The sequence below is a fragment of the Ischnura elegans genome, chromosome 12 (genome assembly GCF_921293095.1).
Source record: "Ischnura elegans chromosome 12, ioIscEleg1.1, whole genome shotgun sequence".
In the NCBI taxonomy this organism is placed as follows: Eukaryota; Metazoa; Arthropoda; class Insecta; order Odonata; family Coenagrionidae; genus Ischnura; species Ischnura elegans.
Window position 1 is genome coordinate 49,968,623 of NC_060257.1, and position 144,179 is coordinate 50,112,801.

Sequence of the window (144,179 nt, forward strand, 5' to 3'; positions counted from 1 at the left end):
AATGGAAAGAATTACTACAAATAGCTAAAATTTTCTGCTATTCATTCATTTTACTATGCATAATTTTATTAAAGTACTTAACGTGCGACGAAAACATCCTCAATTTGGGCTCTGAGGTCGATTCATGAATATTTCCAAGCTTGCGTTAACCAACTGACTCGCCAAATAAAATAATAGTTATAGCTTTCAACGAAAACGAATGATACCATATACTTTGATCAGCCGTTCACTTGCTAAATTGGACTCAAAAAGTACATACAAATACATGCTTCGAGTCGAAATTCTTTTCCCCACATTAATCGTCACCTTCTACAATTACAATTGGAATTTTAATAAATTTTAACACGGGCAACATAATAAATTATGTAATATTTATCATGTGGTCTTCAATACAAATTTTTGGCTCTGTAAGCAACATAGTTTTTCGCACAATTAAGATTGAGTTTAACGGCACAGTTGAGGGTCTAACAAAATTTTCAGAGAGCATATTAAAATCAGCTGATACGAAAACAATAATAAGAATTGACACAACAGCACTTTCCACACGATTCGCGTGTTCACAGCTGTTCCATCCATCGTTAAATTCACCATCACTTCCCTCTCCTTTTTCCACATCTGCAGCTGGAATATCGTGATCATATAGCCCGGTCAAATTAGCCCAAAAAATAGGGCTACCCTTGCATAAATTCCCAACAAGGTGAAAATTTGCATGAACCTTAAGGATACCACTCTGATGAGATACTGAAAAGTCTCCATCGATCCCGTGTGTGTTAAAGATTTTATTCAATGTCAAAGGTCACAAAAATGGGTTTTTTGCATTTTTTGGCCAAACGGTTAATTTTATGATAAAAATTACTTCGACCAAATTTGTAGGTGGTACAGCTGGAGCTGTATTCTCCGTTATATCATAGAGTAAGTATATACTTACTCTATGGTAATATGTATGACTATATTGTAGTAACGGAGGTACAGCTGGAGCTGTATTCTCCGTTATATCATAGAGTAAGTATATACTTACTCTATGGTAATATGTATGACTATATTGTTGCACTCTGCGAGCATTATTGGACGCGTAACACGCATATTGGTTACTAGCTCTCACCTATCCCTCCGCCAACAATCGGGACAAAGGGTTTAGTTTTTAATATGCCCTCTTAGTGAAAACATGTGGTCATTGCTAGAATTTTAACTTAAAATTTGTGCTACATTTAGTTCTTACATTAGCAAATTTCGGGCATGGCTTCATTTGTAAAATAACCTTTGCCTGCAAGTGAAATTGCTACTGCTGATCGTTGCTCAAAGACGTTGATTGATGCAAGTGCTGAAAGAGGTAATGAATTCATTAACTGCCAAAAAAGCCAAAAATCAGTGGAAAAACATGTACAATGTCGGAAAACCTACATTTGGAGTAGTACTATTGCTTCAGTGGAAAGACATCATGAAGATGATCAAGTCAGTACATCGGAAGTAAGTCCTCCTCGTACAAGAGCACTCGTAAATGACTCAGCTTATTGTTTTAAAAAGAATTCCTTCTTTGGCGGCGATGGACGCAGTGGCGTAGCCAGGGGGAGGTCCGGGGGGTCCGGACCCCCCCCCCTCCGAAATATAAAACGCAGTTACTTCGCAACATAAAAGAAAACAAAATATTGAAAATTCATGAATTTACAAAAGATTTTTGTGACCTTTGACCTTGAATAAAATTTTTAACACGCACGGGGTCGATGGGGACTTTTCAGTATTTCATCAGAGTGGTATCCTTAAGGTTCATGCAAATTTTCAGCTTGTTGGAAATTTATGCAGGGGTCAATGTCTATTTTGACCGAATTACATAATACATAAAAGTATAGCTGTGACGTCGCGTCGTAACCTAACTTCATTTCCTATACAGAGAATAAACAAAGGAATTTAGGGAATCATATGGTATAAAGCTATCATTAAAAAGGAAAGCTTCTTGTTCATCCAGTAAAGCTATATCGTCACGTGCGATACAGTAAAAGTTGATACATATTCATTTTGACACGAAAAAAATAAAGACTTCGAAGCCTATCACAATTGCGAAGAATTTCAAACATATTTAGCTTTCAATGATCACTTTGCATAGCATGCAACTTGCGTAAAACAAACGAACTAACATAGGTAACATTACCATTATGCATACCCAATAAATCACATTATTATTACAATGAAACAATGACCTAACCCACCTGTACGCAGACATGAAATCAAGCCAAACCAACAACAACAAACAGCTGATTTACTGAATGAGATATTCAAAGCGCACAATGTGTATCCAAGGTTTTAATAAAATTTTTAAATATAAATAAAGCCATTACTTATATTTGGAAGTCAATATTCCGTAGAACACAGGAAATTGTATAAAATCTCCTCTCCCTCATCGGTTGCAAAAACTGTTCAGAATGTTTTACATACGGGAGAAGGCTGAGCTTACAAAAAGCTCGACCCGCGGACGCCTCGAAGACAGCATAATTCATCCTGCTTGTGCTGCTAGGAGGGCGTTCATCTTTGATAATATACATCGGCAGATGTATATTATCAAAGGTTGTAGTTGGCAGAAAAGAATGCGTAGTGAGGAAACTTCGTCTCGTCGGCGTGCGAAGGAAATCGATGTTACCAACTTTGAGAGAAGTGATGAAATATTTTGGTATTGTTGTGCGATATTTTTATGTCCGAGAACACAGACAAAAAGTCTATGGATTGGCCACTCAATAGGCTAGAATGGTGTGGGAACTTTCGAGACGCGCTTCTCTTTCAGTAATGTCTGTCACTTAATGGATTTAAAAAAAATTATTCATCTCAATAGGGTAGTTTCCTTCATCAAAGAAAACGAAAGGTATTCATTGAGAATCGTTACCCACCATTAGTGTTATCATAATATACAAATTATTTGGCATTACAAATCCCAGTTTAGTCGAATGGCAATGGTCAATTTTAACCGCATGTGAAAAAGGCCAGATTGGCGCCCATGCGATGCCACTCCACGTGACGTCACAGGGACCCAGTTTATATACTAGTAGATAAGAGTTTTACATCGAATGAGAGTACCAATGCATGCATGAGGCACAGAGCTCAGGGAAACATCTCTTAATAATCACCTATTAAAACTGCCTATGGTAGGAAAGTTTCCTTCGTTTGCTAACGTATTAATAATCCTTATTAAAGCCATGCGCTACCTGCTAGCAAGGTACTAACTAACTGCAAGCAGCCTGCATCGCAGCGGCACACATTTCCTCGCCCCAAGGTCATCTCACAAGGCAGCGGTGGGAACCAGAAATACGTCGCACGGGCTTTTCTCAGCATTCTCACTTAGCCGTTGCGTTTTGGCGCGCTTTAAAATTTTCACTTTTCATTTAATCGCGAAAAATAAATATCGTAATTTAAAAATCTAAAAGCATGAAATGCGTACTCTAGGAGTAATAATCTTTCGATTTAGGCAATAAAAAAATAATAGGAAACCATCCTATTGTCCCCGAAAACGGCACGGCGATGCTTATACATTGGCAGTTACAACAATTAACAACAGGCGATCACATTCATCCATATTCTGTAAGGGGGCAACCTATCCAAGCGAGATTAGAACCCGTGATCTTCGGTATGGTTAGCGAGGACTTATCCTCGCCGCCACCGAGGCAGACACTGTGGATAGAGGCCGACCCGCGTCACCTCCCCGCTCGCCTCTCACCGCTTCCACGCCACATATTCACCAAAATTCACACCTAGGGCAGCCTTTGTCTTTAGTCTAATTAAAATTTGATGTTTGAGCATCGTGTGTGTAGGAACAATTACAAATAATTATTAATTTGTGATGAATTTTAAATACGGTACCTAATCAAAACCAATGTAAGGAGAAATACGCCCAGATTGAGCGGAAATAAGCCATTTATCACAATATCCTCTCTGATAAGCAAAATAATGCAAAGCTACATATCAGAGCTCACCGCGTGGTGCTACTTGCACTTGGAGCACCCCCACCCACACTCCCATTGGTGGCGAGGATAATGTCGCGGGTTCAAATCTTGCCTGGTTGAGTTGCCCATGTAAGGTTCAAATTCTTTACAGTAAAAAATCAATTGTTAATGTTTTAGTAGCAATTGGTTGAAAATAAAATAGGCTCATATTAACGAACGATTTCTATCGGCTTGTGAAAGTTTTCTACTCATGAAATGATAAAAAATCCTATTTATTTATTGTTTGAGCCAGGCACATTAATTTAAAAGTCCACCCTCCACCATTGGAGCATGCATCAATACTTGGTTTAGAAGATCGGCATTTTCGCTCTGCTTTCCAATATTTTCTGTATTTCTTATGTTGGTGTCGTTCCTCGTTTTGTGCTGCCGACAAATTTTAGGTGACCTCTTTCACGAATCTTTGGACCGCATGGGTATTGCAAGGAATACAAATGAAAAAACGACTTCGTTTTCTTCCATTAATTTATGTCGACGGTACGACATGTTTCGACCTTGAGCAGTCATTTACGAGTACGTAAATAGTACACGTACTCGTAAATGACCGCTCAAGGTCGAAACATGTCGTACCGTCAAAATAAATTGGTGGAAGAAAACGAAGTCGTTTTTTCATTTGTGAACTTCAACTTCCACAAAGATGAGCCTGACACCATTGAACGTATTGCAAGGAATATTTAACTCCAAATTTGGAGATTTCTCAAACGCTTTTCGAATTTCCACGGCGGTAAGGTCAGATATAACCGGCGGTACGGTGGTCTCTCCCCAATTTATCATCAGCGGGCATTCCTCTGCGTCGAAATTAAATTATGCAATTGGAAAAATTTTGGGTTTGTCGTTAAACGCGTGTTCTTGCGTGCCTCTTATATTTTTTCCGCCCATCCCGTCTCACTTCCCCGCGCTCATCAGCCATTATAGAAAACATTATATTTTCAAGGTGATCGAAAAATGCGTTCCTTTGAATAACCCGCTATGTGAGTGCTTTCAGCTCTTCCAGCAGAGTTCTCAACCAGTTGATGAGCCTCCACAAATTGACAACACCATTGTGCATGCAATTATCATGTTTTACTAATAGGCAGACGGATGTATAAACATTTTGAATTAAATTTATTACATTTATTAAATTGGCACTTGGATTTATGGTGAACACGTGGAGCCTCAGCAGCCTATTGGCAGCTGTAAGCGAACGGGAATAAGCCACTTTTCCTGGAGCTTTTTATGCCAACTTTTGGAGTAAATTCCAATAAACACAGCATTTAAATTTTAAAAAGATACTGCTCATCAGTGCTCAGCGTATTTAAGTCGATTTCGGGAGACAATGTTGATTATACAAGTTCAAACCCTACCGCAGCTTGAAGCAATCAGCAAATAGGTCCTGAAATTTGGACCACTAGTACGCCCTCCCAATTTTTTTGACGCAATGCTAATTCAACTTAGAGCAATTATCAAATATATCGCTGCATGTGACATTGGAATTATGCTTATTGTTTGGATTGTTGGGTTTTGCTCAAACTGCAAATAGAAAGCCAGTGGCCGTCATCGGCAGCTCCGCCACCGGCCGCTGGGACAGATATTCAGTGTGTCCCGAGGTGCTCTATAGAGACACGAGTATTTATAGTTTGACAAATAACCTTCGTTTTAAATTGAGAAATGGACAGCTTTACGGTCCACTTTGTCTTTATTGTGCACCGACACACTTGTAGCAAACGGATGGTACCTCCTTTCTGGGCAGCATTCACTTGGTACCAGGATATAGGTAAGTACAATTCCTTTTAAATTTGGTGAATCTACTTTTTCTTTCGCAAAAGGTTCTTCCCCCGGTTATTCAACTTACTATACATATTCCTCTCTAACCTTTGATTGATAATTCCTCTTGCCTGTTTTCATTGGTACATTGTCTATATAATATCTATCTCATAACAGGACCTCCGGCAATGGAATCTAATGCCTGGAATTAGTCTCCGTTTAGTTTTTTGCAAGGCCCGTGAAGGAGTCCTCCAAGGACCTTGGTCTTTTGTGATGCGATGGAGCAAGGTCTTGGCTTGCCCCGCCCTATCGATCCGGGTTATCGGCTGACGAGGAGAAGACGGAGTTCCGCGAAATTGATAGGCGGGAAAGATTCAAAAATATCTTCAATTTTTTTCTTTATCGGCCAAGCAATTACTGAGACAAACAGATTTAATGAAAGCGGCAGGAAGCCCATAGATGCCGTTAAGCAACTTCTTATTGCGCTATGATATTTAGAGACAACGGATAGCTACAATTAGCTAATGTTAACTTATCTACCGTTGCTAAAAGTTGAGGGTTAACTATTTCTGACAAATTTCCAAAATATTAACTTATGTGTGTATAATTATTTAAGATGCGTTTGTGAGAAATTTACTGTGGGCAAAGCCACAGCAATAAGAGCCGTTAAAAGAGTCACATACGCTCTCCATTGTGTGGAACCCAGAATGATAAAATGGCCAAAGCGGGAATTGCAATTGAGGTGTCAAGAGATTTTCAGCGAAAATATGGATTTCCAGGAGTCATAGGGGCTGTGGACGGAACGCGTATAAGAACTGACGCACCGAGAGCAGCTCCTCAGTCGTTTTTGAGCCGCAAAGATGTTCACGCAAATACATCTACAGGTTGATAGCTGTCTTAAGGCTCCGAAAATGCAGTAGTTCGTAGAACATTTTAAATGAGAAATATATTTTTTCATAAATGATTTCATGACTAATTTTCCGGTAAAAAACATTATTAATCCGTTTAAAATAATTCTCCTTACTAGATCATAGCTCTAAAATAAAACTATGATTCATATGGCGTTTTTAGGCTTTATGTGATTCCGGACCGTGCGTTTTAGCGCTCTCCCCCTCCTTATGAGGATGGCCACGAATGGGAAGAGATGGACGAAGGCTTAAGCAGAAGGGGTGGGAGGTAAGTTGAGCAGAAGGGGAGGATTGCTCTATATAAGAAAATCCGTGGCGTAACGCGCCGATAGAAGGCGATATCACTCTGAATAATATAGGCACTGTATTTTTTCCCTAAAGTAGCCGCAATCTGGAATCGGTTGCATGACGACGAGGAGTATTGCCCTGGAGGGACTCAAGGAGTAGCTACTTCAAGTCAGATTCAGGGAGCACGAGTCATTCTGATCGGATGGAAAGTCAGACTAATGGTAATTATTTCACAATTTTCCTAGTCGTTTAACAGTTCGTATATTTTTCGTATTTCCTTAAGGTAAGGTCATTATAGGGCACGGACCCTGGCTCTTCGGGTTCTTTCCCTTCCGATCTCGAAAGCCGGTGTCCCATGGTCAAATTTTTATCAAAATTATTATATTAAAATTTAATGCAGCGGACGCGCACCATCTTACACGGTTAAGAATGTAGCTTTGTTTGCATCTGGAAATCCAAGGGAAGTGGGTGTAGAGGCAAAAGAATGCAGTTTGGAGTGAGAAGTACTCCACTTTGTCCAATCATAACTCTCTCTCCCTCCAAGACCTCATCCTACCATGGCATTCCCCTCCTTGGTTTCCGATGGCTTGCCTGAACTAGCGATCACACCACAATGAATATATATATATTTTTTAATTCTTCAGGTAAATGGATGGCTGGCTGAATATTTGACCGAATTGAAGCTGAAAACCACACAGATTGAGTTTCTCGACAGCCTTACTCAAAAGATGCATCTCCTACAGTTTGTCAATTATTTTGCTTCCATAATTTATGCTGCATTTTTGAAAGGAATGGTTGTGGGATCTCCTGGAGGTTATGATCATCTTTTTGGATCCCGTCATGAAGAGGTTAGTCGTATAATATTTTTAAATTTTCAGATATTTTGTGAGTTATCGTTTTTAAATCATGGAAGTAAAATTATGTGTCGATGCTTTTTCTTAATTATCTTTAACACTTCCGAATCTACCTTTTATCGCTCTTTCTTCTCTCATAAGGGTAGATGCACTGAAGGTGCACGAACGTCAAGTGGCAAATTGAGCTAATATGTATTGAGCCCTAATTTTTGGTGATGCTAGTAAGTTTGTCCGAAGGGACGATGTGAGTGGTGGAGTTAATGTATTAGATTCCCTCTAGTATTTTATTAAGTCTCATTATGATTCTCTGACAACCTGTTCAATTCTGTGTTCTATCCTGCACCCACTCCCCTCTGGCAACATGCATGAGATTAGGATGGATAATCGTGTCTTAAACTGGTGCTTGGGGTGTTCTCTAATATCGTATGAACTGAGCTCAGTAACGACAAAGTTTTTATTTCATTCACAACACAGTGGCAATTACTATATTAAACTAAAACTTTCTACACACTGCAACATTTGGTTCACAAGTACCTATCTTAACACCTACTTTTTTCACCTCTCCACACCACTGTACTTTTCGTCATCACAGCCCACTTACTACTTTCTATTTCCTCGTTATCTTCACCACGTGCCTAGAATATTGCTTACGTGAAATTAGGTATTCAATAGCAATTTCATCAAAAACGTTATTAATAATGGCGTTTTTTGGCGTTTCCAAGTATATTATTATTGTTAAAACATTAATGTATATGCTTTCAAAGTATATTTCGCACATAAATGTTGAATTTTACGATATTTTTTTGGAATTTATTTTAAATACTTTCCTTCTTAAATATTTTCGGAACAGTAGTATTTTGCATCAATTTAAAAATAAAACATACCGGTCGATGTATTGTCTTACCGATCCCCGGGCAATGGCTTATGTCCATATTTTGTTCCGTATTTTATGACTTTTTTTCGCCAAAAATGAAATCCTCATTGGGTAATCTGTTTCAATGTCGCGGCATTGAGTCAAGTTAAGGTACCCGGAAAGGGTTTTCTTCGCATTTTGCATCGGATTTTCGGATATTTAACATGAGGGTTTTCAAGGAAAAATATCCAGAAACGAAGGCATTTTACTCAGGTATGGACACTGAATGATCCACGTCAACCACGAAAGGCCAGAGTTAAGCTCTCGATGTGGACCTTCTTGACCACCAAAGGTAATTACCCCCAGAGTGAAAATTGTTGGGCACATATTCTGTGCCAAGTCTGCCAAGCTAGAAGGACCTTCGTTTATGACTAATTTAGAAAATGCTGCGCGACCATTTATCGATAAGTGACTATACACTACTTCGAAATGAAGTTACTGCCGCACTTCAATTCATTATCTTCGCCTGGACAAGTTTTCTATGCAGATTACCATGAAAATCCATCTTGAACTGTTACAAATCAGTTTGTATGGTTTACATATGAGTTTCAAAATGAGTGACTGACTGGTATAAATGAGTTCCAAAACGGATGAACGAGTGGTACAAATCAGTTCCAATGCTAATTCCAAATGAGTTCCAAAGGTTGAAAATTTGTTCCATACAGTTTCCAATGGAAAACAAAATCAGTTCAAAATGTGTTACCAATTATTGAAACTAGGATATTAGGTTTGAGCACTTTAAGGTTAAGTGACGATTCGGCCATTCTTCTTCTAAAGTGGCGTTTATGAAATGGAAAAACGATTTTTGCGTTCTCCAAAAACGAAACCAGGGGCGCCGACTCATAAAAAATATTGGTGGGCCCGTATCGGGGGTCTTGCCCCGGGAAAATTTCTAAATTTCATATAAAAAATAGTGAGTTTTAAAGTTTTTTAATATCCTTTTATAGAAGTCATATGATCAACATTAGAAACCCAAAAACTCGACTCTCTATAACTCAACACTTCGGGAAACTACAAGCCTGACACATTTTTTGGCTTTGAAAATAGAAACAAAACAACAACAGCACGGTATTTTGGTAAAAAGCTTATTTCATTTATAGTTATAATTTCGCTCATACACTATTGCAGAGCCAAGGGCGTAATTAGGTCCATAACTAGGGGTGGGGGGGCAAGCCATGGTTTAGGAGGGGTAAGAAGCCATGGTCTATCGGGCGGCAAGCCAAATTGTGATATTAGTTTAAGAGATTATTTCCTTGAAAAAATAGTTTTGTTATAGCTACATATCTTATACTAAAACATATAATTTTTCGTGGGCTAAAAGAAAATTGGTTGAATACTTTCGTTTCATTTCAGTACTGACTTTTACAATTTTTGCTTCTGGGGGGGGGGGCAGCTGCCCCTCGCTGGGTACGCCCATGTACAGAGCAGTGATATAGCTCTTAACAAATAGAAATTATATTTAAATAAAACCTAAGCTATCATAAAAAGAATAAAACATAAAATATTGCCGTCGCTCAGCAATAGTACTTTGATTGTTAAGTGATACAGCATATTTGAGTTTACTTTGAATAAGACTCAGAGTTCTTTAAATTAAAACAATATCTCAACGTCAATCCTTTAATTCTGTAAGTAATGTTTATACAGCACGCCCAATACTTTCAGTCAACAAGTATGTAAATAGCGGGTTTTAATTGGGTCTTACACTCTAAAAATACTGAAGTACTTAGAAGTTATTGAATCAACAAGGTTAGCCAATTGGGCTGGACTCGGATGCGGAACTCAAAATTCGATGCGAATTCCGACTCACCGGAATGCGTCAGTGCCCGCAACTTAAAAAAAACATAATGAACAGGTGCACTAAGCGGGTAGTGGCTGCCCGTTACAGAATGTATTTATCTGTTTTATAAAGATTTTGAAATTGCTATAAATACCATTATTAGGGCAAGAGTGTCTTTAGAAAGGTGCAAATGTCGACCGTCTGACCGTATTACTGTATATGAAGTCGTTGATGACGGGTCGTATATGGGCAATTCCATTTGTGATGGAATTACCTTTAGAGAAAATTATGCCAAAGGATATTTCGATAAAATTGTAAAATAAAAAAAAAAACGTCAAACGTTTAACTGTGTATGATCAAACAAAATAATTATCGCAATATGTAACTTCTAAATGTGCCCAAAGTTTACATGTGACGGAATTACTGCCAGGTCAACCTTCCAAGTGTAATAATTTCAAATATCTTCAAAACTCTGTGAATCTAAGTATAATTTGAAAACTTTTAATAAGGCTCTGAATAATGTTTCAAATACCGATTCCATAAAATTCTATCATTTAGCTGTTGATTTATCAAAGTAAAATATTTCCAGCCTAAATTTTCATTTGAGAGAAAAAGTTGACATTTTCATGGAAATTCCCGTATCCAATTCATCAAAATAATCTCGGTGGGCGTGGAGAACAACCGAGTTGTTTAATCCCTTCTGTCCCATTGTTGATCGAAGATATGATTCCAGACGTCTGAGAGCGCTAAATGACCGATCTGCTGTCGCTGTCGTTATTTTAACTACTTGGAGAAACCAAATGCATTTCACTACTTCGATTAACATTTCTCCAACTGCAGGCTCTGATGTAATGTAATTTCTTATATCACGCATGTTATTTAAGACTAGCTGTTTTTTATTAGCGATATCGGATAGCATATGCAAGTGTAAGCGCAGTCTCTCAAAGTCTAGGTAATTTTTGAAAAACTCAGTTTATTTTACAAAATTTGTTTCCAATCTATTTACTAGAAGCAAACACTTGCTCAACTGCAATAACCTGCGTGAGTCCAGTGGATGAAAACCGCTCAGTAATGCAAGTTTGCACCGTTTCACAACCTTCAATTTAAATAGCATTGTAGTATTCCTTTGGGGTTTTGAAGTGCGGTGAGCTGGCTTCGTCGTTTTCATATTTCTTTGGCATGCGTCGATTCCGAGGAAGCGAAGGACCATCAACTTGTGAAGGTTCCTCTAACAAATCAAGCCCTCATATAATTTTCCCAGATCAACAGCACTTAGATTAGGGCATTGGATTTTTTCATGGACATCCTCTACTGAGTCCATTACATGGCAATAAAGACATAAAAATAAATAAGTCTTACATTGTAACATTGACTCAAGGTAGCCAGCATATTTGTAAGCTGGCCTCTGTTTTGTCATCTGCGGGTAAATATAAAAAAAACTAGAAGTTCTTCAAAGTTTTTCACTCTCTATTCCCAAGATACTGGAAGCTCGCATTGTCCATCGAGTCGGGAAAAGAGGTCGTAGACCAGCTTGATCGTTGGCGCTGTCACAGCGTATGCTTCTGAAAAGTCCCATCCTTTTGGTGGATTCCCTTACGGTGTTTGTTAAGTCCTTGTCAAAAGCCATAATATCCCTCATACACGTAAGAGCGCGGAGACTGTCCACAACTGCCAAGTTTAAACTGTGAGCAGTGGATTGCACATAACGTGCTTTTGGTTATGCATCCAAAACTAACTTTTGTAGTCCTTTAAAGCTACCTCTCATATTTGAGGCACCATAATAGCACAGTCCTCTTAAGTCATCCATTGAGTAATCAAGACGAACCAGAACGTTTTTTATAATAATATACAGAGCTTGGGATTCAGTGTGGAGGGTCTCGTATAAGCCAATAAAGTCTTCGTTGATGATTAAGTAATCATAGACAGTACGAATAAAAAGTGACACTAGTTCGTGAATCGAAGAATCACCTGTTTCGTCAACTATAAAAGAATAATGTTTAATCTTTTTGATTGAAGCCAATCCCTCTCTTAGCACACTCTTTCCTAGTAGATGAATATCTCGTTTTGAATATCGTGGGATGTCCATTTGTACCCCGAACCATAGCCACCTAGAGTGAAGGCCCGATCGCTGACGTGTGACGTCACTCATTATAGTTCTACCGCCAGAGCAATTAGCCGTGGTGCTGTCTGCGACGCTGGTTCAGTCACCGTAATGAAAAGATAATTTTTACCTATTTTACTCAGTCAACAAGAAAATAGTCTGCGGGTTCCGAGAAAATACTTACACGCATAAATGAGAATAGGTATTTTCAAACTGAAATGATTCTTAATATTGCGTCTTATCCACGTTATATATAACCTCACGGTTCTCCAGAAAACGGAAAATATTTTATAACCGGTTCATTGACCTGTCACGGTACCTTATGTTATGGAAGTTAAGTAAGAAGTATTTACGCCGAAAATAAAAAAAATTGATGTTAAGTTTTTGCTTGAACGCTTAAAATCCTACCCTAGAGCCTGACGAAATAATATTTTTTAATGATAATTGCCTGTGAAACATTAGGTCGTTGACACAACTGCTATTATTACGCTCGAACTAATCAAAATGCAAGGAAAAATTACGTATAGACCAGTCTCACTTACTAAAACGTACCCGTACCTGGCGCTTAAGTATTTGAAATATTATTTGGGATGAGCAAAAGTCTCAATATCACTCCAGTTGACGTTTCCATCTAATAAAAAATCTGAAAGTCCTGCCTAATCATCAGCATAAATAATTGTATAGAAAAACATGATATCTCTTAAATTACACTTCAGATTTTACTTACTGTACATGAAGTCTTCACCACAAGGAATTTTTGAAGAAATTAAAATGCTAATTTGGACGATTTTTTGCAGATACTGTTTATAGGCATAGTGGATTAAAACTGACTGCAATATAAAGCCTCATTATTCTTTTTTCATAATAATTTAACAATATTCACAGGAATGTAACGGTTCACGAGAAAAAGCCGATCGGGTGTAGGAGGTACCCAAAAAATCCACGAAAAGTTGGATTTTTCCCTAAATTTGAAGAGTCGTAGCGGAGGTTCTAATGGACACATGGAGATAAAGCCGACGTCAAAAGAAAGCCTTGTCTATATAATTTCTCAAACCAAAGAAATAATTCCCATATATGGAGCCTTTAGGTAGAGAAGACGTTCCCGAGTCGCAAGGTACCGAAAATTCGAATTTTCCACCATTTTGAATTTTTTCGGGGGGAAGTCGGGGTTTTCGGATTTCTTTCCCCCGACACTGTCTGTCAGACAACTTCAGTAAAAATTTCGTACTCCCAGCACGTCCGGAAGTGGTCGGGAATTTGTATACGTGAATTAGTGAGTCAGTGAATGAGGTATATAGGTACTAAGGCCTACCATGGTAACTCCGCGCGTTTACACGACGTTTTGAGGTTACGCGGGTACGGATCGAGGTCGATACGTGCGTAGTGTAAACGGGGTATGATCACTAGAGCGCGGAAAAAAAGTCTCCAATTTTTCAAAAAAAAGTCGCCTAAAAAGTCGTCAATATTTTTGAAAAAAGTCGTTAATATTTTTGAAAAAAGTCTCTTTAAAAGTCTGAGTTATTTCCATGAGAAAGTGGCTGAATTTAACCGGAATGATGGAAAAAAGAGGGTAGAGATATAGATTCGTGGGTTTACGTGTTATTTTATGGACTTTTAAGACAGGAGATCACCACAATTTATAAAATATTTTTTTTTAATTCAGGACAACACTTTATTTGATGATCAGCATATGCTAAAGAATATAGTTGCTGTAATTTTTTTAGCTGATCAGTATCTATCTATATTTTGAAATAGTGAAATTAAAGTCAAATTACTGGTTGTGGATAACAGATTTTATTTTTTAATTGCATGATATAAAATAAAGGAAAAAAAACTTATTTTCATTCACTTTGAGTTGTATTGCCAAAAAATTATTTAATGAAGTAGTGACAGATAAGGTATTTTTCTATGTTTTCCATGGTGAATGTTGTGCGACGTTCGGTCAAAATAAGTTTCTACGTCAAAAACGATCGCTCAACTTCACATGTTGTAATAGGAGCATATCGCAGCGTAGCCACTTCACTTAAGGTGAGTTTTTGTAAAACATTAGATGTCTGCCCCTTGACCTCTCCGTTGAGAATCTGAGCTATATAAGTCATTAACTTGAAGCCTTCGTTTTTATCCAAAACATTGCACAATTTGCCATAAACACTTACGGCTTGTTCACCCTTTACACATTCAAGTTTCTTCTTCACATCCATTATTGTCGACACCGAATCACTGAGGCTCAGGATGGAAGATTCAAGATATTTGATTTTTTCTACCTGATGCTGAAATACATATCATTTCCAGTGGGAGTGTGCTATCTTCTAATAGTTCTCGAGCATATTCTATACATTCTACATCGTCTTCAGGGTCAATATTCCGTATATCCTGAAGTAAAAAATTAAAATAAAGTTTTCCTCTTTAATTTAGAAAGTGCAGTTTTAGTTATTTTTAACTGAGCATAATTGCAGGAATTCTGTTTCATATAATGAAATTGATTCATCAGTCACAATCATAACTAAAAGTAATTACTTATATTCTTAATTTTCTGAAAGTGTTGTGCATTGAACTCGCAAGCTTACAGCCATGTTCCAAATGTCGTGAGGACTGGATCCGGAGGCAATGGCAGATCACAGTAAAATGTTTTGTATATATCCACGCGCGATGGTGCTTTTAAAAATACCTACGAAAATATTAAATATTAATTCTGCAGTAATATAGTAATATATTGGAAAATTTACTTTTAGTTTTATTAACGGCAAGTACCTACCTTCTTAATGGCGGAGACCCACTTATTTGCAGTGGGAAATATTTGCAAATTTCTTCGCATACTCTGTGAAGAGTATCCCATGCACTTTACAAGTGATGTGAATCATATTATGGTAGAAAAATACCAAAACTTTGGCGGCTTTAACCATGTAGCCGCTCCATCGGTTAGGAGAAAAAGCTAATTCTCTCTAGCACTATTATCTCCAAACAAGGAAGCTGTAAACAATTGGTGAGTACATTCCGATAAATAAGGTAAATATACGGTAAAAACTCATCAACATAAGTTATACCGTTAATTAATTTCAGTTCTAATTTGAATATGCTCGAATTTTCAGCAAACATTTCACCATACCAAATAAGGTATGATCACTTACTCAAAGATTCGTGAATGCAGCGAGCGACCGTTTCATTATTTACTCTTTCAAGTTCCTTGGATGCTATGAGGTAGGGCTTATTGGGCTCATCTGGTGTCAATTTTCCGACCAGTATGTTGCACGCATATCGACCCTTTCACCTTGTACATTTTCTTGGGCTGGGCTGCACACACGAGCGGACGATGGTCTTGCGACGCTTGGGGACCTCAGCAAATGACTGAAACTTTACGCGGCTTACTCGAATATAAAGAATTGTGTTAATACAATGTGTATACATTCACCAGTCCTTGTTGAGCCTTCATTTTTCCTCTTCGACCGAGTGCCAAGAGCGCATTGTTTGCCTCTCTACAATGTAGGCTCATTTGGTAACCATCTACACTCAACGTGAGACATTCACTTCGTCGGAAATTCTAGATAACCTTTCATATATTTGTATCATTTTTCCACTAATGTCCTGCAAAAAAGCAGAGTGAAGCGCTGCCCCCTTGTCAGCAGGCCACCCGGGTTCAAATAAGTTGGTTCATAATGTCCCTTTGTGAAGTCTTTGGACACCCTTAGCAAAAAAAAGGGTGAGGTGGGCCAGGGAAAGAAACAATATGTGAATTTAACATTCAATTGGACAATTACGTGGTGGGCTCTACCCTCTCATATCCAAACCACCTCCGAGTTCTTTACTTCATGAACGGTGGAGTAATCGAAAGAATTCATTGCAGTTTCCGGAGCTATTAATAAAATTCCGCATTGGCAATTGCTAGTAACTTATATTTTACGGTATATATCTGCTCCGTGTAGTATGCACCGAATAAAAACTAGACTTTTCCGACACAAAGTTGAACAAATGTGGTCACAACAGCCAAATATTTACTTAGGCAGGTATTTTCAATAACAAGTCCCAGAAAAGTATCTTTCAATCGAAAAAGTCCCGCCACAGCAAAAAAAGTCCCAAAAAGTCTCCAAGAAAGTCATTAAAAATTGTTTTATTTGATGAGGATGGCGAAGATTTGTATTTAAAACCACAAAAGTCCCACTTTTACAAAATGTCGAAAGGCTTTTATTCCGCGCTCTAAATTGATCACTCACGTTTTGAGGTTACGCGGGTTCGGATCGAGGTCGATACTTGCGTAGTGTAAACGGTGTATGAGTGCAGGACGCCGCCTCTCCCCAAGATTTAAAAAGGGGAAACAATAAATACCCATTCAATTATAATTATACATCTAATTAACCAAAGTGTTTTTTTCAATCGCATACATCAAAATTGTAGGGTAAACAAGCAAAAATAGCACGAAAAGTTCGTATTTGTAGCCGTGGGGCGCTGGCCAGAAAGTACCAATTCATCACCATGAATGTTATATGAAGAGTGGTAGTGGTGGAGGCTGCTGATGCAATGACGCATCTAAACTTGTGCCTTATGGAAGTCTTGGGACGCCGACCGAGCATGCAGTGTTGCAGAATATCTGGTCTTAGTGACCAGTTATCTTATTTTGCGTAAATTGCTTTATCGAATGAGTGATTGGCATGTAAATAGACCTACTTGCAGTTGATTTGATCGAGTTATTGATTGTTAGTGTTTCAGTGGTAGTGATTGTTTTGAGTATCAGTGAGTGTCATAATGGTCTCGTCTGTTTTCAACGATGTGAATTTTATTATTAGTAATGGAATTAAGGACCTGGAGCACAGGATCAAGCTCAAGAATTTAGGCCCCCCTAGGCCTACACTAAATATAATATAAATCAACAAAAAAGGCCTTTAAAGCACGGAACAGTTTCGTTCGGAAAATTTCCAATGATTTGCACAACTATGCTGATTGGTTGTGTGGGTGAAAAGTTAAACATTCTTTTTCTTCTATCCTTGTTTGGCAATGGGAGTTGTAGACCGTGGACGGACGGTGGATGGTGTCTCGGATTTAAAACATTTAAATGATGAAGTCAAAAAACATAAATCGATTGAAAAACATATTCATGCTTACATTGAGTATGCCGTGTTAGGCAAAGTTGAAATGGTTGCAAAGTTGACAGAGAGGCCAACTATATAGTGTGTACAGATTAATAATTCAAAAAATAAATGAAGTATCAAAATTAGTAATAAATAAGTATCAAAAAAACGTCACGTATTAAGTAAATTAATGCCATTAGTATATTTAAGCTTTGGTACATCTAATAGTATTTTTAATCAAGCTTTATTAGAAAAACTAGGTATTTTTGTTGAAAAAAAACGGAACATATGGCATCATAAATTTAATACCTGGATTGCTTTAAAAACTCACTAAAATGCACAAAATATTAAAATATTTTGACCCCCGGTGGGGTGTGCCCCCCTGAGCATTTGACTCACGAGCCGCCTCTGCGAAAAATGTCTTATTTTTACTACATTGAGTCAGAACCTTTTTTTTAATTCCCCATCTGTCAATTTTTAAATTGTCATAAATGGAAGAAAATCAAAAATATGGGACGCACAATTATATGTGTACTAACTCGTAAGATACAACGTAATATGCACCTTTTCTAATTATTGCATGTAATCCATAAAGGCCGTTTTACACGGGGCACGGAATGGCGCAGGCTAGAGCTGCATTGGTTTATAAAATGGCGTGGAATTGCGCGAATGCATGAATGAAATTAGAACAGGGGCTATTTTGCCGTCTCGCATCCACGCATTCTTGCATGTGTTCTAGCAATTCACCGCTATACGCGACGCAATTTTGATTGCGCCTTCGCACGTACGTCAGATTGCGCAATTCCGTGTACCGTGTAAAAATGGCCTTAATACTTTTATCATTGGATACATCAGTGGTAATTGTATTAACACTATTAAGGCCGTTTTACACGGGGCACGGAATTTCGCAGGCTAGAGCTGCATTAATTTCTAAAATGGCGTGGAATTGAGCGAATGCATGAACGAAATTAGAACAAGGACTATTTTGCCGTCTAGCATCCACGCATGTGTTCTAGCAATTCGCCGCTTTACACAACGCAATTTTGACTGCGCCATCGCACGCGCGTCAGATTGCGCAATTCCGTGTACCGTGTAAAACGGCCTTTATGCTAATTCAAGCAAAATTATGCAGTCATTTTGTATGAAAACTTCTTATCGCTTTTTTGGGCGGGGTCTAATATAGGAACTCCTGATTCATTGATAAATTGAGAAATAAAAGTGACGGAACCAGGATTAACAAAGTTAAACTATGCCGGAAATGGATCATATTTGGACTCCTTTTTTGTGTTTGTTGCGCATTCTTATTCTTGAAATCATACGGAGGTAAAATACAAATTGCGGAAAGTTGTTGGTTGTCACCGAAGGACACAGTACACCGCATGCGTGACTCAGTGACTCGTGCTATCAGCGAGTTTCAAAAATTGGGGACAAGGGAGCATGTCAGGTGAAAAGAGGGGGGATTGCGAGAAGTAGAGTGTGAGAAGAAACGACTGCTCCAAAGTACCACTTTCCCTTGTTCTCAGGTAACTTGGAACTTTTACCCGACTTCAGTAAAATTTTCTACGGCTATTTAAATCCGGGCCCTATCCACTAGTGCCCCCCATTCCACTTCCATTTTTCGCGGGAAACTATACTTCCACGCTTATAATGATTAAATGAACCGTGATTGGTGCGATTTTCTTTTTTAATTTTGCCCATAATACGAATATTTCAATCCAATCTGGGTACCTCATCATTTGCCGGAAGCCATGGTTATACACTTCTGAGCCCAATAGGTGACTCACTAAAACTAACTAACAGCTTTGAGGAAGGCTAGCTGAAAAAGGGCAGATGGCTAGAAAGGGGGAGTAGTGAAAAGCGTTTCTATTTACCACGTGTAATTTGATGTATTATTTCTCAAGAGTTATGGTCTTATAATTTATTTTTTTTCTCAAGATATCGGTAACATGAAACCTGAGAGAGCAATTAAATGGGGTGCCAGAGGGTTTTTGGAGGGTTACGTAGGGGAAGGAAACTGTAGAGGTGTGGACTGATGGGGTAGGGGATAGCGGATTTTGAGAAATGTGGGACGTAGTTACTAATTGGCGCTGAGGTTCTCCCGATGAAGGTTCCATCTCTCGACGAATAATCACTCTATTTAACCATCTTGTTAAGCCTCATTGAAGCAATTAGTAGATTGCCCATGGAGAAGTCATTCACCAATTCTTCTTCAAATCTCCTCTTCTTCTTTCTTCGCAGGACTATGAAGGCGGGTCGGATGTTTTTAATGAAGCCATGAAATGTGCCCAACGTGTGGAACCAGTAAAAACGGCATCGACTTCAAAGATAAAAGTAGAAGAAGAGCTTGTAGGAAAATGTTTACAGGGTGACCTACCATACATATTTAAACAATCAACAGAGAAATCATCAACATCAGCTCCGACTAAAAATGTATTGAGCTACAAGAAACCCTTGTTGAAGCGTATAGCATATGCCACACATGGGACTTGGATGGAACAATCTTATGATAAACAATTTCTATTACCGTCTACACATGTGAGGAGGCATATAGATGAATCGAGTACAATAACAGTATTGTCGAGTAGAGAAGGTAAACAACATCGTTCAAGCTATAAATTGCTTAATTTTGGAAAATTTGTCTGGGGAAATTCAGGTAAACTAATGATGCTTGTATTAACTGCTCAATTGGCTGATGTCCAAGCATTACATAACACCACACATAAATATCTTGTTTCAGCAGGAAATGCGACTGATAGCTTTTCCATGATTCCTATACTTGCCTCGTTCAATATGATGCCAAAGAACACTCTTGATCTTTCTGAAATCCATCAGTATGTGGACATAAGTGAAGGACTACTCCAAAAAATACTGCATCAATCAGATATCATTATTAATGACCTACAAGAACTTGCAAACTTTTTAAGTACAAACAAGGATACCAATATGCACCCAGAAGGAAGATCTAACACGTCAACTTCATCGCGTGCTGTAAGGTCTTTACCTGTAGAGGAATCCTTTATGTGTGAAATAGAACAAGATACGCTAATTAATTTGAGAAATGAGCTACAAGTCACTTTAGAGCAGCCTCATGAAGGAGGTAGTAATAATTGTCAGCTTAATTTTGACTCCGATAGGTGTGAAGAATTAATAAAATTAGTGCAATGCGGTTATTCTCACCTCAGAAATGGGTTTCTTCTGGCTGTTAGAAAAAATATGAGTGAAGTTGTTCTAATGAGCAAGACTATTGCAGAATTTAAGGAAAAATATATGAGATTACTTGATAGTATAAAGAGGTCTCATTCACAGGAATATAATATGATGAAAACTAAATTGGAAACAGAGCTGCAAGAACAGAAAAACTTGTTGAATGCCTGGATTTCTTTACTAAAAGAACAAAAAATTAAATCTTGCATTTCAGAAATAAGTAGTGGAAAAATTGAAAGTGCCGTACAAGATTTTAAATCATTAAACGATCTCTCTGTACTATCTAAAATTATTAGGTCCGTTTATAGTGAATATGGAAATTTGAGTGAAATAGATAACATAGTAAATTTTATTAGAAAACTCCCTGGTTGTGCTCCAGATAGAGTAGCATATCCAGTTTTATTTGATGAGATGCATAAAAAGAATCACTTAAGTAGCCCCAATGTGTTGATTGTTGATTCCGCAGCTAGGATTTGTATGGGAGAGACTTTCATGAAACCTTATGTCAGGGATTTTATTGATGCATGGGCCCATAAAGTAAGTATTAACAATGATAAAGCACATATCATAGACTTTGCTAGGAAGCATTGGTACGCATTCAGGGCTATTTTGCCCAACCTTATTGATAAAGCTTATCGGAATGTGCTAAACAATGTAGAAAATGTAATAATGTTTGTACATGAGCTGCCTTACATCCAGGATGATGCTATAGGTTACTCCTCATTATTTAATAAGATGCGATCCAATGGGCATGTAAACAGCTATCAGACACTTATCCTTGCTTATAAGGTTAAGGAGTGCATGCACATGAACAATTATCCTAGGATTGAGCAGCATTATAGAGATATGTTCACAACTTTGAGAAGTAATCTGCCTAATTCCGTAATAGGGTTAATTTGGAGCAGTAGAAATAGCTGTACAATAATTAATGTTCATTATGGGGAGTATCTGTCTATATATAAGGAGGTAGGGGTATTTTTTGGCCCTTTTCACCCTATATCTTACCAGGTATTTAACGTACAGACCTTTAACCTGGTGCCAACTGATGAAAATAAATATTTTTATTGGGAATTACATATGCTGGAGGAAGGTAAATATTTCAAAATTAAAAATAAACATATTAAAATGTTTTTGCACTCCTCTGAGACGAAATACAATTCAGAAGGGCATTATATAGGGGGTGGAAATTGTGGAGATTGTGTTGAATCTAAATGGAGGCTTAAACCAGAAGGTGACAATTTTTTGATTTGGAGTCCCAGTCATGAAGGTTACTTATATGCTGACTATGCTAAAGAGAATGACGGCGGACGCTTTGTATTTGGATGGTCACAACGTTCCATTCCAGATTCAACAAAGATGGAAATAATGAGGTGGAGGATAGTATGTTGAGTTTTTAAATCATGATACATATCTGTGGCACAACCATATGGGGGCGTGAGGGGATTTATTCCCCCCCCCCAAGCCTCAGAATAATTAAAAAAATATTTAAAAATCTGGTCTAGATTTGATAAATAATAACTGAATCTGCTTAAACTTAAAATTTTGTGCTAAAATGTTGTAAAATGCATTTTCAGGCATGGTATTTTAATATTTCCTGATCTCCCTGTTTCTTGGAGGGGTAGCCCCCACTAACCCCCTCAACCCCACCACCCCCCAAAGCATATTCCTAGTTACGCCACTGATACATATTATGCATCCGCCTATTTTGTCCACTCAAACATTGAGTGTTCCCAACAGAGCACACACAGGAGACATTTCCTCTCCCTGACTAAATAATGATTAGGTAATTGAACGCATGCATCAAGGGCATACACACACTCAGTATCAGGATTTCCAGCCAATCAATGCAGAAAAAATCCTGTAGAATTTCCAAGTTTTCCAGGGAAATTGTACAAAATTCCAAGGCCAATCTTACGAAATAACTGCGATGTATAAGAATTTTTAAACACTACATTTAGTTAATACTTTTAATCCATATTACTATTGTTTTCTGTTATGCTCCTAATTAAAATTCTTACACTTTGTAAAAAAATTGATTTACTTATTGTATGATTGTTACACTTGGCACATCAACACATTTGTCTTAATTGAAATAGTTATCTAGATAAGTGTTTGTACTTATAAAGTACATTTTATAATGTAATCAATGCATTGTGAAACATACATGTATGTAAAATAGGCCATAAAATTGGCCTTATGCTGACGAATTTTATGCGATTATAATGAGTTTGAAATAAAAGATTTGAAATTTCAGGCAGTAGCAAAAATTCATTAATAATTCATGTATAATTCGATGGACTAAAATTTCATGCAATATTCCAGATTGCCAATCACTTGACACCCGGATTACATTCTTCTTGATCGGGCAAAATCCTGAATACAGTCGTTGACATGCACTACTGCATTAAAACTGAAATTATTAAATTAGCTGCACGCGCGACTCGAGGGTATTAAAAGTGGACTGTATTTTTTTATATACGCCGTAAGTCTTACACCATCCAAAGTCACCACTCACCGAGTATCGGGCTCCCGTCGATGGCTTCCCCAAAACGTAAATTCCCTCCGGCACGAGATCTTTCCTGCATGATGACACATTCACAAATCCCACGTTTGCAACCAACAGCCACGAAATACACTAAGTTTAAACAATTACAATCTCGCCCACACGGGCGCACAGCAATTAACAAACCCAAGAGGCTCTGACAACCTCATCCGGCGGCCATATTGATTACTGAAGTGGAGGATGCGATGCTTGCATGCACGTGAACGCGTATTACTCGCCAAGGTACGGTTTAATTTCTTTTAGCGATAGAATGAATGACTTTATGCTGTCGATTGTACACTTAGTTACGCAATGTATCGTCTCTCAGCATAGAATGTACTTCTGAAGAAAGTAACTAAGGTGGAGGGCACTTAAAAATGTTTTGAAAATCTCCGCATTCGTCATTAGAAAATGAGGCAATTCATCACTTATTTGTGGCCTCTTTGATTGAAAACTGATTAAAAAGTAAGGAGCAATGATGGTCCGCAGTGGCGCCGACTCCATGGGGCCTGAGGGGGACCGACCCCCCACAAAAATTCGTTATGGGTGTGAGAAAAAAATGTTTCAGGCTTGTCGATGTCCAGATGTTGAGATTCGAGTTATCAGGGTTCTAATGTTGATAATATGACTCTTCTAAAATGCTTAAAAAACTTCAAACTCCCTACCTATAAAATTTTTGGGGGCAAGATCCCCGGTTTGGGCCCCCCCCCCAATATTTTTTGTAAGTCGACATCCCTAATGATCCAACGAATAAGGCAAAAAATGCAAACCGGCTCCTGCAGAAGTACCGGGATAGTATTGAAGGACAGATTCCGAAAATTTTAAAGATTCTGCGAGCCAATTTTTGTAGCGACACAAAATCGTTCATTTTTTCGGGTAATCTATGCCTATTCCTTAAGGTGTGGCTGTAAGATGAGTTTTGTCAGGAAATCATAAAGAGATTTCAGAGCGTTAAGGTTGTGTCTTAAATTCAGCATCCGCGATAAATAATCCAGCTTTTTTTTCTAGGGCAACTTTTTTTTTCTCAAATTTCATTATCATATGGACATCACGTCGTGTAACCAAGTAAGGAGGCATTTTCCATAGAATGATTTAATTATCCTATATAAGATTAAAAGATAGACTTAAAATTGATGGAACCCGAGGTTAGACAATATCCTTATAAGTTCACGGGCAAGAACGCAAGGTAAATGTATCACGGGCATGAGTTATCTTTCGTAGCACGAGCATAAATAAAAACAGAAATGAAAGAAAAAAACTTAAGTGACGATGAAAATGCTAAAAGAAAGAAAACGCATAGCATACCTGATGGAATGGTCGGATGGAATTGAGAGAATGATGCACATTATAAAAAATCGAGAAGTTCTCCTGGAAATACCGCGATAAGCCCGTCACAGGCTTCGTCCCGCGGTGTCATCAAACGACCTTTTTCCCTTAGAATCCAGGGTGATAGGGATCGCAAAGTAAAGAATATATGTAGATATTAGGTGGTATCTTTGCAAGAGGTATTTTTATATGAGTCTCAGGAAAATAGCTAACTTTTTCGAGGTTTGAACACTTTCAATAAAAGCATGGTCCCCCATCGTATCCAAAGAAAACTAAATCAACTCTAATGAAACGTGCACATTTACCTCTTTTGCTCTCTTCACAATAGACCCTTTTTAGGGTCAATGTCTTGAAGTACAGCTTAAAAACGATGAATGCTGAGCGTTAAAATCCATACAGTTCCCATAACCTTACCGCGTCGCGGCTAATCCAGCTCCCGATGCGTGGAGACGAACACTGCCGCGCGATCGAAAAATCAATTTAATATCCGGCCTCGTAAATTTATTTCAAAGTAAACTACTGATACACCTTACACCTTATATTTTTCCAATTTTCGACCACTGTGCAGCGGATGGAATCCCCAGCCAACATAAAAACCAAGGCATGCATAGTCACTGCCTCAGGAGGCAATTTCTTATAACCAAACAAAATTTAGAGCTCTTACAAACTCTCTTACAAACAAGGGACTTAATAAACAAGGGACAACACAAATAGGCCGACGAAAAATACGACCAAAAAGAACAAGGTGCCTGGACACAGAATTGGGACAATTTTTCCCTATATTTCCCTAAAACAAAAACGAACACTGTTGATTAATTAAAATTGTCTTCTTGAATGTACACACAGCACTAAGAAACTTCTTAATCGGCAATCCCAGTCAACACAGTATTCGTAATGTGGTCTTATATGAACTCATACGTAGGACTCTTATCTTTGATCTAAATATTGATCGAATTCCGTTCTTTGGAAGACTAACAGGCATGCAAGAGCGTACCCATGATCAAAAGTGGGGGTGGACAGGACACGGCAGTGGCGGCTTGCCCATAAGGACTCTCGGACGCCGCCCCTCCCAAATATTTGAAAAAGTAAAAAAAAAAAATATCCATTAATTCATAATTATACATCTAATTAATCAGAGTGTTTTTTCAGTCGCATACATCGAAAAAGTAGGAAAAACACGAAAAGAAATAGCGCGAGAAGTTCGTATTTGTAGCCGTGGGGCGCTGGCCAGAACGTCCCAATCCATTCCCATGCGCTTATATGGAGAGTGGTAGTGGTGGGGGCCGCTGGTGCTATGACGCGCCTAACGTTGTGCCGTATGGAAGTCTTGGGACGTCGTCAGAGAATGCGCAGAGCGACGAGTGAGTTGACATCGCTGCGGGCGTATAATATAGCGTCTACTTGGTGCTGCCACAGAATAGGAACCTACGGAATCAGAATGGTCACTGTACTGGGTGTAGTTATACGATTTTAATTTTTTTTACCTACATAAAATAATCTCATTATGCTTGCGTTTTTAGGTGTTGAATTCCGGAACACATAAAATCCAATAACTTTAATTGCATTGGATGACCCTCGAACACCATTATTGCGAATATATTTTAACGTTTTAGTTATATCTTTGCCAAAAAACAGTCCATTTAGCACGCCCTCATAAGTGGACGAAACAGCAAAATTCCATTTGGTAATATCAAAATCTCCATTGGCTGAACTAGCCATAAAGTATGCCATTACTATACTAGTTGTTGTTTTATGCAATGGATTTTTGGGGTCCTTTAAAACAAGTTATCAGCTACCTTTAGCCTCTAAAAATGCGGCAGTTCGTAGAAAATTTTAATGAATGGGAGTATGGAATAATAATGTGAAATATATTTTCTAGTAAATTATATCATGACTTATATTTCCGTTTTAAACACTTATTAGCAGTTTAAAAAATTCTCAATGCTAGATTATGGATCTAAAAGAAAATTCTGATTCATATTGCTTTATTTAGGCTGTATTTGATTCCCGACCTTGCGTAAAACGTGCGTATTAGCGCTCTCCCTTAGCAACTAGTACCTACCTCTAATAGAATTATTAACTTTTTTTACATCCTTATAATATCTCAATCTAAATAGCATATTTGTAAAGTACTGAAAAAGGTACGATTAATTACATAAAACACGAAGTTCTCGATTCACAAATGGCGAAATGGTCGAAAGTTATTTTTTAGCCGTTATAGTGTGCCTACGTTTTTTTTAACTTTGCCTCGAGTTATCGATCCGGGTAATCGGGCGCCGAGGAACAGACGGAGTTCCGCGGAATAGGGTAGTTTCCTTCATCAAAGAAAACGAAAGGCATTGATTGGCAGGAAATATTTATTGTATTCTTGTGTAAATTAACTTCTGTGAGCAATTTTAAATTTTTCCTATTTATTATACCTATTAAAGTAGTTTCTTCGCATCGAAATGTTACCTGAGGCGGTTTTTAAGGGTTTGAAAAATTGCAAAATAAAATTGGTACGTCTCTGAAACCACTACATCCTTAAATTATAACGAATAATAAATTTTTCAGGGTACATAATTTTTTACGTTAACCACCAAATAGGGTTGAAATATTCTAAAATTATGTTCCATAGCATAAAATACTTATTATTCAACTAATTCGAACTAAATTTTACCCATACAAAACTTTCAAATGTAGTTTTTTTTTACTTTTGGAATTTAGGGGTAGTTTTCACCCGTAAAAAATAAAAAGCGCCCATCGGCTATAGATTTTGAAGCAAAGGGTAGGATTAGTCCAATTCTAAATTTTTATGCGCAGTTTGGTAAATTGCCAGGGTTTGCTCTTTATTGAGCTTCATTTCTTGGACCATTACTGATTCCACCACATTTGGCAAGCAAGGCCTCATTTTCGTCGCTAGAGCTCCAATAATGGCCCCGGAGTTCTTCAAAGCCATCCACAAAGGCCTATACGTAGTGCTGTGCGAGAGTCTCGTCTCGGCGGTCGAGACGAGAGTTTCATTTTTCGGCATTGTTGGTACGTGACTCTCGCCGAGTCTCGCCTGGGTTTAGAGTCTTGACGAGAGTCGAGAAGTCTCGCCCCTTCGGAATTTCTCGACACCGCACCGGTCGAGACTCCCGGGCAAGTCGAGAATTTCCGATGAATACCGCAATCAGTCGATGATAGAGTTTACTAAGGTATCCCTTACGACTTTTATGGATTTATTCACATAATAAAATATTTTATACATCTCTGCATCCAATTTTTTAAAGAGTGTGCACGATGGTAATAGCCCAAGTAGCAAAAAAATATTGAAAAATGACTTTAAAATTATTTCAAATGATTTTAAAATCAAAATATCATAAGAGGGCTAAATTCATGACTTTTTCAAGATTTTAAAATAATTTTAAAATAATGTATTAGGCGTTGCTCTTTTTAGGTCTTGTACCATTTGATCTCATTTTGTTGATAGTATATTCTTGGATATGCAGGAAGAAAGGGCTTATTTTTGCCAAAAATGTTCCTTTTTTAATTTCACAGAAAAATAATTATGTGAACATTATTTTAAAACAATTTCAAAATTATTTTACACACATTTTAAAATGATTTTAAAATGATTTTTGAAATGTGTGCAAAATAATTTTGAAATAACTTGATTTTCTAATCATTTTAACATAATGGTAAATCATTTTAACATAATTTTGAAATAATTAGGTCATTATTTTGAAATCATTATAAAACGCTCATATAAATTTTCATTGGTACATATAATCTTAGTCATACCAGTGTGATAAAATAAACTAGTATAAAAATTCTCATTCCTTGGAGGTGATTGTGGATAAGTGACAAGTAGCTTTACATAAAACAAGTAGTACAGATGATTTTGGAGACTTTGTCTACCAGAAATGAATCCCTTTTTTCAAAAGTGAGTTTGAATTTCGCTATCTTGAAGTCCACATAACGGTATTTTTTTGGCAGTTTTACATAATAGTTCTAGAAATTTAAAATAATGAATTTACGGAAAATTATCCCAAAATGAAGACATATCATAAAAAATGCACATTGAACGATCCGAGAATGCAATCAAGGAACACCTGAAAAAACTCTCAATATGTGCTTTATTGCATACTAAAAAGGGATAAGGCCTGAGTGTGTGGGCTCCTGAAATTAATCTGTTTCTAATCCAAATGCTGAAATTTGACTTCGATGATGACGAAGTGTTCATGGTGATGTTGAGAATTCCGTGAAAGCCTGCAGATAAGGAGATTTTGTAATTCTCACATTGCAGTTACTACTTCCTTCAAAATAATCACATTTATTGACGCCACCCAGACGGCACAGAAACCTCCGTATTTCAGTCGTATGTGCATAGTACCCATTGACTATGGGGATACTATGCCGCTCCGTCGCTTTTCGTCACGGATAATTTCCGTTCACGGCCTGTCAACGAAGCGCGTACGAAGCATGTGAATGTCCGCTATGAAGTGCTTTCGAAAGGATACGAAGCGCGCAGGAACACAGCGCTTAGGGTAATCTCAATCGTTTAAGTCGAAAATTAGGTATATCGTAACTGGCACGATCGAAAAATGTATCGAACGCAGCACAATCGATAACTACCTACCAAGGCCCTTATATACCCTTGGCCCTTTTACGAGCCAGGAAAGAAAAAAAAACACATAAATTCATTACAAATATCATTTATTATCTTTAGTCAATCACAATAATATTTCCATTATCTCTTCTAACCTGCATCTAATTTGGCGAAACAATTACCTACTCTTATTCTCTTCGAAATGAAAATTAATTAAAAGAGGACCGGCCGATACATAATAACTATCTTCAATGCCTCCTCCGATGAACGTTCACTATCACAGCATCCATTTGCACAAAACAAATCCACATCCACATTAGATCTATTTGTCACTACTGCCACGATATCTTTCTTCTTGACGACAGGTTACAGCGAAGCAATGGCACCTTCTTCCAATCTGGGCGCCTTCAATACAACAAAAATTTTCTCCCCGTCTTCTCTTCCAAGGCCAAAGATTATTTTCTGATATCACAAGGTGTGATGTGAAGCTCTCACACCTGAAACTAATAATTAATAAAAATACCATGTAACATACTAGGTCACATCTGTCGTATTATTGTTAATTGTCAAGGTTATTGTATAAAGGTAGGGAACCCTTACAGAGAACAACTCACTAATGCACTTACTTTGTTAGAAAACACGCACTGATATACATGTATAAATTGTAAAACAAAACACACTCTAGAATAGTGCTACCAACCCTACTTATGCAAAATTATCCCACTCAGGTTATTGCCAACCTAAAATACATTCCAACAACATCATTTCCAATTGTTGGTATTTCTGCATGAGAAATCAAATTACTAGGCTCGTAAATAGAGTAAATAATTGTATACTATACATAATATAATATAATATAAGTAGGGAATTATGTTTGGCAACGTTGTATTCGCTCCTCCTATCCCTCTCTCTCTCTCCTTCTCGGTACTACCCCTCCCCTAGTAGCGAAGCCCTCCGAGAGTGTCTGGGCTCTCACGAAAGCTCAATCGCAGACATAAAGTGAACAGACTATGACTGCATCGCGATCTTCCATTTGCTATAGTCTTCCTACTTATAGACTTATAGACTACCAGAGTGATTTACCAAGGATTTTGGTTAAAGCCTTTGACAGCTATTTCATTCCGTTTACATTTTAAAATATCGTATTAATTAATTTCTCGTGGAATAATTCATCATATGTTTTGAGGAAACTAATGTGTTAATGCTTTCCAAAGAATTCGCCGCGGCAAAAATGTGTTATTGAATAACAAGTTCGAGCGTTTGCTTACTTACGGTGGTTTAGTTTGCAATCGTAAATATATAAGGACGCAAAGATCTGAATAAAGTAAATCTGAAATATTTATGTTAAAGATTTTAATGTAGCAAAGTAAATGCGAAGGAATTAGAATATCTAATTCGATAGAATCACGCTCAATCCAGTTGCGGTCGTTCAAGCGTACGACGAGTGGCAAGAATCGAACCCTTCTTGTCGTGACCTCACGGCTGGTTGCTCAGGCCTTGTCTCTCGGTGGCTACGAAACAACCCCCGGCATAGTGATTAGGTCCTCCACTATTATTATAGGTTTTCCCATAGGCTGGACACGCCGCTCGTACGTGCTTCTTATTACATTTATTAAACAAATAGATATTTTCATCAACATCATTATTATATTTTCCCATATGTTTAATTTTTTTTCTAATTATACCTTACTTCACCGGATTTTTCTTCTTTAATCTTACTCATTCAGCTCATGTCCTATAAAGAATATTTGCGACATAGCCCAGAAGAAATTAGGATTCGTCAAGCGTATTGTGGGTAGATTTTCGGATGAGAAAGTAAAAGAAAGGTGCTATTTCGCTCTCGTCCGACCGCAACTTGAATATGCAGCGGGCGCATGGGATCCGGTGCAGAAAGACTTAATCCGCGAACTGAATAAAATACAAAGGAAGGCTGCGCGTTTCGTCAAAAACTGCCACGGGCGTACAGACAGTGTTACCAATTAGGCTGGGAGCCATTGGAGACTCGGAGGTTACGCGCTACGCTTAGATTGCTTGAACAATTGAGAATGGATATCTTTAAGAGCGACACAGAGAACATAATATTAGAGCCACACTATATTTCCAGGTCCGATAGAAGCGATAAATTAAGATAGATGTTTGGCCGAACGGATAGAAATGGGAATCCGTTCTTCCCCCGAACCATAATGGACTTTAATAAACGCTAGCCCCAACCTCGTTAGAGCACTTCATTTTTTTATTAGCTGTAAACGGCTGGTGTCCTAACACCCCCTGCCACACGCCTTTTAGGCGGCTTGGGGAGTACTATGTAGATGTAGATGTCCTCTGGTCTGCTACCGATTCTTCCTGCTCGTCTTCCTTCCGATTACGTCTTCTTCTTTCAATATGCGCCGTACAGGACGAACCCGATACTTCGCTGTGGAAACTTCTCTTGCCCGGTCTCGGCTGTCTTCCACTAGTCGGCAATGCTTTATAGCGTCAGCCAGCTAAAGGTCAGCAATCCGCAGAAGTCTCTCTTGTACGTAGCTGTTCGTCAGCAATCCCGAAAAAGATTCTTTCTCGAATCAGGGTCTCGTCCTGGTCGCCAAACTCACAAGACGATGCCAATCTTTTTAAATCTGACATTTAAATGCTTAAATGACATTGTTGTCATCAACTCTTTCCTATGTTTGAACACTTCCTCTCCAAACCAAATTCTTTTCATGATATATTTTCTGCTGTATGTTTTCGTTTGCCCAAATAGTTGAACTGATGCACCTGGTCACAGTGGCGAACAGCAAATATCGACTGTTTTCAAATACATCTGCCCCACTGAAAAAAGTTGTGGGACTGATAAAGAATAAGGCCCTAAAATATTTTGAGACCTCTGGGTGAACCCCTGACACTCATTCAAATGCTATTTTTGAGGGGGAGGGTAAAAAATCGACAAATTTTCATACTTCATGGTATTTATTTGGTGATTTAGGCGAATTGCTTCCTTGAAATAAAAAAATTACGTACATTTTGACGTATCTGCCACCATTAAGCCATAAAATACCAACTGTGAGGGCTCATCCGCGAAGACAATAATCCAACGCCCACGCAGCGCGGAGGGTAGGAGGGCGGCTGGCCTGTCGGGTCCCCTCCCCGCTCGCCTCTCCACCTCCCGCGCCCCGAATACAGCAAAATTCATCGTGCGTGTGCTGCTAGGAGGGCACTAATCTTTGATAATATTTTTAATATTCAAATTTAATGCTCACATTGGCGGATAGTAAAATGTAAAAAAGAATGTGTAGTGAGGAAACTTTGTCACATCGGAGTTAAGAAAATCGATATTTTACAACTTTCAGAGAAGTGATGAAATATTTTTGTAAACGATTTTTACTTCTCCTGATGAATACTAGTGATGAATATTTCTTATAGCGATTTGATCGATGGATTTTTCTTCCTCATAGGGAAATCCACTAAAATCGCTGGCACATTAATGGCTTTGCCTGGTTTCGCTGATGGTAGGACCCGCCCGCCTCTGTGACGGTGCGAGATTCCTTGTCCCTTCCTTCCCTATCTCCCTATATCCACTCCCAGGAGGCGTCGTCGGGCTCCTATCGCGGCGCCTCCTTCCTTTTTCCTACCTTTCCTCCCCCTTCTGAGGTGCAGAGGTGACAAGCTAACGCTTCCAGACCCTGCCCCCAGAAGAGTAACCCGCGAGCCTGCCAAGGGTTTCTTATCCACTGATGAATATTTCTCGGGTTCTCAGCCAGGTTAATTCCTTCGTATAAGCCGACGTTTCGAGAGACGACTTGTCTCCCACCTTCAAGGCCGCGTTACTCTTTGTCTAAAGTGTGAAATTGGACTTTCAAAGAGTAACACGGCCTTCAAGATGGGAGACAAGGCGTCACTCGAAACGTCGGTTTACACGAAAGAATGAACCTGGCAGAGAACCCGAGAAGAATTCGTAAAATTACTTTTGCATCGTTCGCGGTATTTTTAGATTCAAGAACGTAGGCAACCCACCTAGCACACGGGAAACGATCTCTTGAAGAAAGGTATCCTGAGAAAATGGCAGTCTTTTCCCTTGCTTCTTCAATTTTCGATGGTAAACTCCTCCCATTTCCGCATCTTTACCTTCCTTCAGGTGTCTACGATCTATGAATTGTCCACTCGAGAGGCTAGAAAAGTGTGAGCACTTTGGAAACGCGCTTCTCTTTCGATAATATCTCTAACTAAATGGATTTAAAAAAATTTACTTATCTCAATTGCCCCCGGAAGTTGTACAGTGAGGCATTTACATCAGGAGTTATAACAATCAACAGCATATCATCATATGATCACCTGGAAGGGGCAGCCTATCCAGGCGGGACTAGAACCAGCGACCTTCGGTATTGTAGGCGAGGACTTCCCTCGCCGCCACCGAGACAGACAATTTGGATGGAGGCCGCTCCACCCAAGGAGGAAGGAAAGTCAAAATGAAATCACTTTGACCTCAGAATGAACCATGAAAAGTCACTATTAATTCATGACTCCGATGGTGAATTTTCGTGGGCCATTATCTGGGGTCAAAGTGATGTAATTTTGAATTTAACCTATTTAAGAGTTAAGTGAGAACCTATAAAAAATGTAATCGGTTCAAATATTGTCAACAATAGGCGCTCCCTCATCGTTTCAACCTGAAGGTTGGTTTGGAAAGTTGAGGGTAAAGCTAATCCCGGTCACTTCACACAACCAGGCATGCGAATATCACACATTAAGGGAGGGAGGCCAGTTACTTCCCCTGGAATAGCTCTACAGGTGATAATTTATTTCGGGGAGTCAAAAGCGTCACCTTGGACCCTTAAACTCATCGGCCAATAGCCAGCGGCTACATTCATCAATCCTCTCAGTGGCATAGCCAGGCTTTAGGTGTACATTTACAAGGCGGCGCCCTCTAAAATTCCCCCCTCCTGCCCCCATCTCCATTGGCACACAAGCACGTGACTGCGCCACCTTTTTTTTCCAATGCACTAGTCGATGCCCCCGGAAAACATTTTTTTCTTTTTGGCCCTATCAAAAATATGTTATTAAAACACGCGTTAGAAATTTTCAATTCGACATTATTTCTCCTTGACCCACTGAAAATTATTGAAAACAATTTCAATAATTTAAAAAAAAAGGAAAAAAGTTTTCAAATGCCGCAAACCGCATTAAAATATATGCTATCCAGTCCGATATATCTAAAAAAGAGTGAAAATCGTATTTTCGAGCTATCCGGCCCTGGTGGACCTTTAGTGGGTGAAAGTATGAGGTGGTTTGTTTTCTATTTTTCCACAAAGTTTTCTATTTGATCCCAAATTGAATGCCCGAAGCATGGGAAAATCCCTTAAGGGGGACATTTCACCCTCTTATTCAGCTGTGCCCTTCGATGTTTTAAAAAGATATGTGGAGGAACAAACACGAAAATATTACGCCATCGCCACTGAAATATATTTTCTAATAAATGATATCATTTGTGCTAAATTTATTTTGGAGGTAACGAGACGAGACGAGTGTCTCGTCCGAGACGAGACTGGGGTGCACGAGACGAGACTCGAGACAAGACTCGAGACGATACCCGAGAGCGGAAAACGAGACAGAGACGAGCCTGGCGCAAGTCTCGTCTCGTCTCGCGGCAACACCACTTGTTAGCTTGACACCCTCTCTGTCGCCTCAATGATTTTCTCACTTCCACGTCATACCATCTCGGTTCGCTGCCTTCTTTTGTTGTTTTACTAGGGATGTATCTATTTATTCCCGAAGTTACGAGCGAAAGAAAAGCTTTCCAAGTACCGTCTACATTTAACTTTAATATTGATTCTTGAAACTCGGGGAAGCATTTTTCAGATGTCTCTTAAACCCTTCAAAATCAGCTCTTTTAAAAATGAAAACTTTACGATCTTTTTTAAAGTTTTCAGCGGTATTCAGAGAAAACTTTGCAGTTACTACCCTATGGTCACTTATTCCTTCCACGGTGCTCACGTTTATTACCTGATGAGGTATATTTGTCGCTAATAAATCAAGAATACACTCTCCTCTGGTGCGGATGCTATTTGAAACAATGACTTAGATGTAAAAGTGTATAATAAGGCCTCGCAAATCACTTTATCCCTCCCACCAGGAATGAATCTATACGTCTCCCAATCAATAGCAGGTACGTTGAAACCTCCACCTACAATCAAGTGTCTTTCAGGATGCTATGCTGTTTATTTGAGTTTGAAAATCAAACTTTGATGTTTTATCTCAGCTAGGTGGTCTGCAAGAGGTCTTACAAGCATGATAAAATAGTTTTGAAATTTTAACATTTAATTAAACACCACACAGATTCAACGCTGGTCTCAGTTACGGTATTCGCTTGGCTGACGGTTGAATTCTTTACGGCTATAATTACTCCGCCCCCCCCCCCCCCGCTCGATTAATTCTATCTTCCCGATAGTCAGATCTCATTGTCTGAATCATCATGTGTTAGCCAACTCTCAGTTCCAAATATTACGGTTGCACTTCGTCCTATGAATACAATGGTGGAATTCGGGAATCTTATTTATTAAACTACGACTATTAACCATAGCCACGATTAAAACTTCGGAACTAGTATTAATGCGATTCGGGAATAATTCTGATTTGCTCTTGTCGATTAAAGTATTCTTAGGCTCTATACCGCTGATAAATGGAAATGCAGATGCTATTGTCTCACCGTTAAAATGACTTGAGCCTTGACTGCCTTTAAAATTATTGTTCAACTGACGCTTCTCATGCTTAAATGTATTTCATGTATTATTGTAAATCGGTAATGCTGATTCTGAAACGCTGTTTTTTTCTTTCTAATACTCTATTCTCATTACTGGAAGAATTTTTGCCTGTGAAAACGTTTGAATTTACCCCTTTATTTATCAACCCAAAATTATATCTACACCCTGCCCTACTCTTTACTCTAAAAAAGACCTACAGTGCTCAAATACGCTACTCGCTACACGACTAGCCTACTCACCCGTGTAATGGAACGGTTCAGAGGAGTCCGACACGATCGGATTGCATGCCTAAGGTCTACGAAGGAGACTCCGATGTCCGTGCAGAAACGACGCAGCATCTGGTTTTGTCTTCCAGGCCCACCCGGAAGGAATCTAGAATTACCTCAGATCCACGGAAGGTGGCGTCATTGACGCCGACATGAGCCACAACCCGCAGTCTGAGATAAGCCATTTTAGGCAGATATATTGATCACGTAACAATCGCCGGCCGCACCTCAACTAAAAATTTATTTACCGCGACAGACGCCGTGAAAGCGAACGCAGCAATGAAAGAGTTATCTCTCATGATGTCACCCTTATTTAGGAAAATTCAGGGCCGGCTAAAGGTTGTGAGTCGGAAAATGGAGAGAACAGGGTGATAGGGAAGTGAAGAAGTGTCTGATATTTCGTCAAAGTTAATGAAGACTTTGTTTACCAGTCTTCCAATTACATGCTTAAGGTCAATATTTCGTCATGGCCAACGGAGCAAGTGGCGCAGCGAGGGGAGGTTTTAGGGTATAAACCCCCCCAGAACTCGGAGAAATTTTAAAATTCAATCCATTTTACTTAATGAGGAAATATTACTTATATAATAGTTTACGGATTAATAAAATATCGCTCAGAAAGCCGTAAAAATCACCATTTTGAACCATTTATCTTAAATATTTTCTGCAGGACGGCACCCGCACCTCCCGTATCCCACACCCCCCAAGTATTAGTGGCTCCTAAAACTCCCTCTAGCCTTAAATTCTTGCTACGTGCCTGCACGGACCAATAATTTCGCTTCGAATATACGTTTGCAGATTGTGCGAAAAATCCACAGGGGAAAAATCATTCGCCTTGACCGGGATTCGAACCCGGATCCCTCAATTTCCAGCCGAGTAATTAGCCAGTGAAGGTACCGGGTGACTCCGTAAAAGTTATCACCGCGGCTAGTCCCGGTATACTAATATAAGTCTAGAGCGAACACCTCTTCGTGTTCAAAGTTCGGGCTTTGCTCTCCGGCTGTGGCGCCATGCGCACGACTTGGACTCCAGTCGCATAATATGCTCAGCAGTCCACACCACTTTGTCCGGTATAGTCCACAAATTCCCGAAGATGGAAATGAAGCCTCGGTAGCTTAACTGGCTAAAGCACTCGGCCGGAAACCGAGGGATCCGCGTTCGATCCCGGTCAAGGCGAATGGTTTTTCCTCTGCGGATTTTTCGCAGAATTTGTGCATTGCGGGTGACTCCGTGAAAGTTATCGCCACGTCCAGTCCCGGTCTACTTAAATATGTTTGCAGATTAATGTGGAGATAGTGACTGACCTGAAGCATGATCGACATCTCGATATTTCTTTAGATCTATCGATTGCAGTATTTAAGTCAAGTATGAAAGATTTTTAAGGTTTTATGACGAAATTCACGGATTTTCCAGGTTTTTACACGGCAGAAGAAATTTACTGTTTTACGGTTTTCACAGCTGACAATGAGAGGGAGCCCGGCTGAAATACTGTCCACCCCTGCCTACAGGCTGACCGTAAACGAAAAGCGTCCTATAGCGCCCAGAATAACGCTGGCATGGGGAAATTTGGGCTCGGGAATTGGAGGAGAGGATGGGGAAGTGGGGATGGGGTGGCGGCGATGAGGGGAGGGGAAAGTTTCCTATAACGACCAGTTCCTCCGACCCTTTCTCGCTGTCCGGGTGTGGATAGTCTCAGTCAGCCCTATCACGCACTAAATGATCCCCTCAAGGTAAGTCCTCATAGTCAATTATATGTTTATCAGTTGGAATAACAAAAAAAGTATTTGTTGTCTTTATTGGAAATCGAAGCTAAGATTTGCCTTCTCGATGTTATGCTGCGCAGTTCCTTATTTTAAACGTAACTCCATCAAAGTTGGTGGTTTCCTGCGATGCGCTGCGAAATTTGCTGAATATTTTGAATGAATAAGAAAGTTTTACAAGTAAGAGAGGAACAAAGTATTAGTTATTCGTTAAAAAAAATGGAATTCTCTCGTTTATGTTGACGCAGTTCATCGCCAGTTTGAAATAAATTTTGGATACGCGATAAGGATAGAGTAATAGTTGATTCATACGATCAAATTTATGGGAGCATCATTGTTAGGACATATAAGTATATGTGTTACCCATATCATATTTATCCATTAATTACGTGAAGCGTTCAGGGAGGGAGGGGCTGAAGCCGATTCTCACCAAATCCCGAGTGGGGAATGGGAGGAAAGGCTGGAAAATATCACATTTATTTCGCAAGAAACAGTGTAAAAGTGCGATATTATTAATCTTAAATAACTGTCTTAAATAAAAATAATTGAACAAATTGCGATTCTTTGCTAAATACAAGGAAATGAAGCAAATATTAACGTTTTTTAAATTAAAAATCCGCATTTTGAACCATCTCACGTGAGATGAATGGGAGGGGATGACGGGGTCGAGTTAAACTCAGAATATCTCACTGAGGAGCGGGGAGGGGGTCAAAAAATCGTCCAAATCACCTCACATAATGAATAGACGCCCATTTGCGGTTAAGTTTGATGAATTGTCCGATTGAACTCCTTTTGAATAATATCCTCTGTCATGTAATTACATTTGGTCCTCTCAGTTCTTTGCCGTGAGCCAAAAATACGAAAACTATTATTTTTAACCTCCGAGCGGTAAACGTTCTTTAGGCATTCCACTTTCTCCTCCTGCAATGGAGGAGGAATAGTTTAAGAGTCCCATCATACAATACCAGGTCTAACCTTGTGTTTGCTAATAGCTATCACACGACTTGTTACCAAACCTCTACCCTCAAACCATCCTATCGAAATCTTTGGTAATGTTCTCCTCTCGAAATGTTCGGACTGATCCTTCATAAAATCAATAAAACCTAGGGACAACGTTTCACGAACAAAAAAGTTGGCGTTAATGTGCCTCATCCGCAAACAGGACATCATCATCACTACGTCAGACAAAGGGTCTACGGTAGTCGTAATGAATACGGCCGAGAGTAACAACGTGGTGCTCAGGCAGTTGTCAGACACTTCGGCTAATCAACCTATTCCTACCAATCGCAACCCCCAATACTGAGAAAATATTCTTTCTTTTCTCAAAGAAAACGGACCACAGGATGGAATAACATCCCAAGACATCTCATTACTGTCATCTCCCAGCCCTCGTAGCCCTAATTTACACATCCTACCGAAAATACACCAAGACAATAATCCCGGCCGTCCATTAGTTTCTTCAATTTTCTGTAATAGAACGAATTTCTGCTTTTGCCGACCACTATCTCCAACCCATAGTATACTCTCTACCTTCATGCTTAAAAGACACATATCACTTCCTCCAACGCCTTCATCCGTTTATCCTCCCTAAATATTTACCCTCTCCTTTGCACCCTTCCTTCTACCCTCGCTTTTCTTCCTCTTCTCACTTGAGAAACATGGGCTGCGTCCCATCGAAGCAACTTTTCCCAGTAATTTCCCTCATTTTATTCTTTGTTTATTCTTTCTGCAAAACTAAGTGTTTATCCCTTATGAGAAATAACTTTTCAAATTATATCAACTTTCTTTTTAATGGGTATACTTAACTTAACACACATTACACTTAACACACATTATAATTATCAATGCTTAGTGTGAAAATTTATTATCTTTTCCCCGACTATAGTGAATTTATATTGTCAATTTTTGAATTTGTATCAAAATGTAATATTTCACATTAATGCTATTTTGTCAGCTTCATCTTTGAGATAGGTGTCTCCGTATTTATATTAATGTATTTTTTTATGCTTCTGGGTGATGTTTATTTTGTTTTATTTCAATATGCGTATCTAATTATGTAATCATGGAAAATATGGGCATAGTTCGCTTTCAAATGCTAATAAATTAAATTAAATATCGCGCTCTGTTTTGATATTTGGTTATCTACGAACTGGAGGGATTTTCTTTTAAATGATGTTTCTGTACAGTTAGAATTTTCTTGGCATTATATCGCCAGGGTTTTTCTTAACATACTTTTCGTAGGTTCCAGAAATATTCGAGATAACCTCGAATAATCTGTTTCGAGGAAGCTCATAGTGGGCAGACGCGAGTCATGAGAGAGTGGATTTGAGTATCAAGGATATATGTGACGACCCGAAATAGCAAATTCCTAGAAATATGCGAGGTGTATTGAAAGTTGCCATTCACCTAAAAGTATTTGTTTGGCCCTGATATAATGCGCTTTTTTATGTAAAACCTAATTTTTGGCGTAGAACTTCGTTTAAAAGTCCTAAAGGCAGCGTAAAATAAAAGGTATATTGGTGTACAAACATTCGTTGCAAAAGCAGCAATTAAAAAAATTAAAATCTCACTGGTAGCAATAATCGACAGCGAAGATACGTATTAAATACAGTAAACTCACGATTATACAGGCCTGTTTACACGATACATTAGCACGTACGAGTTAATGTACGTCTGCGTGAATGATTTTTGTGGACCGGAACGGAACATCTACGAATGCATGAACCAAATTAGAACATGTTCTATTTTCTGTGCATGCATTCGCACAAGTTGGGTGGTAACACGGTGAGTTATGGCGTTCATTTTCGCGTTCATACATTTAGTCATTAAATCGTACGTATTAATGTAACGTGTAAACTTTAGCAACCAACAGTAGAGAGGAAGCAGCGGCCGGGACTAGATTAGAGACACGACAGCAGTGACAGAGAAGACGAAAGTGAGGAGGATTATCTTAAATATAGGGGTCTATTTACCACCTAAATATTTTGCAGGATACTCGTAATGAAGAGTAACTTCCAACTCGAAGCATGAACTTTCTTCCAGCACTCCTCCCCGTCCCCCATTCCAAGATATCTCTCTCTCTCCAAAACCTCTGTTTACTCTATCGTAAGGCCTTTTGCTGACCTTCCTGTCACCCAACTTACGCATTGCAAACCCCTATCCACTAGCATTTCTCCCCTTCCCTAGCATTTCCCACCCCTTTCCGATGAGGGGGCTTCAGTGCGTCGTAAGAAAACACGGCCCCCAAACGTAATCTCAGGCAAGGCTCAATGCCCTCTATGCCCCTCTTCCTCCTCAATGCCCCTCTTCCTCCCACCCGCTGCATCTCCTTTTATTCTTCCCCCACTTCTTCAACCAGGCAGAACCCATCCCACTCTTATTTACCCCACTGAATTAGAATGTTCTCTGGCTGTGGAGAAGTGCATCTCTATCGGCAACGGGGGTGAGATTCTAACTGAGGAGGGGCTGGAGAAGTATTTTTCACTATCGGAGAAATGAAGAGAAAAACTTTGTCATCCACATTCATTTTATTGGCTATTACATATGTTTTGTCATATCTTGACATCAGTGGCGGATACATATGGGGGACGCAAGAGGCGCGCGACCCCCCTTTGCGGAGCCGCTTTAATTGCCGAACATTGCAAAACCACAAATGCAACTTTTATGTATCACAAGATCGAATTCTCTTGCATACGTGTATAATCAGTTTAAATATAACCTTTTTAAACTTTGCATGTAACTTGATTATTATTCACCACAGTAAATGTACAATAGGTAGCTCAAAATATCTTTTGCGCCCCATTGAGTATTTTCTGTATCCGCTACTGCTCGACATATTTTTAGTCTGTCCGTGTTCCCGTGAGACTTGGCGGATTAGCCTGCCCTCTCACTTCGTTTACGCAAAGATACGGCTGGGCTGCCTACCTCTGTAATTATCCCTAATCATTTTAGCCAAGTTAGGAAGCACGAATTCCGTATTGAGGAAAACCAAACAAAAACCAACCTTTTATAATCAATTATTTTATGGTCTTGGGAAAAATTATCAATATGCTTAGTGTTTGAAGAATTAAGCCAAATGAGGTCAATATGAGGTTATGAGCTTATTTTTTTTTTGTTTTGTCAGCCTACTATAAACATGATCAACAAACTTAAATGATGCCAGAAAAACGACGTGTTTTGAGATGATTATTTTCTAAATATCGTGTAGGTTTAAAATTTTGCAATGCTGGTTTACTTTCGTGAAATCTGGAAAATGATACCTCAATACGTTGCTCTCATTTAGTTTTCGGGTTTCATTCTTCACCGTATTTAAAATTATGCTATGTAACCTTGATATAGAAAAAGGATTTTATAGTTTTAGCGCTGTAAATGGCCGTGTCATGTATGAAAATAAGTATTTGCGCGGAATGGAGAAAAAACTTAATGATGGTCGAATGAAATTCTTCTAGCCTGTTTGTCCGGTTAAGGCGTTCCATCTACCTCTCTGCCGACGTGACGTATCCATCGAAGACTTTTCCATCGTCAACAATAGGGTGGTTTCCTATTATTTTTTTATTCCCGAAATCGAAAGATTATTACTCCTGGAGTACGTATTTCACGCTTTTAGATTTTTAAATGACGATACCTATTTTTCGCGATTAAATGAAAAGTGAAAATTTTCAAGCGCGCGAAAACGCGACGCTTAAGTATGAATGTCGGGAAGTCTCTCCGCATGACGTATTTCTGGTTCCCCCTCCCGCCCTGCGAGGTGACCTTGAGGCGAGGCTTAACGCTGATACGACGCAGGCTGCTAGCGGCTAGCCTAGTACCCTGCTGGCTGGTAGCGCTTGGCTTAAATAAGGATTATTAATAACTAATCAAGCGAGGAAAACTTTCCGACCTTAGCCAGTTTTAATAAGTGATTGTTAAGACATATTTCCCTGAGCTCTGCGCCTCATGCATGCAATGGTAACCTCAGACGACCTATAACTCCTATCTTCTCGTATAGAAACTAGGTCCCTGTGACGTCACGTGGAGTGGCATCGCATGGGCGCCAATCTGGCCCTTTTCAAATGAGGATAAAAATGGACCATTGCCATTCGTCTAACCCGGTATTTCTAAAACCAAATAATTTGTATATTATGAATACACTAATGGTGGGTAACGAATCGCAATCAATGCCTTTCGTTTTCTTTGATGAAGGAAACCACCCTATTGTTGATAAGGCCGTCGATACCTACCGGTTGTGAGACGCTGCGTTTATAAAATTCTCTCTCTTCTTCTCTGCAGTCTTTTCAAAGGAAATTAGTTATTTGCTGTGTCCTTTCGACGGTAATATTTATTTACAATTATGGCGCGACTAATTTTTAGCGCCAAAACTAAGAAAATCTTTTTTCTATATCACTGATGATTGGTATAGTTTTCAATACGATGGAGAAAGAGATACGAAAACTAAATGAGGTTAAGATACACTTTTTGGGGTATCATTTTTGGGAATTCACGCAAGTGAACCAATACGTTTCACCTAAATATCTTGAGAAATGATAACACATATGTTGAAGAAAAAAAATAATGTGGATAATAACTTTTCTCTCTTTATTCCCCCTCTTTATTTATATTTATTGTTAATGGAAGATGCTTCTCCAGCATTTCTCCGGTAGGAACCTTGCTTCCGTCGGCATAAAAGAAGAGAGACATACTATGGAAATATGGCACCTCACACCCGGCATGAATATCCTTGATGACGAATAAAAAGTCTTCCATTTTAACGTCCGCAAAGATGATAGAGCATGGCAATTTAATGGAGAGCCCGAAAAGAATTTACTTCAAATATTCGCCGGTAGAAAAGCAAAGCCTGCGTAATTCATGGTCGTAACATAATTACAATGAAAATAGCTAATTAAAAGGATCGTACATAGGCATAACAATACGGAAGGAGCTGCAAATTTTAACCTCCGTAGGTTATTTCGGAAACGGCCTACGACCCCTATTTTTCCTTTTTTTCTTATCGCTAGAGCGATAGAGATAAATGGCGGTTTGGCCGGCTGCCGTTAAAATTTCATTGGGGTTAGAAACAAAAATCTATCTTAAGCGAGGAGAACAGTTGCTATTTGTTACTGGCCACAAATTTCCAAGGTTAAATTCGTGTATAAAAATTTTCAACTCGTTATTTGATTGTTTTTTAAAATGGACGGTAATTTCTATAGCGCGAAGTTATTTAATTCCAAAGAATGGGAAGTTTGGAGTCCTATGATTTTTTTAACGATCTTTCACAGCATGAAATCAATAACAAAAAGCTTTTAAGCTTTGAGCTTTCGCGTAAAAAAAAACACCGAAAAAGTTTTTTTTAAGCCACAAAACACAAATGAGGGCAGTGAGAACAAAAACAAACGTACTTTCACGAAAAATCAAAAAGGTTCTAAATTACGAAACTCGACATTACGAAGTGCTAATTTTTCGGTCCCGCTGACTTCGTAAAATCGAGGGTTTACTATAATTACGCTGGGTACACCGCGATGAGCTACCTGCGGATTAATTACATTTGTTCGGTTGCCGAGCAAAGGGTCCGTCACCGAGCATTGCAACATCATCTTGCCGCAAAAAAGAGCTCTGTACAGGGCGGAGAAAGAGATAATAATAATAATAATAATTTTTATTAGCCCTGTTGATCCAAGAAATTGGATATAGGGCAAGTCAAGAGTACAAAATACTACAAACTCACAATATGTACACACAATCAAGGTCATATACAGAAGAATGGAGAAGTAAAATAATTCATTTTAAGCAAATATCAATCAGTACAAACTCACTATAAAAAGATTAAAAAAAGAAAAAACAATCATTTTACAAGTACAAATTCACATTATACATACACAATCCAAAACTCTATCGATTGAAATACTCATTCACAGTGTAAAAGGCTCCATCAATCAAAAAACCTTTTAGCAGTTTTTTGAATTGCAGTAAAGATTTAGTTTCCTTAATCCTTTTGGTAGAGAATTAAAAAACATTCAAAACATTTGGCTGTAAACATTCATACAGCCAAAATCATCTTTCCGCAAAGGAGTGTGGCGCGAAAGGGTTGATGATATAGTTCAAAATGAATTATTTTTAATAAGTCAAACTGTTAATGATAATAACATTTGTAATATCTCTAACATAAGATAATATTTTTACTATTCTTTTAGAATGTGGAACCTGCATGGGTCGTCCATTGCTCTGAAAACTATTTTGAATAAGTAAAATGTATACATTAGTTTGCAAAAATACCTAAAGTTTCTCATTCATCATCAAAAATAATAAAAAAATTGATTTTAAAATTGAGAAAAATTTCTCTGAGCCGACCACTGCGCGAAAACACCCGGGCGTTGCCGAGGCCAGGCGTGACGTCTTGGTGCCTAAACCATGGTACTAATATATTAGTATCATGGCCTAAACAACCGTAGGGAGTTGAGAAATACGCTGAGCACATGCTGTAAAATTTGTTTTGGGGGAGTATATAGCCGCTCATCGTCACCTTATTTTGCTCTGTTATTCTTGATGGGCAAGTTTTACTAATTGCTAAAGTGCCACAATTATTACTTGGGATATGAATAATGCGACATCGGGGTGATGAGGTACAAGCGTTTCACTTCGTATGTTTTTAGTTACCAGAAAAATGGATGATAACGATTGTCACTTGTTTGAATAGTACACCTGAAATTCATCTGCATCTACATAATATCCCGCAAGCCGCCTAAAAGGCGTGTGGCAGGGGGTGTTAGGACATCAGCCTTTTTTTAGGACACCAAAAATTTATGCCACTGTGGCGTTACGTCGCTTAATCTGGTCGATTGTTCACGTAAGCCCACACATAGGGAAAAAACTCCCACCGTCGGTCACAAGCTGGATCAGGGAAAGACTCCACAAACAAGAAAATCAGCTCACAATGAAAAATTGCCAAAAAATTTACGAATATTTTTGTTCAAAAATACTATTCCAAGTAGAGTATTCAAAATCAGAAGTATTACAGAAAACAATGATAGTAATTCATGATCCCATAGGAAACATTACCAGCTAAATACCAGCAGTATAATTTTTCTAAATTCGCCATGTCCCACAAGCCATGCGTCCATGACCAGGGCACGAGCAGAAGAGAGATTTCCTATTGCAGGACGAGACAGGATTTGAGGGGAGGGGTTTTTCCAAGCAGCGGAGGGGTAGCCAGGGCGAATTCATCCGCTGCGTCACTGCCCCTGTTGACAGGCTGCTCCGCAAAACATCGTCCCTGGGTTGGGGTGTACAGCATACCAGCCAGAATTTTCCCCTCAAACTTCTGGGTTGGAGACATCAGTTGAATCAGAGGGATATTCATTGGAATACAAGGAGGGGGAGTCATAGAGGGGTGAGGTGTTGGAGGGGGAGAGAGTTGTGATAGGACTATGGTAAAACTTCTCACTCCAAAGTGCAATACTATGGACTTAGCACCGATTTCCCCTTGCTTGCCAAGGAGTAAGTATTCCTCTGCAGTAGTCCTATATAAGTCTTGGATTGCAGGTAGGCTGGGTTCGGGGCTGGTTTCGGGTGCTGGTTTCGGGTGCTGCTTTTGGATGCTGCTTTCCGGATGCAGGTTTTTCCGGAGACAGGGTTTTGCGAGACAGGGTCTTTGCGCAAAATCCTTTGCGCGAAAAACCTTAGCGCGAAAAGTCCTTAGCGGGAGCGCTCTAAGTTCTGCGGATAAGTTCAGAGGGAATTCGAGGAATTCCTGGGGAGGGGTACCAGAAATTTTTGGGGGGGCACACTAAAAAAAATGCCACACCACGACACTCATGGAATTTGCTATGACAAACTATTGCTATAGGTACGTCGGCGGCAAATCGAGATGTAAAAGAAACTTGTAATACTGGAGGATAACGGTCATAAGCTTACGATTTGTGCTGTTGAATTTGGTAATGTCGTATTAGTGGAGAAGGTAGTCCTATCCAGTGGCACAGCGAGGGGGATTTTGGGGGATAAACCCCCAATTTTTATTTTTAAAGTTTTGGTTAAACTGCTCCAGTTTAATATTATATGCCCTTACTCAGATTATAATATTATAAATAATAAAAAAAATTAAGGGCTTACGAGCCTCTATCATTGGATATTTTGCTTTAAATAGAAAATAATCAACACGTCTCACAAACGGAGCTCTCACAACAGCTGGCAACTATTACAAACAATCACAATAATTGCATCGTGTGATGTTTAGGCACCTATGCCATCATCGAGGCTTTGTCGGCAGTGGCTTGGGTGGTGAGGAAGTTTTTGGTGTGCTTTAAAATTTGTTATATTTATCATTGATTATCTCGCGAAGGAAAACTCAGATTTACATGCAGTTTTCTTTGTTGAATTCAGAAAATAATTTTCTGTCCGCCTGTGAAATAAAAAAAAAATTCATGCAAGTTCACCATTGTTTCTTAAAGATTATTACAAAGTAGGATTTAAATAATTACATTCCAAAGTAATCCTTGGGGAGGAGTGTGCAGTTTTAAATTCCTCTTAATTCACCTACTTCAAGTAAAATTATTTATACCTTTTTATATGTATTTTATTTTTTTTCAGGTTGCCATTGCAGTAGTTGCTGCACTTGCTGTGCTCAAGTGAATGTCAGCTTGTACATCTTTTAGTACCCACGGAGAAAATTTCATAACTGGTTATGCTATACTTATCACAATATGGACAGTAGCAGCAATCAAGCTTGGATGCATTATAATTTTTAAATGGGTAAATACTTATATCTTATATCTAATAACATAGTGGAGTATCTCATAACATACCGGACATTTGTCCATCATATTTGGAGTGGCCCACGTCCACCCTAATAAGACGGACAAATTTAGGAATCAAAGTCCAAGTTCTATCTTTTTGTGTTTAATTAAAATGAATTGTATATACTTTTTGGCACATGGAAAACCACTCCGCTAATTTGCCAAACTATTGTACATTATCAATTTAATTAATTCATAATTCAGTTTTTCACTTTCATCTAAAAATAATCACTTTTGCTATTTTTCACATGAATATAAAATGAAAGCACTCTCGAAAATGCATCAAGGCCTGAAGCATAATTATATTTGTTTTGTGGCATGTCAGGAAAGTGGTGATATTCGTCTAGGGCTAATAGGTAAAAGGCGTGTGGCAGGGGGTGTTAGGACACCAGCCGTTTACAGCTAAAAAAAAAAAATGAAGTACTCTAACAAGGTTGGTACTAGCGTTTATTAAAGTCCTTTATGGTTTGGGGGAAAAACGAATTCCCATATCTATCCGTTCGGCAAAACATCTCTCTTAATTCATCGCTTCTATCGGACCTGGAAATATAGTGTGGCCCTAATATTATGTTCTTTGTATCGCTCTTAAAGATATCCATTCTCAATTGTTCAAGCAATCTAAGCCTAGCGCGCAGCCTCCGAGTCTCTAATGGCTCCCAGCCTAATTCGCTCAGCATCTGGGTAACACTGTCTGTACGCCCGTAGCAGTTTTTGACGAAACGCGCAGCCTTCCTTTGTATTTTATTCAGTGCGCGGATTAAGTCTTTCTGCACCGGATCCCATACGCTCGCTGCATATTCAAGGTGCGGTCGGACAAGAGTGAAATAGCACCTTTCTTTCACTTTCTCATCCGAAAATCTTCCCACAAAATTCACATCCGAAAATCTTCATAATCTGGCCCGCCCATGTGATACATGCTAGAGCCGCTGCTGAGTAAAGTAAGTGATGGAGTTTGCCCTGTGCAGTAACGTTGAGATTAGAGCTGCTTTCTGAGTGGGGTCATGGTGTGAGGAGTAGGCATGGGTGGTACTTGAAAAAGTACCGGTATTTTTGTAATGAGTATTAAATAGCACAAATAGTACTCTCCCGGTAGTATCCGCGAAAAAATACTGGTATACCGGTACTTTCATAATTGATAAAATATGTTGCGATTTAATGCTTGTCTTACCCTAATTATCAGGTATTTTGGCAAATTAGCGTAACATACAGAAAAAATACACTGAAAAAATCATTAACAGGATTTTTTAATGAAAATTTATTGGGAAAATACATGGAGGCTAGATTCTCTACAAGTGAGAAGGGTGATAGGAAGGGGCAGATCCAGAACTTCTTTCTGGGGGTCACAAGCAAGGCTGTATCCAGGATTTTGTTCTGGGGGCCACAAGGATACCCGTAGTACAAAATGAACATTGAATAATGGAACCGTATTAAAAATCTTGCATATTTTTGAGGGTCTGGGGGTGCCTCCGTGCCCACCTCTGGATCCGCCTACGGTGATAGCGGTGAAGTGATTAAAGGCAATGATTTTGGTGCATAACATTAAATTTTAGATTTTTCCTGGGGCATACGAAGAGTGAAGTTCTCTCGGAAACTCTATCAGATAAGTTTTTTTCTAAAGCCACCACTTTTTTTTCGGACTTGAGACCAACATTAGAACATCTTCTGCCAAGAACTTATTATGAAAGGTCTTCTTATTCATAGAGCTTACATTGTCAGTCTGAGATTACCTAGAAAAAGCTCCTCTAATGTTAAGAGATTTAATTTTATGATTTTACACAACAAGAATCGGTCTTATCTTATGCCTAAAATACTGCAATCAAATAAAATTTTAAGTGTAGGTCGCTGCTCCATTTATTTCAGAGAAAGAAATTCATATGCGGAGTTCAATAACTTTGGTTTTTCTTGCCGTATTTATTTGAGTAAATAAATATCTTTTATATCAATAATGATAGCACTAGTCTCAAACTCACAGTTTTGTAAAAGTACCGTTAAATGATGAGAAAACAAGAGAGGAACTAAGGAAGGAGGACAAATCTTAATATGTAATTAAGAAGCAAAATTAATTTGGTCTCCTTTTGGTGGTGTATTTGATTTGTTGTATGTAAAAAAAGGAGAAACGGATGAACATTGTGAATACATTAAAAAAATTGATGGCAATTGTAAACAAGTTTAAGCTTGATAGAAATGCCTACATGAAAGGATCGCTATTTTTCAGTCTCTTCCTCCATTGATCAACTGAATCTGTGCTTATACCATCAGTCTAAATTAAAATAAACAGATGGTAATATTTTAGTGTGCTTAAATACAAGTTGTGTAACTTATTGCATAAGGCTGCATCTAGATTTTCCAGTCTTTTGTTATGATTTCTTGAGAAATATCCTTGGCATGAATTAAATAAGCACTCTTTGCAGAGAGCCATTGTGAATTGATGTTTATTTCTTGGAAATGGCCGTCTTCGCTTGCTATATTATCAACACTCAATTGTTTAAGTAGCTGGGTAGGTAGCTGATTGATAACACATAAGATGGCAGCACCATCAAAGTACCGGTATTTCTAAAATCGATACTCTGGTATTACTGCTATAAAATACTGGACGGAACTACCGGAGTAAAAAAAATAGTACAGTTGAGGGAGGACCTCAAATACGGAATCCTGAAACCCGGAAAACCAGAAATCCGGAACGGCTCACCGCTTACTTTGCTACATAAGCATCTATGTATAGGTGGTATGTAGAGGTGACCACATGTACACCCTTCACTATGGAAAAATACGAGTGATGAAACAAGTCATCAGCTTCACTCTCCTAGATTATATGACTTAGAGAAATGGAGAATTCACCTGTCCTACTTTAAATCAAAGAGGAGTTATAAAAAATGGGAAATATCTTTGGGAAGGCCCTCAAGACCATAAATCCAGAAAAACCATTCATTCAGAAACCCTTTGGTCCCAAGCTTTCCGGATTTGAGGTCCTCAACTGTACTCGGTACTACCAAATACCGGTATTTTTAGCCCATACCTAGTGAGGAGGCGTGCAAGTAGTGGTCCACATGAGTCGCCTTTCCGTGAACTCTGTGGCCAAGATTTCCATCAGGTTTCTTCGTCACCAGCACATCCAGAAAGGGTAGACAGCCATCCTTTTCCACTTCCATGGTGAACTTGATCGAATCATGTTGGTTGCTGAGGTGTCATAGAATATTCTTTAGGGCCTGCTTTCCATGTGGCCAGATGACGAATGTGTCGTCCACTCATCTGGTCCATAGGCATGTTTCTTTGGGTACAAGGTCAGCACTGAATTCTCAAATTCCTCCATAACCAGATTGGCGATCACAGGGAACGGTTGAGCCCATAGCAGAGCCATCAATCAGTTCGTAGAAACGGCCATTCTACGAAAAAAAATTAATTCAAACTTTATGCTTCACGACCCCTTATTATATATATATATTTTTTTTTTTTTAGATCACGAGACCCACATCTCGTTTATCTCGTTTTAGATTGACCCACATCTCGTGATCTAAAAAAAAAAAATATATATATATATAAAAAAAAATTAATTTAGGAGGCAATGTTCAACAAGCCAGGGGAATTCCTTGGGTTGTCTGTTATCGATGAGCCTCTCCATGATTTTGATGGAGTGGTTAATGTGTACGTTGGTGAAAAGAAAACGATGTCGGAGCTAACTGGATGATCTCCATCCTTCAAGCATAGGGCTAGTCCACTGCAAGCGAACTTGTAATGCCAGTGGACATGTGAAGTTGTTGCAGGCAGACATGAGTTTGGTTATGTTTGAAAAACAATGTTATCATTAAATATGGATTTTGAGGAATTATACCGATTTCAAAGTATACCTCATTACTTGCTTTTTTACATCCCTTGAATGATACTGCTCATCCTTCAAATCCCACAAAGGTGTAAACGATCACACTATATAAATAATTTTTTCAGTGTTTTCTTACATTTTTGCAATAAATAAAAAGTACAACAAAACAAAATCACATAACACACATATACTGATGCACTGCACCATATCAAGACAAGCGTCCACAAGCTACAGATGCAACGCAAACAGGATGTGCAGTGCCAGTGTGAGTATATCTGAAGCACCGCACACAAAGGGCATGTGCTCAAAAAGGCCTTGCTAGTGATGTACTGATTTAAAAATATTTCAAGCATATTTTGGGCCCCTGAATCCAAATCTGAGGTTTGTTGAGAAAATTTGGTGACACAACATTGAAATTAGTAAAAAAATATCAAGAAGAAGTATTTTTCGTTTATTAGTAAAAAAATTTGTAAATTCTTAATAAAACTTTTCTCTGTTAAAAATTTAAGTACACAAAATTTCCCACAAATCAGATTTCTTTAATGTTTGCTTCAAAAATTTATGCTTTGGTGATCCATTAGAGGGAAAACCTATGCTATAGGGATGTGATGATGCTGGTGATTTAAGTTCAAATGGTGGTATTGAATTTAGTCTTCCTATATTTATAAAAATAGATTTACCTATCACAAGGGATATTTCATTTAATACACACATCATCCTATCTAAGATATAAATAGAATGAAATAAATGTTTATGAAGTTAATGGTTACTTCAAGTATGTACCTACATATTACAATGTGGAATTCTAATTGGGATATTCTTCTGTAATGAAGGCCATTCTATAATATTATTTAACCCTTTCGCGCCGAATGCCACACCCGTGCGGCGAGGATTTTCTTCCATAAACAACGAATGCCACACCTGTGCGGCGTTAATTTTCCTAACCTTAGCAACGAATTCCTATCCGTAGCCTGTGCGGCACAGGTCGAAAAAAGTGACGGTGACGAACACAATAGACCCACGGACGTGGTCGCCCCTCGATATCCGCCTTAGCGCGAGCCCAGTCCCTTCTTCGGCCGCTCAGGTCGACCCTTTCCTATCCTCTCCACGCGGTCAACTACTGTTATTTGCAGTGTGTTTTCCAAAAAAATATTTGTTGCTTACTTTTGAAATCCAATGCTAGAAATGAATTAATCTTTTATTGCTGACCACATGGAAATTTCAAACAAAATTCTAACGTTAATATCAACGGAGTTATAGACCAACTAGTAAATATACTAAATCCGTCTATATCAACGTTAGAACTTCGTTTGAAATTTCTGCACGCTCAGTAAAAAAACACAAAATTCATTTTGAATGTAAAAAATCGACGCGAACAACAAATATTTGCATATATTTTGCATTATTATTTTAGCCAGTTGACCGGGGACTCGTCCTCGCAAGGGGCTTTTAATCCCTCTAGGGTCTGGTACAGAGGCCGAGAAAAGGGATCGGCGCCCCGCTGAGTTGGGTCCAAAAATGGTTAGAGAGGGAACCACTGCCTTCAGTCGATACGAAAAAGCTTCGCACAGAGGAGTAAATAAAACTTTTAAGAGACTCGTATTGAGGAAGAATTTCCCTCAACCAAGGTCCGGTGCGAAAGGGTTAATATTTTTACAACAGATAGGATATTTGCATGAAATAGAGTGCCTTAATTATCTGTGAAATTAACTAATTTAATGCTAAGAATGAAAAGATATGTTGAATAATATCTTGTTGAATTCTATAGGTATATTGGTGGCTGGCTGAATATTTCAACAAACTGAAGTTGCAAACTATAACACAAATTGAATTACATGACCGTCTTACTCAGAAGATGCATCTCCTACAGTTTGTCAATTACTATGCTTCCATAATTTATGCTGCATTTTTGCAAGGAATGTCTGCGGGATCTCCTGGAGGTTACCATCATCATTTTGGATTCCGTCAAGAAGAGGTTAGTTGGATATTATTTTTAAAATGATAAGATGCATAGTAATTTTTTTGTTTTCAACCCACAGATGTATAATTATGTATCAATGTTTTTCCCTTAATTATCTTAAACACTTCTCAGTCTACCTTTCATTACTTTTATTCTGTCATGGGGGTAGACACATATTATTGTTCCCCATTCTATGCGTATGACCGTCAAATGGCAAATTAAGCCCAAATTTTGTGTATGCTAGTGATATTGTAAAATCATATGCCATTTTATGTAAACCACAAAGATTAAGCATCATATTGGTAAGGATGGAGGCATATTGGGTAGGGAGTTGGATTGCAGGTGCGGGAGTGGAATTCTATACACCGTACAAGAGGTAGCACCCCTCATTACCGGGGGCTGTGACAGTGAAAATGTTATTATATAAAATAAAATTTGAGGTATGTCTGTGTAGCGGCATTAAAGAAATTATATAAACTTAGGGTTTGGTCAATATTTGTACAGCAGCAGTTCATGACCAGTTCAATGGTGACGATCAAATTCGAATTATGTTCGCAGAAGAAATATCGGTCGCATATAGTAACATATTCCATCGATCTCTCAATTCTGGATTAAGATTCAGAAACTTCAAATTAATGCAATTATTGAATTGTCAGCCATTGTTTTCCAGTGACATTTAGTCTAATATGTTTGACTGAATACCTCATTGTCCGTTGTTAATTGTCTTCCTGTGGGTCACAATGTCTCCAATCCAGCATAAATTAATTAATTGGGCAAGTATTACTATTTTAATTCCATCGCAACTTTCACGAAAAATGCTCAAAGTCATTATTTTATGAATAAAGAGCAGATATTGGTCGTTGCCTCACGGGGCACGAAAACATGGCTATAAATGTGCAATTTGGCCACGCCCCCCTGGCTTCACTCCCCACCGTTACAAGGGACCAGACCTCTATGACCAGCACCCTGACCAGAAACCTCTATGCCTTACTATAATAAATTATCCCTCTGAGGTTATTGCCAACCTAAAATACATTCCAACATTTACAGCAGCTGCTATATAGGCTGTCATGTTTTGCAAATGTAATAAGTGCTTTTATCAAAAAAAGTACTCTTATAAATATTCTCGAGGCTCATTTTTAACTTCCTTAACCCTTTCAAAACAGTGGAGTTCTCTCCTTAGCATGAATGCTGGACTGGGCCCCAAGAGACTCTTTGGTCCCCTCTGTATGGAGCAATTATGTTAGACATTTGTTGCGAAGGGTCTTGCAGATAATCACACTCTCAACACCAACCTTTTACCATCCTTCCTAGCTGTGGCATAACTATGGTGGGGGGATAGATCTCCCTCCCCAAAGCCTCAGAGAAATAAAAATAATATTCAAAACTTTTGTCTAGTTTTGACTTATAGTAAATTTTAACATAACCTTTTAATGAAACCCAAATTTTAAGTGCTAAAATGATGTAAAATGTATTTGCAGGCACGTCATATTTCCACAAGTTTCCTAGAAGGGTGGTGGATGGGAGTTCTCCCTTCCCATCCCCTCTCATCCCACCCAATCACATTCCTATAGTTATGACACTGCTTCCTTTTGGGGACACCACATTATCTCAGACTCCAAGGGTAGATGGGGTCCCTCCTTTTGCGGTGTTTAACCCTATCACCAGCATTGGTTCACTGTCAACTCATGCTTTGTTTAAATGATTTATCTATATGGATAATTGTTGCTTGCATGTAAATTGCAGACTTACATTTTAATTCCTCGTTTTAGTCTGAGAATTTTCAAATTTTGAACGAAGCTGCCGTGCCGGCAACGGCAGCCAGCTAAAACTTTTTTTCTGCTTTAGCAGCCTTAATGTGGCACCCTGTGTATTTCACGACATGGATGGCACAGCGCCACTTTTTGCCGCTTTCAGACGAGCTGGCTTTGCTCCGGCTGTCGTCAATGGCAAGGTGCCGTGCTATCAAATAACCATTGGTCTCAATGGATGTCTTCAAACGAGTCGAATCGCCCAGTTGACGTCATGTCGTAGCCGACGGTCATCAAGGCGCCCATTTCAATCAGGCTCAGCGGTGTGCTGTCTATGGCATGAAATACACACATTGCTACCTTGAGGCTACTTTCAGACCCAACGACCTTTCGCCGGCGACCGTTCACGCCGTGAAATTTAGGCCGTTTTCAAAGAGAAAGAATCCTGGATATCATGGCAGCTGGCAAAAAGTCGTCAAGTCTGAAAGCGGCCTTTGATGTCATCTTTCGACAAGAAAGGCATTTTTCAAAAACTCTCTTGCACGTATTGTTTTCGTATGAGTTTATATATTTACTTTCATTACGAATATATCAGATCAGTATCAGCTGGACAGCATCCAAGTAATCTTCAGGACTTCAAATGCACTGCCTTATAAAGATGCATTAAACACTAACTGTTCCACTACATCTTACGGTTACATTTATGTACCCAACTCCTAAAAACATACCCCTATGATGAAGAGTCTAAGTTTTAATTTAAGTTCTAATCTTCTAATGTTTTTTAATGTTTATTCTGTTATGCGGGGCTGAGATGAATCCAAAAAACCAAATATCATTAAAATCGGTATTGTCCTTCTCAAGTTATAAATGGTGTAACTAACACAATTTTAGGCTTAGTTTTATATATGTATGTATATAGATTTTGACCATCCGACTTTGAAGAGATCCAAAAACTATAAGTGGAGAAAATATGTGATACTGATCCTTAATGCTATAAATATGTTGAATTTAATGCTGAAAATAAGTAAGGGCAGGTGCTTCAGTATCGCATCATGCAAAATAAAGTTTAGGGCTGTTAATATGTAGTTAATGAGGCAGTTATTGGATTACCCATCGAGGAGTCATCCACCAAGTCTTCTTACTGTCTCCCCCACTCCTTTCTCCACAGGACTATGAAGATGGGTCAGATGCATTGAATGATGCCACACAGTATGCCAGTCATGTTGGACCAGTAAGAACTTTATTGCCATCAAAGGTAAAAGCAGAACAAGGGCTTGTAGGAGAATGTTTACAGGGTGACCTACTATGTAAACAATCAACAAAAATATCATTGAGACCAACTTCAGTAAACAAGGTATTGAGCTACCAGAAGCCATTGATGAAGCATAAAGCACATGCAACATATAGGACTTGGATGGGAAAATCTGATGATAAAAAATTTCTATTACCTTCTACACGTGTGAGCAAGCAAATCAATGGATCAACTACAGTAGAAGCATTGTCAAGTAGAGAAGGTAAACGAAAATGTTCAAGCTATGGAATATGTATTTACCGAAAATTTCTTTGGGAAAATTCAGGTATATTGATGATGCTTGCATTAATTACTCAAGTGGCTGCTGTTCAAGCACTTCATAACAGCTCACAAGTGGATTATGCACCAGAAGGAAATGCGACTGATAGCTTTTCCATGATTCCTATCCTATCCATAAATCAAGCATCTTTCAACAGAATACCGTACAACAATTCTGATCATGGTGATGTCAATCAGAATACGGAAGTTAGTGATGAACCACGCAAAGAAATACTGCTTCAATTCGATACCATCAACAAAGACCAACCTGGTTTGATTCCGCATTTAGTACAGGAATGCAGATGTGGGATAAATTGTAAATTTTTAAATCTTCAGATAATTCATCCACTTATTTTGTCCACTCAAACATTGAGTGGTTCCAATAGTGCACAAATAGGAGATATTTCTTCTATCCGACTGAGTAACGATGAGATCATTGTATGCATGCGTCAAGGGCGTCAAATAATAGGCTACCGGTATATAACATCAAAAAAATCATGGGATCATCATTGGCATGAGCTAGTTTTTGGTCAAGATGGTAACTATCCAATAGGTCGTTACCCATGGCTAGTGACTGATAAGTTGATTCCAAATGAAAATATAATCCTCTTGCGTCATCCGAGTGGTATTCAGTTTTACAAAGTTGACCCAGCTAAACCAGGGCTTACATTACTGAGAGAAGATGTAAAATTCCACGAATATTTTGGTGGGAGCTTATTATGGGGTCATTTTTACCCAAATACTAGCTATGTAGGAGTAATGACACGTGATATCCAAAAACGAATCAAATTTTATGCATCAACACTGAAACCTAATAAACCTCCTCTGTCTCCCTTAAGGATTACCATTTCTTTTCCATCGTGGACGGCAGGTGAACCTGATTTTTTTGTTACTAGGTTATACCATAATGATTCAGAAGTCATTGGACTTCGCACACCTTGGGGATTAGAGTTCTACCAATTTAACGCTGACTACTTATTAGTGAAAGTAATTACCAATTCACAAATAACAAAATCCAAAACAGCAAAGGACCATGTATTTTTTGGGGACCTAACCCATCAAATGTATCAAGACATACTATACTTAAATGACAGTGGCTTGTTTGTATACCAATACAATAATAGTCAAGAAGATTACAAATTGTTGCACCACCACACCGGATTCACGAAAAGGTATGGCTGGTTACCTGATTATGCAGACTCAATTCGATTGATTGACCTTAATTGTGATAGTTTTGATGATTTAATTTTTACTGGTCCACAAGGAATATCAGGATTAAGTTTTGATGCTATTACTAAGAGCTGGAAACCTTTGTTGCATGAATTGTCTGGAGCAGAACGTTATGCTACTGTAGTGGGTGCCTTGCCACCGATGCCACCTTCTCTACCATACACATCTTTATTTATGCAAGATACAGAAGGTAAATTGCTATGGGCTAAGGTAATGCCAGCCCCTATTTCTAACACTACTGTTCCACCCCCTACTACTAAATCAACACGTACTACTATTGCTCCATCTATAGATATCAACTATAGTAATGGAGATGCCTTAGTTCCAGAGCAGATTATCCGGACAGACCTTCCTGAAAAGCCTATACTGCGCTGGGCTGAGCAATGGGATGATGGTTTCCTTAAGGAAACCGTAGACCCAGCTAGTGGTCAAGTCCGCTTAAGTATACCGTTAATAGATATGTTTCCTTTAACGGGATGGAGATTACAAATAGTCCTTTCATATAATAGCCAAGTTAGAACATCTGAATTACTGGGCATAGGGTGGTGGTTACATTTGGCACAAGATTATATCTTTGTTGACCATCAAGGAAGTATTTATCCAGAAGATGCATACTACTATTTGATGGCAGAAGGCCGCCCGCAGCTTCTAAAATTTATAGGAACTGAAGGAAAGGTACAGCACTTTCAATTAGCAGGTGAAGGAGTGCAAATATCCTATAACTCGTCAGCACAACATTGGATTATCGAAGGTAGAGTAGAGCAAACTATTTACGGTAAAGCTAGTGATGGCTCAACACAAGATGCAATACAATGGAGCTTGGCTTGGTCAAACTGGCGTGGCGTTGGCCGTGATAAAGCAGAACAACAGCCATTAATAACAGCATGGTACTTAAGCAGACGTGTTGATAAAGATAACCAAAGAACACTATATTATCAGTACGAAAAAGATAGTGCCACCATAGAAAATGGTAAAACATATGATGTTGCAATACGGTTAAAAACCATACATGATGGTCAATATATGAAGCTTAATGTGGACTATGCCCCTAAAGAATCCAGTGAATATACTACACCTAATCCTGTAGATAAAGAGGGAAACATTGTGTTTCCCATAAAACTAGCTCAGTCTCATTATATACAAGGATACAGCCTTACTTCCGCCACTTATAGTCAAGCATTAAAATTTTCCTACCAAGTAAATGATGGCAAACGATTGTTAAAAGCTATAGAACAACCGGTCATATCACATACTGAACAAATTCTACAATTTAGTTATCAAACTGTATTGGATACACCAGCATTAAAAAGCTGTACATTACTGCCAAAAGAGACAAACGTTCATTTCAACTATCAATCCCTCACCCCACCAAAATCTACAATAATACATACATACCCCATTCGAGAAAACTCTAAAATAGTGTACGGATCTGACTATGCTATAATTGCTTACCGAGATCTTAACCCAAAAGCTGGCAAAGTGGTCTTGCGCATCATGAATCGATCCATGACCCAAACTATGATCGATTGTTCAGTAGATGCAGCATTATCATGTCCATCAGCAGAATCCAATATTAAAGATTTTGCCATACAAGCTTATCCAGATTCATTTGTGGTGTTTACCGAGAGTAGTGAAAAACGAGCCCTACACCTATTCCATCGCCATGAAAAAACTTGGTCTTCAGCACCTATTACCTATAAATTTGGCAAACAAGCTTTAGTACGTTTTAGTGAAACAGTAATTGCCGCAGCAGAGCCTGATGAACCTACCATTATGCTGTTTACTCGTGCGGATAATCAGTTTTACTGGCAGAAACAAACCCTTACCCTACCTCGGGCTATTACTGCGCTCACTTTACATAATAGATTGATAGCTGGTTACGATGATCATCAATTATGGTTGTTTCACCATGATGTTCAATCAGGCTGGAAAAAGAAATGGCTAGACAATCAATCAAATAGTATAGGCCCTACACTGGCCTCGTTTGATTTAGATCCTGAAACTCGCCAACAAGTTGTAACAGCTTTAAATCAAAAAAATCTGCAAATACTGAAAAATTGTATATTGTACAATACAGTACAGGAAAATAATGGACTGCTTTCTTCTCACACACATCTTTTTTTGTTAGATGCAGGATATAACATTGCTCGAAAACAATCCTTTAAAATAGAGCGGAAAAATATCTACCAAATCACTCATGAATATAACAATGGAAATATTGTTTATCACCTAGGATATATTAAAGAACAAGGCCTTTTTAAAGTAAGGGTTAAAAATGTTTCTGGGAAATATATTGAGGATATTAAAAACAGAAACGTTAAAGCAGATCAAATACAAGAATTAATAGGAACAACCAATCGAAATTCAGAGTTTCAGAGTATTTCCAGGGGATATGTTCTTTCCGATTTGAATATGCATATTGCCACTCAGTTATCTGCTCAAATTAGTCAACACGGTGTATATATTGGTAATGACACATTACTGCGTATGATAGGCACTGGTTGGGAAAGGGTGTCATTACCCACTGCTGTCCAAAAAACTGCTGTCCTCTTAGGCAAATACTTTGTTTTGGAAGCAGTTGGTGATGATAAATCGTTTAAATTATACAATCAGGACAGCAATCAAAAGAAACAAGGTCAGTCACTACGGACCCTAGAACTACAAGAGCCAGGCCAAATCATAAACCTATATCCAGCCTATATAGCCTATCATCCAAAACCAAACCTCGTGCAGGTATTAACCTTTAGAGATGAGCAGACATTGGGTGAGCTTTATACATTTAATGATGAACAATTGCTACCAGGAAGTGATTTTCAGAACTTAATAACAGCAGCCAATTCTTCATCCACTACGATGGTGCATGCTGAACCGCAGGAATGCCGGGTGCGACCTGTGGCTACCTTACTTCCACCTAAGGTACAATCCTTTGTCAACCAAGTGACAGTAACGGCTGGTGACACACAGCGCGTAACCGCTTATGAATGTTCTTTGTATGCTGAAGGGGCAACCTACCGTGAAACCGTAACCATCATCCCAGGCAATAAAAAGAACCAATATGGCTGGCATGAAGCAACCCGATCTTACCAGAATGGTAATGTTACAGCAACCGAAAAATGGTTTAATGCAGATGGTGAAGAGATTTCAGTGCCTCCTGAATCTCCTGAAGAACCCACTCAGGCAACGGATTCAACGCCTAATCCGATGCTATTATTAGATCGCAGTGGTAAATGGCTGGTTAGCGACTTTTCACCATACAGCTTAGCCGACGAAATGGTAGCATACTATGGCTTTGAACCCTATGAAAGCAACCAGCTTGGTGTAGGTAACACCACAAACAAGGCTTGGCAAGTCAACCAAGCCCAAATTATGAAAGGAAATTTTGTCTTTACGGGGGAACATTATTTACAACTCAACAGCACGACACATGCCTCTTATTTAGAAGGCATATTTCAACCCCGCGACCAAGAAATTACTTATATAGCCACTTGCTGGGTGCGTGGTAGTACAGCTGTGGATACAACCTATCTCAAAGCTATTGTACATACCAGTCATGGAGAAAAAATTATTGGATTACAATCACAAGTTAAACAGCAACAAGGGGATTGGTATTATCTAGAACTACCGCTTAATTTTCAAGTATTGAGACAGATTTATAGAGACTATTTTGATTACAATGCAGTCTCTAATAGTACGTTACCATTACCTAAAGAGGCTATATTTCAGATTACTTTACGCGTAGAAGCGCCTGATAATCAGATAGTTGACCTCGATCACATTCGTTTCTCACCTCTAACGCATGACTTTCAAGCAGCCATATACCATCCATTAATTGGTAAGCCAACAGCAGTTATTCATGGCAATGGTTTAGTTACGAGAACCATTTATAACCGCTTACAACAAGAAATTGCCAGTATAGATGAAACGGGGCAACTGCAAGAATTTTCTTCCTCGAGTAGAACAGGTAAATTGGTTCCCGCCCCACAAGGAAGCAAGGTTGATGCCAAGCCGAATGTTATAACCTTTGAACCAGCTTACGGATTCTATGAAACTTTTGATACAAATGCTTGGCATTACCGATGGAAACTCAATCATCCACCTGCTTGGCGTGTTGCAACTGGTCAATTATGGCACAAACATTCAGAGAACCATCGAATGGAGGCAAAGGAAGATTTATTTGATAGTACGAGTGCTGCCATTCGATGCTACTTTGTCTTACAGGAATCACAAGCTGCTTTATCGCTCAATTGGCAAGCCATTGGTCGTGTACAGTTCACTCGACAATCTGATCATTCTACACATATGGTTTTACCCAATGGGCAATCTATAACTAAATTGCCATCAGCCGGTGAGTTAATCGTTATGCTTGAAGAAAATTACCTGTGGCTATGGTTAGATGGTGTATTGTTGGTAGATCAACCATTGCCAATAGCCAAACCATCTACTGTTACTTCATTCACTCCTTGGTCATCATTTGCATTAGATGCACAAGGAGCAGTTTTAGTTGAAGATTGCTTGGTCATGAATCGCCCGCAGGTAACCGTAAAGTATTATAATGCATGGAGTGAAAAGACGCAGGTTGTTCAATTAGAAGGTGCGCAAACCATTCTAGTTAATGAGGTGTTGTATGATGAACTGGGACGTGAGGCTATTACTACCAAAACAACACGGATCAAACGTAAGGCGGATCAATCGCTACTGGCTTACCGTCCAGATTTTTTTAGCAACAAAAACCCTACACATTCACAATCCGTTTGGCATACGGGTATCCTTCAAGGAGAAGTGAATCAGTTCAATCCTGCAGATCAAGGTGTGGCTTATACACGGACCAAGTATGCAGCCAATCCATTGAATCAAGCGGAAATTGTAGGTTTACCCGGTCCAGATTTTTCAATCACTGGGCGTTATGCTACCAAATTAAGTCACCATTCTGATGTAGCATTTATCAATAATCTATTTCCAATGCATCAAGGTTACCATAAAAAAGTAGAACATACGCCAAATGATGGTTTACACATTACAGTTTTTGACCCAAGTAGTAATGAAGTAGCCAAATATGTACGGGTACCTAGCTATAATCACCTACTCACTACCTATGAATATGATGCCGAAAACCGTTTGATAAAAATCTTACCTCCACTATACCATGAAAAGGTAGACACAGCTACTAGGTTAACCACTTGGCAATTTGGTGAAGAGTATCTATCTGCTGAAGAAAAAGAGTGGCAAAAAGCGTTAGCAACACGTTTTATCTATGACCGGTACGGCCATTTAACACGCAAAATTACGCCTGATAGTGGTACTACAGCTTATCTTTATAATGCTGCAGGTCAAAAGCGATTTATGGTTGCTTTAGATGAGACTGAGAAGTCTAAAAAAATAGTTTACTTTAACTATGATGAAAATAACCAATTAATCAGCACGGGACATATAAATCGCCCGTTACCTCTTACAACTTTACATCAACATCTAGAAAGCAATCACCTACCCTATGCGCAAGAATACCAAACATTTGACCATTCCAATGGGCAGTTTGATCCCTTATTACGTGGGCGTGAAAAACAGTACATTACCCATAATGATGACGAAGTAATCATTGAAAAGTTACGTTTTGATGCCCAGCAGCAGGTTACCTCTAAAAAAGCTATATCAACACAAACTGATTCACTGACTAACATTGAAAAACAGTATATATATGGTAAGCTACAGAAATTAAGATATCCCATAACAGTAGATGATCACCCCTTCGATTTAGTGCACAGCTATAATAGGCTTGGTCAACTGATTGGATTGGGTACTGCTGATAACCCCACTTATTATGCCAACTTTGGGTATTATGCTACAGGTCAGCTAGCGCATGAGCAATACCAACCTGGTAGATCACACAGCTTTACCCGAAATTATTGCTATAACTCACCTGGATTCCTTGAACGGATATCAGATCCCTTTCTAATGGAAGAGCTTGCCTATACCCATAAAGGCTATGGCCAATCTGGATATGGTGATGGCATGGTTATGCAAGCCACTTTTAATGCTAGTTGGCCCATACATGCAGATAGAAGATGGTTTCAAATGGGAGAAAGTGATTTAGGTGGCAATTATTCAACCGTGTGCATCAAGGCTTTAAAGCGCACTGGATATCTTACGGATAACGGCCAACCCATTAAGTTATATGTCCGAGAGGCAGAAACTGCCTTACCATTGGTATGTGGGGGAGAAACAGGTCGTCATATGGCTACACTGGTAGCCAAAAAGCAAAAGCCAACTTATTATGGCCATCGTTATGCATACGGCAACCATCAAGAATTAGTTAAAGCTAAATACATTACTGATAATAGTGATCATCAACCCTTACAACCAGATTCATTTGTTAAGCAAATTCCAGGGGTAACCCCTCAACAATCTCAGCATATTTGGAAGCTATTAACCGATGCTGGGTACATCATTACTGATCAACAACGCAATGACCCCGCTACTGCAGTGGGTAAACGTGGAATAACATTTTTTCGGGATACAGACTTACAGCATGATCTAGCTGCTTTGAGTGATGACTACATAGTTTATGTTGAAGCAATTGAACGATTGATTATATCGGCCATTAGTCAGCAAAGAATATTATCACGGACAGACTTTGAGGTAGCTTTTTTACATTGGCAAGGTATTGATCTAAACTCACCTAGAATTACTTATAATTGGGAACAAGCCAAAGCAAGAAAAATTGTTCAAATGTTGCTGGACAAGGGTTATCTACCCATAAAAATGGCAGATTTTACCCGCCCTTTAAAAAATAATTTTTCTACAACATTACAAACATACACTGCACTTATACCAAAGATTGTAGCAACATTAGCACACCACTTCGCCCATGAATTGGGGCAAACTGCTTTTGATGTGGAATCGTATAAGATTGATGCCAATGGCAATCATCACCTTTTTTATACTGGCTTTAATCGTTATGCATTAGCTTACCGCAATGCCACCAATCAGATTGAAAGCATCACATTAGATTGGCCTTATGAGCTCAATGCACTAGAAGGAGAAAAAGTTTTTGCCATGAAACATGATGACCAGGGCAATGTAGTTCAAGCTTTGCATAAAAATATTCGCCATATTGCTTACCATCCCGTTTCTCAACGCACTACTCGGATTCAGCTTACAGATGATCGTGAATTACGTTTTTACTATGATGCACAAGGGGAAAGAGTATTGAAACGGGTGTTTGATGCTACGGGTAAAATAAGCCATGAAACCCACTATTTACGTGATGAGCAAGGTAAAGTGCTTGTAGATCGGCAAACTACATACGTAGATGGCTCCCCTCAGGAGATTGTGACAGCTTACCTATATGGTCCAAGAGGTATCTTAGGATTTATTCGAAACAATAGTTTTTATAGCATTACTACAGATCACGCTGGTTCTGTTCGACTTGTGATCAAAGATAGCAGAGTAGTGGCAGCTTATGATTACCTACCCTATGGTGGGCTCATGCGTTCCTATGGCAGTGACCCGCAATCCCATATTATCTATCGTTATACAGGTCAGGAATGGGATGAAGAAACTGGTCTTTATAATTATCATGCTAGGCTCTATGATCCTGCTATTGGTCGTTTTTACCAAATTGATCCAAAAGCCCAGTATGTTAGCCCTTATAAATATGCTGGAAACTCACCCATTTCTGTCGTAGACCCTGATGGTGAATTTGCCTTTCTCTTAACCTGTATCATACTAGCCATTGCGGGGGCTTACCTAGGTGGGGCAGCAGCTAATAATCGTTGGAATCCAGTAGATTGGGATTTTAAAGATCCTGGCACTTGGTTCGGTATAGTAGGTGGAGGAATAGCTGGTGGGCTCCTACCACTGGGATTTGGAGCTTCAGTCACTGCTATTGGTGGATTAGCAGGTGGTAGCGTCCTTGTTGGAACAGCCGGTACCGTTGGATTAGGTATAGGAGCAGCCTATTTAACAACTGCTGCTACTAACGCAAGCTGGGATCCTGCTAAATGGAAATGGGACAGACCAGATACATATAGTGCCCTGTTTCAAGGATTTAGTGGTGGTTCTGGTATAGCTGGTGGGGTAGCCATAGCACATAACTTTGCCAATACGGGTAAGGCTATTATGTTCCTTGGTAAGCTTAAAGCATTAAATGCTATAGGTATAGGTCAACGGGCTGTAAAGGGCATATTCTTAACCGTAAGTTACACGGCTGGCGGTGGTGTAGCATATGCTCGCGCTGGGGCTGCTAATAACAACTTTGCCTTTTGGGAGTGGGATTGGACCAATCCAGCAACTTGGTCTGGTTTAGTAGATGGTTTTGATACTGGAATGGGATGGCCACAGAATATCATGGAAATGGGACGTGGCCTTGGTAGATTAATTAAAAATCCTAAAAAGTATTTGTTTTCAGGTCAGAATAACTTCAAGTTACTTTCTGTTTTAAAGAACCCCAAAAATCCATTGTACAAAACAACAACTAGTATAGTAATGGCATACTTTATGGGTAGTTCAGCCAATGGAGATTTTGATATTACCAAATGGGATTTTGCTGTCTCGTCCACTTATGAGGGCGTGCTAAATGGACTGTTTTTTGGCAAAGATATAACTAAAACATTAAAATATGTTCGCAATAATGGTGTTCGAGGGTCACCCAAAGCAATTGTGCACATTCCTAAAAACAAGGCACATTATTTGTCATCAAGGATTAGTAGCATGCTTGACTCAATCCAAACATCTCGCCTGGTAGAAAAGTTCCAGCATCTAACAGTAAAAGTATTTGCTGAGAGTGCCATATGGCTGTCTAAGCTAAGTAGTCAGCATCCAGCTATAAGAAGTCAGGTTGACAACTTTTTTAAAGGAGGTGTAAGAAAATGGAAAAGTGGAGAAACTCATCTACCACAAGAGTTAAAACGGTTGATAGCTGAGGAGGCAAAACTAAGAATTCAAGAAGATTCAGCATTAAGTGCATGGAAAGCAGAAAATGAAGAAATATTAAGAAAACAGCAGGAAGTGTTGCCTGATGAGGAAGATAGTGAATTCCTTAATTGTAAACGTGCAAAACGTAGGAAACGGAGTGGTTTAAATCAAAAAAGAGGATGGTGTGAAATCGATAATCCATATTCACAAGGCCAAAATAAACCTGAATTAATTGAAATGTTTTTAGATAGTACTAAGTTAAGAACTCAACAAACCTCAACTGATACTGATTTTTTGGGTTTTACAACCATTGTACCAAATTCTGACAAGTCAAATGGATTTGATCCAACTTCTCCTTCCGGCTTTGCAGAACATTTTAGTATGCTCTTGAACAGGACTCCAAATATTCTGGCAGCAACAAAGCCAGAGTTTATTTACAATCTTATTTTAGGATCACTTTCAACCTTTTCTAATAAAGGCTCAGAAAGTAAAATAAGCTACGCTTATGTAAATGTTGAAACAGTTAAAATTCCACTTCACCGAGAATTAAGTCAAAGAAGACCAAATGTAAATCTAGGTTCATCGACAGACAAAGATATTTCACATAGAATCTTAAAAACAGTCTTTAAAAAAGATGAAAAGACATTGGTATTAAAAACCTTTATTTCTGAAGAACGTTCCCTAACTGCTAAATGGACTGAGGATCAAAAACAAAGTATGCATGAACATTATAAGATGGAACTGACCTTAAAGAGTGCGCATAGTAATGATGAGTTAGATAAAATACTTATGACATTAGGTATGAAAGACCAAATTACAATAGAGAAAAGTATATTTTACATTAAACCAGATCATACATTATTATTACAACAGTTGACAGACAATTATACTCCAAATGTTTATAACCCTCCAGAGAGCATAGACTATAAAAAAATAGAATTTGAAAATCAAAATGAAAGATTAGATTTATACAAATATATGAGTGAAATTTCTAGTGAGGATATAAAGACGGTTGTAGAAGGAATCAAAGAATTTTCTCATGGTCTATTGAAGAGATACGATGAGAATAAAGAAGCATTTGGTTTAAATCAAGAATCAGAATCTGCGTTTCATGCTTTCTTTTATGGAGCGCTGTCTTTTAATTTTAAATACCGTTATGACTTGGATGTTTATGTAGAACGTATTGCTGGACGAGGCTATGCTGATTTAATGCTACTTTCTCGTAAGGACCAGAATAACAATAAAAATTGGAATGCTATTCCAATAATTATTGAATTTAAAGCAGATCAAACATCAGTTTCTGATGCCACTAATCAAGTAACTAATACAGGTTATCTATACAACATAAGTATGAGAACAGTAGCCAAAAAAGCTATAGTTGTTGGTATCAATTCTAACACTGGATCAGAAACACAAAGTGGTATTACTGCCCATGAAATAGATATACCACAATATCAAGGATTTACAAATAAATTAATAGCAAAAGCACAAGGAGATATTAGCCAAATAGAAAGTGAACTAAAACATTTATTCTACTCTATCTCACCTTTAGCAATTAAAGGCGATGACCATTATCTTAGCTGCTTAATTTTAGGAGAAATTTTATCAAGTCAGAATACAAAAATTCTTGCTCGAAAAATTGGAACATTAAGTACATTTATTTTTAAGAAAGAACAAAAATGGATAATGTTAAACATACTTGAAAGTAGTAAACGTAGCAAAAAAGGAGCCCCGGATAAGTATACATTTGAAGACGTTACAATTGATGAGCAAATCAAATTACCCGATAATAATGAGTTTGAGTATTCCACTAATAATTTTATTAGAGTTGACATAAAAATAAATCCTAAGTCCAAGGCTGGGTGGTCTCCCAGTGAACAAAAAAGAACAACATACAAAAATACAAATGCAGCAGAGTATTATTTTCAAGGTATAAAAGTAATTGATCCTATCGATAATCTACAAACAACTCAATATCACGAAATATCTTCTATGAATATGCAGGATTTTTTTGATAATACAAAAACAACAATGAGTACCCTATCAAGTTCCCTAAGACCTCTAAAGGATTTTATTAATAGTGAGAGTGATTTTCAAGCTGTTTTACATGGTCTCTTTTTAGGTGTGGACAAGAAGGCGTCTGAGATCATCAGAGTATTCCCAGAAGCTAATCCTTCTGTGGATGGTAGAATTGATCTTGTTGTATCTAAACTACAAAAGAATGAAATAGAGGGAAGTGAACAAAGCATAATTAGTGAAGAAGGAGTTATTGTTATGGAACTTAAGTATGCCAAGAAAAGTGATGATGTTAACAACTTATTGGGTCAAGGAAAAGATCAGATTCTTAAGTACTTTACTAATTTAAAGTCTGTTACTGATCTCGGAATAGGCACCCGTATGGTAGCAGTTTTTGATAAAAGCAGTGGTAAAATTGAATATGATGCAGATTCTGATGTAGATATTCCACATAGTTCACCAGAGCTAAATAGTAAATTTGGCGACATGGATATAAATGATGAAATGAATATATATGAATCAAATTCACCTGTGGATACTGAACTATCTCTTAAAAGGAATAGGTTAGAAAGATCATTAAATTGTGTTACAAACATTGGATACGAATCAAGTACAAACATACAAAATGAAAGTGCACCACTAGAAGATTCATTATCTTATACTAAACCTGATGTAGGTCTATCACAAATATTTTATAAAAGAACACCATTCAAAAGTACTCAAAGGACGCACTTTAATGCAGTATCTTCTGGTAGTAACCGATTAGAATTCTGGCCAAGCCATTTCATTAAAAAAATATGGAAGACAGTTTTATCCATTTTTTTTAGTAATTGCTCTCCAAATTTAAAAGATAAGCCACAAAGTTTTCTTCCTGACACTAATGTGTTACAACTAAAATCACAAGAAGAGCGACAACTTCTTAAATCCACAGAAAACCAAAACAGACTTCCAGCATTAAATTTAGATCTATCTGGACATCAATGGCCACCTTTCAATAAACCACAACCAGATCCAACTGTACTAGAAATCGGTGATCAGTGGATGAAAAACACAGACATCAATGGGCTGCTTGCCTGGGCCACTTTACTAGCAAGAAAATGGACCGGACACCGTCCAAAAGTTTTTGAAGTATATTCCTATGATCAATCTGATATACTATTAGACATACGAACCCAAGAATTGGTATATGTATTTATAGATACAGTAGAAGCACAAGTGCAAGCTTTTGGAATAGACGATATTGCTATTTTTGATAGTCCCACCTTATATGCACAAGCTATAAAAACAGTCCGTAAAAAGTTGACTACAGGACAAATAGATGCTATCCACTCCTCACTTTTTGAACTAATCTTAGAACACAATAGCAGCAAAAGGGAAGAGCTATATCACCTTGAGCAACAGTTTATGGAACAAGAAGTGTCTCCAGAAGAAGACTGCCAAGAAGAAGAAATGGCTTATAAGCCACCAAGACCAGACATCAACCTTTTAAATCAAGAAATATGCACCATGCCATCGATAGACCAGCTCGCTTCCACCAATAACACGGTACATCTGGACAATACAATGAAAAACCTATGGGTTCAAAATGGAATAGAAGATAGGAGGTCCATATAGAAATTGCGGTAACTTGCTTACAAGCAACGGTTTACAAGAACTAGCAGGGATTAAGCTAGTAAAGGATATGGGATAACCATCTGATCAGCCTATTGAAGCTAGGTTAAAGACATTGAACCAACACTATGACGTAAGGTTAAAACCAAAAAAACCTCTAATACACCAAGCTCCTAGAAAGAAAAGTTCCCTCAGCCAAGTTAGTTATCAACGGTTGATACCTACTGCATACTCGCCAAAATCAATAAAACCCATTACTTGATACAACATTCCCTCAATCCAATGGTGAAATGTGGTCTAGAAATCAGCTGCGTGATAATTAGAGTGGGAAGGTAATTGTATTGGCTGACCTTGCGTTAAAATTTAATTGGTCTTTGTTCCTGACCACTTTTTGGACCCATTGCCGTATGTTGATGGAAGTATTATTTTTCTCTTTTATGCTACAGTTATTGGCCCTCATACTGCCTTTATTCTTTCAGGTCATCATGGATAAAGTGATCGTATATAGAGCCCACAAAATATTTGGGTTGGTTGCGACCAGTATTTTGGAGGTATTGCTGAGGGTATTCCGGGAATATCAATATGCCCATACCACCAATCGCATAGATATGTTACTGGGTATTAAATTGGTGAAACATTTGCTTGGGTTACCGTAGATTTATTTTTAAAATCATTCCGTTGGTTCGTTGGTAGCACCCGTGATGCAGCTGGATAGCATTTGATCCTTCTTAAGTGGTGCCCTATTTAGTTTGCTAGTAAATGTATCCTTTATGAGCCTTTTTCTAGTAGTCATGTGTGTGTTATCACCTGCGTTAACCCTTATAGTCATTGCTTCTATCCGATTTTACATCCTTATTGCTTGGCGTATTACCCAGACGCTACAAGATAAATTAGAGAATCAATTCCAATATAGTGCAGCCAATACTGCTTTCTTAACGGAAAGCATAGTGGGGACTGAAAAAGTGAAAAGTTTAGTGGTGGAACTACGGTTGGTGCAGGGTTGGGAAACAAACGTGAGATCTCATAGGTGCCAGCTACTGAACACAGCTGTTATCTTCTTTATCTCATCCTATGGTAGAAGGTATTGATAAGTTCACCGGTGTATGCATCTTATGGTATGGAGCTGGAGTTGTGGTGAACCTGGAAATGACCTCTGGACACTTGATTGCCTTCAATATGCTCTATCAGAACTTTTCTGGACCTTTGTCTAAGCTGGTGGAATTATGGGGCCAGTTTGTTCACGCTCAAGTAGCTGTAGATAAACTAAGTGATATACTAAACTCTCCTGTTGAAAAAGAAACTGAAGCCACCCAGTAAACCTTACAAGGTGCCATTACCTTTGAAAAGGTATCCTTTCGCTACCAACCTGGTGGGCCTATTGCCTTAGAAAATATTTCCTTACACATTCAGAAAGGAGAACATATCCGTATAGTAGGGCCATTTTGATCTGGAAAAAGCACATTAGCTTGACTGCTGCTTAGGCTCTATATACCAGAAGAAGGACAGCTATAATTGGATGGAATTGCACTGGATACCCTAGATCTACGCAACCTATGTCAACAAGTGGCTGTAGTGCTGCAAGAGAATTTTTTATTCAACCGAACGGTACGGGCCAATATAGCTGTATCTTTTCCTCAAGCTTCTTTAGAATCGGTAATCCATGTGGCAGAACTAATAGGGGCACATGAGTTTATTTTACAGTTACCTATGGGGTATGATACGCTGTTGGCCGAAGGAAGGAGTTCTTTATCAGGGGGACAAAGGCAATCCATGGTCATTGCACGTGCTTTATTAACCAATCCCAGCTTACTTATCTTTGATGAAGCTACCAGTGCCTTGGATGATGAATCTCAAGCTGTCATTCAAGCAAATATGCATAAAATAGCCCATCAACATACCGTCATTACCATTGCACATCGTTTGTCTTCGGTACAAAAATGTGACAAAATTATAGTTTTAGAACAAGGAAAAATGATTGAGGAGGGAGGGCATAAAGATTAATTAAAATTAAATGGTAAATATGTGCATTTATGGCAACTACAACAAGACTTACAGCCCGATTCCTAAAGCAAGAGGGTCCCATTTTATTATCCTATGCACCCATGGAACAATTCAATGCTACCAGCTGTTCTCATCAGCAAGATCAATATGATCCATACAATTTTTGCCTGCTTACTTTGAATCTATGGAAAGGCCCCCTTCACCTACGGCGTGCATATCTGCTGTGGTCGTTAATATACCTATTTGTTTCTTTTGGATTCATTTTGGACTTCTGGGGGTATTAGATATATATGCGACAGCCCATGGCCAGCTTGTATTACCCAACTGATTCAGCCATATGAATTAAGTAAAGTAGTAGAAATCTTAGTCAAAGATGGACAAGAGATGAAAGCAGGGGATCAGTTCTTGGTCCTAAACATAGTAGGCACTGCACAAGAGATTGGTCGTTGCAGGGAACAAAAATATTTTCAAGTGTTAGAAATCGCTCACTGTCGTACATTACTACCAACCGGTAGAGAACCTGGTCATACCCAGTACCATGGATCAAGCTACTGAAGAAAGGGTGCAAGCACACTTTAGGGGCATTTGGCAAGAACATCAAGCAATGTTGCATAAGTTTGATACAGAGTTAGTCATTAATAAATCAGAGAAAATAGCCCATAAGAACAGCATACATTACTTACAGAAACTATTGGCTAATATAGAACAACGCTCCACTTAGCTTCATTGCAAAAAAAAAAATCATTTGGACCACAGATATATTAGCCTGGTTTATATGTCTGTGATTTGGACACACCCCGAGTTCAAGTTTCTTGGTTTCCGATTGTGTTTCGTTGTTTGTGCTTCTTTCCCTGCCTTTCTTGTCCGAATAGCAACAGCTGCAATCAGTACTAAGCCATTTTGTTGACTCTATCAGCTACCTACCCTTCCTCGGCCCCTGGGTGAGGGGTATCAACAGGGAGCTCACCTCAAGAAACATTTTGGCCAAAATGTAAATTAGGTTCAGTGAAACCTCGATCTATCGCTTTTCAGGGGGGTGGATGAAAAAAACGATCAATGCAGGAAAGTTTGGCTATGTTGCCTATGTCCCAGGAAACACAGGATTTTGGAGAGTAATTATGATATTCATTGAGGGATTCAAACAAGATTTTAGCTGATTACTGGAATATTATTACTTTACTGAAACACTTAGGTCCTATTGTTGATTCGACTAATATCTCTTTCAAATATCCTAAAGGAACACGCCACCTTGCTAAAAATAATTTTGCACTCCCCTCGGCATTTGCACTGCTGTTATTGATTTCTTTCTTATGTAAAAATTCTTATCCATCAAATGTTATTTCAAGTGCACGTATTTATGAGAGCAATGTGCATGTTATGCCTAAAACAACTGCTTTCGCCGATGCAGTGATTGGTTGTGAGGTGGACCACAACAGTCAAAAATAGCTTATTATTTGAATTGTTCCTTTCTAACCATTACAATGTTTCATATAATTGAGGCAGTGTATATAAAGCGTGAACAATGTTGTCCCACTTCTTGTTTTCACCAGGTATTTCGCTCTGCCTCCTCCCCTGTCGTCATATGCTAGCGGATAACCCGAGGCATTGCAATGCTCACGTGCTACTAGACAGGATTCTTTTCTTCATCTTCAATTATTTTCAGTCCATCTTTTAAAGTTCTCACTTGTTTCTTCGGAAGGGCCATGGTCCGAAGACGAATAAAAATAAAACCAATAAAAATGAAATCGGACTTTATTGAACACGGAAAACACTCGCTGGTTTGAATTCAACCCACCCTGGAAAGTATGGAACCACTCGTACGAGGTGAAATTCGGAACTGATGCTATTGCGTACGGCGTAAGCAGAGCATACTGCTGAGGGTGAAGCATGACCATATGACTGCACAATGAACTTTCTGTCCTATAGAAAATGCAACTTACCCGTACATACTCATTTCTAACAATAAGTAATGTAGCTCTAGATGAGCAGAAGAATTCAGATTGCTAGTAGGGAGATAAAAATTTTCCAGAGAAGACATCGCTTTGTTGGCAACTCTGACAAGTGAGACTTGTAGCATAACTTGTAAATTGTAACCTGATGTCCTGTTTTCGAAAAAAATGCCGCATCAACTGCCGAGAAGCTCAGCTGTTAGGATATCGAGATTGTAACATAATAACACCGCCAAGATTTTCTATAACACCGAAATCACACAGTTTTAAAACAAATTTTAGCAAAAAATAAAACCATTTTCACGGACCTCCAACCATAGGTTTTGAAAAATCTTTCTTTTATCATAGAAGCGGGTATTTTTGTAGAGATTACATTACCATCGGGTTCTGGTAAAAGTACGTGAACTAGGTTGTTGCAATGTTTATACAGGCAACGGAAGGGAAGGGTGCTGGTAGATGGTATGGATATAGCCATTGTAGATACAAATGCCTTGTGTTGTAATATGGGGGTAGTATTGCAAGACAATATGTTGTTTGCTGGGTCAATATGGGAGAATCCTACCTTGTGTGCGCCTCAAGCAATGCAAGAGCAAATCAAACAAGCTGCTAAACTTGCGGGTGCAGATGGTTTTATTACCACTTTACCCCAAGGCTACAAAACCCACAATAGGAGAAAGGGGAAGTGGTTTATCTGGAGGGCAACAGCAGCATATAACACTGGCTAGAGCATTGATAAGTAATCCAAAGATTCTGATTCTAGATGAGGCTACTGCTGTGCTGGATTATGAATTGGAAGCAGCCAGTATGGCTAATATGCATAGACAGATCTAGGGGGGGGGGGCACATGCCCCGACCAGACCCTAAAAAATATGCAAGGTTTTAAATACGGTCCCATTATCATTGCATTCGTTTTGTATTATGAGGTATCCTTGTGCCCCCCCCCCCCTTGAACAAAATCCTGGATACTTTGCCTTGCTTTGGCCCCCCCAAAAAGAAATCCTGGATCCGTCCCTGCTAATATGCATCATATTGCCAGCAAAAGAACTGTCATAACCATTGCCCATAGACTGGGAACCATTAAACATGCAGATTGTATTTTCATATTGGATCAAGGGATGATGTTGGAACATGTTTCCCATCAAGCATTGCTACAACAGAAAGGACTTTAAGCAAAACTTTGGAATATACAAATCAATGGGAAAGAATAAGGCAATGGGTCTATTCTAATTTCAATAATTTCTGAATGTTTGCAACTGATAATTTTGTTATTCTTGCAATTTCTTGTATAGAACTGCCATTGCAAATCATCATTTTCAATAATCTGGCTTCACCAATTTGAATACCTTCAGCTTTACCCAAAGCTACAGCAGCCTGCAACTCATCTCAATTGTTATAAAATTTCTTTTGGTAATAGGAGTAAGCCGCTTGTTCTGGAATCATTTTCAGGATATTCAGCTCTTCTGCTACTTGTACCATATAAGGGCAATGGTAGTTTTGAGGAATTGCATCATATTTCATCACATGTAACCAATCATAAGCGGATCTAGGAGGAGGGTGAGGAAAGGGGGCATATACCCCCCCAGGCCCCTAAAATAGTATGGAATATTTTTAATACGGTCCCATTATCATTGCGTTCGTTTTTGTATTACGAGGTATCCTTAAGTCCCCCCAGAACAAAATCCTGGACACGGCCTTGCTTTGCCCCCCCAGAAAGAAATCCTGGATCCACCCTTGTAACCAATCATCTATTTCTTTCTCAAGTCTGCCATATTTATTTATTTATTCAACTTAAATGCTATTGCAAGAATGGTATTCTTCAACACCATTGAAGACATAAAGACCATTAAAGACATAAGACTTGCCCTGGTAAGTTCGGTTTCCGCTATGGCTACTTTTTTTCTTGTATGGCTGCTTCTAGGTTCACCCCTGTTGTAGCCCTATGAATGTCCCATATGGGTGCAACAGGAATAGTGGATGCTACCATAATCACTTCATTGAGTGGCCTACTGAGCATTAAGTTTAGATTCCGGCTCTTTTCTTTTAGGGTTTCTTGCTCCTTCAATAAGGATAAATTTGCTTCTTTTAATGCCAAATCTGCTTTCAAGCAATTGATCTTAGGCACAAAACCTAGGCTACATTTCTGCTCTTCTATCTTTAAGCTAGATTTTGCAATCTTAATAAAGGCATTGGAAAGCTCATGTCTCTTTTGCATCAAGGCCAATTCATAATAGCCGGTAACGACTTTCTGTAATGTATTGCATATGGTTTTAGTAGGGACTAAGTTATTGAGCGTAGTATGCTGACCATTCATTTTAGTCTGGAATATTTTGTCAACAACTGATTTTAGCTCCCATGTTAAGGTGAAAAAGGGGCTGGATCGAAAATAAACTTTTTGGCATCTTTTTCCCATCTATTTTCTTGAGCAGCCATAAAGGTACATATAGCCTTAGGAAGCCATACGTGTAGCGTAGAAAGGTTTTTAGCTAATGAGGAAGCTTTTCTACTGCTTTTAGCACTCAAAATATCAAATTTCTTTTGTAAGGCAGTTGATATCACTTGCTCAAGGTCCAGAGCTTTAATTTCAGCGTGTTATACCTCATGGGAAAAAAACACTAGGATGAAGATGATGCTCTGTATAATGCATTTAAGGTAGGTTTTAAACCTTGGTAGAAAATGAAAGTGTCAAACAATCAAATTTTTAAGTAAAAATGTATAAAATCTACCATTTCGTGATCCAAAATAATATATTGCACAACCACTTATCTATTCTCTCTGATAACTATCTGTCAATTAAATGGCTCTGGTGCATTCACCAGATTATATACCGAATATGCAGCCATAGCTTCTTTACCTGAAGAAGAAATACACACTTACTTCTACAACTTCTTAACATGAGTGTAGGCCAACAGGTCAGTTCTATAGGCTTGGGTTTGGATTTGTGCCAACGCAGAATTGGAAGCACCTTGTAGATATTCCTCTTTGACTAAATGCTTGAATTCTATAATAATAGATGGCCTTATACCCTTATTTAGGAATCAATAGTTCATCATAACGACCATAACCACTTTCTCAATTGGAAATAACGTATGGCGTATAATTTATGCTAGCAATCAGTGTCAAGAAAAACATGATAAAAACCTTCGGATTTTTTACTATTTTTTGTATCGTAAGAGCTTACTGTATGGAGTAAGTAAATGCTTAAAACAGGGATAAATAGAGAGACATTTCCATCTATTAAATGGTTTAAAAACAAGATGTTATATATGGTGTGCTATGTGATTTTGTTGTGTGACAGTTGTTCGCGACTGTGGCACTGCTTACGTGGTGTGGTGGGAACGGGGGAATTGAACGCTCTCCTTGGTTTGTAGTTCTGGACGAGGAGGGACGTTGCTGTGTGCTGGTGCACCATTCTCTTGCTAAATTAAAGCAGTTGTTAATTTAATCAGTGTTATTATACATATAGATTATTATTATACAGTATATATACATCAAGAATGGCAACAAGGATGGGATTGAAGATTAATCCACGAAATTTTGGACGGCAAACAAGAGCAATTGAGGACTTCTACAAGTTAACCCCACGTGGTGCGTTAAGTCTTGCCAGATAAGCGAGAAAGTTTAAGGAGGTATTCGGTTTATTTTTTTAAACTGACTTTTAATAAATATATACTGCCTGTTTGGCGATATTCCAGCTGTAAAATACATTTGACATAACCTTTATGTTGGCGCGAATAAGTTAATCTACCTTTTCGTAAATTCCTACCAAGGACTGTCTGTCTGCAAACTTTAGACAAAATTGCTCATATTATTAAGTATTTGTGGTTAAAAAGTGTTTTACTTGTAATTATAATTGTGATTTTAATACTTGTTTGAGCTAAACCTTGAATGGATAAACTTTTGCCCACCTGGTGTGAACTGTATACCATGGAGTAATAGCCTAAGTGTTTAAAATTCAAATATTTGTGAGTGCGGGCTGATAGTTCCATGATTTACTAAAATTAATTTTTAAAGTGTGTTTAAAATTATTTTCTGGGCAAGATGTCGGAGGACTCTGTAAATGTTTTTCTGGCGTTGGGTGCTATGGGAGGCATGCACCTGGGTATGGTTCCTCAATTTTCTGGCAATCCTTCAGATTTCGAGGACTTCAAGGAACAATTTTATTTTGAGGCCAACCAAATCGTGTCGTCCACGCAGAAAACATCTGTTTTCCTGTCCTGCACAGGCTTGCACACTTTGCCTTTGTGAAGAAACTTTGTGCCCCGGAGAAACCATCTCCAAAATCGTTTGAAGAAATACTCGCGCTGTTATCATGTCATTTAATGCCAATTACGTGTGTCTGGGTGGAAGGGGAAAAATTCGATTTGAGAATGCAGAATCCAGTTGAATCGTTCAAGGACTTTGCTGCCTACTTGTGACAATTAGCTGACAATTGCAAATTTGCAGACCTCGACCAAGCACTCTTACAGGAAGTCTTTAGAGGAATGAAAAACCTCTCACTTAAAGAACAGTTATTTTCCTTGAATTTCTAGGATCTCACCCTTAAAACCACTGTAGACAGAGCCATGGCTGAAGAACAGGCTAAAGTTCATGTGTCGCAGCTGCAGGCGCAGCAAACTGCCAGTCATGTGCATTATCAGAACATGCTAGCGGTCAATAGAAGTGATTCCCCGAATGCAAGTGTTTTCCGCACAGAGAGACCCTACAACCCTCAGGCTCCATGGAATCAACCCTCAAATAGCCATCAACATGAGGTTGGGCGTATGACCTGTTACTGCTGTGGCGCCGAGACGCCGCACAGAGACTACCCTGCGAGGAATGCTACCTGCCACTACTGCCGCAAGGTTGCCCAAGATGTGCTTTGCTAAGTGTCGCTGGGCCCAGAACCAGGGAGCACAGCAGCCCTTGCAGAGCATCAACAGAGAGCACCGCTGTGCCACCCCAGCTGCAGCCCACGCCATCATCGAGCCACCCCTGAGTTCCGACGATCAAATTCACGGAGGTAAAGTTAATTCTTTGTTTTTTTTACCCCTTCCTCAGGAGCACCACCTCCAATACAAATTGTAGTAAAAATTGAAGGAGTGCTTTTGCTTATGGAGGTGGATAGCGGTGCAGGCCACACCATTATTGGGAGTCAACTTTTTAATTCAAACTTCAGTTCTTTAAAATTGAAGCCCTGTGCCATTAATTTAACGACATGGTCGAATGAAAAACTGAGTGTGTTGAGGTAAACCCAGGTGAAAGCAGAAAATCGGGGTTTTGTGGCTGATCTTACTTTATTAGTTGCTGCTGGCCCAGGGCCTTCCTTACTGGGTCACTCCTGGTTTCACGCATTTGAACATTGGTGTGGATGGAGTGCATCTCTGCTCATCAAGTGTTCCCATTCCCCCTGAAATATTAGATTTCAGTCATGTGTTTACCCCTGGGTTGGGAAAATATAGTTGCCCTCCAGTGCACATCCATCTAAAGGACGGTGCCTCCCCAGGTTCCGTAAGGCTCATCCAGTCCCCTATGCCCTATTGAAGAATGTCTTCCGAAATTCATCCGCTGGTGCAGGAAGTATTTTAGAGCCTGTCAAGGTGTCAGAGTGGGCCACACATGCAGTAAGTGTGGAGAAAAGGGATGGGACTATACGCATATGTGGTAATTACTCATCCACTCTTAAACCAAACTGTTTGAGGGATGTGTACCCCCATCCCACAATTGACACAATGCTTGGGAAGTTAGCGGGAGGGAAATACTTTGTTAGGCTTGACATGCCTTTTGCCTTCCTGCAACTGCCGATTGATGCTGAAACTGCCAAGGTATTGATGCCAAATACCCACAAGGGTCTTTTACATGTGACCAGACTTAGTCAGGGTCTCAGTTTGCTCCAGGCACACCAATGCCCTCTCCTCTCTTTCTTCCATCCTCACCAAAGCTGATTGGATGTCCTCCCGGGTTGCCGACAGTGCCTCCACTGGTTCTCCTCTCTGCTGTCTCTTCCTCATTCCTTTGGCAGAGGTCCCTGAGGTTATCCTTGGACTCCTGGTGCCTTCCTCGTTTTTTGCCACCTTCCTATCATGAAATAGATGATTATTAGCACTAACAAAAATGTTGACATGGTAATTACATAAATGAATTCGCAATGTAAAATTCCACAGACTTATTAAAACTGACATTTCCACTTTCTCAGTCATTATCAGGACCTTAAAGTCTGAGAAAGTGGTAACCTCTGTTTTATTCTGTGTCCGTGGTGTTTTATAAAGTACAATTGTGGTTCCTCAATCATATTCCTCAAAGCTATTTGTCATTAGTTGAATTGGTGATTTACAGGGGGGGTCAATACGCACACATGATCCTAGATTTGATTGTCATTTGTGATTTGCAATGATACAGACCCTGGAATTTAATACTGCCACAAATGAAGATGTTTCCCTCGCAATACAAGCTGAAAGATGAGTAATGGGACGACTTCTTTAAATTTGCGAATGAAACAAGTACACAAAGATCTGGTTTGAGTAATAAAACAATCCAGGGAATGAAATCCTTCGGAAGAGTGACAGATACTGCCCCACTAAATGATTAATGTTTGAGTGCATCACATTTTTAAAAACCATAAGCAGGTAAACATTTATATCAGGGCAGTCACCAATGCATGTACTATGCAAAGGAAAAGTAACTCCTGATACTCACGAAGACACCAGGGAATCCACCAATGCTTCGGGAGTCCCTGCTGGAGAGCTGGAATACAGCATATGCAGGGCCTCCCAATGCCTCCACTCCAGTGGAGAATCTTCAGTGCTCAGGGACCTATTCAGCTCCAAATACCTTTTCCTCAAATTATTTAACTTGTCCCTCACTTGAGAGGCTGTTCTGTGATACCCTCCTGCCGCCATCCTCTTAGCAAGGAGCTGCCATACCACCCCATGCTTCCTTTGGTGGTTCTTAATTCTAAGAGAGTGATAAAGATACCATCAAAACATGCGGTACAGTGAAGAGTGTGATAATAATAGCAATTCACCTTTTTTTTGGCGAGATGGGTTCTAGAAAGTTCCATCTTCCATCTAACCCCACCTCATTCATTGAATATTTGCAGTTACTGTCAGTAGTTATTCTTGAAATTAAATTTAGCCAAAATGTAACAAAATAGGTATAGAAATTAGCTTTTAAAAATACAACTAAAATATTCAGTGAACAAATTTATTTTTAATAAGGAAGAAGACGTGAAGAAGACCCCCGGGGTCCCTGCCACGGACACCCCTGCTTCCGGACAACGCCCACCGGAGTCCATCCACTTCTGAGGCGGATTATTGGACCTGGTTGCAGGAGCTGGAACTGAGCCCGTGGCCGGCCCTCAGCCTCCTGACGCCACCCTACCACCTACGGAGACTGCACCCGCCCCCGAAGCCGCAGACTCCAGAGCTGCCGTGCAACAGCGGAGACCATAGGCGCCGACTCCATGGGGCCTGAGGGGGCTCGAACCCCCTCAATAATTCGATTGGGGGGGCGGAGCCCCCCCAATAATTCAAGAAATTAATTAAGTTATATTATATGCTTTGTAAAATCACAAAAATATGTTGGTATTATTAATTTTCCTTGTTTGACGATAGTAACCTTTTAAAATACATTCAGTGATGATATAAAACAAATAATTATTACGGTATTAAACAGGTTAACTGAAAAATGTTGTGTGAATCGTGATAGTGTTTCGGGGCTGCGACAGACTTTGAATTTTTACCGGTGCGTGAACCTTCGGGTACAAACTGGAGGGCCAAGAGGGATGTAAGCTGCCTCCCGGATGATTTAAATGGAAGAATGACTAATTTTTTCTCCAATAATGATAACAAATTGACCAAATACGACATAAACCCTACTGAAACCGGCCAGATAATAATGGGAGGTTTGTGGCGTTTTGGACCCTTTCTGTTACCGTAGTTACTCACACATAAGATGGCTTTGAAAAAAGAACAATATAGAATTTTAGAGAAAAAAAGAAAGTGGACCCCCTAGCTCCTACTAAGTATTATGGATGACGTTTTGAGGGAGAGTGGGGGTTAGGATTGTCTTACATGGTCTTGCGTAACGAGGGACTGGAACCATATTACGTAAGATCTTGTCCGTATTGCCCACACAGCACACGGACACCTTTCGGACATCCGGTGATTGTCCGCCAAGTGGCCTATGGACATCCTACGGACAGCCGAATTCATACAAAATGATGTCCGCTGCAAGTCCGCATGTCAGTAAAAAAGGTGGCCTATGGACGACCTGAAATTGTCCGCTCTGGACACCTTCAGGACACGTTTAGGTTAGGATTACATTTTGTTCGATACTAATAAATAATAGGTCCAGACAAGAATTTAAATAAATAAGGCATCAATTTCATGCACAATATTTATTTGGCTTCTTAAAACAGTACAATGCCAGAAACTACATACGATTTATTTAACTTTCTTCTTCCCCTGTAACCTCTCCTTGGCGTGCCTTAGCCAGCTTTGGATGGCAACCTCCACATCCTTTTCAGGGGCTGTCTTGCTCTCCTGCACTGCTCCTGTAATAATGAAGTATATAAACATTTCATTGTAGCAACAAATTGTATCTTGTACGTAACAAGCAGATTACATAAGACAGGACGCTACAGTCTTATTAGTCACATGTTTAACATTCTTAAGGTTTCAAAATTAGGAAACCTGTCCATTACAGGCTGAATACATTTTACAAACTTTTCTTTGACTTTTTCTTGTTCTTAAATAAGAAAAGATTTTGAGTACAATTATTAATGTGTTAGTAATGTATATATTATGATTAAGAACATTTTTCATAGAACAATTGTTGAACTAGATTTTAATCCCAAATATGAGAAGACTGTTGCCTGTTAGACCCTGGTGCACCATCTAGAAAAAAATTCTTTGATCCATCCTTGCCAGACAGCTTAGTAGAGGTCTCGAAAAAGATATTGGAAAAAGCATTCAAATGGAGGATAATATTTCTGAACAATTGGTCTCCCCTTGAAGATTATGACTACACTAGAGTGAATTGTGGAGGTGAAGAAAAGTGTTACATAAGCTGGAGCTAAGGAAGACTAATGCAGAAGAGCTGAATATGATATAGGAGTAAAGGAAACTAGAAAATTTAAAGGAGGAAGTTTAAGTGAACTAGATCTCTTGGGATTAGTGTGAAAACAGCCACACTGATTTGGCACACAAACCACTTAGCTGCATTGGCCGAGATGCAACTTAAAAAAATAGAAACTTTGAAAAACTAGCAAAAACTTGCTGTAGTTAAGGCCATTCCATGATTTAGATCTCCGAATTCTTCCAATCTTAATAATTAAAATAGATCTTCTAATGTAGTCTGGTATCAAGGCAAAAGTGACAACCTAGCTCACTGGCAATATTCACATTTCGACAGAGACATAACAGGGGAATAGCAGCTAAGGCCTGCTGTGAGCTACTGAAATTTCTATAGCTCCTACAAAAATACCTACTTCAAAACATCTTAGTTAGCTAGAGCTACTAGAAAATAGTAGCTTCTGTAGTACTGTGCAACTACCATCCCTGTTGAATAAGTTATCCCATTCTTAAGTTCTACAGGTGCTATACATCGAACTTTTATAGAGCATGAGATCCTTTTCAACCACGTTTTTGGTAATTATACCTCCCATATGCAGAACAAAAATTGTTTTCAAATGTTTGAATTACTTGGTAGTGGAATCTGCATCTGAAAATAATACATAACAATACTATTTTCTCTACCTTTAGCATGGAAGGGTGAACCTTGTATTACAAGATGTTTAATAATTATTTAAATTTACTTTATATGAGCTCCCTTTACAGGAGCAATTTGTCAAAAAAGTATCCAGACCAAAATTATTCCTCCTTGCTCAAACCTATATAATAATCAAACGAATACTTACACCTCTCTCACATGCCTCGCTTTAGCATGTTCCAGCCAACTCTTCACTGTAACTTCCACACTAGAATTGGTGGCTGTATCGTCCTGGTTAAATGCAACATCTGTAAAGAATGAAGACAAATAAGTATACAGACAATTATAAGAAGAGAGACATACAAACTTATACATAGAGATAGGAAATAAATAAAAATACAGATGAACTATTTTTATTCAACTCCACTACATGAAAGCTATAGTCAGTAAATGCCTCCAGGTAAATATATCAGGATCACGATACTCTACACCAAAATGTGTACCGATGGCTGTACGAAAAGATGCACAAGTTCTATTTTCTGGGTATAAGATTTCATGCAGCAGTTTGAGCAAATAAATGAACCATGAAACATAGCCTTAAGGTTTGTTTACACAATATATCACTTACAATTAGACCTTGTTTAGATTCATCCCGAGTTTCTTACAGTCGTCCTATAGTTTCCACTAAATTAAATGCATGGATGACTAATAGCACAGTTACTTAGTTTGTAGTTAAATTAGTTTATATTTTATTAGGTTAGCAAAGTTTGGCAGAAAAAATATAATAAACGCTATAAAAGTTACGTCGGCATTGTAATTTTTCAATCCCTAAGCCTTATCTTTACTGACATAATAGATCATTTATTTATTTAGGACCTAAAATTTTTAATTATTAACCTAGTTCCATCAAACAGATAAAGAGTATAAAAACTTTTTGTAAAAAGGCTAAACATTGGTGGTTATCCTATCATAACATTATTGTTCTTTTTCGATGCGTGCGTAACTATACATATCGAAAGAAATCACACGGTGTAGTCCGATTTCAAAGAATTAATAATTTACGTGAAACCTATTAATCATACATGCGTGTTGCAAAATCCCCCGGTTACACGTAAGTACAATTCCTAGTTATATTTATTGCCAAGAACCCTACTTGATTTGATTTAGGAACGGAACCAAACGGACCGTTGGGACTTCCAACAAATTCAGCCGTAGCCTACGCTATCAAAACAACAGGTTCTATTTTATGCGCTAGCACTTACATTATTTCCTATACGTTCTCGCGTACAGAGACTATAGTACAAGAACTTCCACTTTAAATTATATCATGTAAACAAGGAACAAAAGCGAAAATTTCACCATGAACAACGGAAAAAGACGCTACCTTTAGTTGCCAAGTAATGGTTTTACCAAGACGGTAATGTTGTTCCAAGCAGAGCCATATTTTTCCTCGAGATGTTACAGGCTGAGTTATAAGAAATATAAGGAGCATGCGGAAACACTATACTGCCGCCAGTGAACGCCAAGAAAAAATTATTTAGAAGTCACATCAAACTTACTTGCAGCAGCATCTTTGTAACCGCCAAACCACCATGCTGTCTCCGGTGTTCCGTTCCGGTACCTCTGTTGGAAAGGAGGAACGGAGGTTCCTGAATCGCGGAGTAGCGGTAGATTCAAAATTCGTTCGCCACCAAAAAAACTAGAATTTCGATATAAAGTAAAGGTACGGCAGTACTTACCTTCTATCTTCTACTACTTCTTCTACTTGCCTATCCTTAAATTGGACAATTACAATTTCTAATCTGGGAATGAGGCCATCGATGCCGTGATAATTTTAGGAGAATTCTTACCATTAAAAATTAAAATGAATTTAAAGCGTTATGTTTCATTAAAATACTTTCCAATCAATCGCCTCTGAGATTTTTTAATCCCTAGAGAGTAAATATTAATTAATCAATAAGTTGAAAGAGTTCATTTAACCTGTAGGAATGGATTGTCCCCGAGACGGCTACGCGACGTCCGCAGGACATTGGTACATAATATAAAATTTCAGTAAAAATCGATAAATTCCATTATTCCTGTTGTTAATTTTTGTAAAAGTTGCTAAATTTGTTTAAATTTAAGTAATTTTTATAATCATGAAAAGTACGGGTTTATTGTTCATCCAACGCTTCTCAACCGTACAACATACGGAAATTTTTAATTTTTTGTAAGTTTATAAAATTGTTGCTAAATTTATTTAAACTTTAAAAATTGTTATAAATAATGTAGAGAGTCATAAGTTCGTTCAATTGTTGTTGTTTAACCCGTGAGGCATGTAGAAATTTTTAACGCTCGTAAATGTTACTTAAATTGTTGCTAACTTTGTTTAAACTTAATTAATTGTTATAAACAATATGAAACTTAAAAATAGCGTACATTTGTTGTTCTTAAACTATAGAAGCGGTAAAAATGTCAATTTTTTTTTCGTTAAATAGTTTATAATTTCCTCCGAGTCCACACTCCAACAAGAGGATTACATTTGGTTACCTAAAATAATCCTCAAAATATCTCTTCCTCCACGAAAAATTTCCTCTTCCTCGATCGGGAGGAAGTATTCTGGCTTCAGAAACGAGAGAGAGTTTTTTTTCTTTCTCCCTTCTCCTATACTCCCTACTCGGAGGAGGATCACGAGACTTTCTCTCGGAGTTCCTCCTTGAGGAGGTGAGTGTTTTAAGAGGAAACCAAAACTCCCAAACCCTGCGTAATGGGACACTAGCTGGACGTCCGCTGGACATTCGAGATAGGACAGTGTGCGGACGGATGGCCAGGACAGCCGGCGGATGTCCTCTGGCTGTCCTGAAAATCCGCGGACACTGAGAGGACGCGACGGACGCGCAGCGGACGTCCTCTGGCAACGATGTGCTGTGTGGGTGTAACATTGTATTGTTCTTCAATAAAACTTAGTTGTGGAGGTTAAGCATTCGCTCGCTACTATCGTACATTTTGTAATCTCACCCCTACCATAATGCTACTCATCTGTCGCCTGACTTCCTGGCTACATTACCTTCATGGTCAACCAAAACAGAATGTATGCAGGAGACATTGGTTGATGGATTGGTCAATCCACCTCACTACGTTGTTGTGGAAGGTGCAACAAAGATGCTAGCCAGAAATTGTTGTGATTGTTTTTGTTTGAATATGGCTGGTAATCTCCCAACTATCGTATTACTGTATTCATTTGTTTTTCTGTTCTTCACCGGAAGTTGGTTCTTTTAATAAATTGCAGTTTCGCCATGTTATTCAACACGTGTGGTCGTGTTCATTTACCACTCCTCCTGAATCTAAAACCATCGTCCCCCCAGTAACTATTTACAACAGGTTATGGGCCCAGCGCACTTTCCACTGCGCTGCTGAATTCAGATTTCTTTATTTTTGTGGTAAACCGTGTGGTAGCAAAGATGCAAGAATCTCAGGTCACTTCGCAGGCGTATGGTTTCGAAAAACTCGTTGGGCGGGAAAACTATTTTGACTGGTCGTTCGCGATGACGAACTATTTACGTCGTAATGGATTGTGGAGTTGTGTCCAGGGAAGTGATAATGGCGAAGGTAAAGAACGTAGGGACGAGAAAGCTTTAGCAGACATTTGCCTTATGGTGCAGCCTGTGGTATATCCCCATGTAAGGCCAGCTAAAACGGCAAAGGATGCCTGGAATGCTTTATCCAAGGCATATGAGGATAAAGGCAAGTGGCGGTATGTATCCCTGCTTCGTTCTATGTGCCAAATGAGGCTCGAAAAGTTTGAAACCATGGACACTTATATCAGCGAGGTGATAATGTTGGCACACAAGCTCGAGGGTATCGGTGAGCCGATGGCGGAAAACTTTGTTGCAGCAATGTTGCTTCAGGGGCTGCCAAATTCGTATGACAATCTTGTCATGGCCATCACGAGTGGGGAGAATGTCTTAAATTTGGATCGTGTGAAGACGATTTTGCTAGACGAAAGCTACCGGAAGAGCGTGAGTGCCGGTCAAAATGCGAGTGTTCCCGAAACCACTGCCCTGTATTCCAAGGGCAAGAAGTACAACTCTTCGACCATGGCTGGGAGTTCATCAGTTGTGAAGGCGTGGAAGTGCTGGAACTGTGGTGAAAAGGGGCATCTTAAAACACAATGCCCGCAGTCGCAGAAGAAGAGGGATCCGAACGAGAACAGAGCCGAGGTTAAGGGAGAGAAGAAAGGAGAAAATAGGAAACCGCTGAGAAGTCTTCTGTGTGCCCTGTCGGCTGCATCGTGTGACTCAGATTGGTTTGTAGATTCCGGAGCATCCGTGCATATGTCACCCCATGAAGACCGTATGCATGATTATTGTCGTGACGTTGACAGTCATATTGAGATTACTGTCGGAAATAACGGTAAGCTTAAAAGCAGAGGTGTTGGATCTGTGAACCTAAATGTAAGTGATCACATTTGTGAACTTAAACATGTTGTGCATGTTCCTGGATTGAAAGAAAATTTGATTTCTGTAAGTCAAGTTGCCGACAAAGGGATCACTGTTGTTTATGATAAAAAGGGTTGTAAAATGTATGATGATGACTTTGTCTGTAATGGTACAGAACTAGCTACTGCAAGTAGAACGAGTAATGGGTTATACCGTTTGGATGTTAAATCAAATCAGGCATTTGTGTGCAATATTAATGATTATGAATTGTGGCATCAAAGAATGGGTCATTTGGGTATGCAAAATATGATATTGTTGCGGGATAAATTAAGTGATTGCATTGATTTCAAGTATGAACCTGCTGATGATTGTAATGCTTGTGTTCTTGGAAAACAGCACAGAAATCCTTTTCCTAAGGAAGGAGGTACTAGGGCAGATGAGGTACTAGGTCTTGTTCACTCTGATCTGTGTGATTTTGGTTCTAATGTAAAGTCATGGAGTGGGTCAAGGTACATTCTTACTTTGATAGATGATTTCTCTCGCAGAACGACTGTTTATTTCTTAAAGAGCAAGTCTGAAACCAAGCAGAGAGTGATTGATTTTGTAAATATGGCTGAAAATGTAACTGGTAAAAGGTTGAAAATTTTCAGGTCTGATAATGGAACTGAGTTCTTGAGTGATGAGTTACAGAATTTCTTTAAAAGCAGAGGAATCACACATCAGAGAACTGTAAGGTATACTCCACAGCAAAATGGTGTAGCAGAGAGACTGAATCGCACCATTCTGGAGAAAGTGCGATGCATGCTCTTTCACGCAGGAAGTCCTAAGGAGATGTGGGCAGAAGCAGCTAACACTGCTGTGTACTTATTAAACAGAAGCCCCCACAGGAGTGTCCCTGACAATGTCCCTGAGGTCCTGTGGTCAGGTAAGAAAGTCAGCTATGATCAGCTCAGGGTGTTTGGTTCTGATGCATATGCTCTAATCCCTGAGGAAATAAGGGGGGATAAACTAAATCCTAGGAGCAAGAAAATGGTCTTTGTGGGTTACTCTTCAGCTTCCAAGGGGTATCGTTTGCTTAATCCTGAAAACCCGAGAGAAATTCTTGTTGCTCGTGATGTTAAATTCATTGAAAATAGTTTCACTGCAATTAAGGCTATTGGTAAAGGGAAGAAGGGTTCTTTCAGTATGCCTGTGCCTGTAAACTTAGATGATGATTTGCCATTTACTTCAGTGTGTAATGTCAGTGATGATGTTCATTGTCAGAGTGAAACAAATGCCAATGTCAATCACATTCATGGAGCAGAGAATGATATTGAAAATCTGTCTTTTGCGGATGCAAATGAGGTGCAAATAAATCCTGGAAATAATGTCGATGAAGGTGAAAGGAGGTATCCTATGAGGGAAAGGCAAAGGAAGGAATTTCCTGGTTTTGAGTTATATTTAGCATGTGATGAAAAGGTAGAACCTACATCAGTTACCGAGGCATTAAATGGTACTGATAAAATTCATTGGAAAGAAGCTATGGAAAGAGAGATCAGTTCTTTTCAGGAAAACGATGTGTGGGATCTTGTAGACAGACCTAAGGGTGGAAATATAGTGCAATGCAAATGGGTTTTTAAATTGAAGCGGAATGGGGAGGGAGAAGTGGACAAGTATAAGGCTCGCCTGGTAGCTAAGGGTTTCTCTCAGCGTTATGGTATTGATTATCTTGACACTTTTGCTCCTGTGGTGAGACATGATACCTTACGATTGTGTTTTTCAATTGCTGTTGCTCATGGTTTGCATGTACATCACTTGGATGTTTCCACAGCCTTTTTGAATGGTTCACTAAGTGAAGACATTTTCATGTACCAACCGGAAGGTTTTGTTTCAGATGCAAGTAAAGTGTATAAGTTAAAGAAGGCCATTTATGGCCTGAAACAGGCTTCGCGTTCCTGGTATGAGAGAATGGATGAAGTCGTATTAAGTGTTGGTTTTAAGAAATCTCAACATGAGCCTTGTGTTTATTTTTGGAGAAATGGTGCATCCATGGTTATAATATGTGTTTATGTTGATGACTTTTTTGTATTCTTTAATGATGAAGTTCAAGCTGAGAAACTGAAACAAAAGCTCCACTCTTGTTTTAAGGTAAAAGACTTAGGATCAGTCGTGGATTGCCTGGGAATGAGGGTAGAAATGGGTAATGGTAAAGTAAAGTTGAACCAAAAACAGGTAATTTTGAACTTGCTGAGTAAGGTGGGGATGGCAGAATGTAAATCTGTGTCAACCCCTATGGTTCCTGGCACTCGACTGACCAAGGGTGAATCGATAACGTGTGATAGTGTACCTTACCAACAAGTGATTGGAAGTTTACTGTATTTATCAGTGTGTACCAGGCCTGATATATCCTATGCTACCAATTACCTCAGCCAGTTCAACAACTGCTATGGAAATGAACACTGGCAGTGTGTGAAAAGAGTGTTAAGGTATTTAAAAGGAACAATTGATGCAGGAATAGAATTCCGAAGGACTGAGAATAATCCGGATATTTGTGGTTTTGTTGATGCGTCATTTGCTAATGACGTCAACAGAAAATCAGTGACTGGGTATGTTTTTGTGTCTGCTGGTGGACCAATCTGCTGGGAGAGTAAAAAACAAAGTGTAACTGCCTTGTCTTCAACCGAGGCAGAGTATATTGCCATTGACTCTGCAGGTAGGAAGGCCACTTACTTGAAGGGGTTACTCTCTGAGTTATGTGGTAGGAAGGGGCCAATTCTTTTATGGAATGATAACCAGAGTGCACTAAAATTAGCCTCTGACAATGGATTGCATGCTCGCACTCAGCATATAGAAGTGAAGTTTCATCACATCAGGGAACTTGTTAAGCATAAGAAGGTTGTCCTCAATTACATGGAATCTGAAAAAATGATTGCCGATGTGTTTACTAAGGCACTTAATGTGACTGCACACCGCAAGTGCATTATTCCTCTGGGTATGGTTAATTGTAAAAATGCAATGTAAAGTTGGTAGATTAAGGGAGAGTGTTGTGATTGTTTTTGTTTGAATATGGCTGGTAATCTCCCAACTATCGTATTACTGTATTCATTTGTTTTTCTGTTCTTCACCGGAAGTTGGTTCTTTTAATAAATTGCAGTTTCGCCATGTTATTCAACACGTGTGGTCGTGTTCATTTACCACTCCTCCTGAATCTAAAACCATCGTCCCCCCAGTAACTATTTACAACAGAAATGGTCGATTTGCGCCTGGGTATCAGATGATATTGCCGCCACACCGGGCTCATCTACACGTTCGCTTCCGAAGCATACGCAGCTTGGAGTCGTCTGCCGCGAATCCTTCTCTCGCGCTCATATAACAACCCCGATTTAGGCGAGTAAAAGCGACAAGAATCCTCATCCTACTTGTAAGTAAATACGGTATAGAATTGAATTTTAGAGACTTTTTAGAATTACAATGACTTTTAATGATCAAGATCAGCAGAAATAATGGCCAATAATGGTAATAATGACCAATTTGCAGCCCTGCGGGCCAGCGCTGCGGCCGCGGCGACTGCACAATAGGGCGGATCGGAAAAATCGATTTTTTCAAAATCCATCTGGCCCAATGAAAAAAAGTTGTGGGACCGATCAAAAATAAGGCCTGAAAAATTTGAGACCTCTAGGTGAACCCCTGACCCTCGCTCAAATGCAATTTAGGGGGGGAAGGTCGAAATTCGAAAAATATAGTATTTTATGGTCATTTCCTATAGATTTTGTCGGGTTACTGCCCGTTCAGTGCAAGAATTTCGTGCATTTTGACGTATCTGCCACTGTTTAGCCACAAAATGCCTAATTTGAGTCCGCGCCCGCGAAGAAAATATTCCAACGCCCACGCAGCGTCGCGGATACAAGAGCCGCAGGCCGATCCCCTCCCCTCCCCGCTCGCTTCTACCCCTCCCACGCCTCCAATACAGCAAAATTCATCCCGCGTATGCTGCTAGGAGGTCATTTATCTTTTATAATATAAATCGGAAGATGGTAGAAGCTAATAAAGGAAGCTTAGTGAGACGACTTGTCCCTTATTAGGCGCCTCGTCGGGGTTAAACAAATCGATGTTACCAACTTTTAGAGAAGTGATGAAATATTTTTACATCCGAGAACCATCTCCAATAAGGATCCATCAAAGTTTGGCTCAATACCAATCGCTCATTCAACTGAAATGAAAGAAGAAGATGATACAATAGTATTGGCCTTACAGAAGATAAAATACTAGGGATATCGCTAGGTGATTTGTGTAGATTTAAAATTGGTGAACTTTCTTCTTGGGCAGCAATTTAGCAACACAAAATATCCTTGTTTCTGGTGCCTCTGTGCTAGCAGGGACAGACAAACCACTGGATTAAGGAGTGGTCAAAAGGAGAAAACTTAATTATTGGGTAAAAACATTATTGCTAAGTCTTTGGTGAACGGGAGAAAATCACCTTACTGCCCCTTCATGTTAAACTAGGCATAATGAAGCAATTTGTAAAGGTTCTTGACAAGGATGGACCATGCTTCGGCACCATAAGAATAAAAATGCCGCAGATAAGTATAGAAAAACTTAAAGCTGGTAGTTTTGATGGGCCACAAATCAGACACAGATGGGCCACAAAACTGCTTTTGCCAAGCCATTGAATGAGATTTAAAAAAACAGTTGGCTTTCATTTGTTGAGGTAATAAATTTTTTCTGGGAAATCACAAGCGAGAGAAATTATCTTGAGCTGGTAAACAATATGCTCACTAACTTTAAACCACTTGGATGTAATATTAGCATAAAAGTTCACTATACACAGTCACTTAGACTGTTTTCCTGAAAATTTAGGCGACACAAGTGAAAAACAAGGCGAATGATTTCACCAGGAAATCAAAACAATGTAAGATCGCTACCAAGGAAGATGGGATAAATATATGATGGTAGATTACTGCTGGTGCTTAATACGAGACTGTTTTAACAAAGTGCACGCAAGAAAATCGCGCAAAAGGAGCTTCCGTAGTGTTGAGTGACGTTTTTACGTCTTTTTTTTCTTTAAATTGTTTTATTTCAGTGAAAAATGTTACTATTTGTATTCAATTGTATTGTAAAACTATTGTAATTGTAGGTGATTTAACATTCCTATAAATAAATCAAGTCTTTATATTTTGTGGGTTTTATCATTTATGTAATATCATCTTATTGAACATTTTTTTACGTTAGTAACAACATATCTGTATCTTGAAAACTAGAGCTGATAGGAAAAAACTAATATCATATTTGGATTCAGCACCCCAATTACACTTGGAATCAGCTTTAAAAGCTCCGGCACCAAAACCACTGTTGACCTGTGTAATTAAGAACTCGCTGACTAGGGCAATCTTCGCCCTCACGTCTCCTAGGAACGACTGCCCTCCCTATTCCCTCACCGGCTCAACTCCTCTCCACCGCCCGATGCGCCACCTCCGCAGTCGGGGGTGGAATATATATATTCCACCCCCGACTGCGGAGGTGGCGCATTATAATGAGGACAAAAGAAGAGCGGCGAGCGCAGTAGCGTTGGGACGGGCAGCCGTCACAGCACGACAGAATGCACGGTTGCGAGATAGCAAATTAGCCCATGCTCTAATTTCAGGCCCGGATTTTCGCAATTTCAACAAATTTTTTCAATGCTAACCCGCGGAATGATTTGCCCCTTGCATGACGGCATTTATGTATATTCGGAAAGACGAACCAAGTATGACCGCTTCTGCCATTTTGGAGCACCAAATGGTAAATCAAAGCTTAAAATTATGGTTATAAACAATAATTACGATTAACATAAGTATGATAGGCATTGTTTATGTTAAGGTTTTTTCTTAATCAATAATATTAGAAACTCATCAAAAATCGTTGCTGTTAACAATCAAATGAAATATCCTCTTGGAGTACATATACGTGTATATGGCTGAAAGCAGTTATTCGTGTTTTTGACCGTGTTTCACCAATTTTAAGAATCGGAAAAAATTAGGGTTACACTTCAAGGTAGTGGTAACAGCATATTTTGTGCGAGTCTATTGTTTCCTAAAATTTTTAATTTAATTTTGAAATTTTCAAACTTATGTAAAAGCTTATTTTTTTGTTCAAAATTTTTGAAAAAAAATCAGGATGGTATAAAGTAATAGTATATACACTTTTAAATAAAGAAAACGATTTTACGGAAATAAAAACTGGAGATATGGTTCAAAAACTAAAAATCGTGTTTCAATTTTTTTGGGTGTTATTTTCCATTGTTGAGACCTGAAACTTTGAGGAAACACATAACATTAGATGCGCTATAAGTGTATATTTTTTAATTCTCAAAATATCAGGGAGCACTTTTCACCATCTTAACCTGCTAGGCCCTTTAAAATGCTAAGGAAGCACGCCTAGCCCATTCGTACGGTGATATGAATATATTTCATAGAATTTAACAGAATACACCTCAATTTGAAAGAAATACATATAATCTATTTGAAGCACATAACTTTTTTCCGAATAACATGCTTCATAATTAAAGGCCCTACTGGACATTGAGTTAACTGATGTGCGATATTTTGAAATTTAATGTTTCAATTCTTTTCTCAACACGCAGTCCTAAGCCAGTTATAAAACATCATTGTTTAAGTTCCCGTATTTTCAACTAGAAAGAATAATTGTTATGGCGAGGAAAAAGTCCACTTTACATAGATGTATTTGAAAGATGGAAGTCGTATTTGATGAAGTGCCGTGAAGAAATTTTACATGTTCAAAGGTATGAAATATATTTTAACGTAAATTTTATATTTGAAACACAACTGACAATATTAAATCATTTAATTTTGATTTCCAATTAAATGGTAGTTATTATAATTTATTAGGGGCATACTGATGAATATTAGTCCTTTTTTAGAGGATTAACAATATGCTATGATACTTTTCCCTGCTCATCATTCTTAGTATTCAAGAAGAATGTCCTACTGGACTAATATTGTGTGCATTGGTTGTTGTAACTATGAAATTTATGTGTTCTTCCTCACTTGTGTATATACAACTACTATGAGATATTGTAGTTGATTTTCCAAGTACCTACGATACTTTGGTGGTACATGTAGAGGTTCACCTCATCTATGTGAACGCCTCTACAAAAACAATGATTTTATTTTCTGATTTGGTTCAAAATTGCCTGTGCGCCATCAAGGTTGTGCGTTTATTTAAATAGTATAGCTGGTTTGGTGTAGCTGGTGCTAATGATTTTTTTATTGTTTACATAAGTCTTGTAGGTCACCCTGTAAGCATTCTGCTACAAGATCATGCTCTTTTTTTTACCTTTGACAGGAATGAGGTTCTTACCGGTTCAAAATGCACGGTATATTGCATTGCTTCAGTAGACGCATCCAACCCAGCTTCATAGTCTTGTGGGGAGGCAATAAGAAGTTTTGGTTGAGGACTTCTTGATTGATAATCCAATAATTGGTTTATCATATGTCGGATAAACAGACTTACATAATTATATTTTATATTGTGTAGGGGATACTGCTACACTTACAATGACTATTTTTCAATAGCATTAGGACTCGAGTCCAATAAATGTTCCCCACTTTTATCTTTAGGAATTTATTCAGATTCAGTCAATCAAACCAATTAAAGAAATGCTCTTAAAAAAGACAGTAGCTGTTTATATACAGCAGGGACAAATAAACAATATGCATCTATAATAATCATTCAACTAGAGCAATGATATTAGAGTAACTCTGGTAACTTTAACTTCTTCGATAACCTTTTCACTCAGATTATCAGATGATTCTTAACACTTCCGTGACTGTGGGGGGTAACTCAGTTACCCCAAATTATGTTAACGTTGTATAATACTTTTATTTTGTCCCTTTTATATTTTATGTACATTACCTCAACCATTTTGTCGTTATTTAGGCGATATATGATTGTTTATACATTTAAATCTTTGTAAACTTCAATTTTCATTGGTGGGGGAACTGAGTTACTCCGCACAGCTGTTCGTGGGATGAAAAAACTTATTTGTTAAATGAATACAGAGATTAGAGTTGGATGCAATAAATTTTGTTATATTATAATGTCCTAATCTGGCATGATGCGCTTGCCTTAGAGCAAAGTCTTTATGTTTTGAAACAAAAAAAGTCGCACGGGGCCAATTCTGTAGCATATGGAGCATGCATCAGTACTTCGTACAACCAATTACACCAATATGGCCGCAATGATTTGATATGCTGTGCCAGAGTGTTGTCATAGAGTGAAATAGGACTTTTATGCAGGATAAATGGGGCCGTTCTTTTTTAATGGGGAACTTGCATGGGTCGCCGACTGCTCTAAAAACTATTTTGAATAACTAAAATGGATACATTAGCTCGCAAAAATACCCTAGTTTCTTTATTCATCATCGAAAGAAATAAAAAAAATTGAGTTTAAAATCGAGAAAAAATTCTCTGAGCCGACCACTGTGCGAAAACACCCGAGCGTTGCCGAGGCCAGGCGTGACGTCATAGGTGCCTAAACAACCGTAGGGAGTTGGGAAATACGCTGAGCGCATGCTATAAAATTTGTTTTGAGGGAGTATTTAGCCGCTCATCGTCACTTTATTTTGTTCTGTTATTCTTTGGCAAGTTTTCCTATTGCTATTGTGCCACGCTCATTACTTGGGATATTAATAATGCGACATCGGGATGATGAAGGACAAGCGTTTCACATCGTTTGCTTTAGTTATCAGAAAAATGGATGATAACGTTGCCGCTCGTTAGAATAGTACACCTGAAATTCATCTACATCTACGTGATACCCCGTAAGCCGCCTAAAAGGCGTGTGTCAGGGGGTGTTAGGGCACCAGCCTTATTTTAGGACACCAAAAATTGATGCCACGACACTCATAGAATTTGTTATGACAAATCATTGCTATATGTCGTCGGCAAATCGAGATGTAAAATAAACTTTAAAATACTGGAGGATAACGATCGTACGCTTACGAGCGATTCTGTTGATATTGGCAACGCCGTATTTGCGAAGAAAGTAGTCTTATCCGTTCTAAGGTACGAATTCACCGCAAAACAGTCTGCACACAATCCACATGTGATGCCGCGAATCGGTTCCGCTGCCAACACACACAAGGTACAACCTATTTCAATAATATAGGTAAATCCATTGACAATATACTATTATATTGTTAGCAGCGTTTGAATTCGCGCTAGTATCACGGCGGAGGGATACGTCGGGCTGACGACGGATGTGGCGGAAGGAGCGCCTCTAGCGTGCGCGAGGGGAAGGAGAACTGACGACGAGGTAGCCTGTCCGGAGGCGGCATATTGTATGCGAGCCCTGGCCTGAGCACGTGCATGGTCGTGTTGTACTTGTGCAAATAAATGTGTAAAGCCGAGAGTCTCGTGTCATTTTTAAAAGATCTAACAGTATAACATAAAAATATAGTGGGAAACAGGCAAATACAATAATCAAAAACTGGAAGTCACTACCATTCTTATATTCATCACATACAACTTACAATAATAGAGCTCGTTATGATGAATGCAACAATTTATTCACTGATTTAAAGCCTTAAATTAGCCCAGGCTAGTGACACAGGCGACTTTTCTTACTACTATTCGTTGAAATAATAGAATAACCAACTTCACACACAGGTTTAATTTACTAGCTTGATCGTGAAATGGTATATTTACGGTGAGCAACGGAGGTTAACACGCCACTGACAATGTTAAAACAACTGTTAGACATTTATCGATAGCGTAATAGCACTTTTTACAATTCAACCACGTTGGAACAGTGATAACTCTTGGCCGATATTTTTCAACCTTGTCAAACTGTGCATTACAAAAAAAAGTGCATTACAACCACTGTGATTATTAGCAGTAGCTTAACGGGAGATGCCACGTTGAAAATAACACTATTTTGGTGCAAAAAATGTTCCTAGATGTCTCCAATCAGCGAGCAAAAGTTGCATTGACTGGAATACACCTCAAAATACAAGTACAGGCAGTCCTAAACGACGAATTCTCTGGTACCTACGATTAAATGGATGAAGTTATTGCATATAATAGCATAGCAGACATTAGTGAACATCCAAATTGTTCTAATTAAATACTTATGATGAATGATATGCCTTCCATAACATCAAGGTGCAATTAACGTATCCCCCTTCCAATGGCCGTGGCTCAGACGCCTACAACGATTTTACTTAAATATTATAAAATATTTGGTTTCACTGTTCCAGTTTTATATTTTATGTCCTTACTCAGATTTTATATTATAAATACAAAATATGAGGGCTTCCGAGCCTCTATTGTCGGATATTTATCTTTAAATAGTAAACAATCAGCACGTCCCACAAATGAAGGCACCTATGACTTCATCGAGGCATCGGAGGTGGCTTTGGGGGAGGGTGTTTTTGGCGCGCTTTAAAATTCGTTATATTTATCATTGAATATCTCACGAAGGAAAACTCAGATTTACATGCGATTTTCTTTGTCGACTTCAGAAAATAATTTTCTGTCCGCCTGTGAAATTAAAAAAAATCCTGCAAGTTCCTCATTCTACATGGAATCGGTTTAAAGCTGGTGTCCCACGGTCAAATTTGCATCAAAATTTTTGGACCAAAAATGTTGATGCAAAATTTTGTATGCAACTGAATGGGGGTCTCCCACGATACATCTCGTTTGATGGAAAACAAACGAAACACGGTAGTTATGTAAACAAATTTGGAATCTTGTGAAGTGGAGGATTATGTCTCTTTTAGCAGTCGTAATTGTCTGCGCAGGCCTCTTGAACATTATATAGAGTCGAAAAAAAAACGGAGGATGTGTTGGACTTGGCCGTGGCCAGAAAGGGGATATGAAAGCGTTGGAACAGGCGTGCTAGCCATGTTGGAGAAGGAGTTGGTTGCCGAAGTTCCAGTAAATTATCGGCATTTATTGACGATGAGTGAGGACATTATCAAGTCCCTTATCAGCAAGGTTGAGGGCAGAATAAAACGCCAGGATACAAACGCGAGGCCTTTAATTCCGCAAAGAAAATTTTATTAATAAATGATGGACATTGTAGTTGAAATGATGTTATGAATGGTGCTGTAAACGTGCATTGAAACACATTTTTTCTCTCCTCACCGAGCAGTTGTTAAAATACGGTCCTTATTCTATAATTATAGAGACCGAAACAGGCAGCTGTAGCGTTTCACAGGTTATAGTTATTTCTCCAGCTGCTCGCTCGCTCGGATTGCATGCTCTCCACAAAGCTTACGTGTAAAATTCGGCCTCGATACCATAAGTAAATCTTTTATTCTTTCCAAAACACCTCTCCTTGTATTGCGATTCTAAGAGATAGCTTCATTCTTATTAACCATGAACTTAAAATATTAATTATAATGCTCAGGCAGACGATAATAAAGTGTGTGGCCTGTGTGTCAGCGCTTGGCGATGATTTTTTGTCGTAGGCCCTGTGATTGGATGGTTTCATCCAATTGGAAGAAAAGTTAGAATCTGTCCTATCCATTTAGAAAAAACTGAGTTTGGTCCAAACGAGAGGACCAAAAGCCAGTTGGATGCAATTTTGACCGTGGGAGACGTTGCGCGTCATTTCTATCAAAATTTGATGCAAATTTGACCGTGGGACATCGGCTTGATATATTGAGCACTGTAGGTCTTTTTTAGAGTAGAGAGTAGGGCAGATTGTAGATATATTAGTGGGTTGAAAATAAAGGGGTAAGTTCAAAACTTTTCACAGAAAAAAATTCTTCCAGAAATGAGGATAGAGAAGTAGAAAGAAAAATCAGCGTTTCAGGTATTACATTTAAGCACGAGAAGCGTCAGTCGAGAAATACGTTCAAAGGCAGTCCAGGCTCAAGTCATTTTGATAGTGAGACAATAAGACATACATTTCCATTTATCAGCGGTATAGAGCCTGTGAATAGTCTATTCGACAAAACCAAATTAGAATTATTCCCGAATCGCAATAATACTACTTCCGAAGTTTTAATCGTGGCTGTGGTTAATTGCCGTAGTTTACGAAATAAGATTCCCGAATTCCACCATTTAATTCATAGTACGAAGTGTAACGTCATTTTTGGAACAGAAAGTTGGCTAACAGATGATGATTCAGACAATGAGATCTTCCATAAATCGTTCACTGTTTATCGGAAAGATAGAATTAATCGAGTTGGGGGCGGAGTTTTTATAGCTGTAAAGAATTCAATCGTCAGCCAAGCGATAACCGTAACTGAGACCAGCGTTGAATCTGTGTGGTGTTTAATTAAATGTCCAAAATTCAAAACTATTTTATTATGTTCGTATTACAGACCGCCTAACTCAGATATAACGTCAATGCTGGATTTTCAAAATCAAATAAACAGCGTAGCTTCCAAGTATCCTGAAAGAAACTTGATTGTGGGTGGAGATTTCAACGTACCTTCTATAGATTGGGAGACTTATGGCTTCATTCCCGGTGGGAGGGATAAAGTGATCTGCAAGGCTTTATTAGACACTTTTACATCTAATTCATTGTTTCAAATAGCATCCGCACCAAACAGAGGAGAAAATATTCTTGATTTATTAGCGACAAATATACCACATCAGGTAATAAACGCTGGCACTGTCGAAGGAATAAGTGACCATAGGGTAGTAACTGCAAAGTTTTCTCTTAATACCGCTGTAAACTTTAAAAAAGAGCGTAAAGTTTTCATTTTTAAAAGAGCTGATTTTGATGGGTTTAAGAGTCATCTGAAAAATGCTTTCCCCGAGTTTCAAGAATCAGTATTAAAGTTAAATGTAGAGAATGCTTGGAAAGCTTTTCTTTTGCTCGTAACTTTGGGAATAAATAGCTACATCCCTAGTAAAATAGTAAAAGAAGGCAGCGAACCGAGATGGTACGACGCGGAAGTGAGAAGATCATTGAGGCGACAGAGAGTGTGTCATGCTAAAATGAAAAAAGTCAGCACGGATTTATCCGCTCATGAACGCGAGCTTATAATTAAAAAATATAGGATGACTAAAGCCGCCACGAAGGAAGCGTTCAGGAATGCGTTCACGAATTTTAAAAGAAAAACACTAGTAGAGCATTTACAGGATAACCCAAAAGCATTTTGGTCATATGTTAGGGAAGTTCAAGGTAAACGGTCTACCGTATGTTCGCTGAGAAACGACAATGGAGATGTGTTGAAAAGCAGTTACGATAAATCCAATTTATTAAATTCCTACTTCAAGAGCGTGTTCACGGAGCCTTCCGAAAACTCACCCGAGACCGATAACAATCCCTGTATACATAAGATGCCAGCTATTGACATTAGTACGCTCGGAATAGAAAATATATTGAAATCGCTTAGTCCAAATAAATCACCTGGTCCAGACGAAATCCCTTCTCGCGTATATAAAGAACTAGCCTCAGAAAAATCCCCCCCTCTTGCAGATAATTTTCAGTAAATCCATCAAGCAACACGAAGTACCTAATGACTGGAAAATCGCTAATGTAAAGCCAATATTTAAAAGTGGAGACAAGGAACAGCCATCTAATTACAGGCCGATATCTTTAACGTCCATCTCTTGCAAAGTCCTTGAACACATCGTAGTCAGCTCGGTAATGAAACACCTAGACGCGCAAAACTTATTAATGGGAACTCAACATGGATTCAGGAAAAGCAGATCGTGCGAAACCCAGTTAGCGCTTTTCGCCCACGATATTTTAGTCTCCGGGGAAGACAACATTCCAGTAGACGCGATTTTTCTTGATTTTAAAAAGGTATTTGTAAAAGTACCCCACGGAAAGTTAATCATAAACTGAAATCTTATGGTCTAGACGAAGATGTCATTTCCTGGGTTAGAGAATTTTTTAGCGACCGCGTCCAAAGAGTAGTATTAGACGGTACAGTCTCCAATGGGGTTAGAGTCACTTCTGACGTTCCTCAGGGTAGTGTCATTGGCCCACTCCTATTCCTTCTTTATATAAACGACATTGGCGAAGTAGTGCAGAGTAAGTTACGATTATTTGCAGACGACGCTGTAGTTTACAGAGAAATCCGTTCCAGCAAAGATATAGATGAACTAACGAATGACCTTGCTGCTATCCAAGCTCGGTGCGATGCTTGGCAGTTACAATTAAATTTGGAAAAATGCGTCGTAATGAATTTCTGGAAGAAGAATAACTCCCTACAGCGTAACTTTATAATTCGGGGCACCCAGTTAAAGGCAGTTGAGTCCGTGAAATATCTAGGGGTTAGACTCAATAATGATCTATCGTGGAATAAACATATTCGAGAAATAACCGGTCAAGCTAATCGTAAAATGGGTTTTGTTAAAAGAATATTGGGGAAGTGCGACGACAAAGTGAGAGAAATTAGCTACTTTTCCCTCGTTAGACCACATTTGGAATACGCTGCCAGTGTTTGGGACCCTCATGAAAAAGGAATAATAACAGAGTTAGAACGCGTGCAAAGAAGAGCTGCCAGGTATGTGAAAGGTCGTTACGATAGTCTTGTTAGTGTAACTGACCTCTTATATAAACTCGGATGGGAATCTTTTTCGGACCGTAGATTGAAAAATAGACTAAACCTTTTAGATAAATTCAAGAGCAGTGTCTTTTCTGACGAAGTTAACCGTATCTTGCGGACGCCAACGTACTACGGAAGAGCAGATCGTATAAATAAAATAAGAGAGATAGATTGCAGAACAGACAGATTCCGAATGTCATTTTTTCCACGATCGATTAGAGATTATAACGGCAGCAATAGAACTCGTAAATAGATTTCATGACTTGTAGTGTAGCCTACTAACCTATGTAAAACTTAATGCATGTTTCTGAATTTCTATTCTATATTCTATTTCTAACAGCATATAGTAGTATAGTTTGTTTGTTATACGGGACATTTTTTGGACGGTGTGGTGTGCATGTGGGAGTCCAAATGCATGCTGCATGCTGGTGATTGATCACCCCCTGCCAAACACCCTAGAGGTGGCTCGCAGGGTATTGAGTAGATGTAGATTGCTTTAATAATGTCACGCGATTGACCCACACTTACCGGAAGTCTTCCAATCCTTGGATTCTTGTCTCCTGGACGGCTGTATGCTGTCTGCAGACAAAGAACATTCTGACTTAAAATGGCCTCTCACTCAGCACCGAAAGCATTTGAACCTCTTCTTCGACTCCCACCCTCCAGCCGAAAATGCATCAGCCTTAATGCTTCGGCCACCTTTGGCAAGCAAGACAGATGTACCCTTACTCTCGTCGCTGTAGCTCTTCAGGTCCTCCTGTAGCAGTCTCATGCATATCAACTCCGATGTAATTATGGCCCAGAATTCTCCAAAGTCATTCGCAATGGCCTGTACATATCCAGCAATCCGCGGAGCATGACGACAGCAATCAAGTCGTCATCCACTGCCTTGTCAATGTCTGCCAGCTTCTGCATCGTTAACAATATGTATATAACGTAATCGTCCATACTTTTGTGCTTCTCCAACTTTTCCTGGAGGAGGAGATAAAGGAGACTAATGCGTCAATTTACACCTTTATCTTCAAACACTTATACTGAATTGTCTACGCTTCCATGGCAGTCTTTCCTGTGGCATTGTTTGGGAGTCCAAATGCATACTGCTTGCTGGTGATTGATCACCCCCTGCCAAACACCCTAGAGGTGGCTCGCAGGGTATTAAGTAGATGTAGATGTAGATGTTTCCTTCCTCACGTGTGGGTAAATGTACACGTGTAGGCATGTAATGGTTAATGCTTCTGAGTCCAAATCCGCACTAGCATGACTGGCTGCCTAACTTCGATAGGCTTCCCCGGTGACGTATTTCAAAATCCTTTGCAAGACTAACTGCATCGCGAACTTCCAGTTGCTTTGGTCCTCCATGCATCTGTGCCTGTCGATCGGTGCCGGAGTAATATATTCCGCAATTGGGCTCATATAAAATATCTTCTAAAGCACAAGGAACCGAAAAACCAGATATGCCCACCCGATCAACGTACCTCAACTTCAAGACTCTGCTTAATAACACATAATTCTCAGCCTACATATACATCCGGCAAGGAAAAAAGGCAACAAAATATTTTACACATTTCGCTAAACGTTCTGGAGCCATAGCCTGTTGATTTTAGTGTGGATTGACTAAATAAACGTGTTATGAATGGTACATATTTAATCAGAATTTTACCAGTCACATATTACACCGTAGGTTCTAGAAGACACTTATCAAAGGAACAAAATATCAGAGACACTAGCAGCAGAAAAACAAACCATAATAGCAGACAACAAACATGGTTAAAAACACATAATGTTCAGCCTACGTATACATCTGGCACGGAAATAAAGGCAAAAAAATATTTTAGGCATTTTTCTACACGTTCTGTACCCATAACCTGTTGATTGTACTTTGGATTAAATAAATAAACGTGATATAAATGGTAAATGTTTAATCAGAATTTTACCAGTCGCATATTACACCAGAAATACCGGAAGACACACTCTTCAAAGGAACAAAACATCAGAGACACTACCAGCAGATCAATGAACTATAAAAACAGACAACAAACATATGAAAAACATATATCAACACAATGTTGTCAGATAAAATCCCAACAATCATCGTAAGCAGAGAAGAAAGAGTAGAAAATAATTAAGTTGACTGCTGAGAAGATAGTAATACATTACATCAATTGGAAAAAATATTAATACTGATAAAATGATTTTTGTCTCATTGTGGCCCGCTCTCCCTTACATAATTAACAATATGATTCGATGAAGCCACTGTGGTGGTTAATCATAATAATTTTCTTGACTCCATTTGCATTAATAGACAACACACCACTGTCACTTAAGTGCAGTGCGGTAGCTTGTTAACTGCTGCCCTCGATGCATTCATTCAATGACCTAATCATTATTTAGTCAGCGAGAAGAAATGTCTCCTATGAGTACTATATTGCGAACACTCTATCTTAGCGTGAAGAAAATAGGTGGACACGTAATATATATTATGATTTAAAAACTCAACAAACTATCCTCCATTTAATCTTTTCTGAACCCCTATAGGAATCTGGTATCCATCCAAATACAAAACGTCTATAAGGATCCTTTCTAAAAGATGCACAATATATGTAATTTTCACGCCAGGGATTCCATATAAAAAAAATGTCACCTAGCGGTTCAAGCCTCCAATTAGTGTCAGGACAATCCCAGCAAGTACCAGAGTTTACATTACGCCTTTCTTCATCACGTTTCTCCTGAGAGGAAAATAAAGTTCTATTAAAGCGTGTATTTATAATTTTGAAAAGTTTACCTCCCTCTACCATTTCTAATTTCCATAAAGCTTTTTCAAATACGTAATCCTCAACCCAAGTATATGCTACAAAATTATCTGCAGTATACAAATACTCTCCAAAGTTAACATTATATATTGTACAGTTATTTCTACTGCTCCAAATTAAACTTTTGACTGAATTAGGAAGGTCACATTTTAAAGTGTTGAACTTATCTTTATAATACTGCCCAATATTAGGATAATGAGGCATCTCCATACACTCCTTAACTCTAGTTGCAAGGATAAGAGTCTGATAGCTGTTTACATGTCCATTGGATCGCATCTTATTGAATAATGAGGAGTAACCTACAGAAGAATCTTCGATGTGAGGTAGGTTACCTACAAAAAATATTACATTTTCTACATTGCTTAGTTTATCCCCATAGGCTTTGTCTATAAGGTCAGGCAAGTTAGCCCTGAACGCATCCGTATGTTTCCCAGCAAAATCTATTATATATTCCTTGTCCATGTTAACGCGTACTTTATAGGCCCATGTATCAATGACACATGTGACATAAGGTTTCATGAAAGTCCCTCCCATACAACCCTCAGCCGCGTGAGCAACAATCAACACATTGGGGCTAATTAAGTGATCATTTTTATGCATCTCATCAAATAAAACGGTAAAAGCCTTATCTTCTAGAGAACAACTAGGGAATTTTTTTATAAATTTTGATATGTTATCAACTTGACCTAAATATCCACATTTGCTATAAACAGACCTTATAATTGTAGGTAATACAGAGTCATCATTTAATGATGTGAAGTTTTCCATTGCTCTTTCAATTTTTCCACTACATATATCTGAAATACAAGATTCTATTCTGTTTTCTTTCATTAAAAACTGCTCTTCCATGTCTTGAAATACTATTTTAAAGTTGATTATCGTCTCATTATATTCATATGAATGAAGCATGTTTACATCATCAAGTAATCTCATATAGCGTTCCTTACATTCTGCAAACCTATTTTCCATTAGAATTGCTACGCTCCTATTTTCTCTAACAACTGTAAAATGGCGTATGAAAAGAGAACAACCACATAGCCCCAATTTCATTATTTCTTCACACCTATCAGAGTCAAAATTAAGCGGACAATCAGTACTACCCCAAGCATTATACTGCTTCAAAAAATCTTGTAGCTCATTTCTCAATTTAATTATATCATATTGTTCTACTTTGCACGTACTGGATTTCTCTACAGGTAAAGACCTAACAACACGTGGTAAAGTATTTGGATCAGATCTTTCTTCTGGGGGCCTCTTGGTATCCTTGTATGTACTTAAAAAGTTTACAAGTTCTTGTCGGTCATTCATAATGGTATCTGATTGATGTAGTATTTTTTGGAGTAGTTCTTCACTCATGCTCACATACTGATGGATCTCAACAAGGTCTAATGTGTTCTTTGGCGTTACATTGAATGATGCATTATTCATGGCCAATGCAGGAATCATGGAAAAGCTATCAGTCGCATTTCCTTCTGAAATAAGATCCATTTGAGAGCTGTTATGAATTGGTTGAACAGCAGCCACTTGAGTAGTTAATACAACCATGATTAGTTTACCTGAATTTTCCCACAAAAAATTTGCAAAATTAAGCATAATACAGCTTGATGGTTTTTCATTACCTTCCCTACTCGACAATACTTTTACTGTAGTCGATTCATTTATATGCTTTCTCATTTGTGTAGATGGTGATAGAAATTGCTTATGATGTGATTGTCCCATCCAAAACTTATACGTAGCATATGCTTCATGATCCACCAGGGGATTCTTGTAGCTAAATAGCTTAATTAGTGGAGCTGGTGTTAATGATTTTTCTGTTGATTGTTTACATATGTGTAGTAGGTCACTCTGTAAACTTTCTCCTACGAGCCTTCGTTCTACTTTTAGCTTTGATGTCAATAAAGTTCTGACTGGTTCAACTCGAATGGCATATTTCTTGGCTTCAATCGATGTATCAGTCCCAGCTTCATAGTCCTGTGATAAAAGAAGTAAGGGAGGTCGTAAGAAAACTTTGTGGATGACTTTTCCATCGGCAATCCAAGAACTGCTTCATTAAAAGTAGATAACACCTGGGAACAACCAATTTGTTGTCTCCGGTCTGAGAGTTATCTTTAACAAACTCCCTCCGGATAAGAAAATAACCTTAGCTTTTATCTATCACGTCAACTTTTTAAGCTACAGTGATAACCACTATTTGTATCATATGTCATCATAAATTTCCATATGAAGAAATTTAAAGGGAAATTATACGTTATATACTGCCCAAACTGAACGATTTAATTTGTATGAGGGTTATAAACAGTTACTACAAGTTATTTTGCGATCAATCAAATACTGAATTTTTTATAAATGAATAAATATAAATATTAAGGATAAAATTTTTGCTTTAAGCTTTATTTCTGCAGTGCCTAATCTGTGGACATTTATCTGTGAAAATCTATTTCAGAGAGAGTCAAATCTCGTACCAAATCCTTTGACTCATTAGGACAGGACTGAAATATGTACTCCAGGAGTAATAATCTTTCGATTTAGCCAATAAAAAATAGTGGGAACCACCCTATTGTCATGCAGAAAAGTCATTTGTTCTACATAATTTGGTAGCAGGTTTTGATGTATACATGTTACAGTATTACTGCATACAGAAAATTGTTTTTCGCTAATCGGATGGCTGGACAAGTACCTTCTTGTCAAAATTGCTATATCTTTGATTGAATTGATATTGCTGTGTTCATGGAATTTAATTGGGCGATGCGAACAGACTACAGAAGTTAGCCTCAGCCATATGCACCAAAATTTTTTATTAAATTCTCACTTTTTTTAATCAACCTCAACAACTCTTGTTTTGTTAGCTCAAGAAGGAAACAAAACGCAGCAAATGAATAAACGAAAATTGGCGTAAGTAATATCCATAAAGGCAAAAAGAAGGCACTATTTGTGACGTCAAATAGGGAAAACCGGCTTTGTCCACAAGAGCCGAAAAGTTACATGTTTATTCCTATAAATATGAACAATTTTTACGTATTCCCCTGCGTTTGCGTTAAGAAATAAGGGTAAGGTATTAAAGTATCGCACACTTAAGTATGAGCGACGCAGAGGTTCTCTCCGATTATTTCGAATACGCCGCCGGGTCGGAAGACGATAGGCCGCGGCTGACGGAAGGGTTTTAGGCGCCGTCGCACAGTGGGCTGAAATCGAAAAAAGCTGGACAAAACCTCGAAAATGGTTTTTTTGAGTATGGAAGTTGAAACTTTGCACAGTTGTTGCCTTTCATTGTCGACATTCCATGCGCCCAGGGAGCAGCCACGGACTGCGCGGCACGGTAAAAACATCGATTTTATTTTGTTTGTTGCGAACGGTCGCAGATTATTTCTATGGATGAAGACTCTAAAAGGCTTGATGCAATTACGATGTAAATATCTGAGAGCAACTCGGTGTCCTTCTTTTTATACAGCCACACACGGGCAAAAATGTTATTGAAATTAGCGTCCGCCATTTTGTACTGCATCGACGATAAATATTACAAGACAGTAAAGAAATCAGGTTACAACAGAAGTAAAATAAATGTTGTAATAATATACCGTAGCTTTTTTACAATAAATTTGTTCAAAAATGATTCACTATCCAACATCCGTCGAGTACGGCAATTCCCGTGGCCAGCAGCCAGCTCCGGACGGTGCCGCACGTTCGAAAAATCGATATTAATTTCGGCGTCGCAGGTGGTCGCAGCTGTACTTTCGCTTAGCATAATCTATATACTTTCTTGTATATGTGGTGTAAATATCTCGAGGTAACTCGGTGATCCTTTTTTTAAAATCCTACATAAACACAAAAATTCGACGAAAAACAGGGTCCGCCATTTTGTATCGCATTGGTCACAAATACGACTACTAAGTCGTGAAAGTTAATGTTAATCGATGATAACAAACTGTTTAACAATTTTGTAAATTTTTGTTGCTATTGAATTACTAATAAAGGTGTGACATTAGTTTAAACATGCTGAATTTCGAAAAAAACTCAAACCGGGCAATTTGCGCCAAATTTGTTCAACTTTGAGGCTATGTATTTTATATAAAAAATTGTCCTATGAAAAAAATTTTGCGTCAAAAAATGCACTAATGTGTTGGCAACAACTGTGCAAAGTTTCAACTTCCATACGCAAAAAAACCATTTACGAGGTTTTGTCCAGCTTTTTTCGATTTCAGCCCACTGTGCGTCGTCGACGTCGTCGACTACTGACTGCTACGTTTACAGCGAGCTGAAACTACAGAACCAAAGCATTGGAACTTCTTATTGACTTTAACAACGATATTATTACATGGGTTTCATGATAGTGCCTCCTGTCGGCAGATTTCTGAACTCACTGGCCCCAACAGCTCTGTAACCGAAACTACTCAACTCGACTCGAATTTTCTAGTACTCGCACATGCCTACTTATCGATGTTGTCAGAGGGGAGAGGGAACATGAAAGTGCACAGCATTGAAATATATTAGAGAATCATATTGAGACTTATTACAATCCTTTCCCTTCTGAAAAACTTACTAGCATCACATAAAATACGCTCAAAATAAGCTCAGTTTGCCACTTAATGGTCGTGTACTCCTCCGTGTGTATATTGGCAAATGATTATATGTATCTACCCCTAACAGAGAATAAATAGCAATAAAATGTAGATTGAGAAGTGTTTAAGATAATTAAGGGAAAAAGCATTGATATTTAATTTCACTTCCATGAGTTGAAAATGATAACTTACAATATACCTAAAACTTTGAAAAAGATTATCCCACTAACCTCTTCATGATGGAATCCAAATAGGTGATCATATCCTCCAGGAGATCCCACAGACATTCCTTTCAAAAATGCAGCATAAATTATGGAAGCATAATAATTGACTAACTGCAGGAGATGCATCTTTTGAATAAGCCTGTTATGAAACTCAATTTTTGTGGTTTGCAATTTCAGTTCAGTCAAATATTCAGCCAGCCATCAATTTACCTGAAGAATTTAACAAAATATATACATCAATATATCTTCCCAATCTTACCATTGGATCAGTTAATTTCTTAAACCACCAACAAAGTGCACAATGAATAACACCATAGGACTGACTATGTGATAGGACTATGTTAAACTATGTGGTTTGGAAATGGAAATTATAGGCATAAAACCATAAGATAGACATGAGAACAGGGTTAATAGCCACACAATCCACCGTCATTTAAGTGCAGTATGTCTGGATACATTAGTTCCGTTAGGTCACCAAAGAATAAAAGGTCCCTCATTGTTTTGTATTCCCCTATTAAATAAGTAGCAGTTATGTAGTTTCACAAATGCACCTTCACAAATAAGTAATCAGCCTTAAATCTGTAGAAATATAACCCACATTCATATGAAGTGTAATGACTTGTGAATAATATAACTGGAAAATCAATTTCACCTACACTCCACAATAGAAAAAAAAACTCAAAAGGAGGCAGTGAATGTCTATAAATTTATTAGGTTTCAGTGTTGATGCATAAATTTTGAATCGTTCCTAATTATCGCAGGTTTCCTATTTAGCTAGATTAGCATAAAAACAGTTCTAGTGAAACAAAGATTCAGGAACCAGGTGAAGGACTGGACATCTCCATTATCGTTTCTCAGCGAACATACGGTAGATCGTTTACTTTGAACTTCCCTAGCATATGACCAACATGCTTTTGGGTTATCCCGTAACTGCTCTACTAGTGTTTTTCTTTTAAAATTCCTGAATGCATTCCTGAACGCTTCCTTCGTGATGGCTTTAGCCATCCTATATTTTTTAATTATTAGCTCGCGCTCATTAGCGGATAAATCCATGCTGACTTTTTTCATTTTAGCGTGACACGCTCTCTGTCGCCTCAATGATTTTCTCACTTCCGCGTCGTACCATCTCGGTTCGCTGCCTTCTTTTACTTTCTACGTACGGATGTAGAAGACATCTACATCTACCAATTACCCTGCGAGCCACCTCTAGGATGTTTGGCAGGGGGTGATCAATCACCAGCATGCAGCATGCATTTGGACTCCCACATGCACACCACACCGTCCAAGAAACGTCCCGTATAATAACAAACTATACTACTATATGCTGTTAGAAATAGAATATAGAATAGAAATTCAGAAACATGCAGTAAGTTTTACATAGGTTAGTAGGCTACACTACAAGTCATGCAATCTATTTACGCGTTCTATACCAAGTAAATATACCACATCAGGTAATAAACGTTAGCACTGTCGAAGGAATAAGTGACCATAGGGTAGTAACTGCAAAGTTTTCTGTAAATACCGCTGTAAACTTTAAAAAAGAGCGTATAGTTTTCATTTTTAAAAGAGCTGATTTTGATGGTATTAAGAGTCATTTGAAAAATGCTTTCCACGAGTTTCATGAATCCGTATTAAAGTTAAATGTAGAGAATACTTGGAAAGCTTTTCTTTCGCTCGTTACTTCGGGAATAAATAGCTACATCCCTAGTAAAACAGTAAAAGAAGGCAGCGAACCGAGATGGTACGACGCGGAAGTGAGAAAATCACTGAGGCGCCAGAGAGGGTGTCATGCTAAAATGAAAAAAGTCAGCTCTGATTTATCCGCTCATGAACGCGAGCTAATAATTAAAAAATATAGGATGACTAAAGCCGCCACGAAGGAAGCGTTCAGGAATGCGTTCACGAATTTTAAAAGAAAAACACTAGTAGAGCAGTTACAGGATAACCCAAAAGCATTTTGGTCATATGTTAGGGAAGTTCAAGGTAAACGGTCTACCGTATGTTCTCTGAGAAACGATAATGGAGATGTGTTGACAAGCAGTTACGATAAAGCCAATTTATTAAATTCCTACTTCAAGAGCGTGTTCACGGAGCCTTCCGAAAACTCACCCGAGACCGATAACAATCCCTGTATACATTAGATGCCAGCTAATGACAGTAGTACGCTCGGAATAGAAAATATATTGAAATCGCTTAGTCCAAATAAATCACCTGGTCCAGACGAAATCCCTTCTCGCGTATATAAAGAACTAGCCTCAGAACTTGCCCCCTACTTGCAGTTAATATTCAGTAAATCCATCAAGCAACACGAAGTACCTAATGACTGGAAAATCGCTAATGTAACGCCAATATTTAAAAGTGGAGACAAGGAACAGCCATCTAATTACAGGCCGATATCTTTAACGTCCATCTCTTGCAAAGTCCTTGAACACATCGTAGTCAGCTCGGTAATGAAACAACTAGACGCGCAAAACTTATTAATGGGAACTCAACATGGATTCGGGAAAAGCAGATCGTGCGAAACTCAGTTAGCGCTTTTCGCCCACGATATTTTAGTCTCCAGGGAAGACAACATTCCAGTAGACGCGATTTTTCTTGATTTCAAAAAGGTATTTGATAAAGTACCCCACGGAAAGTTAATCATAAAACTGAAATCTTATGGTCTAGACGAAGACGTCATTTCCTGGATTAGAGAATTTTTGAGCGACCGCGTCCAAAGAATAGTATTAGACAGTGCAGTCTCCAATGGGGTTAGAGTCACTTCTGACGTTCCTCAGGGTAGTGTCATTGGCCCACTCCTATTCCTTCTTTATATAAACGACATTGGCGAAGTAGTGCAGAGTCAGTTACGATTATTTGCAGACGACGCTGTAGTTTACAGAGAAATCCGTTCCAGCAAAGATATAGATGAACTAACGAATAACCTTGCTGCTATCCAAGCTTGGTGCGATGCTTGGCAGTTAGAATTAAATTTGGAAAAATGCGTCGTAATGAATTTCTGGAAGAAGAATAACTCCCTACAGCGTAACTTTATAATTCGGGGCACCCAGTTAAAGGCAGTTGAATCCGTGAAATATCTAGGGGTTAGACTCAATAATGATCTATCGTGGAATAAACATCTTCGAGAAATAACCGGTCAAGCTAATCGTAAAATGGGTTTTGTTAAAAGAATATTGGGGAAGTGCGCCGACAAAGTGAGAGAAATTAGCTACCTTTCCCTCGTTAGACCACATTTGGAATACGCTGCCAGTGTTTGGGACCCTCATGAAAAAGGCTTAATAACGGAGTTAGAACGCGTGCAAAGAAGAGCTGCCAGGTATGTGAAAGGTCGTTACGATAGTCTTGTTTGTGTAACTGACCTCTTAGATAAACTCGGATGGGAATCTCTGCCGGACCTTAGATTGAAAAATAGACTAAACCTTTTAGATAAATTCAAGAGCAGTGTCTTTTCTGACGAAGTTAACCATATCTTACGGACGCCAACATACTACGGAAGATCAGATCATATAAATAAAATAAGAGAGATAGATTGTAGAACACAGATTCCGAATGTCATTTTTCCACGATCAATAAGAGATTATAACGGCAGCAATAGAACTCGTAAATAGATTGCATGACTTGTAGTGTAGCCTACTAACCTATGTAAAACTTAATGCATGTTTCTGAATTTCTATTCTATATTCTATTTCTAACAGCATATAGTAGTATAGTTTGTTATTATACTGAACGTTTTTTGGACGGTGTGGTGTTCATGCTGGAGTCCAAATGCATGCTGGTGATTGATCACCCCCTGCCAAACACCCTAGAGGTTGCTAGCAGGGTATTATGTAGATGTAGATTGATAGCATTTCGTGCATGGAGCGCCAGCCGAGGTGCGCTCTTTCCTCGCTTCTGTCTTTCGCAAAGCACTGGCGGAGGATGGTGCTGATGCTGTGTCGTCGTCGTCACTGGCGGGAGAGGAGCCTATTTCTGGAAACTGACTTGTGTTAGAAGAACCACTGGACACTGATTTGTGTTAGAAGAAAGATTTTAATTTTAAATTCTAAAAAATTAATTTACTTTTTTTTCGAATCCCGGTCAAGGCGAATGAATTTTCCTCTGTGGATTTTTTGCATTATTTTGGTGTAAATATCGTTCTATTTTTACTCTCAACGACGCACAGAGGACTAGAATCTAGAAAAGCTGTCCAAAACCTCAAAAACGATTTTTTTAGCTAGAAAGTAGAAACTTCGCATACATATTCTCAAATAAATTGTTCATAACTTTCCAGATTATTTATTTCCGTAAAATAAATAATCTGGAAAGGGAAATAAAACCGTAAGAGCCAAGGTCCATGTCCTATAAGGACCTTACCTGACGGAAACACTATACGACAAATATGCGAGCATTTAACCTACTAGGACAATCGTGCAATATTTACCTTTAGATTGACTTATCATCCGATCAGAATGATTCGTCTTTCCTGAAGCTGACTTGTAGCAGCTCCTCCTTAAGTCCCTCCAGGGCAATAGTCCTCGTCGTCTTGCAACCGATTCCAGATTGCGGCTCCTTATGCCGCTCCTTAATGCCGTGCTTATATTCTTCAGAGCGATATCGCCTTCTATCGGTGCGTTACGCCGCGGATTTTCTTATATAGAGCAATCCTCCTCGTGGAACTTTGTGTGCTCTTCGACGGCCGTTTTCCCGGTTCGATAACGCGGGGCAAAGTTCAAACAAAACGGGCAGTATAACGACTAAACAGTAACTTTCGACTATTTCGTTATTTATGATCGGAGCGCTTCGTGTTTTATATCATTCTTCTTACATTTTGAGATATGAAGTGAAACACTTTGCACTTTCCACATAAAAATTTATTACACTAGAATCGACATGTTTCGCTGCATTGCAGCATTATCAAGACTAAACCAAGAAATTAACCATGCCAATATATATACACAAATTTCACACTCGCAAACATTTGAGAATTGGTGGTGGAAGGCCGGGTGGAAAGGAGGGTTGGGAATTTTAAACTGACCGCTGGTCTGGGGTGAGGTAGGGGAGGGGGGAATGGTGACTGTTTTCAGGTGCTCGGAGGGTTTTTTTCCCCATTAGCTGAGGGAGGTCAAGGATCGGAGAATAGAAGGGAAAAACATGGTCATCAGTAATAACATCTTTAACATCCTACTAATGGCAGAAACGATGTACAACTGTTCCCAAATATCCATTTTTCCCCTTATTAACCCGTTGCAGCATTTCTGGGATGAAGTCAGCCCGGTGTCCAGCTTCTAGGAGGTGAGCCGCGAACTGGGATTTTCCTTCCCTGTTTTCAAAGTCCCTCTTATGCTCTTCTGCTCTGGCATTCAGAATTCTCCCCGTCTGTCCAATGTATGACGCCATACAATTCCCACACTTTAGCTTATAAATTCCACTTTGGTCCCTGAGAGGATTAAGAAATTTACCTACTCTGAGGGAAGCACTACCAATATAATTTATTTTTCGCCAGCGTTGAGCTTTCCCAGGTTCCAAAGAATAGATCTGTCTAAGGGAAATTTCTTTTTTCTTCTTCGCTACCATGTTGTCTAGCATAGCCTTCGACATGGTAGCGACATGGCATGGAAGCGACATGGTAGCAGGCAACATGCCTCTGCCTCATCCATCCAATTCTTAGCTTTTTTTGTACTTTACAAATATGACATTTAGATTGAGACATTATGAGAGGGTAAGAAAGTTAATAATTCTATTAGAGGATCTAGTTGCCTTCGTAGGGGGGAGGAAAGGGACGGGGGAACGGACCCGCCAACTACCTATGCCGTTCCTTTACAGTTTTTTGTCTGTCCTTTCCTCCCCTCCTTTGCTCGCGGTTCAGGTACTTCGCGGGCCCGTGCGCCAACTTACGGTACACACACTATAAGTATTCCTTGCATTACCTACGCTGCCAAAAGACGCGTTAAAGAGGTCACCTAAACTTTGTTGGCAGCAGTAAAGAACGAGGAATGACACTGGCATGAGAAATACAGAAAAGATTGGAAAGCATAGCGAAAATGCCGACCTTCGAAACCTGGTATCGGTTCAACCTCCAAAGCTGTAGGGCGTGTAACTTTTAAATTCATCTGCTTGGCTTAAATAATAGAAAAATAGGATTTTTTCTTTTTTAAAATAGGAAACTTTAATATGCCGATAGAAATCGTTCGCTAAGATTAGCTTATTTTACTTTAAACTAATCGCTACTAAAATATGAACACTAAAAATATGAATATTTTGCCAAGGCATTTGAATCTAATAGGGGCAATGCTTGGGTGGGGAAGCTCCAAGTGTAAGCACCTCCAAGCGGAGAGATCTGATACCTATTTTTGCACTATTTCGCTTATCGGAGAGTAAATGGTGAAAATAGTTTATTGCTCGTTCCTCATGTATGAAAATATATTCTGAAGCAGAGAGGGTTGCTACGTTTAGTGCCGACAATAGTTAGTCGATTTTGTTCATGTATATAACTGTAAAAAATATTTTCTTGAATTTCGGCTAGTGACCTGGCTTTTCCAAGTTAATATATCTAATTCAGTTGCCAGAAGACTGTTCTTAGCGTTGACACTTGCAGGAAGCGCATAATCTAATTTTTTCCATACTAGTCAATTTAAATTTGCTCACAACTAATTTTTAACGTTGTTATGCTTGTTTATATATCTTTCGGACGAAAGATAGGGAATTTTGCAAGGTACAAATCCATCGCCGGCTTACTTTCGTATCTTACTATATCAACGTAATATTTCGTAACTTACTATAGCATCCGCACCAAACAGAGGAGAAAATATTCTTGATTTATTAGCGACAAATATACCACATCAGGTAATAAACGTTGGCACTGTCGAAGGAATAAGTGACCATAGGGTAGTAACTGCAAAGTTTTCTCTAAATACCGCTGGTAACTTTAAAAAAGAGCGTAAAGTTTTCATTTTTAAAAGAGCTAATTTTGATGGGTTTAAGAGTCATATGAAAAATGCTTTCCCCGAGTTTCAAGAATCAGTATTAAAGTTAAATGTAGAGAATACTTGGAAAGCTTTTCTTTCGCTCGTAACTTCGGGAATAAATAGCTACATCCCTAGTAAAATAGTAAAAGAAGGCAGCGAACCGAGATGGTACGACGCGGGAGTGAGAAAATCATTAAGGCGGCAGAGAGCGTGTCATGCTTGAATGAAAAAAGTCAGCACGGATTTATCCGCTAATGAACGCGAGCTAATAATTAAAAAATATAGGATGACTAAAGCCGCCACGAAGGAAGCGTTCAGGAATGCGTTCACGAATTTTAAAAGAAAAACACTAGTAGAGCAGTTACAGGATAACCCAAAAGCATTTTGGTCATATGTTAGGGAAGTTCAAGGTAAACGATCTACCGTATGTTCGCTGAGAAACGACAATGGAGATGTGTTGACAAGCAGTTACGATAAAGCCAATTTATTAAATTCCTACTTTAAGAGCGTGTTCACGGAGCCTTCCGAAAACTCACCCGAGACCGATGACAATCCCTGTCTACATAAGATGCCAGCTATTGACATTAGTACGCTCGGAATAGAAAATATATTGAAATCGCTTAGTCCAAATAAATCACCTGGTCCAGACGAAATCCCTTCTCGCGTATATAAAGAACTAGCCTCAGAACTTGCCCCCTACTTGCAGTTAATATTCAGTAAATCCATCAAGCAACACGAAGTACCTAATGACTGGAAAATCGCTAATGTAACGCCAATATTTAAAAGTGGAGACAAGGAACAGCCAACTAATTACAGGCCGATATCTTTAACGTCCATCTCTTGCAAAGTCCTTGAACACATCGTAGTCAGCTCGGTAATGAAACAACTAGACGCGCAAAACTTATTAATGGGAAATCAACATGGATTCAGGAAAAGCAGATCGTGCGAAACTCAGTTAGCGCTTTTCGCCCACGATATTTTAGTCTCCGGGGAAGACAACATTCCAGTAGACGCGATTTTTCTTGATTTCAAAAAGGCATTTGATAAAGTACCCCACGGAAAGTTAATCATAAAACTGAAATCTTATAGTCTAGACGAAGATGTCATTTCCTGGATTGGAGAATTTTTGAGCGACCGCGTCCAAAGAGTAGTATTAGACGGTGCAGTCTCCAATGAGGTTAGAGTGACGTCTGGCGTTCCTCAGGGTAGTGTCATTGGCCCACTCCTATTCCTTCTTTATATAAACGACATTGGCGAAGTAGTGCAGAGTAAGTTACGATTATTTGCAGACGACGCTGTAGTTTACAGAGAAATCCGTTCCAGCAGGTATAGATGAACTAACGAATGACCATGCTGCTATCCAAGCTCGGTGCGATGCTTGGCAGTTAGAATTAAATTTGGAAAAATGCGTCGTAATGAATTTCTGGAAGAAGAATAACTCCCTACAGCGTAACTATGTCATTCGGGGCACGCAGTTAAAGGCAGTTGAATCTGTGAAATATCTAGGGGTTAGACTCAATAATGATCTATCGTGGAATAAACATATTCGAGAAATAACCGGTCAAGCTAATCGTAAAATGGGTTTTGTTAAAAGAATATTAGGAAAGTGCGACGACAAAGTGAGAGAAATTAGCTACTTTTCCCTCGTTAGACCACATTTGGAATACGCTGCCAGTGTTTGGGACCCTCATGAAAAAGGCTTAATAACAGAGTTAGAACGCGTGCAAAGAAGAGCTGCCAGGTATGTGAAAGGTCGTTACGATAGTCTTGTTAGTGTAACTGACCTCTTACATAAACTCGGATGGGAATCTCTGTCCGACCGTAGATTGAAAAATTGACTAAACCTTTTAGATAAATTCAAGAGCAGTGTCTTTTCTGACGAAGTTAACCATATCTTGCGGACGCCAACGTACTACGGAAGATCAGATCATATAAATAAAATAAGAGAGATAGATTGCAGAACAGACAGATTCCGAATGTCATTTTTTCCACGATCAATAAGAGATTATAACGGCAGCAATAGAGCGCGTAAATAGATTGCATGACTTGTAGTGTAGCCTACTAACCTATGTGAAACTTACTGCATGTTTCTGAATTTCTATTCTATATTCTATTTCTAACAGCATATAGTAGTATAGTTTGTTATTTTACGGGACGTTTCTTGGACGGTGTGGTGTGCATGTGGGAGTCCAAATGCATGCTGCATGCTGGTGATTGATCACCCCCTGCCAAACACCCTAGAGGTGGCTCGCAGGGTAATTTGTAGATGTAGATGTATATAGGTCCATATATGCCGCGTATGAAATTTGAAGAAGAGCTAAATGTATTTTTGGTGAAAAAATTGGTGAAAATTTATCTTGAGTACGAAAGGAGGTATGAATTTTTGTTTTTTTTTCAGATATTTTTTACCGCGCCATTACTTCAGCCGCTTGCTATTTCGCGGCAGTTTTCCGTGGATTTTTCATTCAACTATCGACTAACGGTTCACAACACCATCCTATAACTGTATGGAAAGTTTTTGATGCCTCACTTCTTATATAGGCAAACCTCTTTATGTTCTATTTATAAACCTCTTTGGTGATTGATCACCCCCTGCCAAACACCCTAGAGGTGGCTCGCAGGGTAATATGTAGATGTAGATGTATGTTTTAGCTGAGTTTCGACGCTCTTGTATTCAGTTAAGTATCTTTGGGCCTAAATTGCCTATTTTTGTGTGGTGGGAAGCAGTCGCCTACTAACTTTAATATCATACGATATAGGTCCATATATGCTGCGTATGAAATTTGGTTAAAACTATAAAATTATTTTTGATGAAATAATTGTAACACGATCTCGAATAAAAGGAGAATTTGCAATAGCCACACCTCGTCAGTCTTTCCTTACTGATCTGAGTCTGTGCTGTAGGCTACCACCTCATAAGGAGATCGTTTTGTTGTTGTTTTGCCATACGATAAATGGGCGAGGTGTGGCCATTGTTTTGACGAGGAAGAGATTTTCTGTGGGGGAATATTTTTGAAGTGAAAACTTCTTATGGCGCGTTAGCCACTTTTTTTCGCTTCAAGAGGAAATATAAGTCCAACTGATGTCCATCGCTTCGTCGAACGATTAACATATCGAATAAAATAGATTTACTGATCAATTCTTAAGCGCGCCGCTGCAAACGAGCACAAGAGGTTAGCATCAGGAAATCAAAAGATGCGGAAAACTATTCGTGAAGATTCATCAATGGAATTAGAAAGGTTGGAGTAAAACTCTTGAAAAACAATCACAAAAACGTTACATTAAATAAACTTTACAATACGTACAATTACATTAAAATAGGAATTTTTTGGTTTTTTTTTATTTTAGAGATTGAATCACTATTTGGATTATCCATGTCAAATGATCAATGTAAAAGCACTGCAGGAGACAAAAATACAATAGATTCTGTTTTTACAAGACATTTGGATTGATTCGAGTCAAATCGACTCTAAGATATTTCCTCGATTTTAGAGGATTAAATAACGAAGTCGATTCTAATGATATTTCAGACGCATGGTTAATTTTGGAAGTCGCTGACGACGGAATACTTCCTTCACATGTGCGCTTGAATAAAATTTTGTATTGCTAAGAATTTTGGAGGGTCATGACGTACTAAATAATATGAGAGATTACAACGGTACGTAATGCATAGAGGAAAGAAATCGCTGATGTAGCGCGTTTTGTGATCCCATAATAAGTTGTTTTCGCTGGAGTGCAACCTTGATTATCCCTTTTAGTGTCACCGAAATTTGGTGGTACTAGCGAAAAGTGCCAATTTAAATTTAAGAGGGTTGTAGCACGTAATAGAAAAACACAATACGAAGTTACTATTTTCGATAATAATGTAATGTTTTTTTAATTTGACTAAAAGGGCTAATTTGTTGATTGTAATGTGCATCTACATCTACAGAATACCCTGCGAGCCACCTCTAGTTTCGCCCGTGGAGCAGAAGCTGATACATCGGCTCGCGGCACTAAGAGGGTTAAGCTTCAAGATGGTGCGCTCTAGAACATGGTCCAAAGGATACTACTGATCAGTGCTCAGCGTATAAAGTCAATTTCGGGAGGCAATGTTGATGACATAGGTTCAAATCCTACCACAGCATTCTGGCATTCTTGAAGCAATTAGCAAATAGGTCCTGAAATTTGGGCCCATGTTTAGCCCACAATGCCAAGCCAACCTGGCGCAAATAGCAAATAGACCACTGGAGGAGCATTGGAATTGTGCCAGTAGCGAACGGATGATGCCGCCTTTCTGGGCGGTATTCACTTGGTATCATCATTTCCAATTCCTTTTGAATTTGGTGTGTCTATTTTTTCTTTCGCAAAAGGTTCTTCGCCCGGTTCTTCAACTAACACTACAGGTTCCTCTCAAACCTTTGACTGATAAGTCCTCTTGCCTGTTTTCATGAGTATATAGGTATTCTAAGCATTATCTCATAACAGGAACTTAGGCATCGGAAGCCCCAGAAATTGCTCTCCGTTTCGTTTTTTTGCTAGGTCCGTTAACGAGTCCTCCAAGGACCTTGGCCTTTTGCGATGCTGTGGAGCGCGATCTTGGCATGCCCCGCGTTATCATTCGAGTTATCGGCCGACGAGGAGAAGACGCAGTTCCGCGAAATTGCTATAAATATTCATAGGAGGAAAAGATGAAAAAAATACGGGCGTGTTCGCCCTCTCCATCGCAGAAGGATGGCCACGAATGGGAAAAGGTGGACGAAGGCTTAAGCATAAAGGAAGGGAGGTGATATTGAGCAGAAGGGGAGGAGGAGTAAAAGAAAATCCGTGTTGTAACACGCCGATAGAAGGCGAGATCGCTCTGAATAATATAGGCACAGTATTTTTCCCATAAAGAGCCGCAAATTAGAATCGGTTGCAAGACGACGATTGGTATTGCCGGGGAGGGACCCAAGGAGGAGCTGCTACAAGTCGGCTACCGGAAGCACGAGTCATTCCGTTCGGATGGAAAGTCAGTTTAAAGGTAGATATAGCACGACTGCCCCAGTCGGTTAACAGTTCGTATAAGGTTTTGTAGTATTTCGGTCAGATTAAGTCCTTATAGGGCATGGACCTTTCTCTTTGGGTATTTTTTCCCTTCCGATCTCTAAAGCCGGTGTCCCACGGTCCAATTTGCATCAAAATTACTGTTCCGAATTTTGACAACACGGAAGTGCACCGTGTCCCATGGTCAAATTCGTAACCAACTAGCTTTTGGTCCAATTGTTTGTATCAAACTCACAAAGAGACGTCTACATCTACCTACATAATACCCTGCGAGCCACCTCTAGGGTGTTTGGCAGGAGGTGATCAATCACCAGCATGCAGCATGCATTTGGACTCCCACATGCACACCACACCGTCCAAAAAACGTCCCATATAATAACAAACTATACTACTATATGCTGTTAGAAATAATAATTGAATTAAGAAACATGCAATAAGTTTTACATAGGTTAGTAGGCTACACTACAAGTCATGCAATCTATTTACGAGTTCTATTGCTGCCGTTATAATCTCTTATTGATCGTGGAAAAAATGACATTCGGAATCTGTCTGTTCTACAATCTATCTCTCTTATTTTATTTATATGATCTGATCTTCCGTAGTACGTTGGCGTCCGCAAGATACGGTTAACTTCGTCAGAAAAGACACTGCTCTTGAATTTATCTAAAAGGCTTAGTCTATTTTTCAATCTACGGTCCGACAGAGATTCCCATCCGAGTTTATCTAAGAGGTCAGTTACACTGACAAGACTATCGTAACGACCTTTCACACACCTGGCGGCTCTTCTTTACACGCGTTCTAACTCTGTTATTAAGCCTTTTTCATGAGGGTCCCAAACACTGGCAGCGTATTCCAAATGTGGTCTAACGAGGGAAAAGTAGCTAATTTCTCTCACTTTGCCGTCGCACTTTCCTAATATTCTTTTAAAAACCCATTTTACGATTAGCTTGACCGGTTATTTCTCGAATATGTTCATCGCGAGAGTGAGGCTCGGGATCGGAATGCCGACGTTGTTTTCTGAAACTTTACACGCAGAAAAGTATAAAAGTGAGACGGCTTTCTTCCACTTAGTCCCGAGATCGAGAGGTATTCACGCGTAAAATTTCGCGAACCTTGACCACCCTTCCCTTTCAGTAATTTCTCTTTCAGGAGTATCGAGGTGGCCGTGTGGTCGTAGTGCAGGAAATGAAGCACTTTTGATTGCAATTTTTTCATACTGCATCGACATTCGTGAAATGTTGACTGTGGGTAGGGAAAAGACCAAGTATTTAAATCTATATCATGTCGACGGGCGCTTTTACCCTGGGGGTGGTTCCACCCGATCTAAGGGTTGGAAATTTTTTATTGTATATTGAGCATTGGAATCGATGCAAAAACCAATTCCAAGGAAGAAATGCTTTTTGTATATTCTTTGTAAAATTAATAGTTTTGAGTTTATCTCCGATCAAAAATTGCAGTATGTGACAAAAATAATCAAGGTTTTTATCGTTTCTTCGTAAATAACTTAAAATGCGCAATTATAAAAAATCTGTAAATAATAAAAATTTTGCTCCTAAAACAGTAAAGAAAATTCTGCTTTTGCTCCTTTGACGACCCAAACGATTCGAGAAGAAGCTCATTAATGGATAGCTTTTGTCTGCCAAATGCTGAATTTTAGAGTTTCAACATCAAATAGCGGGGAAACTATGCATTTTTCGAGGAATACTCTGTCTCATTTATAAATAGTTTAAAAAACCTTTCTATTGACGTGTGAAAAAGTCTTGATCGTTAAATTTAAACGAGTTGTGATAAAAACAAAGCAAGTCTCTACACTTTTCTACGAAAAAATCATTTTAAACAACAACCTAATTACCACCCAAAATGAAATTCATAATTTCCTTTTGCAGTTCTCTTTTTTCATGTGCCATCAATGAATCATAAAAAATTCATCAATTTAAAATCCTAACTTTAGAAATGGTGGTTAGGACGACCCCTGACATTTTTGAGTTTTATGCAGGGAACGTTCAGGTTGTGGAGGAACACCATGAGGCCCGTCCCCATCCACTATGAGAATGTATTCTACATCTACATTATACCCTTCGAGCCACCTCTAGGTTGTTTGTCAGGGGGTGATCAATCACCAGCATGCAGCATCCATTTGGACTCCCACATGCACACCACACCGTCCAAAGCATGACACGCTCTCTGTCGCCTCAGTGATTTTCTCACTTTCGCGTCGTAGCATCTCGGTTCGCTGCCTTCTTTTACTGTTTTACTAAGGATACAGCTATTTATTCCCGAAGTTAAAGAAGTGAAGCGAAAGAAAAGCTTTCCAAGTATCCTCTACATTTAACTTTAATATTGATTCCTGAAACGCGGGGAAAGCATTTTTCAGATGACTCTTAAACCCATCAAAATCAGCTCTTTTAAAAATGAAAACTTCACGCTCTTTTTTAAAGTTTACAGCGGTATTTAGAGAATTTTAGATCGGTCCTCTTTTGTTCCTTCTTTACATTAATATTATTACCACCCTGTTCACAAGCAAAATCCGCCTCTTCGCAGATGATATAGTTGTATACAGAGAAGTTAACGACCATAGCGATAGATTAGCATTAGAAAGGGACCTCGTTGCCATAAATGACTGGTGCAGTATTTGGAAGTTAGAATTAAATCTTGAAAAGTGTTTGGCGATGAATTTTTGGGACAAGGATACATCTTCAAGAAGAAACTACACCGCTAACGGGGGTTCCACTACCAAATACCGAATTCGTTAAATACTTGGGGGTCACCAGTACCTTGGATCTTTCGTGGAGAAAACACGTACGTGAAGTATGCGGGAAAGCTAACCGTAAACTTGGATTTGTAAAAAGAATTCTCGGTAAATGCCCAAAAAAGGTGAAAGAAATAAGCTACCTGACTCTAATGAGGCCTCACTTGGAATATGCTGCTAGCGTGTGGGACCCTTACGAGGTAGGACTAATAGGTGAAATCAATCGAGTACAGCGCAGGGCGGCAATATTTGTGATGCGTTGTTACGACAAAAAGTGCAGCGTTTCAACCATGTTACACGAGTTAGGATGGGAATCTTTACAGGAGCGTAGATCGAAGTATAGGCTCAACTTACTTAGGAAACTCGAAGAAGATATTTTCTCAGACGACATGAATCATATCCTTCGTTTACCATCGTACTATAGTAGACGCGATCATGAGAAAAAATAAAAGAAATTGACTGCAAAACAGAGAGATTTAAAATGCCATTCTTCCCTCGTACTATTAAGGATAGCTACGTTGCACAGTGGTCCCAAATCGAAAAAAGCTTGCCAAAAGTCGTTTTTTCGAATTTTTTCAAGGAATTTTTGGACCTTATATTCGGATTCTACAGGATATGGTCTAAAAAGAACACTACTAATTTAGTATTTTTGTTCATCAGAGCGGCTGCAGTGATCCGTCAAACAAACACATATCAACTATCGTGGCACAGTGGTTAGCGTACGGCACTTCAGTTACTAAGTTCGAACGTTCGAATCCGCCCACAGGTTTAAAATTCAATCGTCAGCCAAGCGATAACCGTAACTGAGACCAGCGTTGAATCTGTGTGGTGTTTAATTAAATGTCCAAAACTCAAAACTATTTTATTATGTTCGTATTACAGACCGCCTAACTCAGATATTACATCAATGCTGGATTTTCAAAATCAAATAAACAGCGTAGCATCCAAGTTTCCTGAAAGAAACTTGATTGTGGGTGGAGATTTCAACGTACCTTCTATAGATTGGGAGACTTATATCTTCATTCCTGGTGGGAGGGATAAAGTGATCTGCGAGGCTTTATTACACACTTTTACATCTAATTCCTTGTTTCAAATAGCATCCGCACCAAACAGAGGAGAAAATACTCTTGATTTATTAACGACAAATATACCACATCAGGTAATAAACGTTGGCACTGTCGAAGGAATAAGTGACCATAGGGTAGTAACTGCAAATTTTTCTCTAAATACCGCTGTAAACTTTAAAAAAGAGAGTAAAGTTTTCATTTTTAAAAGAGCTGATTTTGATGGGTTTAAGAGTCATCTGAAAAATGCTTTCCCCGAGTTTCAAGAATCAGTATTAAAGTTAAATGTAGAGAATGCTTGGAAAGCTTTTCTTTCGCTCGTAACTTTAGGAATAAATAGCTACATCCCTAGTAAAATAGTAAAAGAAGGCAGCGATCCGAGATGGTACGACGCGGAAGTGAGAAAATCACTGAGGCGCCAGAGAGGGTGTCATGCTAAAATGAAAAAAGTCAGCTCTGATTTATCCGCTAATGAACGCGAGCTAATAATTAAAAAATATAGGATGACTAAAGCCGCCACGAAGGAAGCGTTCAGGAATGCGTTCACGAATTTTAAAAGAAAAACACTAATAGAGCAGTTACAGGATAACCCAAAAGCATTTTGGTCATATGTTAGGGAAGTTCAAGGTAAACGGTCTACCGTATGTTCGCTGAGAAACGATAATGGAGATGTGTTGACAAGCAGTTACGATAAAGCCAATTTATTAAATTCCTACTTCAAGAGCGTGTTCACGGAGCCTTCCGAAAACTCACCCGAGACCGATGACAATCCCTGTATACATAAGATGCCAGCTATTCACATAAGTACGCTCGGAATAGAAAATATATTGAAATCGCTAAGTCCAAATAAATCACCTGGTCCAGACGAAATCCCTTCTCGCGTATATCTACTCTACTCAATACCCTGCGAGCCACCTCTAGGGAGTTTGGCAGGGGGTGATCAATCACCAGCATGCAGCATGCATTTGGACTCCCACATGCACACAACACCGTCTAAAAAACGTCCCGTATAACAAACAAACTATACTACCATATGCTGTTAGAATTTGAATATAGAATAGAAATTCAGAAACATGCATTAAGTTTCACATAGCTTGGTAGGCTACACTACAAGTCATGCAATCTATTTACGAGTTCTATTGCTGCCGTTATAATCTCTTATCGATCGTGGAAAAAATGACATTCGGAATCTGTCTGTTCTGCAATCTATCTCTCTTATTTTATTTATATGATCTGCTCTTCCGTAGTACGTTGGCGTCCGCAAGATATGGTTAACTTCGTCAGAAAAGACACTGCTCTTGAATTTATCTAAAATGTTTAGTCTATTTTTCAATCTACGATCCGACAGAGATTCCCATCCGAGTTTATATAAGAGGTGAGTTATACTGACAAGACTATCGTAACGACCTTTCACATACCTGGCAGCTCTTCTTTGCACGCGTTCTAACTCTGTAATTAAGCCTTTTTCATGAGGGTCCCAAACACTGGCAGCGTATTCCAAATGTGGTCTAACGAGGGAGAAGTAGCTAATTTCTCTCACTTTGTCGTCGCACTTCCCCAATATTCTTTTAACAAAACCCATTTTACGATTAGCTTGACCGGTTATTTCTCGAATATGTTTATTCCACGATAGATCATTATTGAGTCTAACCCCTAGATATTTCACGGATTCAACTGCCTTTAACTGGGTGCCCCGAATTATGAAGTTACGCTGTAGGGAGTTATTCTTCTTCCAGAAATTCATTACGACGCATTTTTCCAAATTTAATTCTAACTGCCAAGCATCGCACCAAGCTTGGATAGCAGCAAGGTCATTCGTTAGTTCATCTATATCTTTGCTGGAACGGATTTCTCTGTAAACTACAGCGTCGTCTGCAAATAATCGTAACTTACTCTGCACTACTTCGCCAATGTCGTTTATATAAAGAAGGAATAGGAGTGGGCCAATGACACTACCCTGAGGAACGCCAGAAGTGACTCTAACCCCATTGGAGACTGCACCGTCTAATACTAACACGAAGTACCTAATGACTGGAAAATCGCTAATGTAAAGCCAATATTAAAAAGTGCAGACAAGGAACAGCCATCTAATTACAGGCCGATATCTTTACCGTCCATCTCTTGTAAAGTCCTTGAACACATCGTAGTCAGCTCGGTAATGAAACACCCAGACGCGCAAAACTTATTAATGGGAACTCAACATGGATTCAGGAAAAGCAGATCGTGCGAAACTCAGTTAGCGCTTTTCGCCCACGATATTTTAGTCTCCGGGGAAGACAACATTCCAGTAGACGCGATTTTTCTTGATTTCAAAAAGGCATTTGATAAAGTACCCCACGGAAAGTTAATAATAAAACTGAAATCTTATGGTCCAGACGAAGATGTCATTTCCTGGATTAGAGAATTTTTTAGCGACCGCGTCCAAAGAGTAGTATTAGACGGTGCAGTCTCCAATGGGGTTAGAGTCACTTCTGGCGTTCCTCAGGGTAGTGTCATTGGCCCACTCCTATTCCTTCTTTATATAAACGACATTGGCGAAGTAGTGCAGAGTAAGTTACGATTATTTGCAGACGACGCTGTAGTTTACAGAGAAATCTGTTCCAGCAAAGATATAGATGAACTAACGAATGACCTTGCTGCTATCCAAGCTTGGTGCGATGCTTGCAGGTTAGAATTAAATTTGGAAAAATGCGTCGTAATGAATTTCCGGAAGAAGAATAACTCCCTACAGCGTAACTTCATAATTCGGGGCACCCAGTTAAAGGCAGTTGAATCCGTGAAATATCTAGGGGTTAGACTCAATAATGATCTATCGTGGAATAAACATATTCGAGAAATAACCGGTCAAGCTAATCGTAAAATGGGTTTTGTTAAAAGAATATTGGGGAAGTGCGACGACAAAGTGAGAGAAATTAGCTACTTTTCCCTCGTTAGACCACATTTGGAATACGCTGCCAGTGTTTGGGACCCTCATGAAAAAGGCTTAATAACAGAGTTAGAACGCGTGCAAAGTAGAGCTGCCAGGTATGTGAAAGGTCGTTACGATAGTCTTGTTAGTGTAACTGACCTCTTATATAAACTCGGATGGGAATCTCTGTCGGACCGTAGATTGAAAAATAGACTAAACCTTTTAGATAAATTCAAGAGCAGTGTCTTTTCTGACGAAGTTAACCATATCTTGCGGACGCCAACGTACTACGGAAGATCAGATCATATAAATAAAATAAGAGAGATAGATTGTAGAACAGACAGATTCCGAATGTCATTTTTTCCACGATCGATAAGAGATTATAACGGCAGCAATAGAACTCGTAAATAGATTGCATGACTTGTAGTGTAGCCTACCAACCTATGTGAAACTTAATGCATGTTTCTGAATTTCTATTCTATATTCAAATTCTAACAGCATATGGTAGTATAGTTTGTTTGTTATACGGGACGTTTTTTGGACGGTGTTGTGTGCATGTGGGAGTCCAAATGCATGCTGCATGCTGGTGATTGATCACCCCCTGCCAAACACCCTAGAGGTGGCTCGCAGGGTGTTGAGTAGATGTAGATGTAGATGAGCTTTCACCGTAAAAATCACAGTTGCGTGAAATCGGTCGATTTTGATGGAGTTCAGCGTCATGCAGGACAACCTTTACGCGATATATTTGGCCAGAAAACATTTTTAACGACTAATATAAACATTATTACACAGTGGGACATACATTTTATTCGGATTTTACTATGTTTACTCTTTTATATATATTTTGTAACTTTTAGTGTTTTTTACCCGAATTTTCAAATAAAATGTACAATATCGTTTAGAGATGCACGTTAATGCACGGTGTCTTTTGCACCAATACAAAGGGAAAAGTATATGCAACGCAGTAGTGAAGAAAAGTTTTGCTACTAGTAGCTACTCCGACCTCAGCATTGATTTAACTATAATGATGCAATGCGCTGACGCGGGCGGCGGCCTGGCTGGCGCGTGGTAGGGCTCGAGGAAATCCAGTGTTTGTGGGTGTTATTCAACATTGTTGGATATTTTATTTCTACAAAAAATATTTACCCTATGAATAAAAATATCTTGCCATACGTAGAACATTTTATCATTAATAGTTTCCACTTGACCTTACCTTTTATTTACGCATGCCCATGCTCTCATAAAAATTGCTTAAGGACTCGAGCGGAAGGATATATTTATGGAACGAAAGTTCGCAGCTGTGCCTATAGTAATCCTCAAAAACTTGAATGCATTCAAAACAAAAAAGAATCCCTCAAATACTACTCCACCCTTTCCTCCCGTTAGACGGATTAGTTTTCGCCCTCACGCGGCACATTGTCCCTCTGTCGCCTCCTTAGCGGCCTCCTCAACCGCATGCAGGGCAAGCGACTGCCGAAAAGCCTAGGCTATTTACTGCGCCCATCGGGAAAACACAACCATCGCTCTCTGTACATTTGTTATGAATTGCACTTTGGCCACCGGGGATGAACGGAGTAAGCCTTTTCAAATGTGATATTTTCTAGAAAGTGGAGATAATAGCATCGCGAACCTCACACTGTGGAACCCCCAACTTACTTCTAGACATCGCTTGCCCGAAATTATCCCGCCAAAACTCAGTTATACTCAGATTTTGCCAAACGAAAGACGTGCAAGTTAGTTTCCTCAAGCGAGAAGATCGAGTCTTGAAAAAGTCGAGTATCCTCGAACTTTTTAAAGAAGACTTGTGGGGTTGAAGAAGAGTGCCCATAGTGTTTTAGTTCGATAACTCTGAACATTTTCAAGCGTCTTGAGATGCATGAAAAATTTCTTGAAAGTGGAAAGGGTCCGTATCGTTTAAAAACCAATACTTATTGGATTGCTGCAGCAACAAGTTAGAGTTAGATGAGGACGTTAATTCAAAAGTTATCCTAAAAAAATTGCGGAGAAGTGTTTTTTTTTATTATCTTCGCCGGTGGAAGGAAAGAAAAAGAAATGACAGGTTTTTTAGAAGAAAGTTCGCTGATTGCCTAAATGAGAAGTTGAAATTTCCTCCGCCTTTATTTAAACGTCAGCCTATTACATACAGTAAGTATTTAATGCGGAATTTGTGATGAATTTAGAGTGATATTCATTCTACTTAATTCAATATGTTAGTCAAAATTGCTACTTTTGAAGGTTCATCAGGTTTATTGAAATTGGTCGACCAAAAAAAAATTTGAGAAGTACAGTGAAAGGGCCTAGAGAAGGAAAACGGAGGATCTTAGAGCTAGCACATCGCCAGTAGAGCATCCATGAGTTATCGAAGCAAAGGTGATGAGTTCGTGGCGAAAATAATAAATGAGGTAACAACAACCACTCTCTCGAGAGCGCGGCAAGTGTTATCAAAATGGAGAGCCAAGGATTTGAGGCAAAGTAAAATCTCCCACGAAGAAGCCCTTTCCATGATCGTTTCTGGTAATTTCACGAAACATGAGTACTTGCTCCTCCGACGGATATCTAAAGAAGCTGCCCTTCCTATTGTCCACTTGTCCGAGGAGGCAATGGAGGCGAGGAATAAGGACATAAGAAGATTCAGGGAGCACCATGCAAGGACATTTTCCTGGATACCAATGAATGAAGACCTCTTTAAAAGATTACTCCTAACTTCAGATGCAATGATATCAAGTATTTCTAAGGCTCAAAGAAGGAAATTACTTCAATTACCTGTCGAGGTAAAGAGTTTATTAATCCTGGAAGAATTGAGTGGATGACGACTGTGATGAGGATTTGTCGGATAGTGATTATGAATGTATTTAAATTTTTTCGTAACAATGACTGAGAAAGATAAGGAGAAATGTTAACTTATTTTTTTGATAATTAAAAAAGCTCAAATTAATGGAAAATCTCATTAAATTTTTCGTACCAAATCATGTGCTCGTTAAATTGATGCCTCACTGCGTAAAGAGCTTATTGCAAGCGTATCAATAAATTTGGCGTTTAACTTGAGTTATAGGAGTTATGAAATATTGTTTATAACATTTCAATGGTTGTAATAAAGCCTCCGTTGAAACTTGTGAAATAAGGAACCCCGTTTAAAATTGCTTCCAAATACATTGGCACGTTACAAGGAACTATAAAATTGTCTACTTAATTAGAATTAGATATTATAATTTTAAACAATTAATGCAGTACAATAATACTAATAATATACTTAAAATATACATTTCCAATTAATATTAACTTATCTTTCGTATCAAATACGATCAAACCTATGAGAAAGTAGAAAATGTTCTCTTGATTCATTCAAAATCAGTTGTTCAAAATTTGTCCAAAAATAAACAATGCAGTCATTTTATATGCATTTACGTATGTTTTAAATAACTAATTCAGTTTTATGATATGCATAATTTTTATTTACTATCACCAGTATAATCTCAAATTCCAATGTTAAAAACATTAATTTAAACAAAATGTGAAATAACAATAAAATTATTGCAAATACATAAAAATTAGTTATAAATTCAGAATAAGCGGGTCAAAAACATTATGAATAGATCTTTATGTCAAATATATACATAGTAACAATAGCGTAATTAACTTTGGCCAGCTTTTTTCGATTTGGGACCACTGTGCGTTGTCTCAATTGACAGGATTAATGGCAACGCTCACTAGGATCACTCATTGCATGTTTTTTCGTAGTTCTAACCTTGCATGTATTTGCTCTAGGAATAACTAACATTAGCATTTTTTGTGTGAATAAGCATGTATACTTTTCTAGTGTGCGTAATATTTCTATGACCATGTGGTGTGCATGTGGCGGTCCTCTTGCATGCTGCATGTTGGTGATTGGTCACCCCCTGCCAAACACCAGAGTATTATGTAGATGTATGTGATGTAGATGTGATGTCCATAAGAGGGACGTTTGGGCATCCATATGGAGTCCAGTAACACATCCAATGGATGTCTGCAAGAGGGACATTTGGACATCCATACGAAGTCCAGTGGACATCAAATGGCTGCCCATGGATGTCAGCCGGGACATCCAATGGACATCATTGCACTGGCCGGGGTAAAACTTAATCTCTTTAAATTTCATCACATGGAAATTTATTATGACGTATGAGACAAATAGAGGGCATCGCTGTAGTTTAAATTGTTGACGTGATAAATAAAAACTGAGATTATTTTCTTATGAAGAGGGAGTTTGTCAAAAACAACTCTCAGATCGAAGACAACAAATGGTCGTTCCCCAGTATTATTTAGTTTAAACGAAGCAGTTATTGGATTTCCAATAGAAAAGTCATTCACCAAGTCTTCTTACGATCTCCCTTACTTCTTTCTCCACAGGACCGTAAAGTACTCCCGTAAAAGTTATCAACGCGGCTAGTCCCGGTATATTTTAAAACTTATCCTTGCTGCTAGAGTTAAGCAGTGTATGGAGATGCCTAATTATCCTAATATTGGGCAGTATTATAAAGATAAGTTCAATACTTCAAAATGTGACCTTCCTAATTCAGTCAAAAGTTTAATTTGGAGCAGTAGAAATAACTGTACAATATATAGTGTTAACTTTGGAGAGTATTTGTGTACTGCAGATAATTTTGTAGCATATACTTGGGTTGAGGATTACGTATTTGAAAAAGCTTTATGGAAATTAGAAATGGTAGAGGGAGGTAAACTTTTCAAAATTATAAATACACGCTTTAGTAGAACTTTATTTTCTTCTCAGGAGAAACGTGATGAAGAAAGGCGTAATGTAAACTCTGGTACTTGCTGGGATTGTCCTGACACTAATTGGAGGCTTGAACCGCTAAGTGACATTTTCTTAATATGGAATCCCTGGCGTGAGAATTACATATATTGTGCCTCTTTTAGAAAGGATCCTTATAGACGTTTTATATTTGGATGGATACCAGATTCCTATAGGGGTTCAGAAAAGATGAAATGGAGGATAGCTTGCTGAGTTTTAAAATCATAATATATATTATGTGTACACCTATTTTCTTCACTCCAACATTGAGTGTTCCCAATAGAGACATTTCTTCTCGCTGACTAAATAATGATTAGGTCATTGAATGAATGCATCGAGGGCAGCAGTTAACAAGCTACCGCACTGCACTTAAGTGACAGTGGCGTGTTTGGCTATTAATACAATGAGAGTCAAGAAAATTATTATGATTCACCACCACAGTGGCTTCATCGAATCATATTGTTAATTATGTATGGGAGAGTGGGACACAATGAGACAAAAATCATTTTAACATTATTAATATTTTTTCCAATTAATGTAATGTATTACTATCTTATCAGCAGTTAACTTCATTATTTTCTACTCTTTCTTATCTGCTTACGACGATTGTTGGGATTTTATCTGACAACATTGTGTTGATATATGTTTTTCATGTGTTTGTTGTCTGCTTTTACAGTTCATTGATCTGCTGGTAGTGTCTCCGATGTTTTGTTCCTTTGAAAAGTGTGTCTTCCGGTATTTCTGGTGTAATATGTGACTGGTAAAATTCTGATTAAACATTTACCATTTATATCACGTTTATTTAGTTAATCCACACTGAAATCAACAGGCTATGGCTCCAGAACGTGTAGCGAAATGTGTAAAATATTTTTTTTGCCTTTTTTCCTTGCCGGATGTATAGGTAGGCTGAGAATTATGTGTTGTTAAGCAGAGTCTTGAAGTTGAAGTACGCTGATTGGGTGCACATATCTGGTTTATCGGTTCTTTGTGCTTTAGAGGATATTTGATATGAGCCCATTTGCGAAACATATTACTCCGACACCGATCGACTGGCTCAGAGGCCTCATCCAGACCTCAGAAAAAAAGTTTTTAGTTTAATCCATTTTACTTAATTGGATTGATATCACTAATGAAATATCCCTCAGAAGCCGTAAAAATCACCATTTTGAACCATTTATATTGAAATTCTCAGTTTATTAATCTCGCACATACCGCTAATCCTTGTAGGTATTCCATACCCCCACACAGCCCGGTATTAGTTGCACCTAAACCCCCTCCCCCGGCTTTAATTCCTAGCTGCGCCCCTGGGTGGCGTAGCCAGGAATTTCGTTGGGGGGGTCCAAAATCATGGGGGAAAATTTTTGAAAAACAGGGTACTAAGTATTGGGCTTTAAATTAACTTAAATGCTTTTTATAATCGAAAATAACCTCATTCTTAAAAAAATATTTTGTAAATGTATGTTTTTTTCAATATTTTGTTATCTTTTATGGGGAAAAATAATTACGTTTTCCTTTTTCGACGGAGAGGGGGTCCGGATCGGTAATAGCGTACACCTAAGCAATTTTATTTTATATCTTTTAATTGAAAACTTCAACGAAAAATGCTATAATATTATTTTGAAAGAAATTTGATTTCCCACCAATGCTTTTCTTCATATTTGGAAAATTAATCTTACTTTGAGTGCTATTCCTATTTTACAAAACCCTTACACTGCTCGGCGTTGTCCCAAGTGCCGGAGCAATACCGTACATCAGTTGGTATTGCCCCTAACTGGTGATGATGAACGATATTGCAAAGACTGTGGAGGAAAACAAAGATGAAGAATGTAATTTAAAGTTATATTTATCCATCGTCCATTAAAATTAAAATTACAACAACCCCTTATCATAGTTGTAATAAAAGTGAGCTAACATAAAAGTAAAATTAAATAAAATCCTTTTCCAGTTGCGATTAAATGTTTTATTGTAGCATTAAAATATGAAAATACATAATTAGTACAAGCAAACTGACGACACGAAGGATGAAGGTCGTTTGGATTATTGAGGCGGTTCCGACTGTCGTGTGTTCGGACTATCGAGGTTTACCAGTACTTGGTAGGATTGGCAACTAACACATTCAAAGGTCCTTCGTAATTCACATAAGTATTTTAATGTTCGAGCTGCTCAGAAAACTTATAATACTATATGAGGCATTATCGTTCAACACGGGGCAATACCATGCATTATCGCCTTGTACGGTATTGCTCCCTGCAAGGCGTACGGAATTTCCCCAAAAAGACATGACGCAGTATTTTCAACCCTAACCAAAAATAAGAAAAAAACTATAGGACTTGTTTTGGGTATTAAAAAATTTCCCATGACATGGTCTATTAAAAAACACTAGTTTGAATAAAGTCACAAATAAAATTTTTCCCTTACCTCAGTTCGAGTTAGTCTTTAAAATTATGAGAAAAGTTAACAGAACAGAAAAACTTTCGTAACATGCACGTGCGTAAAGGCAGAGGCTCCCAGACTGCCTTTATCGGTTTCACTTTCCTTCCGCTATACAGCAGTACCTTTCCCTTGGGCTACAACCTTGTCGCGGTTGGAAAGGCTTGCGCGTTCCTATGACCCCTAGAGCTGCACTGACGGGATTAATTCTAAATTATTCCCGGTAGGGCCTACCATGCCAGATAGGTCGAAGGGTAGGAGCAAGACGAAAGGTAGTCCACGAAATTTCACAGTGGTGAATGATGTGGCCGAGAGGGGGTGGCCCCAATCATAGAATTAAATAGCAGTATCTCAAACGACGAAGAACAAAAGCAATATTTACTGCAGATTGCTTCCCAACTTCGGTAAAGGCTAAATGGGGGTACGAGGAAAGAGCTTGTTCAACTGAAACCTGGTTTTGTTGAATAATTTTCTCAGTAGGCTAACAAATTTATAACGATTTTCCAAAATAAGGATAAGATTGATTATTGCCATACGTGCCGACATGATTTGGTATACGAAAGGAGTTCAAAATCTGAATTTGAGAGAGACACAGAGTCACTGAAGCATGCGAACATGGCGGGCGACGGCAGGTGAGGAGGAGGGGTGTGGGAGGGGAGGGGGACCGCCTCTGCCGTCAGTTGCGCCGCGTCGCGTGAGCCGCATCGCTTAGCGCCACTCTTGGCGCCAGGCTGCGCGGGCCGCAAAGCCTAAACGGTGAAAGATACGCAAAAACCGACGAAATTTTAGCCCAAAGGGCCACAACTTACCCTGATAACCCGTAATTTAACATTTTTTGGGAAATCGTAAGATTAATTAAGGGTGTTGGTATTTAGGCGCCCCTCGCTACCTAATTATTTAAACTTTTTCGAAAATCTTTTTTTGCCTATCCTTGTATACCCGAGGGTCATCGAAATCCGAGTGACGATTTTGGAATTTCCAAAAAAGTGTTTTTTTGGGACAGCCTACCATCCCGTTCCCTCTTTCCTTCCCTTTCTTGGGTTTTTCCCCTCCTTCCTTGGGAAGGTTCCCTCCCTCTCTTCTCATTTTAGTCTGAATTAGAAAAAAAGGTGGACGCAAGCCGTGCGCGGGAGGAGAAGCACCTGATTGTGTCATGTAATGTCATTGTGTTATTCGACTTCACCGAATAAAACCCCATTGAGAAAAGCTCGGTTGATTGATTGACCAAAAAACCCAACACTACATACTCTAGTGGATCTAAAATTATGGTGCACGATATTGCCCCGCCGCACGGTATTACCCCGCTCTCCCCTACTTCCAGGAATGTAACCTTATTCAATGCAAACACTGTCCCTCCTTCTACACTGGTAAATCCTCAACTCCCCCTCAACGTTAGAATTAACAACCACAGGGAATCATGCACTTCTCCCCACTTTGCGTCCCTCCCTGTGGCAAAACATACAGCCACTCATCAGCGTCCATTTAATGATTGCTGTAATGTTCCTGTTTTGGCCTGGAAAAATCAAATCCATCAAATTTTTTTCAAATCCATCTTCTCCAATAAAAATAATTGTTGGACTGACAAAGAGTAAAGCCTAAAAAATTTGAGACCTCTAGGTGAACCCCTGACCCTCAGTCGAATGCCATTTATGAGGGGGAGGGTCAAAAATCGAAAAAAGTTGATATTTTTATGCTTTTCTTCACGTATCCAGCCGAGTTCCTTTACTTGAAGTTCAAAAATGTTGTGTATTTTGACGTATTTGCCGCCGTAAAGCCAAAAAATGCCAAATTTGAGTGCGTGTCCGATAATAAAATATTCCAATACGCTCACGCTGCGCGGATGATAAGAGGCTGGCCTGTCGCGTCCCCTCCCCGCTCGCCTCTCCACCTCCCGCGCCCCGAATACAGCAAAATTCATCCTGCGTGTGCTGCTAGGAGGGCGCGGATAATATACATAGGCAGATGGTGGTAGGCAAACAAGAATGCGTAGTGAGGCAACTTCGTCTCGTACGCACCCCTAATATTTTTTCCGCCCATCCCCTCTCACTTCCTCGCGCCCATCAGCTATTATCGCGAGCATTACATAGTCAGCCTTTGAATTACCGGATACATGACTGCTTTCAGCTCTTCGGCAGAATTCTCAACCAGTTGATGAGCCTCCACAAATTGACAACACCATTGTATATGAAATTATCCTATCTTACTAAAAGCCAGACGGTCGTATAAACATTTTGAATTAAAGTCATTAGATCTATTGATTTGGCACTTGGATTTCTGGTGAACACGTAGAGTTTCAGCAGCCTATTTGCAGTTGTAAGTCAATGGGGATAAGCCACTTTTCATGGAGCTTTTTATGCCAAATTTCGGAGTAAATTACAAAGAACACAGCATTGAAATTTTCCTAAAGAAACTGCCGATCAATTCTCAGCGTATTTAAGTCAATTTCGGGGGGCAATGTTGAAACAGGATCAATCCTTACCGCAGCATTGTGGCATTCTTGAAGCAATCGGCAAATAGGTCCTGAAATTTGGGCCCCTTGTTCGCCTTCCCAATTTTTTTGTCGCAATGATTAGTCAAATTAGTGCAATTAACAAAAGGACCACTGCAAGGGACATGGGTATTGGGCTTTTAGCAATCGGATAATGCCTCCTTTCTGGGCGGTACCCAGACAGCACCGAAAAGTTATTTACACGTGCTTCTTTGGTGGAAATATGGTGTAAAAATAAATCTCGGGGATTATCAGAATAAAACCCGTGTATAGAAGTATTCTGCGCTCAAGCGCACATTTTGCTATATTTTTGCAATAAAATCCATTCCTGCCATTACTTTTGTATTTTTTAAATTGCTTGCGTACTTCCAGATATGCAAATGTATAATATAAAAAACATATTTATTTAAATACGTCCTTGACTTGATCAAATGACTGGATCGTCCTTTCAACAATTGCTACCTTGATAAATATTGTTTTAGATGTAAAATGATGAGTGTATTTAATATTGGCGTAGATTACTCTTTACAATAAATGAAGAAAATGTTTTTCGTGACATTCGTGATATTTCGTGATGCTGATTGCAGCAGACATGTTGGACTGTGAGTTCTTGGTAGCACCGTGTGTGTCGCTCCATGTCGCTGTATAAACAGAAGGACAAGGTCAAACAAGATGCAATGATACAACCTCAGGTACAACAACGCGCTAATATCGCAACCTCTGCATCTTATAGTCTACTGCTCCATGCAGCTTTCATGAAAAGGTGAGTTATAAATTTTTTATGCTATTTACATTTGTTTGTCATACGTGTTCTTATAAATGTGTCCTTTGCCATGAGGTTCGTGATGACATGAAAATGGCCGAAGGACGCCGTTAGGTTACCTATAGCAGGCATTCGTAGTTCTTAACTATGGAGACAATAATTCATATTCTATTCTATTGCCCTTGGATTTTTATTGGATCTTAATTTATCATTTCTCATCTGTGTGATATAAATACTTCAAATACAGCCGTAATTCGACGCTATTCGTATCTTCGTCAGGTTCTTTGGGCATCAAAATTCCAAGAACACTTAAAGTAACCATGTTAAGGTTCTTTGCTGATTCTATGGTTTTATTTTGCCTTGTTTTTGATAGACATTTATTTTCCATACGTACTTATACCTACTCACTTGGTACCATCATACCCAATTCCTGTTGAATTTGGTGTATCTACTTTTTCTTTCGCTAAAGGTCTTTTCCCCGGTTATTCAACTAGCACTACACGTTCCTCTCTAACCTTTGATTGATTAGTCCTCTTGCCTGTTTTCATCATAACATAGTCTATGTAACATCTATCTCAATACGGGAACTCCGGAAATCTAATACCCACAATTAGTTTATGTTGAGTTTTTTCTTGGTCCGTAAAGGAGTTATCCAAGGACCTTGGTGTCTTGCGATGCGATGGAGCGCGATCTTGGTTTGCCCCGCGTTATCAATCCGGGTTATCGGCCGACGAGGAGCAGACGGAATTCCGCGAATTTGCTAGGCGGAAAAAGTTCAAAAATATGTTCAATAGGGTAGTTTCCTTCATCAAAGAAAACGAAAGGCATTGATTGCGATTCGTTACCCACCATTAGTTTATTCATAATACACAAATTATTTGGTTTTTGAAATACCGGTTTAGACGAATGGCAAGGGTCAAATTTTATCCTCATTTGAAAAAGGCCAGATTGGCGCCCATGCGATTCCACTCCACGTAACGTCACAGGGACCTAGTTTCTACACGAGAGGATAGGAGTTATACATCGTCTGAGGTTACCAACGCATGCATGAGGCACAGAGCTCAGGGAAACATCTCTTAATAATCACCCATTAAAACTGGCTAAGGTCGGAAAGTTTTCTTCGCTTGATAAGGTATTATTAACCCTTTTTTAAGCCAAGCGCTACCACCCAGCAAGGTACTCAGCTACCCGCTAGCATCCTGCGTCCTATCAGCGCTCAGAGCCTCGATCAAGGTCGCCTCACAAGGCGGGAGGGGGAACCAGAAATGCGTTCCTACTTACGCGTCGCGTTTTTGCGCGCTTGAAATTTTTCACTTTTCATTTAATCGTGAAAAATAGATATCGTCATTTAAAAATCTAAAAGCGTGAAATACGTACTCCAGGAGTAATAATCTTTCGATTTAGGCAATAAAAAAATAACAGCGGAAGCGACGACGCGTCGTCGCTTCCGCTGTTTAACATTTTCGTAAATTTGTCGTGTTTCCGTCAGGTAAGGCCCTTATAGAGCACGGACCACGGCTCTTTGGGTATTTTCTCCTTCGATCTCTAAATCCGGTGTCCCTCGGACAAATTTACATCAAAAGTATTCTATCAAATTTTGATACAACGGACGCGCACCATCTCTCACGATCAAATTGGTATATACAACCAGCTTTTGGTCCAATCGTATGTATCAAACTCACAACGAGACATCGCGAGAGTGATGTTCGGGATCTGAATGCCGAATTTATTTTCTGGAACCATACAGGTAGAAATTTAGGAAAGTTTGACGACTTACTTCCACGTCGGCCCGGGTTCGAGAGACATTCACATGCAAAGATTCCGCGAACCTTGGCTACACTTGAGTAATATTACTCGTAATATTGAGCAATATTGCTCTTTCGCAACTGCCGATGTGGCCGAGAGGTCATATAGTCCAGGAAATGAAGCATTTTGGCTTGCAATTTTTTTCGAACTGCATCGATTTACATGAAATTTTGACAGTGGGTAGGGAATATACCAAGGATAAAAACCTATATCATTCCCATGGGCGCTTTTCCCTGGGGGTGGTTTCCATCCATTCTCGGAGTTGGAAATATTTTATAAATTTTGACCATTGGAAGCGAAGCAAACACCAATTCTTAGGAAAAAATCCCCGTTACATATTTTTCGTTAAATTACTATGTTCGAGTTATTTCCGATTTAAAGTTACAGTTTGTCGACGAAAAAATCAACGCTTTTTATTGTTTTTTCGCTAATAACAAAAAAATGTGCTTTTATAGAAGAAACTGTAAATTATAAAATTCTAGCTCAGAAAACAGCTAGGAAAATTCTTTTTTTTATTCCGTTGACGACCAACACGAACCGAGGTACTGTTTGTAAATGGGTAGCTTTTGTTTGTCAATTGCTACATTTTAGAGTTTCAATGTCAAATAGCGGGAACACAATGCATTTTTCGAGGAAAACTGTTGCTATCATTTTTAAATAGTTTTAAAAACCTTTCCATTAAAATATAAAAAACTCTTTTTAGTTAAATTTGAGTGAGTTAATAAGATAGAAATAAGTCTCTACTCTTTTCTACCAAAAAAATAAGTTAAAACAACAACCTAATTACCACCATAAATAAAATCCATAGTTTTCCTTTTGCAGTTCTCTTTATTCAAGTGACATCAGTGAATCTTAAAAGTTTGATCGGATTTAAATCTTTAGTTTTGAAAAAATGGACCTAACAGTGAAGTGCGATTTTCTATAATTTCATAAAAAAAGCTCTTTTTTTTCAAAATATTCTCCCAAAATTCTAGAGATACGAAAATATGCTAGGGTAACAAATTGTAGTTTCTATAATTTCATACATTTCTAGTTGGGTAATTATTCAACTAACCTAAGCTAAATTTTACCCATATATAGCTTTAAAATATGTATAGTATTTTAACTGTCGGCATTTAGGGGTAGTATTAAGCCCTAAAAAAACAATAAGTGATCATTGGCATAATATAGATTGTGAAGTAGAGGGTATGTGTAGCCAAATAGCAAATATTATGCAAATCGATTCAGTTTGAAAAAATTGCGAGGTTTCGCTCTTTTTGGAGATTATTTCCTGGACTATCAAGGGTGCTCCCCTATTGACTGTTTGCGGCGTGCGTCCCGGGTTTGAGTCCCAGTAGAGGCATCTTTTTTTATAAATTTTATAATATAATAATAATATAAATCACTGTTGCAACGTATCGTCATTCATTTCATTGCGTTACTTTGCGATTTTTTAATTCTCATATTAGTTGATGGATTTTAAATGGAACTCTTAATTGTGCCTTACCGTTAAAATTAAACATATAAATACCCAGATGTATATAATTACACGTGACTTTCTGGGTAATGTTCTCATCCTCGCCCCAGCCATTGCTCCCATCAGGGGCGCAGCTAAGAATAAAGGCTGAGGGGGTTTTAGGCGCAACTAATACTTACGGGTGTGGGGGTATTGCATACCCACAAGGTTAAGCATGAGTTGTTGTGACCCTCCTCCAGAAAAACTTTAAGAATAATGGTTAATAATGGCGAGTTTTACGGCTTTCTGTGAGAGATATGAATAATCCTAACACTATTCTATAAGTAATACTAATCCAAATAAGTAAAATGGATTAAACTTAAAAAATTCTCAGAGCTCTGGGGGGTGGGTTTATCCCCCAAAACCCCCCCTCGCTGTGCCACTGGCTCCCACAGCCTCTCCATACATTTATAATCTCAACTCATTCTTCTCACCGAATAAACACAATTGGCTATCCTCACATTCAGTTACTGACCCTAGCCAGGTTCCCCTCCAACTCTTTATGGCCCGTTAAGTGCAATGACCCTGCCTTCCAGCAGCCAGCTCAAGCTGCTCTTGGAGTCTTCTTTGTCCATCTTTCGCACCCGTTTTCATACAGTTGGGACTTGGTGCCCAATCCTTGGAGTTAGGAACACGAAGATCTTCGAGAAAGGTGGCAGTGCCACCAAAAATTTAGTGGTGTGAGTGTTTTTTTGTATTTTTCATTGTCTTCTATACTATGTATGAGCACTAGGTTGTGGTCTGAATCCGCATCTGCTGCAGGGAAGCTGCATGAGTTTTTCACACTTTTCCTAAACCTCTGTCCTACCATATTATAGTGTACATATCTGGTATCTCCCCACATTCCGTTGGCTTTTCCATATGTTGGCCCTTTATGATGATTGAACCACGTGTTTGTGATGACTAATTTTCTTCTCCTGC

The 144,179-nt window shown here is 38.8% G+C and overlaps 3 protein-coding genes across 5 annotated transcripts; 1 reads left to right on the forward strand and 2 right to left on the reverse strand.

Annotated features, from left to right (window-relative positions):
* Positions 1-6,976: 6,976 nt before the first annotated feature.
* Positions 6,977-74,366, forward strand: LOC124169038 (anoctamin-7-like). Of its 3 annotated transcripts, none has more exons than XM_046547504.1 (6): positions 6,977-7,143; positions 7,567-7,770; positions 47,588-47,749; positions 53,379-53,585; positions 56,490-56,576; positions 74,210-74,366. In XM_046547504.1, exons 3-6 carry the CDS (start codon positions 47,630-47,632, stop codon positions 74,246-74,248), a joined length of 453 nt encoding a protein of 150 aa, XP_046403460.1. In that variant the 5' UTR covers positions 6,977-7,143; positions 7,567-7,770; positions 47,588-47,629; the 3' UTR covers positions 74,249-74,366. The 3 variants fall into 3 exon arrangements, with proteins under 3 accessions (XP_046403460.1, XP_046403459.1, XP_046403458.1); XM_046547503.1 differs by lacking the exon at positions 74,210-74,366 and adding an exon at positions 71,138-73,692; XM_046547502.1 differs by lacking the exons at positions 47,588-47,749; positions 53,379-53,585; positions 56,490-56,576; positions 74,210-74,366 and adding an exon at positions 19,866-22,318.
* Positions 74,367-79,622: 5,256 nt separating this feature from the next.
* Positions 79,623-81,769, reverse strand: LOC124169040. The gene is made up of 2 exons (XM_046547507.1): positions 81,281-81,769; positions 79,623-80,662 (listed from the first exon to the last, which is right to left on the reverse strand). Exons 1-2 carry the CDS (start codon positions 81,481-81,483, stop codon positions 80,440-80,442), a joined length of 426 nt encoding a protein of 141 aa, XP_046403463.1. The 5' UTR covers positions 81,484-81,769; the 3' UTR covers positions 79,623-80,439.
* A 23,342-nt stretch (positions 81,770-105,111) lies between these two features.
* On the reverse strand, positions 105,112-115,387 carry LOC124169039. Its single transcript, XM_046547505.1, has 3 exons — positions 115,218-115,387; positions 110,804-111,007; positions 105,112-107,988 (listed from the first exon to the last, which is right to left on the reverse strand). Exons 2-3 carry the CDS (start codon positions 110,921-110,923, stop codon positions 105,700-105,702), a joined length of 2,409 nt encoding a protein of 802 aa, XP_046403461.1. The 5' UTR covers positions 110,924-111,007; positions 115,218-115,387; the 3' UTR covers positions 105,112-105,699.
* Positions 115,388-144,179: the final 28,792 nt, after the last annotated feature.

What these genes read in the sequence shown, in the direction of transcription:
- LOC124169038 (XM_046547502.1), top strand. An exon ending in TTGGATCCCGTCATGAAGAG is followed by an intron (nt 7,771 to 19,865) that starts GTTAGTCGTATA and finishes CTTTCTTCGCAG; the next exon opens with GACTATGAAGGCGGGTCGGA.
- LOC124169040 (XM_046547507.1), bottom strand. Translation starts at nt 81,483, where the DNA reads ATGGCGGCAGGAGGGTATCACAGAACAGCCTCTCAAGTGAGGGACAAG. An exon ending in GTGGATTCCCTGGTGTCTTC is followed by an intron (nt 80,663 to 81,280) that starts GTGAGTATCAGG and finishes ATTTCATGATAG; the next exon opens with GAAGGTGGCAAAAAACGAGG.
- LOC124169039 (XM_046547505.1), bottom strand. Translation starts at nt 110,923, where the DNA reads ATGCATCTCCTGCAGTTAGTCAATTATTATGCTTCCATAATTTATGCT. An exon ending in TTGGATTCCATCATGAAGAG is followed by an intron (nt 107,989 to 110,803) that starts GTTAGTGGGATA and finishes CTTTTATCACAG; the next exon opens with GACTATGAAGCTGGGACTGA.